At 42.0% G+C, this 101,135-nt stretch overlaps 3 protein-coding genes across 4 annotated transcripts; all 3 read right to left on the bottom strand.

Moving 5' to 3' along the window:
- Positions 1-12,341: 12,341 nt before the first annotated feature.
- On the bottom strand, positions 12,342-18,460 carry LOC128968605 (regucalcin-like). Its single transcript, XM_054383165.1, has 6 exons — positions 18,295-18,460; positions 17,629-17,811; positions 16,086-16,301; positions 14,479-14,610; positions 13,671-13,825; positions 12,342-12,392 (listed from the first exon to the last, which is right to left on the bottom strand). Exons 1-6 carry the CDS (start codon positions 18,458-18,460, stop codon positions 12,342-12,344), a joined length of 903 nt encoding a protein of 300 aa, XP_054239140.1.
- A 10,911-nt stretch (positions 18,461-29,371) lies between these two features.
- LOC128967538 (regucalcin) lies at positions 29,372-40,999 on the bottom strand. Of its 2 annotated transcripts, XM_054381699.1 has the most exons (6): positions 40,828-40,999; positions 38,234-38,416; positions 37,639-37,854; positions 35,956-36,087; positions 30,243-30,397; positions 29,372-29,534 (listed from the first exon to the last, which is right to left on the bottom strand). In XM_054381699.1, the coding sequence occupies exons 1-6, from the start codon at positions 40,988-40,990 to the stop codon at positions 29,484-29,486; spliced, it is 900 nt and encodes a 299-aa protein (XP_054237674.1). In that variant the 5' UTR covers positions 40,991-40,999; the 3' UTR covers positions 29,372-29,483. The 2 variants fall into 2 exon arrangements, with proteins under 2 accessions (XP_054237674.1, XP_054237666.1); XM_054381691.1 differs by lacking the exon at positions 37,639-37,854 and having other exon boundaries at positions 40,828-40,990.
- Positions 41,000-52,657: 11,658 nt separating this feature from the next.
- On the bottom strand, positions 52,658-84,025 carry JADE3 (jade family PHD finger 3). The gene is made up of 10 exons (XM_054383400.1): positions 83,971-84,025; positions 82,792-82,874; positions 72,528-72,685; positions 70,508-70,698; positions 68,486-68,697; positions 64,912-65,079; positions 59,185-59,301; positions 58,283-58,756; positions 55,061-55,178; positions 52,658-53,550 (listed from the first exon to the last, which is right to left on the bottom strand). Exons 1-10 carry the CDS (start codon positions 84,017-84,019, stop codon positions 52,658-52,660), a joined length of 2,463 nt encoding a protein of 820 aa, XP_054239375.1. The 5' UTR covers positions 84,020-84,025.
- Between the last annotated feature and the right edge of the window lie 17,110 nt (positions 84,026-101,135).

The following is a 101,135-nucleotide window of genomic DNA, read 5'->3' as shown; positions in this document are numbered from 1 at the left end:
TCAGGAAGATAATCCACTACCTTCTATAAACAAATCTATTCTTACACAAGACTTAAGTCTGAAGACTATCTGGCTTGACAGTTGGCTTTTCCATGGATTAGGACGTTCCTGACTGTCAGGTTCTGCTGTAAAAACAGATTTGTTTGTTTGTTTTTTTTTCTTACAGTTATATACTTTCCTATCTATTTTACCTGCACTGATCATGGCAATGGCAAGTAATCAATTAATAGTAATTAAGCACAGTAATAAATCTCACAGGAACATATAAGCACATTTATTGCAGCACACTTATTAGAAGCTGCAGGGAGCGCAGAGGTTTGCGGCAAGCTGAAATGCGAGTTTTTCCTGTTCTCTGGTTACAAGTGAGGAACATGGTGGCACACCCACTGTTCATTCCATTTTTATATGAATATCTGTGTTATTGAGATTTGAGAATTTCATTCAGTCTGTGAGCATGATGAAAACCATCAGCCACAGATGCAGACATTGCTATAAATGTATTTGAAATATTTCCAGCCCTGGAGCAATCCTCAGGTCTTCTGAAGTAGAGAAAATTTTGTATTAGGCTGCAAGAGCCTTAATTTCAGTCTCAGCTCCATACCACAAGGAAGATCACAAAAATCCCAGGACTCAGACTGTGGGGAAAGGAGATTAACACAAACCCAAGAAATTGGTGGTTTATAGGAAACAGAATTTGGCAACTAGGCATTTTGTTTCTTTTTGAATTGGGTGGTTTTGTTTCAGAAATGAGATTCGTGCAGTTGCTTTACCTTGTGTTGTCTTTGTTCCTATTTTCTTAGCTCTAAGTGCTTTTTAAACCCTGAGCTGAGTTCAACTTATATCAGCCACAGTATGGAAAAAAGCCTTTCTTTAGTGTTTTGATAACCTGATTAAACAGGCCCTTGGAGTCTGAGCCAAATGCAGAGAAGTTGATACTGCTTCTCTCCTATGGAGGTCACACAGTAAGACCAAGAGGGCAGAAAGTTCAATAAAGTTTATTTTCTCTCTTTTCCCTCTGCCACAGCTGGAGGTGGCTGATCGCCTTGCAGACAGCTGTACACTGTAGGGTGTGGTTGCTGCTGCTGGGACGCTGTCTAGAAAGAGGTCCTTTAAACACCTTTTACAGGCCTTTACAGTCATCTCCTCCAGAGATGCCCAGTTTTGGCAGGAGACTGGACTGGGGATCCCTGTTAAGGGCCCTTCTAGCCTGAGCTGCTCTATGGCTCTGTGGCCACAATTCAGACCAGAAGGCAGGACCAGATAAACAGAGAATTAAAAGGTGGCTAACACAGTTGAAGCCAAACAATCCTAGCCTTGCCAGACTAACTTCATTTTTAACTGTAGGTTGGTTTTAGCAGGTGGGGAATATGCAGCCACACCATTGTACACCTGTCTCTCCTCCCATTATATCTTCTCTTTCTTCCCATCAGTCCCTGAATACAAGCTAATTTCCCTTTAAAGTCAGGAGAGAAAAGAGCACATCTAGCATGCCTTTCATCTAACCTATTTCAGACTAGCTAGAGACATACTGCTGCCAAACTTTTCCAACTGGTTTCCACCCCCTGGAAGCTCTTCCTAAGGGCACCACTTTAATAAAGACTGACATTATTATAGGTGCTTTTACTTTTTAGCAGAATGACCATGGTCTCACTTCCTGCTGCTTGTTCCTTTCCTTTTTATTGCTTATTATCTCAGCAAGGAAACTCAATCATCTTTCAAAAATGTCTGCTTTGCATCAACCAAGGGATGCAAAAAGGTCTGCCTCATCCATGTATGATTGATCCTTTCCAAACCTGCTTTCTCCTGTTGGTTCCTGTGATCTGCAGGAACCTATATATATAGGTTCCTATATACCTACAGCTTGGGACACAGAGCTGTTTTTCAGATCTGGGGGTAGAATACCGCAGTAGGGTTGTGTTCCAGATCCATGTCAAGGTGGATCGAGACATGAACGTGCATCACTTTGCTTCTCATTTCTGTGCAAGGAGATTGAGCAGGTCCCTTAACTAGAACAACAAGGAGAGAAGAGCCTGTACATAAAAAGTTTTTTTGCCCTTTGTAGGAAGTATGATGGATTTAAAACAGTCATCCGTGATGGCTCACAGTGATGCTGTAAGGCAGGCAGGAAAACAAGTCAGCAAGATACCACCATGCCACAGTGGAGCACACAAAAGCTGCCATTTGGAGGGCAAGTAGACAGCTAAAAATGAAATGTGGTTCTGCTGACTCTGCATTTATATTTTACCCACAAAGTGGATAAGGGAAAGTGCTGGTGTCATGTTCCTACTACTGCAGCTTCAAAACAGGTTATGACACCATTAGTTAAAACTGTGACATTGCTGTAGGGATAAGCAAAGGGGGAAAGGATGGTCCTAAAAGGATTTTTTTTAAATAAATAAATAAATGTGAATAAATCCATAAGGCGTCAAAATATGTTGTGTGCTCACTGTTCACAAAGCAGTCCTGAGCTTACTCATTTTTAAAATGAAAGTGTAAAATCCCTCACATGATTTCATGCAAGCAGCTGTTGACATGAGGTTGAGAAATGCAAGTCCCTTTGCCCTCACTGAGTTTAGGAGAGGGTAATTTTAGAGAAAACAAAAGATACAGCCAAGCAAGCACATTTATGCAGTGGCCTATGTTCCCTTTCATTGCCTTGCTTACCAGACTGTGAATCCCTAGAAAATGAAGACCAGTGGTATGCCTGTGTCAGAATGCTTGTGTACAACAGAAGAATGTCATACTTACCGGTTACCTTCGTGCAGGGTCTCTTCTCCCAGGCAACCAGCACCAGAACAAGAGGACACAATCTCAAGCTGCGCCAGGGGAGGTTTAGGCTGGAGGTGAGGAGAAAGTTCTTCACAGAGAGAGTGGTTTGCCATTGGAATGGGCTGCCCAGGGAGGTGGTGGAGTCACCATCCCTGGAGGTGTTCAAGAGGGGATTGGACGTGGCACTTGGTGCCATGGTTTAGATAGTCATGAGGTGTAGGGTGACAGGTTGGACTCGATGATCCTTGAGGTCTCTTCCAACCTTCTTGATTCTTGATTTCTCACAGGAGCTTTCTCAGTTCATGCTCAGAACACCACAAGTTAAAACGTGACTCACATATTCTGACAGAACAGCTGAGTCTCAGCCTCCACTTTGAGCAGTGTATTAGCAGGCATGTCCCTGTACATTACTGTCACTCTCATCTTGATTAGGTAAATTTCCTTCCAAAACATGAGCTAACAATTTTGCTTGCTACATGAGCAACAAGGGCTGGAGAGCCTCTTTCTTTCTCTGCTCTTCTTCTCCAAAGGCTAACCCATGGGCAACAGGCATAGCTTCTCTTTGAAATGGATGCAGACTGATAGAAGAGCAAATGAAATATGGATTCATACATGTTCCCCTAGTTATCCAGTAAGCCTAGAAGTCTCTGGGGAGTTTCTTGAATATACATGACACCCCTCATGGTGTGCGTGCAGGTGCTCCCTGCATATTTAAAACGTCTGACAGAAGGGGTCTTTAGGAAACCAACACCGTGTGTCATTACACCCAAGAACTGTGAATTAATTGAAGAGTCACAATGTTAGATCTGCAGTGGCATGGGGATATGGCTTCATCAGGAACTGATTCTGCCTCAGGTCTTGTCTCAGATATATGATCTGTTTTTTACAGTATCGAGTGCAGCATTTAAAAGGAGTAAGAAAGGCTGAGACCAACAGAGGTCAGTACTTCACTGTAACTGTTTCTCCTAATCTTATCCAGTAAAAACAGGTCACCTTGCAGATCATGGTTTTGCTTAAATGGGGGAAATTATTTAAAAGATACTTGTAAGTAATATATTTTAAGAGGACTCATCCTCGTCACTAGCTCATCCTAAGCATAGTAACAGAAGAATGAACAAGACAACTTGCTATTTTTAAAGAAGAACTTTAGTGAACCTAGAATTTTTTTGCATTACTTCCTCCTCCACTCCTCAACCACACAAAAAACATTTAAAACAGATGCTGAAAATAAATGAGAAGCTTATAAAATTACCCTGTGTGGTTTTAATTACTAGAAAGGTCACTAATGTGGCAGGAAGTGTACCTTATGAACTATGGCTCACCTTAGGACGCTGCCTTTGCATCAACAAGCACCTGTACATGGAAACACAGGCAATGCCATTTGTGTTAAAGTAAACAGGAGGTTTACTTTCTGGCCTGTTGAGAAATTCCCAGTGACTGTAGAAAATAGCAACTCTTTCTCAGCGACCTGCCTCTTAAGGAAAATCAAGAGCAAATTCCTAGGATAGTCACCTCAAAACCACCCCTGGCAGCTTCAATGCCTGCTTGCTGAGCAGAGATCACCTACAAACACCGAAGAAGTGGTAAGGACACACTCAGGGCTGACTCAAGTTGCTCCCACTCACTCTTGTGAAAGTGGGTGCAAACAGACCTCGTTGGCATCAGCAGCGAGTGGGAGGAGGATGGAGCAACAGCAGCAGCAACCAGAGGAGGAAAGATGGAGTCTGCAGGGCTTGCTATCAGCTTTCCTGGGCATTAATTTGAGCCTTCCCTTCCTCAGCAGTTACTCCTACTAGTTCCCATTACCAACCCCTACTGCAGTCAGGTGTTATTAGAGTAGGAGGCAGCAGATGGGACTCTGCTGGGGCATTCCAAATCTCCTGAAGATTTCTTAAGCAATCCTGTTTGTACCTTAGTTACCCAAGAGCAGACATGGTAGCACTGATCTCTCTTCAGCTCTTCCAGGCAGATGGTCTTTCTGTGTACCAAGTTTCCTCCAGCAGAGTATCAAGTGTCCTTGGTGTCCTTTACACCCTGTTCTCATATCAGCAGTGTAGTGACCATCACATGCTGCAAAAAGGGTTACTAATCACAAAAAAGGAACCTCTCCTCAAATGAGAGGAAGCAAATTGAGCCATGCCAGGGTTCAGCATCCCTTAGCTGAAAAAACGTCTGTGCCAGCCTACATAAACTTGAGAAGAGAGCTTAAAGAAGTCCTCCAAGCACTGGGAAGGTAGAAGTGACTACTGTCGCTACTCAGCCTCACTGCCCCAAAGCACAAGACTGGCTTTAGTGATCTCAGTGGTCTCCCAAGTAACATTTTAACCTTTTGGCCAATGCCACCTACATTTGAGAGAGAAGTCTGGGTCACCAAGACAGTAAGGTGGGATTCAGTTCATCCACCTCCACAGATATCTGAAGCACAGATGTCTACTGATGTCTCTGCTACTCAGCTGAGAGTTCTTTTGCAATCAATGTGATAAATAATTAAAAGGTGCAATTCACTAGCCTTGAGCACACTTCTAAAATGAGTCTGCTGAGTTGCACCCTAGAGCTGCTTATTTCTCTTCTCCAGAGAAGAGAAATTTGTTGGTTTCAAAGTAATAACCTTCCACCAAAAAGCAGAAATGGGCTGCCTGGAAAAGCAGAGAGCCCTGAGCCAGGCAGGAGTCAGGCAGTGGGGACAAGACTGCACAGCTGTGGTCAGTCATTCCAGCAGCACTGCCTGTAGAGTATTAAGTGATACTGAATATTTGGAGACCCTCTGTTTAGTATTAATGGGGTTTCTAAAGACGTGTCTTCTCAGGAAGGCACAAAAAGGCCATCAGCATGTCCCACAATGGCTGGAAAACCCAAGGAACAAAATCTTCCCAGCTGAAAGCCTATTCCCTACCTGCACAAAAGCATGCAAGAGATTTATCCACCCTAGTATCACAGTATCACAGTATGTCAGAGGCTGGAAGGGACCTCAAGAGATCATCAGGTCCAACCCCCCTGCCCAAAGCAGGATCACCAAGGGTAGTCCACACAGGAATGCATCCAGGTGGGTTTTGAAAGTCTCCAGAGAAGGAGACTCCACAACCCCCCTGGGCAGTCTGTTCCAGTGCTCCATCACCCTCACTGTAAAAACGTTTCTCCTCATGTTGAGGTGAAATCTTCTGTGTTCTAGTTTGAAACCATTGTTCCTTGTCTTATCACTGTGAACCACTGAAAAGAGCCTGGCCCCCTCCACTTGACACCCACCCCTCAGATATTTATAGACATTGATCAGATCCCCTCTCAGTCTTCTCAAGACTAAACAGCCCCAGGGATCTCAGTCTCTCTTCATAGGGGAGATGCTCAAGTCCCCTAATCATCCTCATGGCTCTCTCCATTGGATTCTCTCCAGCAGGTCTCTGTCTCTCTTGAACTGGGGAGCCCAAAACTGGACACAGTATTCCAGGTGTGGTCTCAGGGCAGAGTAGAGAGGTAGAAGAATTTCCCTAGACCTGCTGGACACATCCTTCTTGATACATCCCAGGATCCCATTGGCTCTCGCACATTGTTGTTCCATGGAGAACTTGCTCTCCACCAGCACTCCAAGGTCTTTCTCTGTGGAGCTGCTTTCCAAGCAGGGCAGCCCCTAACCTGTACTGGTGCCTGCTGTTATTCCTCCCCAGATGTAAGACCTTATTAAACTTCATGAGGTTTGCCTGCACCCAGCTCTCCAGCCTGTCCAGGTCACGTTGGATGGCTGCTGTCAGCCAACCCCCCCAGTTTGGTATCATCAGTGAACTTGCTGAGGGTACTCTCAGTGCCCTCATCCAGGTCACTGATAAAGAGATTGAACAACACTAGACCCAGTACTGATCCCTGGGGGACACCACTTGGCACAGGCCTCCAAGTTGACTCTGTGCCACTGATGATGACCCTCTGAACTCTGTTGTGGAGCCAGTTTTCAATCCACCTCACTGACCAACCATCTATGCCACATGTCCTGAGCTTTTCTATGAGGATGTTATGGGAGACAGTATCAAAAGCTTTACTGAAGTCAAGATATATGACATCCACTGCTCTTCCCTCATCTACCCACTTGGTCATAACTTCATAGAAGGCTATCAGATCTCCCCTTGGTAAATCCATGTTGGCTGCTCCTGATAACCTTCTTGTCTTACCTGCAGTTAGAGATGACCTCCAGGATGAGCTGCTCCATCATCTTTCCAGGGATAGAGATGATGCTGACTGGTCTGTAGTTGCCTGGATCCTCCTTCTTGCCTTTTTTGAAGACTGGAGTGACATTTGCTTTCTTCCAGTCATCAGGCACCTCTCCCGTTCTCCATGACTTTTCAAAGATGATGGAGAGAGGTTCAGCAACAGTATCAACCAGCTCTCTCAGAACTCATGGATGCATCCCACCAGGGCCCATGGATTTGTGTATCTTCAGATGGTATAAGAGATCTGTAACCCGGTCCTGACTGACCAGCAGAATGTCCACATCTCTCCAGTTCTGCTTCCTTGCTTCTAGAGACTGAGGGTCCTGAGGGCTGGTGTTGGGAGTGAAGACTGAGGCAAAGAAGGCACTCAGCAACTCTGCCATCTCTGTGTCATCAGTTACTGTATCTCCCATCTCATTCAGCAGTGGGCCCACCTTTTGCCTGCTCTTCATATAGGTTAAATATATGTTAAACATAGTAAATACTTAGAAAAGCTTGTAAAAGGCAGGATGACACACCAATCTCTTACATGGGGAGCAAGCCAGTTCTCATCTTTCACTGCTATTTTGTTGAGGAGCTGGTTTATGTTCTGCCTGTGATCCATGTTGGGAAAACACTCTGTAAATGAGGCAGCATCCTCCCTGCATGCTTCTCACCATATAGGGCTGACACACACCAACCACATACTCAGTCACCCAGTAACGATATCGGAGTGTATCCTCACCAAGGACTATATAGAATCATAGAATTACTAAGGCTGGAAAAGACCTTTAAGATCAAGTCCAACCCTAACCCAACTACCATGACCGCTAAACTATGTCCTGAAGTGCAGAATTCTTGAACACCTCCAGGGATGGCCACTCCCCCACCACCCTGTGCAGCCTGTTTCAACACCTCACCACTCTCTCAGTAAAGAATTTTTTCCTAATGTCCAATCTAAAGCTCCCTAGGTACAATTTAAACCCATTATTGCTCCCTACACACAAAAAAGGTATGAACCTAGTCCTACACCCGCTACCATCATGCCTTTGTCCTGCTCAAGGAAAAGGATCTTTGCCTCACTTTGGTTAACAAGGCTAGAGAACAGCTCTACCGTGGTTTTCAATCCACACTTTTTTTTTTCCTTTTTAGGAAGGAAAATTAAAAACCAGCAACTTCTATAATCTGAAGAGAACCAAAGTAGTGAATAACAGAGATACACTCATCTTCAAACCTTTCTTTAGTTTGGAAAGCCATGCTACAAGGAGGGAAATCCCAAAGCACTCAGACCTTGGAGTCTGAGAGCAGCACACATTGCCTCCCTTTAGAGATGGGGGAAGAAATGCCTGGAAGATTACAAACCAGTGAGCCTGGCTTGCATGTCTGGGGAAGCTCTAGAAAAAAAGAATATTAGAATATTAAGGATTTCTCAAGACCAAATTGTTTGAAAATTATTTACTTTTCTGGCATAGCAAATACAGTAGTGGATAGGGTATTTTTTTATTAAATAAAGTATCTGCACACACTCTTATTTTAAAATTAGGAGCATGATAGGTTATGATACTAAGCTATTGATATCATTAGGAGCAATTAGGTTAGGATACTTGACTTGCCTCCAAACATCCTGCCTTCACTCTACTTTCCAGATGGGGTAAACAGGAAATCTTGCATAATTGCCATTATTCCTTATACCAGCTTGGCATTGACACAGTGACAAATAGCATTTAACACCTTTGCTCTTAAGAACCTCCAGCATCTTAATGACTACTGGAATTATATCTAGGGAAGGGAGAAAAGAAAAAAAAAAAAAAGAATACCAACAGCCTCATTGCTGAGCAAACATCAGAATGAGATAAACATTTTATTTCTCAATCAAGTTGTCTTTGTGCAGCTTTATGGACTCACCTCCCTTCCAGGGCAAGGTAGGAGTGAAACAGAGCAATGGGCCAAGAGCCTTTGTTCTGTTTTACCAATTATGTGGTCAAGTAGCACAGGAGCAAAGTGTTTGCTAATGACCTAAAGTAATTATCTACAATAAGTTCCCAAAAAATTACCTAATGTGGATTTTACAGTAGACTTCAGGTAACTGCACTGAAATGCAGACAGTGTTGGTCTCTTCTCCCTAGTAACAAGTGATAAGAGTAAATGGCCTCAAGTTGCACCAGGGGAGGTTTAGATTGGATATTTGAAGAAACTTCTTCACTGAAAGGGTTATTAAACACTGGAATAGTCTCCCCATCTCTGGAGATCTTTAAAAGATGTGGTGCTAAGGTACATCAGGTGAGGTGAAAGTCAGTGTCACTCCATTCTTCAAAAAAGGGCAAGAAGGGAGACCCAGGAAACTGCAGGTCAGTCAGCCTCACCTCCATCCCTGGAAAGATGATGGAACAGCTCATTCTGGGTATCATCGCGAAGCATGTAGAGAGAAAAAGAAGGTTATCATAGGTAGTCAGCATGGATGCACCAAGGGGAAATCATGTCTGACTAATATGACAGCCTTCTACAGGGTCCCTTCCAAGCCTTATCATTCTGTAATTCTGTGATCATGGTTTAGCACCTGAGTTGCTGGTTAGATAATGGTTGAACTCAGTGATCTTAGAGGTCTTTTCCAACTGAAATGATGCTGTGATTCTAAATAATGCACTTTGTTCACTGTTCAATGGCCAAGTATATTGAATAGTGCTTAACAAATAAAGCTTCCTTCTTGGCATCTTGAATCTCAAATTTCTTTCTGTGTGTTATGGGGTGCTCCAAACCCCCTTCCCCCACCTCCATCAGTGGAGGTTTGAATGGGGGAAGACAAAGGTGCGAAATTGCCTTCCCCTCCCCCTGGGGACAGGTAAAAGGAACCCATTCTTCCTGCCGGGGCAGAGGTCCTTCACAGGTGGGGGGAGCCCACTGGGATTTGGAACTGGGATTGTCTGGGTTCTTCGCGCCCAGTATACATTGGCACTGGACACGTTGTCTAGGAATGTCTTAAACAGAGCGACCAGGAAGCGGTCGGGGCTCGCTCATTTTTGGCTCTCTCATTTCGGGCACTCATTTTGGACTCGCTCTGCTCTCGCTCTGGATTCGTGGTGAAACTGGAGAAACCAGCACTCGGACCTGGCTTCCCCCCGGGCTGGCCTGCCTGCCCTGGGGTCCTGCTCCCTGCCTGCCGCTGGAGTGAGCCTGCTTGCCGTAAAACTGCGGCGTTCCTTGCACTGTTCAGACAGTGCTACCGCACGAGTTTTGCCTCATGGCAGCTGTGTCTACAGACACTTTGATTTTGGCGGGACCCTCTTCTTTCGGATTTGTGCCACGTTATCCACAAATTGGATCACAAAACCTGCAGTTCTGGAGCCTGCCACTGAAGAAAGACCTAGGGACCATCCCCAAATTCCTGCTCAGTCCTCAAGAGTAAAACCGGCATTCTCATACTTTCCCTAAGGTTCTGGCTTGCCTCTGATTTTGTAAGTGGGGTGAAGCTATTTTGTGGCTTAGCCTTTTCCATTTTCTGAATTCTCTAAATTGTACTAAAGTTGCTCGTAAGCATCCTGGTGGAATTCGTGACCGAATAGAACCTCTAAATAAATTTACCATTCACCACCACTCTCTGGGCCCTGCCCTTCAGCCAGTTCCTAACCCAGTGCAGAGTGCTGCTGTCCAACCCACAGGCCAGAAGTTTGCTGTGGGGGATGGTGTCAAAGGCCTTGCTGAAGTCCAGGTAGACTACATCAACAGCCTGCCCCACATCCACCAGCCAGGCCACCTGGTCATAGAAGGAGATCAGGAGTAGAGGACCTCTGAGGTCCCTTCCATTCTATGATTCTATGATCTCACTGGATATCTACAGGTAGAAATATTTCTCAGATGAAATAAAGGACCACAATGGTTCAGTGAATACAGCAAATCATTTGGTCTCTATTTAAACAGCCTCTAAAAATACACATTGGCATTGTGCTTTCTGAAGCACTGAGCTATAATCAGCTCTTGCTCACCAGGAAATTAACGGGAAGTCATGGAGCTGTAGTAAACAACTATAGCCTTGTTGGGGCCCAGGTTTGCACAACGTCAGGAGACACTGAGAGACCCTCTCCACAGCACTCTCTTGTTTTTATGCAAGTTCATCTGCCAGCATTTCAGTTACTTGCACACAAGATGCTGTTTCTGCTCTGTCTGCAGACCATGCAGTACAAGCAATGGGAAGAGGTGAGCAACTTTTTCACTTCCACTGTTTACCCCTTCAGTCTGGCCAGCTTTTGACGGGTCCTGGCTCACTACAGATGAACTCAGGTCTTTGGAGAAAACTCAAATTCAGGAGTCAGATTTGGCATAGTGGTGTGGGAGAAAACCCTGCACAGTTTAGACAAAGAGAGAAATGTTGATAGGCCAGATTTGCCCTCCTCGAAAGGAAAGAGAAGGTGAGGGTACGGCAGTGTGAAACCTGGGTAGATACATACAGCATTGAAAGCAGGGACAAGGACTTCAAACTCACTACTAAGCAACATGGTCCACAAAGAGACATAAAAAAACTGACAAAAGTGAGATTACTCCCAAGTAGAGAGAGGAGCTCAGGAGGGAAAGAAGAAAAAGAAAATATGAAGGGGAAAAGGAGAAAATTGCTTGAAATAGGAGAGAAAGAACATTATAAGAAAGAGAATAAGAAGGCGAAGCCACACATGCAATAAGAAGAATTGTAAAGCAAAGCAAAGTCTGTGTGTATGGGGGCAAATATGACCCCTGACCTGACAAATCTATGGAATACCCAGTTTTGGTGTCACAGGCCATCCTGGTAGCTCACAGCCTGTTTGTACCCTGGATGTGTGTGGTTACTCAACATTTTCATGGTAACATCTGAATGCAGAAAAAAAAAGAAAAAGTACATAAGCACATTTTAAAAGGTTTTTTTCAAGGCAAATGGAAGCAGGCTAGCAAGGATCTAAAAACAGAGTCTGGATACCACAAATAGGTCTAATCATCAAAGGAACACCTCAGGCAGAGTCCCACAGCCAAAAAGCAGTTGAGTTCAAGGCATCACTCTTAAAACGTTTATTAAAATCAGCCATATTATTGCTGGCACATCAGTGTAACATGAAAAGGTAAAGCAGGAGTCAGGTTCTGCTTTGGGAACCATACAGCCTTGAAAATCCAGAGCTGGTCATCAGCAAGGTCAACAAAACTAAGCTCAAAAGAGATTTATGCAAAGTCACCAAAGCTATCAAGGTGTAACACAGACTAACTTTACCTCTCTAGCTTATTGCATTTAAGCCACGGGCTCACAGAAGAAGGAATAACTTCAATTCCAAACCAGCTCTCAAATGTGGGTTTAGAAATCCTCGCATATGTAAATTCTGTAGTTCATTTGACTTCCCCTTATCAGAGTTGCTCTAAGCATTTCTCACTATTTAGCATCAATGTTCAAGCAGCATAGAAATTCTGTGGGATGCCTTTCACACCCAGGCCTGTTATCTGTTTAAAAAAAAAAAGAAACAGAGAAATTTCCAACTGAGTAAAACGAAGACATTCAAATGAGGTACAACAAATATCACAGTGACCTACCCCTAAGTAGGCCCTCCACTTCAAGAGGAGCCCAGAAAGACTAATTACTTGGAATTCCTTAGAAATGTTGAATGTCTTTAAGATTATCAAGCACCCTTCAATAATTTTGATAATATACACATTGTCTGTGACCCTTACACATGGTCCTTATCTCCACATTAACAAACAAGTTATTATGGATGTGCTTTACCCATGCTAGACAAATGTTTGGAAAATATAACAAAATTTCTGAATATTTGGAAAATACAAACCCCCTTCTAGAACTGGAGAATGAAGGAACAAAGATAAAAAAGACAAGGCTCATTTAATTCTTCTGAGGGTTCCCAAACTCTGCTTCTTGAGAAATCTATCAGTTCTCAGCCATTAGAATTGTTATCAAAGCACTGCTTTGAACTAGAAGGTCCCAGATCCCCACCTAGATTTCCATCTCTCCAGAAACATATCTTCATCCTATTGCCCAACTATTAATACAGTTTGTTTGAGTGTTTTTTATTCCGTCTAATTTATAACTCTTCCCTTTCCTTCTGTCTTCAACCTTCAAGGAATGATGGCAGCTGCTGATTAAGAACTGCATGGTATTCTCCTGATGTACTTTTTGCTAATGGAATGAAAAATGAAGAGAGAAACAAGTGCTGGTTTCAAGAACCCTGGACAAAAATGTGAGTTATTAGTTTTCCAAAATGTAGCAACCACTTCTAACAGACTAACCAAATCCCAAAAGCTTTAGGATTGGGATGCAAAATTTTCCTCTGGTGAATTTCAGCATTTAATGTTTGTAGGAGAAATTTGTGCTGCAAACATGTAGATTTCCTGGTGTAGTTAGAAACTGACAATGAAGGGAGTGAAATTTCCAAAACAGATTAAAATAGTAGGAGATAGAAGCAAGACCTAATTTCTTTCAGTATATTACAGAAAATGTTGCACAAGGCAGATTCTGATGCAGTGTCTGCCTTCAGATCCCAGGTGGATACCACCAGCAGCTAACCACTATATCAACACTAGTAGCAGCAATTTCTACAAATCATCTTTCCAGCTGTACAAAGGCAGCTGTTCTCAGCTAGAGGACAAGCACACATCTGGACCAGCCCATCAGGCAAGTAGGATGAGCAAGTGCAGCCAGAGGCACTTCACTCTTAGAGTGTGAGGCTTGGTAGGTCTGATGTATAGAAATAAAGAAAATCTGCACACCTTGAAAATCTCTCCTGCGTGAGGTTCCTTGGCTAAGGTGCTCTCATCCAGTCCATCATATGCAGAAGTCACATACATTTCTGAGTAGTCTTTTCCACCAAAGCAGCAAGAGGTGATCCTCGGAGTAGGCATCCTCACGGTTTGGATTCTTTTTCCTGGTAAAAACGTGAAATTGTTTCCTAATGTCTTAATGTTTTCGAGAAGGCACATAAATATGAATGTACTATTAGTGCACATTGCACAGATGTGGAATATACTCAGAAGGCATCTCCCTTTCAGACAGAGGCCATGTCTTAAAGGACAGTTTGTGGGGAAATCAAATTATTTTGTATGCCACATCTTTAACTATTTTTCATCCTCTTCCCTGAGAAAGAAGTGATACAGTATGTGAAGCCAGGAGGTGCAGAGACACTTTGCCTGGGGTGGCTGTCATTCCCTAACAGCGCCGGCCCGCTAAACATTTCAATGCCCAGAGTCTTTTTCTTAGTTAATTGAAGGTTATAATATTTCTCACAACAGATATGCAATGGGGTGGGTTTTTTTAAGTGGTGTTAATAAGAAACAGGTGTGCTGCATCTGCAGACTGCAGGAGCAGGGGTACCCAGTTCTGGAGTGCAGCACGAGGAGCTGTGCTCTCCTTGTGATTGAGGCCTGGACCAACAATGCTCATGGTAGCTCACAGGGCAGAAACAGTCAAAAACCAACACATTTTCATCTCACCATCAAACTGTCTCTCCTGGCTGGCTTTCTTCTCATGTTTGTGATGTGTAGGTGACACTCAATATGCACATGCTGGGGGAGGCCTTACCTGTTTCTGGGTCTATACGAATGATTCTCCCACCATCAATACAGGCCACCCAGAGTTTCCCTTCTGCATCTATGCACATCCCGTCAGGCATTTTCTCCTCCTCTTCTAGGTGGTACACCAGTTTGGGGCATGCTGCAGGGAGAGTTAGGAAGTCAGTGTTACTTGGGCTGGTACTAGTTCTGTATCAGATCCTAGCCTAACATCTTTCATGTTCTTGGAAACAGGAAAATTCATTTTCCAATAAAGATGTGCTGCAAAATGTATATCACACATGCATTTTGCAGATGGGTTAAAAGCCTAGTTTAGCCTGGCAGAAACAAGCCCTACTAGAGCCATTGCAGTCTGGGACTATACTGAATTAGGGCTCCTATTTTACCAAGGGAAGAAAAGATCTCTGTCCCAAGCACAAAAACATTTCAAAGACTTCCATTGCTCATGGCAGTCTTGATGTCTTTTTATGAGCAACACATCACGTAAATAGTGACTTGAGTGTAAATGTTGGTAATAAGCAATCTCTGCCAGCTACAGATCAAGAACTTTACTTTTTAATGACCAGCCAAGCTACCAGCTTTGGCTAAGCCTGGACACCAACTGCTGGGTCTCTAGGCTGCAGTGTAGATGGGTTGGTGGGCTAGGTTGTTTGCACATGCACAGTCCACAGAGTAGTGCTCACAGGCAGTTGTCCCCCTTACAGCAACTACACCACCCAAAACCAGAGTGACCAGCTTAAAACCAAGGCTAGGATACTCAAACTCATTAGGTTTTTTTATAGGCAGGAAGTTGCGTTAAATCTTCTTTATAAATCTTACATCCTAAAGTCTGTAGAAGTAGATTTTCTCCACAAAATTAAATCTGAGTGAGTGTAATTATTTTGTATGGTTTTTAACCAATTACACAAAATTCATACTCATTAGTGTACAAAGGCAGTTCATCCATTTAAATTCCCGTAGTGTATAACAGGTTTATACAGCACAGAAGTATTTCACAGGATTTTAAAATCAGATTACACCCATTTTACTTGCACTTAAATTTGGTTGGTTGGGTGGGTTTGGGGTGGGTTTTGTTTGGTTGGTTTAGGGGTCTTTGGGGGTATTTGCACGGATATAAAAAATGTCTGTGCAGAAAATGAATATAAGAGAAATAGGCCAAATATCAGTTTTAATTTCAGAATTGGGAAACCTTAGTCACAATAATAACTTGCTTCTTTAAATCCATTTCTGTGCTTTACGTGCATGCACATTCTGTATTTGTGTTTATAGAGCTAGCACAATTGGAGCACTCCAGTAGATGGCACTCAAGAATAAACAGCATCCTATAAGCTAACTCTTACTCTGCAGTATAAATGGCTTCTTCACTGCAGCTCCTTGAACGGGTCTAACTATAAGCCACCTATTCAGATGAAAGAAAGCTGAAGGACTGTCAAAACTTTGTTCAACAAGTACACCTGGTGTGTAACTAAATTTGAGAAAAACCACAGTTAGCTTGCTCACAAGCTGCAATCAGAAGATATGAGATCCATCCAATAAATCACTGCATCTTACATGCCCAGGTCTTGCTGCAGAGATTAACAGTGCAGCATGTCACCAAATTTAGAAAAGCGTGTGTACCGATCTTTCCAGTGTGCTCATCATAGCTGAAGGCACGCACAGCATATGCCAGGCTGTCGATGTGAAAAAAGGTCCTGTGGTCCAGGGACCAATCCAGACCATTGGAGATGTCCACCTGGTCTAACTGTTTTATTACTGAATGATCAGGGAAAAGAGTATAGAGAGCGCCTTGCCGCCTTGCTCGGACCCCTGGTGCCGTCTCCTCAGCCATTGTACCTGAAATGGAAATGGGAGTGTTGGTTACAAAGTAGAAGCTTGCTCCTCATGCTTGATCAAAACCCTCCTCTAGGTGTTTTTAAGACATCCTAGGGTGAAATGGACTAACCAGGTCCCCTCAGATTGATGAGAAAGAGGAAAAGAAGCAGGTCAGGAGCAGCTGCCTCATGCAGAGGTGATCCTGGCCAACAAAAGGATTAATTTCTGTGTTACCATGAGGTATAAGCTGTAGACACCAAAGATTCAAAGGAGCTACACAACACACCAGGGGCTGAGATTTTGATCACATCAGGAGCCAAGATGCAGGCAAGCACAATGCACTCTTTCCATTGTTGCTATTTGTAGGCTACTTTCATCATTTGAATGGACTGTGACCTCTGCGTAAATCACAATGATCTCAGAATCAAGTCAATACCACAGAAATGAGAATTTTTCTTCATGAATGTGTGCCTCAGTGTTACCTTCATTATTTAGTTTCTGATTCTCTTTTCTCCCCAAAGGAGAAAGCTCTGCAGCAATGAGAAGGGAAGCGCTCAGGAGCTGATTTTATACCTTCTTTGAACTGTGACAGAACATCTCTCTTGGCCCTTCCTTTTAGAAGACTTTGTGAGCATGTTTTACACTTGGCCAAAATCTCTGTTGAAAAAGATTGATCAACCATACACAGCTATGGATGGGTGTGCAAAGCAGGCTTTACTCTCTCATTCTTACCCTTAAATCTAGTGACATGTCAGCCCTTGAACATCACCATGAGTCAGATGAATTTCCTGATTTTGGGCAAATTCTAAGTAAGAACAAAAGGCTGGCTGGCAAAACAAATACAGAGACATTTTCAATCCCGTCAGACATTCTTCTTGTCTTCATGAGGTCAATGATCTCTCCCTACATCCCTGTTTCTCATGGGCTAACAGGGGGAGGCTGTATGTGAAGGGTGCAAGCTGCAGCTCATCTTCTGCTCTAGAAGCTCCATCCTCCTCTACACATCCAGAAACCTTCTCACTTGCATGAGCCTTTCCCTGTCTTTTCACTTCCTGTGGCAGCAGGTGTTTGAAAAACATCATCTGCCAAGTAGACAAAGAGTCTTCCTGCCAGATAGTCCTTGTCAACAGCTTCTGTCCTCCTTTAGGTCAGAGGATGTGAGGTCCCTTGCCCTCCTTCATCCACCATTAACTGACCACAGTGTTCACAAGACAGGTCATGTTCGTGAGAGTGGTTTTTTGCAGGGCAATCAGGAGAAAAAATGAGAATATGGAATGAAATACACTACTTAAAGTACACTGTAATTAGTTCCTCTTTCCTCTGGGAGAAATTTCTGACGTGAACTTACCAGCAAAAAACCTCCCCTTTGGATCCACTTTGCCATCATTGAACCTATTGTTGGGTTTGTCCTGCTCAACCTCAAGGATGGTGGTGACTTCCTGGGTGTCCCAGTTCAGAAAGGCAAACCTGGTCCCCAGGGTGATGACATAGCCCCCACACTGCCGCAGTGCCACTGAGCTGACGCGGGCATCTGTGGGTGAGAAGGAGTGGGAGATGGTGGGTGGCTCCAGGGTCATCAGTCAGCCCTACCCTCCCCATATTGCTTAGGACATCTAATCTTGACTGGGAGACCCCTGATCCAGGAAAGTCTGAGCAGATGTTAAGATTCTTCTTCCCTGGGATCATTAACACATCTCTCTGGTTCTGTATTTCCTGGATCTTTCCACCTTCTGGGCAGGCACAGCCATTAGAACTCTACCATTTCCTTTGCAAGTCCCAAATAAAATACGCCTTCCCATTTGGTCTTAGAAAGGGCAACATCTACATGGCCCTTCATACCTGAGCACAGTACCCTCTGCTTGGCTGGCTCAGGCTACACCATGCTTTGCAACACATGATGGGAGGACAGGACATGTGGCCCCATGGAAAATAAGGGAGACCACCACTGCTGGGAGAGATGTACAGGGCCAACAGAGAAGACTAGCAGAATAAAGTGGTCAGTACAGGCTCTTACCCACAGACACACTCTGCACTTCCTTGGTGAATGGACTCCAGCGACAAATTTTCTGTGAATTAATGTCTACATAGACGAGTGCATTCTCCCTTTCTTCCCAGACTGGACACTCTCCTATCCTATTCTTCTCCTTCACAACAGATTCAATTTTGATGGAGGAAGACATGGTCTGAGGAGAAGAGAGTTGATAATGGCTTTAATGAAAAGCGCTCATTGTGTGGGTTTTTCCATGCTTTAAACCAGTTTGTAAAACTAAATCCCACATGACAGACCAATTTAGGAGGTTCCTGTGACAATTCCACAGCTTCAGGCTGGAACTGAGTTTGAGTTTTCAAGCTGCTTCTTATCCTAGAAAAGAGACTTTAAAAGAGATCTGATGCTGAGGCACCTGCCTCCAGGCAATGGAGTGTTGGGGACATGGCCCTGAGCTGGGACCAAGCTGTCATCTGGGGATTGGTGGTCTCAGGACTCCCCTAGACCCTGAGAAGGGTCCAGTGGGAAGCAGTACCAATGAGTCAGAAGCCTTTTTGTGGAAAAACAAGGCTGTGCCTTATTGACATAGATGCATTGACTTGCTCCATAGAAAGGTGTGTACACACTCATACTACCAACTGCAGTTTGCCACCAAGGCCACTCTAGACCAAGTTGCCTGTTCCAACACTGAGTCAGCATAAATATGCAAATACAGGAGAAGGCCTTTGAAATTTTGCTGCTTTGTTTTCCCTCCAAGCATTTCATCTTCATCGGCCTCCTCACAAACATAACCATGGATCCAAACCCTGCCACAGACTCTGAATTTCACCCTGTGCCAGACTACAGGCTGTAATTACCCTAGCTGCTGCTTCAGGAGCAAAGCTGCCTATGAAGCTCCTGTCCTGGGCACGTGCTTCTGCCAGGGGGTGGTCGTGCCCTGGCTGTCCTTTTCCCCACCCCTGTTGCAGCAGCAGGGTGCCCACAGGGATGCCAGCCACTCTGCCACCACCCTAACCCAGAGTGCCCAGTCCCTCATGTTGGTGTCCAGAGTCTGTTGATGCCCTGCAGAACAGGTAGCTCAGCCCCTGGGTCTGTGCTGTCTGTGCTGCAGTGTGGGATGTAAACAAGAGCCTTCACCATTCAGCTGTTAGAAAAGAGAGAGGCCTGCTTGCTGCCCCACTCGTCGCTAATGCAGCTGCTGCCATCGCTGATGCACCTGCCCACCTCACACATTTTTTTCAGCCAGTCCCTGCCATAACACAAATCCTATGGATTACTATCTTCACATGGGCATTGTTTCCTAGTAGGTGAGCTGATGATAAGATTTATAGGTAATTAATTATCATTAATGTGCTTCAAAATACATGGGAGGAGCCAGTAATCACTGCAAGTGGAAAGACCAGGACTGAGGGCCCGGGACCTTCCCAGCTCCCTGGCCTCAGGCATGCTCGGCAAGGAATCACACAGCCAAGGTTATGTCCAAGCAACTCATTCATCAAACATATCCCTTGCCTTCCAAGAAAAATGGCCCTGAGAAGCCAAGCAGTGAGCTGCTCTGTGCAGCAAACACCATCAGTCTAAAGTGTAAATGAGGACACACAGCATGATGCCAGTAAAACCTTCTAAAACCTGTTAAATCATGTTTGAGCTGGAAGAGTGAGTTTGGGTTAAAGTTATATGTCATGTGGCTGCCGTATTTGAGACCTGAGGCTTGGAGGCACAACACTGACTTTATTGTATCGCGATTTGGAAAACACAGAGCTACTTTTGCCACCATGGGAAAACGGGGTTTGGCAGTAGGCCAGCATCCATGTGGCTCCCACAGAGGCAGAAAGACTCCATGTGCAGCAGCCATTGTCTATTTGTCTCCAGAGTTCTTCCACTGACCCAACTGAGCCTTATTAAAACTTTTTCTTCCCACCATCTCCCATTTCACAGCGTCACAGAATGGTGGAAGTTGGAAGGGACCTCTGGAGAACATAGAGTACAAGCCCCTGCTACTAGATCTGGTTGCACAGGAACATGTCCAGGCAGGTTTTGAAAATCTTCACAGAAGATTCCACAACCTCTCTGTGCAGCCTCTTCCAGTGTTCAAGGTACAAAAGTTTTTCCTTATGTTTAGGTGGAAGCTCTTGTGTTCCAGTTTGTGCCCATTGCCCCTTGTCCTATCACTGGGCAACACTGAGGAGTCTGGCCCCATCCTCTCAGCATCCTTTACATACATATAAGCATTGATAAGATCTCCTCTTAGTTTTCTCTGTTGCACTGTCTCTTGAACTGGGGATCCCAGACCTAGACACAGTACTCCAGATGAAGCCTCACTGGGGCAAAGTAGAAGAGGAGGACAACCCCCCTGCTAGTCACACTCTTGTTCACGAACCCCAGGATACCTTTGGCCTTGGCCACAAGAGCACATTGCTGACTCATGGTAATCCTGTTGTCCATCAGGACTCCAAGGTTCTTCTTCTCAGAGCTGCTTTCCAGCAGATCATCTCCTAACCTGTATTGGTGCATGGGGTTATTACTCTCCAGGTGCAGGATTCTACACTTGCCTATGCTCTGTGCCGAACTCTCCAGCCTGCCCAGGTGATGCTGGATGGCAGCAAAGCCTTCAGGTGTGTCAGCCATGCCTCCCAATTTTGTATAATCAGCAAATTTGCTGAGAATACACTCTATCACTTCATCCAGGTCGTTGATGAAGATATTGAAAAAGATTGGACTGAGTATGGATTCCTGGGGAGCATCAATAGCTACAGGCCTCCAACTAGACTCTGTACAGCTGACCACAACCCTCTGAGCTCTGTCCTTCAACCACTTCTCAATTCACCTCACTGTCCACTCATATAACTAACACTTCCTAAGCTTACCTATGAGGGTGTTATGGGAGGCAGTTTCATTTACTGCCCTTTCTCCAGCTTCTGCAGCAAAAAACTCAGGGGCCTGGCAGATAAGCTATGGTGAAATACTGATTGACAGTTCCATCCAGCATGCTTCATGGAGAGTATGCAATCATACCATTGGCAGCTGTTTCACAAGGCACAGGCAGGGGAGAAACCAACTTGCCTGACCAGCTGTCTGCTTATACCTTCTATGCCCCCTGCCATGATGCTGTGGAGACCTGTACTGTTCCCGATGGGCCCAAGCACATATCTGCCTTTCCCAGCTGCATATCCAGCCTCTACATGTCCCTCTAGCTGGGGTCTGTTTGGTTTCTAATTAATCAGATTATTTTTTTACTCAAATTTGTGCCTTGCTGGCTAAGATTTCAATAATTTTTACAAGCAGCTGAAAATGGAGACTTTTAACAGGAAAGGTTGTCCCAGTCTAAGAGGCAACACTGCCCTCTGAGAGTCCCCACAAGATGGCAGGGATGCAGCCCTTGGTCGTCCCACTCCAACCCTCACTCCCTTTCTCTTTCCCCCAGCCCTGTGGTGAACTTGCCACAGCCTCCCTGCTGGCACCCCATGGAGATATGTAGCAGCAAATTCACAGAATGCAGTGTCTCAGGTGGAAAAATGAGGAAATGAGCCCCAAAGGCCTTGTTCAAAACAGCTTCACCATTCCCCAGTCATCTTGCCATGTGGCACCTTCTTGTATGGTAGCTTGCACCCTGCTTGGCACTGACTCATCAAGCAATTTCAAGCAGAACACACCAAATTCTCCCTGAACAAAATGGCTGTAGATAAAAATATCACATTCACTCTGCCTTTACCCTTTGCAACATTTTGGTTGCGTTCTAGCCTCCTGGACTTGTGTCTAAACCCTGTTACAGAGACTAAGGGGCTGACAGGTGTCACTGAAACATTTGCCAAGTTAAACTGTTTAAAGTTACCACAATTTAAAGATCACAAGAAAAATTTCCTGTTAGGAATGAAAAACTAATGTGAAAATATTCAGTCTGGTCTAAAAACTGAAGCTTCTTCCTGGTAGCCATTTGAAGATAGCGTTTCTAACCTTCACTCCACATCCCTTTTCAAATGATCTGGCAAAACTTGGCCATTTTGGTACTTCTAAAATATAGGTAAAACACAAAAAAATGACTGGCCTTAGAAGGTTTCTTTGTTGTTTCCCTCCCTCTCTCCCCCGTGCAAGCACACATCATTTCACTTCCAATTTCAGAATGAAGCCCTGAATAAGCAGACAGACAGTGAAAGCTTTTAGTATGTGTACAGTGAAACAACTGTCTCTGTAATCTGAGGAATTTTAAGAACCATTTTCCCTCAGTCAGTCAGCTGAATATTTACTCCTAGCTGAACGACACCTATGTGAAACTCCACAGTTCATCACATCAACATACCTCCTAAGGAAAATGTTGCAAGACCTGGCTTGGTGTCTCTTTTTCCAGTGCTGGCCCAATGAAACCGGCTGCTGTTTTCGGCAGTGATTAAAAATGTGCAATAGTTGATGTTATCTGCACCAACCAGGTAACCTTTTACATTTTGTATTCAGTCAGCAGTCACAGGAACGATGAGGCACAGACCAAAGCTCTTCTGAATGTTTTGGTTCATGGTGCCAGCAGCAGAACATGTGATGGGGAAAATCCCTGCTCAGTATTCTTCTCACATCATGAAAGCAAGGGAGGGAAGCTGAAGCATTGCACCATTTAGTCACCACAAGTGCTAGCCCAGTCTTCCCTAATTTAGGGACATATGCATGTCTTGGGTGATAAAAGGGGGAGGTTAATAAAAGATGCAAGAGAGGAGTTTGTAGTACAAGTCACTGAATGATGAGGAAAAAACTATTCTTGTGATTAAGGCATATTAACATCATTTAGACTTGGCTACTATTCCCAGCTGTGCCACAAACCTTCTTGTGTGTGAAGCCACTGGCTCAGGGGTCCTTACCTCAAATATGCAAAGCCTGATCCCTGCCTCAGCAGACAGCTGCAAGCTGCTGCCCACAGCAAGCCCTGAGAAGGGCTTTGGCCAGGGAGCCTTGCCATGGATGCTGCAGGACAGCAACATCTTGCTTGGTTTTTAAGACTTTGCACTTTGCCATGTGTCATATTTTGTTTTCTGTGGGAGGTGAAGGTGGATTATGCTGACTGCTTTCCCCCACCCAGCCTTGCTCAGTAGAGCTAGGTGTTGGTGGCTCTCCCCCAGCAGATGGACCAGCAAGGTGAGGAAAAGGGCAGGCTTGTCATGGGGCCAAACTCCAAGCTGAGCAGCAAGCCAGAGTGTCTTTGAGACAGGGCACCTCTCCCAGTCCTACCTGCTACAACAAGGGGTGGAAGCAGAAGGCAGGTTGCTGCTGGTGGTCACTGCCTCTGCCACACTCAGTGAGGGAAGAAGCCACTTGGGAGGAATGAGCCTCAAACCAGCATGTGAGAGCAATGTGTGTCTTTTTTGGTGGTGGTGGTTGGTTTTGGGTTGTTGTTTTTTTGGTTTTGGTTTGGTTTGGTTTGGTTTTGGGTTTGGGGTTTTTTTTGTTTGTTTCCTTTGGGTTTTGTTTGTTTGTTTTGTTTTCTGATGTTCAAATGATTCACAAGATGAATGTTTTTCCCAGATAAGCAAATAGGCAGGACAGATCTAGTGTTATCCTATCATAGTCACTGTCAATCCAAATGTGGAGATTAAAAAATCACAGCCCTATGACAGAGACAAATTCAAAGATTTCTAGAGAGACCACCAGTAATATTTCCAAATCAAACTCCTGACAAGGTCACTGCATCACAAGCAAAGCAGTTGTAGGCATCTTGAGGAACTTCTCAACCTTCCTTGGCCTCACAGCCTGAGCTGCCCCCATCATCTCATTTCATCACAAACCGTCTGTATGCTTGCTCTCACAACATTTTTGACATTACTCTCAACTTGCCTTCTTTTAACCCAAATTATAATTTTGAAGTGAGGCTCATGTAGAACAACATGCATTTTTTTCACAGTATTTTCAGCTGGAAGACATATTCAAAAGGAAAATTCTGATTTATGATCATTTTAACTGCTTTCATTTTAAAAGGAAAGCAACTGGCTCACAGCTGCAGAGGGAAAAAAAACCATCCATTTTTCTGCAAAATATTTCCCAAAGCATTTTTTTCTAAAGGAATTTTGATTTTTGGAGAAGGACACATTTTCCATTCAGCTGTTTTCTGCTGATGGCATGACTAACTTCCCCACTACAGGCTGTCGCAAAGTTAAATGAAGTCATGCAGAAGAATTAAGCGTTTGCTTTGTTGAAACAAGAGAGAAAAATAGCACATGCTGCTTTCCTGGTGATCATATCATGGGTGCCAGATCATTGATGGCACCAGTCAGAATGGCAGAGGTGAAAATACTACCTCTCACCACAATTTCTGCCATCTCTTATTTCTACCCCAATGACTTCTACCAGCACGAGTATCACATCTCCCACCCTCAGCACACTGTTTCAACATCCACCCATCCTACCTTTCCAGAGGTCAGTTGCTTAGGAAGAGACACATCTCAAAGGCTTTGTAGATGCTGTTAATGAGTGGTGCACCTAGTAGGTGCTTTATTTGTTGTTATCCAGACAGCTATTTTATTTATCTCCACAACACAAAAAGCCTGCCCCCACTATGCACTTTGCTTATTTCTACAACTGCTGGGTTGCAAAGCAAAAGTTTACAGCAAAGTTATCCAAAGGCAGCCACGCACCCCTGTACCTCTGGCTGATGCCCAACCACAGTGTTTCCTTCTGGGATGTCTTCCTGTCTCCTTTTCTAGTGCTTTGGTCTCCTCTGATGCAACTCCTACCACTTCTTTTTATAGCGTCTATCTTTTATCGACATAGCGTAATTGGGAGAGCCTATCAAGGCATGAGACACACCTCATACATGAATGTGGTATTTAAATAATTGTCTTCTGTTACCTACAGGCATGTGCTCAGACAATAGCTCTGATTGTTACTGTAACTTTGCAAATAGTAATTCTCTTGCTCCCCTTTTTTTTCTCAGCTCTCCAAATTACACTTGTGTCACTCATTTCCCTTGAGAGTCCACCCTAGCTTTCATTAGTCTAGAAACTTGACATTGCATATTACTTGATTGTTCCAATCTCTTAAAGTCATTCTTCATCTAGACAGAGTCATCTTCTGAAGCCGTTTCCCTCTTGGAGATTACAACAGGCATGGTTAGAGTTAATGAATACACAGTTATTAAAAACTGCAGACAGGCACAGGTGTAGCTACTCACCCCAGCAATATCTCACAGTGTTGATCAGAAATGAAGCCAAGACTTATCTTCTTGTAGCTTCACTCTTTTGTAGGAAAGTCCTGTTCCCTTCCTGGTGCTTAACCTGGAAAGAACTAGAGCTCCCTGGGCAGTCAGTACTGCCTGCTCTTATTTTGGCAGAGCTATTTTGCCAGCAAAGGATTACTCGAGTTCCCTCCAGCTTGGATGTGAATAAATACACTTCACCTACTGTGGAAAACCAAGGTATCTGTCTCAATATTGTTACGACAGTAACCAAAACAGTTGGACAGGATGGAACTGATAACCTGACAAAACCGCGAGTTGTTGTAATCCAAGCTGGAGCTTACAGCACAAAAACCCAAGTTCTGCATTCAGGAGTGTTGTAATGCAAGCTGGAGCTTACTGCACAACTGCACCCAGAGGTCACGGAAAGGGTTGATGGCCTTTGAGGGGTCTTCAGACAGAAAGCCCCCATAGCTGGCTGGTGCAGGCCCAGTTTAGAGCCAGAGAGCATGCAAAAAAACCTCCACAGGATGGTGTTTGAGCAAGTTGAACGTGCCATGAATATGGCAATCAGTTGAGGAAGTGCGACCACCTATGAGATTAGAAAGGCTATAAAACCATGAAAACAACTGATAGAAGTTGGGAGTCCCCCCACCAAGAGAAGACAAGAGAAGAATTCATAGTACCTGTAAGATGTTGCTGAATCCTCAGTCGTGACTGTCGCTGCTTTTGCTCTTCCTTGCTTTTCCTCCTTGTCTATATTTCTAACTCTTCCCTCTACACATGTAAGTGAAATTAAATTCAGGTGCCTTTCTCACCCAGATGCTTGAGTCCTTGGTTTCATTCAGGGGATCACTAAAAGAACCCTCTCACCCACTACAACCAGTGGACTGAGACACCTGTGACTATAGATTTTGGTCACGAGGGTTAAGGACTCCTTCAGGGAGCAGCAGCTGCTCCTCCTGATACAGCCTTTTGTGTCACTGGGTTCTTGCTCAACCTTAAATGAAATCAGTGCAAATCTTTGATCAAAGAGTTCTGTGCCATTAATAAGCAAGGGATTAAACCGAAGTCATGAAGCCTTCCTAATTGAGGGAACTGGTAAGAGCTCAGCTCCAGTTTGCCAGATCCAGCACTCCATCGTGGGACTCAAGTCAAAATACACTGGCAGTGCCTGTTTGGGCTCCTCAGGGCTGGGGTGAAGGAAGCAGCTGCAGCGTCTGCACTGGAGGCGCACTCCCAGGATGTTTCAGTAATGTTAAAAATACAACTCTCCTGGCAGAGTTGGCTCTTCCTGCTCATGTGATGCCAGTGAAACCAGCATAGTGAAGCCCAGCAGGTGATCTTACTGAACAGGGAGGTGGCAGTTATTTGTGAAATGCTCCTGGCTCCCACGCTCACAAGCACAGAAACACGCATGCCTCAATACACATGCCCAGAGCCACCTACACATGGCATGGAGGATAAGGGACTCTCCAGCAGCCACATCATCTCTGTGTCTCCTTGAGTGACTCTTGACTAACTGTGACAAACTAATCTTTGACCAGATCTTTCATGCCTGTACAAGCTGTCACTGTTACCTCTCTAGTGCAGTAACAACAAAAGGGATTGGCAGGTGCTGTGTTTTTGCTGGCCATCACCCTACTGCCATACCCATTAGCGATCAACCACAGCCGCCCTACAGCACAGTTCCTGAGCTGCAGTTGTCACTAGGTTCGTGACTTGAGTGAGATCAGAGCCGTGAGTTTGCTACATTCACCATCTCCATCAACTCCTAAATTTCCCTCTACCATGCTTTGAGATTACTTTGTAGCACATACAGTAAATGAAAGATAGTGGACACTCAAAAGAGCAAGCCCCAGCTTCCTTCTCTGCCTCATGCTCATCTTTTGCCCAGAAGTGAGGCTACTTAAACCTCCTGTTTTTCCAGCTGTCAAGACATAACCTCTCATGTTTTAAAGAGGAAAAAATGGTGACTTGCACAAAGTCACCTTTGAAATCTTGGTTCAAAGCAGCACTGAGGCCTTGGTGACCCAAGGGCTAGGCAGCTGAGTCGCCTATCGGACACTCAGAGGGCACAGCAGAAACAAGCAGACTTAGAAGAGAATGTGCTTGCAGGGATGCACTGTAAAACCATGACGTATCAATTCTTGGGGCTACTTGCATCAAAAAACACTGCCACAGACTGCCTCACCAGCTGGTGGGTTACCTGCACACGGCAGGATGGGGATGGACAGTTATTGCACCTGCAGGTGGAGGTGCACAAACACAGGAGCAAGCAACATGCCAAGAGAAAAATCTGCATTTTAAAAACCAACTGAGCTACCACACCATTGTTTTAGCACATATGAGCCAGAAGTTCCCAGCAAAAAAGCAGTCCAGTGAGAAATCTTGCCACTTACAACAGGTGCTATGAAGAAATGACAATAAAATTTCCCTTTCCTGCATATTCACAGAAGTGGCCTCTTGGGCGTGTGAGCCCCTCTTGCCTCCCTGGCTGCTCTAGGGCAGTGTGGTTCAGCAGGAGATATGTTCAGGTTGTGCTTTCTTTTAAATACAAATAGCCAAGAAGGTCCATGTCCTGGTTTGAGTTATAGCAGAACTAATTATTTCAGTGATTTTACTTCTCAGATAACCCTTCTAAATAACTCCACTTTCTGAACTCGATGGCAGGTTTTTGCAGACATAGTCTGCTTCTAGCAGTGATAGTGCATAATGTTTCTAGTTAGTGCCAAGGACTGGAATGCAGACCAAAGTCACTGTTAAATCTTGTGTACCTGGGGGCTGCAGAGTAAAATGCTGCACCTGCAGAGAGGAGAAGACATTTCCCTAATGATGACCCTAAACTGACCAGCAAGGTATTGTACTCCATACGTGTCACATTCAGTATAGAGCTGAGGGATCATGAGAATTAAGCTCGCTTCTTCAGCAGCATCCTGGCTTGTATTAGAGCTAGTGTGGCAAGCAGGAATAGGGAGGTGATCATCCCTCTGTATTCTGCATTAGTGAGGCTACACCTTGAGTACCGTGCTTGGTTCTGGGCACCTCAATACAAGAAAGACACTGAGATGCTAGAGAGAAGAACAGCTAAGCTCGTAAAGGGCATAGAGCACAAGTCTTATGAGGAGCAGCTGAGGGAACTGGGATTGTTTAGTCTGGAGAAAAGGAAGCTGAGGGCAGACCTTATCACACTCTACAGCTACCTGAGAGGAGGCTGTCATGAAGTAGGTGTTGGTGTCTTCTCCCAGAGTGATAGAAGAAGGAATGGCCTCAAACTGCACCTGGGGAGGTTTAGGCTGGACATTAGGAAAAATTTTTTCACTGGAAGTTGTCAGGCATTGGAACAGGCTGCCCAGGGAGGTGGTTGAGTCACAACCCCTGAACATGTTTAAAAGCTGCGTAGATGCGGTGCCTTGGGATATGGCTTAGTGGTGAACTTGGAGGAGTAAGGTTAACAGTTGGACTCAACAATCCTGAAGGTCTTTTCCAACCTGAATGATTCTACGGCTAGCATCTGGAGAGGACTCTGTCTGTTCTACATTCACTCCAAGTCCATGGCTTCCTGAATCCAGTTCCAGAATCCAGCTCCTGAACCCATTTCTGTCTGGTGCTGAGAACACCATGGAACAAATGAAGTTCCAGTTACAGCAGCAGTAAGCCCACAAATGGATATTTTATAAGGAACTTTGAAAATATGTAAAAAGAGACAGTACAAATAATCTAATCAATACAGCATAAACTGCCAATAAGATGGGATAATAAAGAAAAAGAGAAGAGATATTAAAACATTATTTAATCACAAAAGCAATTTAATTAGTTTCTTAGGATGAGAATCTTTTTAGCACAGCAGAAAAACGCACTATCAATATTTAAAATACTAGAATTTAAAGAGGAAAAAATACATCAGTTTAAAAAGCATTCCATGTATTTCAGGAGTTTTTGATCCTTTCCTGATGAGATAATTGTGTTACGATTTCTAAGCTAAAGATGCTGAACACCAGAATAAGATCTTCTGACTTGTCTTGCTTCCATCAGTTCTCTCTAATCCATTCTGAAGAGCGTACACTTAACCTGCAAATGGATACGGTGGGACTCCTTTCACCCCCAGCCCTGTTATCTATTAAAACAGAGAGAAAAAAAAATAGTGCAATAATTCACCACTATCAAATAGATGCTTTTCTTTCACATCTAGACATGCTTTAATTTAGAAAAGGACTGTCCTCCAACTTGACATTCTATTACATTTTGCACACAGCAGCTCATCACAGCCAGGAACTTCAACCTATGCTCTTTCTCTAAAGCTCAGTCATTGCAGGCCAGAATCTATTCCCCAAAAGCCTCTTCTCAGATACCACTAAGCCTTAGTTTTGGAGTTCACAATGTAGCTTTCAGTATGCACACATACAGAAGTGCAGGGCCGTATTAAAAATCCCAAGGTAACATATTTTCAAGAGATAATTTAGTTACAACTGACTAACCAGAAAGCAAATAAAAGTGGATGTTTTTATCTGCCATAGATTGAGTCACAGAAGTATTTACACATACTTTCCATAATAAATAGAAAACTTAAACTCTGTTGGGAGGAGCACAGAAAATTTTAAGTATCAGGATTGTTACAAATTTTAAACCCAGAAGTATTTTCAAATCTTAAAGTCTGTTTAACATTTTTTGTCCTGCAACAGGCACCAAAAAAAAATTACTTAACATATTTTACTGCTGTTCTAACCCTTTTCCTTCTTCCCACCACTCCAAATGGTTTACTACCTGAAAAATGCAGGAGAGAAAAAAACAGCCTTCTGAAGTGACAGGAAAAAGTATTATTCACCTTAAAAATCCTGCCAGCCTGCGGCTGCCTTGCAAGATGTTCTTTATCCATCCCATCACTGGCAGAGGTCACATACATTTCTGAATAATCCTTTCCTCCAAAACAGCAAGAAGTTGTCTTGTCAACAGGAAGTTTCACAGTCTGGAGCCTTTTCCCTGGAAAAAAAGCATGTATGCTGTTGCCTGCATATGTATGTTGTTTGTCTGCTTATGACAAGAAATGTAAACAAATTATTGGGAATAACCAGCATGGAACCAGGTGTTTCACAAAAGCAGGTACCAGGGCAGGGGGGAAGTCCCATGCTGACTTCCAGCACAGTGATGAGCACCATGACAGGGAGAAATTAGATTTCTGTAAACCACATTGCTGACAATGTATCATTTCACTTACCGTCACAAACAAATCCTGCTCCTAATCCCAGCCTGTCCTCTAATTAAATGCTAACATCCACAGCACAGACATTCATATCTGAGCTCATCATCTAAGCTGCCCATGCAGTCAATGGAAATGGGAAACAATTCCTCACTAAAATAGGTCACATGAATCATGCCCTGGATGTGCTGACTTTCCCACTTCTAACTACAAAGAAAGCCTGAAGCAAGCAGACCTCATGCAGGTCTACAGAGGCGTACCTCGTGCTACACCTCAACTGCCTGCAGCCAAGGAAGATTTGATTCCTAGAAGTTTTTCCTGAAACTTCAATAACCTTTCAAATCAAGCTTGCATAAAATAGGGATCACAAGACATGTCTGACATTTACAAGAAACTAGCACTACCACAAATGTTATTATGTATTTATTATACCAACAAAGACCATCATAATGCCAGTCAACAGACTGCCTGCCTCCAGCCTTTACCAGAAGGCTGTTAAGACACTTTACAGCAGATTTTTCTGAAGTTCCTCCTAATTATGGGCAATAAATGCTTGTACTCCTCAGGCTTATTTTATTTACCTACAACTGAATTTCTCTTGCTAGAAACACGCTAAAGCACATAAATCTTCTTACAAAACATAAAATCATAGAATTGTTAAGGTTGGAAGGGACCTCAAGGATCATCTAGTTCCAACCCCCCTGCCATGGGCAGGGACACCTCACACTAGATCAGGTTGCTCAGAGCCACCAGACTGTCACTTCCAGGCCCCCCCTCCCACTACTCATGTTAAGGGCTTGGTTTCTTTATGGGAACTAACTGTTTAGCAATGTGCTGAAATAGGCAGGAGAGAACTTTGATGTTGGAAACCCTACAAGGAGAAAAGGAAAAAAAAAAAAGTGGAAATTTTGGCCCACTTAACATCTGTGAGAAGTTTTTGGTTAACTTCAGACATTATATAAGAAATATTGTATGAGCCCCTTTTCCCAGGAGGTGCTCATCAAAGCAAGCACCTGTCTTTAAAACCTTTTGCCTCACTCAACAACTGTACCTTGGTCCCTTGCAATGGCATCGCAGCACTGCAGTGAATTGCCCAAAGCACAGGCCAATCAGCTTCACCTGTACCATAACACTAAGCGGGTCGTAAACACAAGTAAAAGCAGGGCCACATTATTAAGCTGTTGGTGCAGTCCTGGCCCAATTTTGGCCCATCTACTTGGGTATGCTGCACCTCAAATGATAGTTTGGCCTCAGCTTTAGTGCGGGAAGACAGTCTGGCTGTGCAAAATGAGCTACGATATGGTAGAGGACTAAAGGATGTTGTCTAATCCATTTTACTTGCTGATCCGTTTTACTTGCTAGCATGCATGTAGCCAGCAGACAGGTCTGAGAGGGATGAGTAGAATTGTCTTTGCTTTACTGACAACTATGACATGAGGGCTGGATACTTTTAAACTCTCTTGTAATCGCAAAATAAATAAAAGAAAACAGCGAGTGAGCAGTGGTGAAAGATCCTCTTGTATGTAATAGCCTGGAAAGTTTGAGGACTCTGAGATTCCTGATGCTGTATAATAAGCTTATTTGGCAGACATTTTGACCCACAATGGCTGAAGTAAAAAAAAAAAAAAAAAAAGAAAAGGAAAAAAAGAAAATCAAACCTGGTGTGACAGTGTTTATGTTGTCAGAGGTTATTTGCTCATCTGATTAACTGGAGGTTTGCCCCATATTTTTCAAAGTGTCTAAAAAACTGGGAAGGAAGACCTGTCTGATCACATAGAATAACAGAATCACTGAACGTTATCGGTTGGAAGGGACCTCAAAAGATCATCTAGTCTACCCACCCTGCCAGAGCAGGATCACAGGTCACACAGGAACCATCCAGGTGGGTTTTGAATGTCTCCAGAGAAGGAGACTCTACAACTTCTCTTGGCAGCCTGGTCCAGTGTTCTGTCACCCTCACAATGAAAAAGTTTTTCTTTATGTTTATGTAGAACCTCCTATGGTCCAGCCTGCACCCACTGCCCCTTGTCCTGTCATTGGACATCACTGACACTCACCCTTCACATATTTATAAACATTAATGAGGTCACCCCTCAGTCTCCTCCAAGCTAAAGAGATGCCTCAGCCTTTCCTCATAAGGTAGATATTCCACTCCCTTAACCACCTTTGTGGCTCTGTGCTGGACTCTTGCAAGCAGTTCCCTGTCCTTCTTGAACTGAGGGGCCCAGATCTGGATTGCTGCCTGGAAGTGACACAGACTGACATGAGTTCCAAGGCAATGTTCCTGTCAACTTGCTCTAGCAACACCTTGTTGTTAAGCAGTCAGCTGGCAGTGGAAGATTACATGGTTTACATGGACGTTTATAAAATACTTCAGAGGCCACCCTAGAAACTGGCTGATACCAAGCCTGAGAGAAAATGCATGGAAGGGACATTCAAAGGGAAAAACCACACACTGTAGGAGAAAAGGCATGAACCTCAAAGACAAAGGGAGAGACACTGACAATACTTGCAGAGTGCTCTCAGCAGATAACGGGCTGGAAGATATTGTTTACAAAGTTCTCAGATGATCAATGTCTCCCTGGAAATGCACCTTGATGCTCTATTCATCCATGGTTGGTATCTATAGATGAGACAAATTCTTTTAGACCTTACACAATCCAACCCTAACAATTCTATGATTCTATGACATAAAAATACCTTCATTTGGAAGAACTGTGAAATATTTCCTTCCTAATTAAAACTCATGATTGCATAAAACTAGCAGGTCACTAAGCAACTGGAAGGTATGCCAAGACTTGGCAACATAAGAGGTAGACACCTCTTTTGAGTCCTTTGCAAATCTAATGAGATCAGTCAAATAGCCTTTCCCTGCAGCACATCCTAAAGCTAAAGGCAGCAGCTATCTAGGCTAAAGAAGCCTAGATCTGAAAAGCTGTTTCACCCTGAACCTCAAACCCCTCAACTTAGAAAAGATGCCAAACAAACAAGTTTTGTCACCCATGCCCTTAAAAAAGCAGCCCAAGTTTTGCTATCCAGGAAACCTGAAAGTCCCTCACATGCTTTAGATGAGCTTGTTATCTGTGGATTTATCTGCAAATGGCTGACCGTCTGGTCAAGCCACAGTTCATAGATACTTGTGCATTACAAGGTAGGCTTTCATGGAGTTCTCTTCAAACCTGTCTGGGTCAGCTCCCTAAATGATTAGTCACTCAAAAGTCAGCAAATCACAAATTTTAGATATTACTTTAAAATGATAGTGCAGAAAGGGCAGGTAAGCAGATACTCATGAAGAAGGTGACTCTTTTTTGACATGAACAGTTAAATTGCAAAACTTCTTGCTACTGTTCACTGCAGTTTTATGTGAGTAAGGGGAAACAAAAAAGTTTCACAGAAGATAAATCGACTGGCACCTACTGATGCATCAAAATCACATCCAAGTCTGAAAGACCCTAATCTGAGCATTGTTGAGAGACAGAGTTCATTAGGTGTATGTACTCTGCTATCAATATTCCTAGTCTCCCTGTGCATCTGCTTACAGACACTAATTCCCTTTACCTTTCTCTCAAGAAAACACTTCCAAAAAGGAGGAAGAAAGGGAAAACAAGTGAAAAAACAAGAAAGCAGATGAAGGCCAGGGAGGAAAAAGGTAGAAAAAGTGAATCAGAGAGGAAAAATGGTAGAGTCCGCTGCTCCAGGAAGGTATTCAAAAGGCTAGTGGATGTCACCAAGGAGTGCTCTTGCCCACCAAAGCAGTGCTTGCCCACCAAAGGCAAGGATGTGGGACCAGAGATAGATTCCAGAACTCCTGTAATCTCCCAGATGCACCTTCATCCTCCTAGGGTTGAGGTGCAGACAGGAGGAAGTCCCACAGGTTGGCAAGACCTTGTACAGGAACAAATTGAAAAGGAAAATCACAGCTTGAGCCTCAAGTAAGAAATTCTGATGGAGTCAGAACAGAGGCTGTAGCCTGACCCATTTAGTGCACATGTGTGCCAGTATCTACTGTGCATTCCAAAGGAAGGACATGACAAAGGATGCTGGCATCCCTGAACATGAAGTATCACAAAACCCCAAGATTTCTATTAGGGTTAGACCAGGCTTCAAGCTACCTCAGATGCAATCCAGTGCAGTTGCTCCTATGCTGCACTATGCAAACCTGTGCTGTCTGGGGTCTGCCAAAACCACTCTCCCATTCTCATCTTCTGGCTCCTTGTGGTTCAGTACTCCAAAAGTGCTTCAAATGTTTGTTTTTTTTTTTTTTACCCAGAGTAAATCACGCCTGGCAAGCCACCAAAGTCCAGATGAGATTAGCAATGAACGACAGGCTTAGACAATGGGCACATCCAAGACATTACTGTGGGGGTAATAAAATGCTGTGGAATTCATTAAATATTTTTTTCAGTTGCAAAATTTATTGTTTAAATAATTCTCAATAATAACTAAAATGTTGCTGGCATCAGTGTCATGTGGGATTTGTATTAACCTCAGTTTGCTGCCCAGCACAATACACTATGGCTTAAGTCATCTTTGCTATTTCATGGCTTATTAATTTTCCTCCACATCATTAATCAATTCTGTAAACACTGATCTTAAGTTTGGAGGAGGCAAGAGGATGCTAACTCAAAGAATTCACAAGTATAATGGTAATCTCCTCAGCAGCTTTACCTTTTCCAGTGTAACAGGGGCTGAGAGTAAAGGAAACTTATTTACAAAGCCAGCTTTAAGAGTAGGGACATGTAACTGTTAAACAAAACAAAACAAGCAGTATTTTAAAGAGCCACGAGGATGATCAGAGGGCTGGAGCACCTCTCCTATGAGGACAGACTGAAAGAGTTGGGGCTGTTCAGTCTGGAGAGGAGAAGGCTCCAAGGTGACCTTATTGTGGTCTTCCAGTATCTGAACGGGGCCTACAAGAAAGCTGGGGAGGGACTTTTTAGGATATCAGGTAGTGATAGGACTAGGGGGAATGGAATAAAGGTGGAAGTGGGGAGATTCAGACTGGACGTGAGGAAGAAGTTCTTCACCATGAGAGTGGTGAGAGCCTGGAATGGGTTGTCCAGGGAGGTGGTTGAGGCCCCATCCCTGGAGGTGTTTAAGGCCAGGCTGGATGAGGCTCTGGCCAGCCTGATGTAGTGTGAGGTGTCCCTGCCCATGGCAGGGGGGTTGGAACTAGATGATCCTTGTGGTCCCTTCCAACCCTGACTGATTCTATGGTTCTATGTACCATTTCTGTGGGGGGAAAAAAGCCATCTCCCATTCTCTGCCTTTGTCGATTTTCTTTTTTTTATTATTTTTTGGTGAAACACAGAATTCCAGTCTACCCTTTGCAAAGACTTACCTGTCTCAGGGTCAAGACGAATCACTCTCCCACCATCGTAACAAGCTACCCAGAGTTTGCCTTCGGTATCGATGCACATCCCATCAGGAATGCTCTCCTCTTTTTCCAGTTTGTACATACTTCTGCGATTGCCTGCAGGGTAGGAAAATCACAACAAAACTGAGTGAAACAATTATGAAAATTCTTATTAGTCACAGCCCAGCGGAATTATTTGTACAATTATTTTCAAAAGCTGTGCTGAAGTCCTGAGGTTTTTTTCATGTGAAAGAAATAAATCATGTCTGCTGCCCTGGTTCTTTCCTGAGACAGTTGTTTCTCAGTGTGAAAGCTTATGGATCAGTTTCTACCCATTGAAAGTATAATCCTTTTTTCTGGTGTTCTTTTGTACTGCACCACTCATGCTCCCTACTTTCTGTATTAGATGAATAGCTGAATAAATTAATGTCATATATATTCAGAAAATTAATTATTTATTCTAAAAGCAATCTGGATTATTCCAAGCATGGAGTCAGAACAGAGGCTGCAGCCTGACCCATTTGGTGCACGTTATTTCAAACTTCCAGACAGAGAACTGAAGAGTTTTTAAACAGATTGCTGGAACATGCCAGTAATCACTGTTCCAACACAAAACTGACCTTCAGATATATAAACTGAGGGTTTATATAAACACAGAATTAGAAAAAGCATCAACTTCAAAGACATACTGTCAGCCTTAAAACAAATAACTCTATCTGAACTTTTATCAACTGTTATTAGAGGAAGTTAAAACCAACTTTCTAACATTATTTATTTTATACTCTGACAACTTTAATGTTCCTCATCTGTAGCAATATTTGTAATGTGTTTCCTTTCTGCTCCTGGGGCCTGTCATATTGCCCACAGAAAGAGAGTGAGCAAGTGCAGGAGAGAGAGAGGAGAGAGGACCACCCTATCTCCTGAAGAAAAATTCAGTTGTAAGCTATGGCAGAGAGACACTGAGACAAGATGCTGCACCTAAAATTCACTGTTTGAAAAATTAAGTATCAAATCTACGTGGTTATTTCAAGGCAAAATAGTGCACTCTGTGTACTCAAAAGCAAGTTACCAGTCCAAGTCACTGGAATTTTTTTTTTTTTTTACCCAGGATTGTAGAAGCCCTTAAGGGGTTGTTTTGTTTTGTTAAAATAAATAAAGGAAGTAGTTTTGAGTTACTGTTTTTCAGTTGTTGCTTAGTTCTATCTGCGCAATCTTCATCTAGGAGCTTCTGTTTTAAAAACCAAGATGGTGAAAAATCTAGATAAGCTAGCCAAAGTTTTGCACAAGACTACAAGATTCCTGTTACTTTGCCTACGCTGTCAGTAATAAGAAGCACACAGCTACAGAAATCTAGCCATACAAGAAATGTTTTGCCCTTTTTACACAGGAAGATCAGATATAATCTGTTTAGCAACAGTAGTTTCCAGTACTGTTCAAATTCTGGCACTCAATTTAAATACTTTATAATATTAACAACAACCTCTGACTAGTTTGAGCTAGGCACCTACATGGGTGCACATGGATGTTAACATGGCTTCTGGTTTTTTCTAAAGAAGTTCTGAAGAAATGCTCCCAAAGCTCTGATTATCTGTGCATAATAACCAGAAGAGAAACAAATGTCACAATCTTTAGGCACAACAGAATGTTTTAGAATACAACAATTCATACCAATTTTTCCAGTTTGAAGGTCATAATCAAAGGCATCCACCGAGTATGACAAACTGTCAACGTAAAAGAAGGTTTTATGATCCAGTGACCAGTCCAGCCCATTAGAAATGTCCACCTGATCAAAGTGCTTTACTACCGAGTGATCAGAGAAGAGTGTGTACAGAGCACCCTGCTTTCTTTCCACCACAGCAGGCTGAATCTCCTCACCCATGGTACCTGTGCAGAGACAAGGGGGAGAAATCAGGTTCAGAGTGAACAGGCTCTTCCCTAGGTTTGGTGCTAGACACTTGCTGTGATGATGACCACGCTGTCCATGTGTGCGGACAGGAGCAGTGTAGAGGCTTCAGAAAATTACGGAAGAAACAGTTAAAAGGAAAAGAGAAAAGTAGATTTAAAAAGTGTTTACACAGCAGAAAATGACAAAACACAGTCTTTGGGTTTTGTTTTTTTGTTGAACTGTGGCAGAATCAGTATGCAGCTGATTTCTGCTAAATGTTTTATTCAGTCACTCAAATATTAAGAAAGATGTGGTCAGCATTTAACTTCCCACAAAACCTCACAGAGGAGCAGAAGGAAAGAACTACCTGCAACGTACCTGCGAAATACCTCCCTGCAGGATCCACTTTACCATCATTGAATCGGGTGTTTGGTTTGTCTTTGTCCACTTGAGTAATGGTGCTTACCACCTGCTCTTTCCATTTCAAAGTGGCAAACTTGGTTCCTAGGGTGATGACATAATCGCCAGATTTCCGGAGAGCCACAGAGCTCACAGTAGCATCTAGAAAAAGGTTGAAATGAAAAAGAGGGATGTGCTATGGAGCAATTTCTTTTCTGCCTACTTTATACATGCAAGTAGTCATATTGAATTCAGTGAAATCACAGGCAAGAGAAATAACCTAATTTTCCACTAATAAAACTGATATTTAAATATATAGAAATAGATTCTTTCATGCAAAGAGAGCATACTTAATGCATACAGAAAGTTGCTACAAAGAAAATCACCAGTTTGGGACATACAGAATCATGAAAGTTGGAAAAGAGATCTAAGATCATCAAGTCCCAGCCACATAATCTCAGGGAATTTGAATATTACCACTGCATCTAGGAGTGATAATTATTAGTAGCACCTGGTTCTGATAGATGCTTTTTTTACAGCAGGTTGTTGTGTGGGTTTTCCCCCCACCCAACACCAAGGGAAAAATCAATTGCTATGCAGCAACTGTGTTTGTTCAGCACAGAGCTCCCGGGTAAATCAGCCCTACATGGCTGGTAAGTCATAACTTATGCTGGCAGAAAGTATCTCTGCCCTGGGACATGTCACACTAGGCAGGAGAGCCACCTCCCTACACCACGCTCTGTCATATAGTTCAGACATGCTTCTTGCAATACCAAAAACATATATCAAAGAGTAGCAAGAGCTTTCCAAAAAGATTAGGAAGTCCTCCGTGATTAATTTACACTAATTTGACCTATTAAGCAGCAAATCCTCAACTGCAGGTTCTTATAAAGGAATTAATGAAACAAACAAACCAAAACCAACAACAACAAAATTAGATAAATGAATGTGAAGATAACATTTTAGTAAAAGCCTAAAAACAGATGCAATATAAGAAATAATAACTTTAAACAGGGCAATAAAGTCTGGGAGAGTATTTAACACACACAGGACTAATTACCTACATCTTCCCAACAGTGCATCCCAGCGAGAAAGGGTGTATCAGATTAGTGAGAAGGACACAGCCACTGTGCTGTTCACTGCATAGACACAGTGTAAGTGAACATATTGGCCCTTGTGCCCAGCTCAGTCTGCAGCCATCCAGGAGGGCTTTGCTAAGCAGCATCCACAAGAACTCATTTATTTACAACACGATTTTATGCCAAACAGAAAACTAACCACAAGGTCTCCCCCCTGGGCATGGTTATGTGTGTAATGGTGTTTTCCCTGTGGAGCTGAAAAGTGCATTTGAAGTTGTCGCCAAGCATGGGGATGTTGTAATTCTCTGTAAGCTTCAGTAATGAGTAACTTCTCTCTCAGTTTCACTTTGGACATCGACCTGCTATTTTAATCACATGGTACTCACTCTTTGGTTGTTTAGGATTTTTTTGGTGTTTTAATCATGGTGTTCCCAAAGGCACAGCTATAAATTGTAACTATTGTATTACTATACATAGGAAACAGAAGGAAAACAGAAGGGGGGAAAAAAAAAAAGAAACAAAGGGAAAAAGGAGTAGCTACTTGAGCAGCTATCCCTTCTACATCTCCAGAGAGGTCACATGTAAAAGATGATAACTTTGAGAGCAGGTCTGAGTTTGGAAGGGGCAGCAGGGAGAAGCATGCTCCCTCAGCTAAGGTAAGAGGAAATAAAGGAAATAGGTTTGGGATGCAATGTTTCCGAAATTAGTATCAGGCCTTCTCTCATCTTAAAACTGGTAGCTACAGTAATTTGAACAGCAGACAAATACAGATCAATTTATTGTGAATAATGTGAACAGCTTACAGGTGGGTGAAAGCAAGTGATTTTTCACCAAGTGTTACTGAACCTGAGAAAATAATATATTCTAGTACTTAAACCATTTAAGGAGCTGTCTTCAGACAAACATATTTATGGTATCATATCCAGAAATAAATATGAAACTCCTTATTTATGAGAGTTAGCATAACTTTTCCTTTCTGGAATAAATATTTAAAACTCTTAATACTCTAGCTAATAACACTGTTACCCTAAAAAATAACTTTTTAAATCGTTATGGGATTTTTTTTTTCTAGTAAAGAAAATGTTACAGGCACTACTCATCCAAATCAGTAACGAAACTCTCACAGATAGATACCACCAGAGAAGGAGAGTTTTGGTGACCCTTACCTCTGAGACAGAAGGAGCAGAAAAAAGCAGATTATGAACAATTTACAGGGAAGAGTAGTAGATCAAATGTAATCCTATAGCACAAAATCCCTAGAAAAGTCCTCAGCCTGCCCAATCACTGTTATTTAGTTTCCGTGTGCAGCACAAGCCTCAGTATCCTTTTTGGCCTAGTAAGGTCAGGCTTTAGGGAAAGGTCTATTTCCACCAGAAGATGAGCACCGTCCAGCATCACCTACAGGAGCCCTATCTGTGTTCGGCAAGGACACTGTACCAAGTCAGAATGCACAACTTTCAGGTTCGAGAAGGCGGTTTTCGAGCGGCTCCTTACCCACAGAGATGGCCTGCACTTGCTTGCTGACAGAGCTCCAGCGACACACTTTTCTACCCGTGATGTCCACATACAGCAGTGAGCTTTCTTTCTCGTCCCAGACGGGCGACTCCCCAATCCTGTTGCCCTCGTTGGTGATGCACTCAGTCTTAATGGATGACATATCTGTGGGGAAAATCATTCTGGTTTACCCGTGTCTGTCCAGAGCCAGCACGTATAAAACCAACCCCGAGTGCTGAAGAACAGCATTTGCGTCTGCTCGAGCCGCGTGGTCAGCCTCGAGGGGTTTTACCTGTACCGAGCACAGACTACACAGCTCACGGGCTGCATTTGTGCTCCTTGCTCCGACTGCCAGACCAGTGCCAGTGAAGGACCCTCACATGTCCAACCACCTCCCGCCGAAGCCCGCAGGGAGCGTGGCTCGGCCCGGCCCGGCCCGGCCCGGCCCAGCCCGGCGCGCAAGCCGCCGGGCACCCCGCAGGTCTGTGCGCAGCCCGACCTACTGTCATGCCGGGCGACAAATCCGAGGAGGAGGGAAAGAAATATGTGTGCCTTTGTATGTGAAGTAACTAAAGAAAGGGGGGAAAAGTAAATGTAGGCGCACCACACATATACGAGAGAAAACGGCAACGATACACTCCCCGCCGGCCCTACCTGTTTCAGCAGCGCAGCCAAAGGTCCTGGCCCGCCGCCGCCGCCACTTTTATAGCGGGGAGGGGAAAGGGGAGGCGGCTACGTTCCGCCGGGCTGAGGGGCAGCCGGGTCCTGGGTGTCCTCTCCAGGAGCGGCCCCCCCATCCCACCGGACCGGCCTGTCTCGCGTTGGAGGAGGGGAGCGGCCACCTCCCCCCATCCCTGCGGAGGCCGGGCCGTTTGGGATCCCCTCCGCGTAGCACCGTGAAGCCAGCGCAGGCAACAGACAACAGCGACTGCTCGAGCTAGGACAGCTCGGCTCCCCCTTCCAAGAGCTGCCGGGAAGGGGGAGAAGAGATTTCTCTCGGCAGTAGCTAAGTTTCTCGGTTTCTTGGAGAGGCTGATGTCCAAAGGGCCTGGTTTCTGCCTTCCCCTTTACTGTGGTTTAGGCATCCACCGCCCCTTGGCCCTGACTTCCAGCTCTTCTTTCTCCACAGATTTTGCAACAGTTCCCAAGGTGTGATGGGTAACACTGTTACACAAGGTTATCCAGACACGCTGGGCCTTGAGCGTGCTCTGCTCTCCTTTCGCTCCTGTAACCGCAAAGCCTCAAAATCGTCCACAGGCACAAGGCAAATGACTAGCATCAAAATTTCCTTCTGCAGTTTTCTACTGCCTGTCTCCACGGTATAGCTTCCAGGCCTGAAGCTGTGAGGCAAAAGACACTTTGTAAATGCCAGCTCTTCTCTTCAGCAGCCTCTGACAGATCTCATTTTGACATGGATTTGGTCATCCTCGTCGGGATCGGTGATAGAAAAACTACTTCAGTCTCATGTATCTTCTCCTGGCAACTAGGGTATACCAGGTAGGCACAATCTGGCTCACTGACAGAGCCTAAGAACCAGGATTAACTTGATTGCTCACCTTTTGTCTAGCCAAACTCGTTTCCAGCTGCCACTTGTAAACAGTCCCTTTATTCAAGTGGCATGGCATAGTGCTGCACACCAGTGACTGCACAGCACCCACTGGGGTCTTTTACTGGGAGGTCACTCACAGCTCTTCTTGCAGCTTTTAGGTGTTCCTTACAAATCATACATCTTCCTATTGGCAATTACCACCTCTCAAGCATTTTCACTGGCTTTTCTCTATACATACAGTAGATGCTCCTACCCCAGACTTAATTTTTTAAATTTTTTTAAAAATTTTAAATTTTTAAAAAATTTTAAAATTTTAAATTTTTTAAAATTTTGGTTGTATACTTGGAAAGTTAATGGGCTGCATGCCCTTACCAATATGTTTCATGGAGGCTTCTCCCAATGGACTACTAATGTATTTATTAGCTTATTGTTACATTACCTGAGGGTTTTATTTCACAGGTTTGCACAGCATTACTTCAGTGCTTAGCACTGACTTTTCTCTTTCTGTCCCCACTGTGGTGTTGTACAAACAGCAGGATTTCATCTCAGAGCTGAGGCAAACAAATTATTAGTGACTGCCAACACAGAAAACAAACATCTAGATAAATAGTTCCAGAAATCTCTTTTTCTCATACACGTTACAAAAGGAAAGTAGGTCTCGAGGTTTAAAAAAAAAAAAAAATCTATGCAAAGCATTCATCAAGTATAGTCAAATAAAAGAATTGCTTTTACAAAGCTCAGCCATATCTGCTGCTCTCATTGTCCTTGCACTGCATGAAGGTGTTCAGGATACACAGTGGCTTACTGAATTCAGCAGCAGGAGATAACACCCTCAACCCACCTGGCCAGTCTCTTGGCTCCTTGCTGATTTAGACATTTGCAGCATGGTTTGGAGGCATCAAAACAAGCTGTCTGTTGGCACATGCCTTGGGAGAAAATTAACTGCTTTCTGTGAGCACCAGGTTACAACACAAACTCTGGTCTTCAAATACTTTGAACTTGCATCTTTAGTTACATGGTACAGTATCCAAACTTTTGTCTTTTCTGCAATGGTTAATCCAGACTTGCTGAAAGGCAGAGCAAGGAGGCATTCACAGGGGGCTGGCTCCATAGCATGCGTCAGCTGAGGTCTTCTGCTAGTATAGGTTCACCATGGGAAAGAAAAGCACAGAAACGACAGCTGCCAAAGGCAGCTTCCCCATCAAAACTTCCTGTTGTAGCACTGCAGGCAAAACGTTACTTTTGTGGCCTCTAAATCAGTGATGGGCCACACACAGTACCTTTGTTGCTCTCAAAGAAGATAGGTAGCACAGCATGTGGTCAGGTACATGGCACAATTTTCCTGCTTTGCAGGGAGCAGGGGAAGTGGGTTCTTAACCACAAAGAGCAGAAAGAGTAGATCTGCAGCACAAGAGGTCCTGCAAGGTTAAGTCACAGCCCTCAACCAGCCTGCAGGCTTTGCTGAGCCCACCACAAGCCCTTCTCACCAATCAATCAGGAAGCATCCAGCAATTCTGGAGAATGCCCCAGTGTACCACAGAGCTGGAAAAAATCCCCTCACCTGTAAGGACCGTAAGCAAGAAGGGGTGGCTGGATGATGATGATTTCAGGGGCTATAAAAAGAAACCTATTGTGGTTGTGAGTTTTTGTTTGGTTGGTTGGTTGTTTTAGGGTTTTTTTTTTTTGCTTATGCTGGCTCCTGGAAGGTTTCAGTTGTTCTTCCCTCCTTTTATGAGGCTGATCGTGTCAATTCTTCATCTTTAGAACCATATTTGTCTTTTTTCTTTCACCTTTAGTCTATGTGCTTTACTTCTGTTAGTCCTCCTCCTTTGCTTGAAGATAGGAAGGCTTGTAGGCCTGATACGAAGTGCAAATGCCTTATATCAGAAGTCTATTTCTTACAGCTGCCTCCAGGCACTGCAGGAGGGAGTCTGTCTGGCTTCCTCCACAGCAGGGCACAGTGCAGCTGAGACCAGGGACTGCACCAAGAGCACTGGAGCCCAAAGAGCCCCTACCTCCCTGTAAGCTTGCCCTGCTCTTACATCTATTAGGGCAAACACAATGAGCACGAGGGAATTTACCATTAGCAGGTAATACTGCATTTTAGGCATAGGGGGAACAAACCAAAGCAGAAAAAAAACCTGCCAAGCAAGAGCAAAATCAGTCACTGAAATCAGCTGGTTGGAAAGCAAGAGTCTGTCCTGCCATGCACTTGCTCTCAGACAATTATAGGTCTTGGAATTGACTTGTATATCTGGATAAAGGTTTTATTTGTTAGTAAGCAACAAGTAGGTCCAAGAGAGATCAAACTGCTGAGAAGCCTCAACTGTTTACTAGTGTGGATGATCTCAGTAATATATTTAAATACTTACAGAGTTTGAAGATCTGCAAAAGTACACAGTTTCCCTGCTTTGCAAATGTCTCATTGGGAGATACAATGAGACAATGCACAAGGGCATTAAACAGCAGGCTTACGCCCATTGATTAATTTATCTTACATCAAGTCTAATACCCACTGTGGTCATGCTGCCATGGAATTCAATGCAAAGTGGACTAAGAATCTCAAACGGGGAATCTTTTCTAAGAAGGATTGCACCAAACTACTGTGAAGTCATATTGAAGTCAGCCTTAAAAAACTGGTTTCTCTCACAGAACCAGCAATGGTGCCCTCTACTCAGTACAGTTTATTATGCAGACTAATTTCAGCATAATTTCTTAAATACTGGCCACAGTCTCATGAAAAAGCATCTAATTCCTAAGAACACAGTGCTATAAGCAGACATGTTATATGGCCCTTCCCAGTACAAACAGCTTCTCAGGTGTTTCACAACACCACTCACATCATCACATGTGGACCTCCAACTTCTTTGCCACTGGAGTACCTACAAATTCTAGTTCCTGCCGCATTAAGCTGCCTCACACAAAGTCCAGCCTGTACCTTTCCAGCCCTCTGCTCTGCACTCAGTTCAGACAGGGAACAGGGTGCTTCAGTGCAAGGGTTCTTCAGTGGAACATGGCCAAGACATTTTTAATTAATGCCTTACTCTTCAGCTCTTTACACCCCATGTGATCAGAATTTGCATTTTGCTTGATTCAGGATAAAAGAGCGAGCATTGATATGTGCCACGGCAGATGCAAAATTATAGCCACAGCAGAGGCTGTGCAAGGGATCCAGGCAGCATCTTTCATTTACCAACAGTGCTTTCACTGTTTGCATCTTTCAGGCACACAAGCTCTTCTTCAGGCCCAAATCAGAAGCAAACTTCAAATTAACTACAGGTCTGAGGCAACTACCCTGAACTTAATTCATCACGTTTACTCAGCCAGTTTGAGAGAAGACCGTTTATTAGCCATTTGTAACAAGTGTAAACTACAGCTTGCTTATGGCTATCCACCTTACCTGGCTTATCCAGCTCTTGGCATCTGTACTTCCTTAAGCCAGGAGAAACTTCTAGATTGTTGTAGAAAGAATGATCAGACCGGAGGGGAGCCCAGTTTTAGAGGAGATAACAGAACAATGGCTGAGCCATCAGTTTTAAAGAGGGGAAGTACTTTGCTCAGGTCTCAAACAGGATGCAAATGGAGCTTAAAATGCCAGGGCAGGGGTTCCCAAACTATTCAGCACCACCCTTCTGAGATAAGAGAGGTAGAACCACAAAGGAGTGAAACCACATGCCTAGTTTCTGGTGAAGTGGGTGGGCTAGTTTAATGACTTTTTTTCTTCCCCCTCCCTCTGATACCTCATTCCCTCACCAGGGCCTGCACTTCCAAATGTATAACCAGAGCCATCTTTCCAAATGGCATGTAACACATTTTCATTTTATAGGTACTACTCCAGAGGACTCCTTGTGGTTGCCAAGATCACAGAAAATAAGACGATGGGGGTCACAAGCTCAAGAACTTTCAGATGACCAGGAAATTTCTTGAATGCCTCTTTCTTCACACATTTCTATCGTGCTAGGGTTTAAGCTCTTCTGGTCCACCAATTTGGCCAGCAGAACACAGCCCTGCTGAGGAACTCTGTCAAAGTACACTTTGTGTCTGTCTTGCCCACTGCTCTTCCCCGAGGTGAGGAAGGGTGGGACAGCACCTGGGGAAAAACAACAGAAACCATAAAAAAATGAGGAGGATTAAGTCAAAAGAAACAAAGATGTCATTACAGAGCCTACCCAGAGATTTAAAACAATGTTGCAGATACGGTAATCTAGGTGAGGCAGATAGCCAGCCTCAGGGCTGCTGAGAAAGCAATGGGAAGGCAGGGTAGGTCTGCCCAGCCTGAAACAAAAGAGGAGGTCCAGAGAAAGGGCAAATCAATGTGGATCCAGGAGATTGTCTCAGCCAAAAGAAGCCTAGTGGAGAAAGAGTATTGGGAAGCTCTACTCACAGAGGCAGGGAAATTAATGGGCAAATATCTGAGGCTCCTTCTCCTTACACAACAATATAGTCACATAAATTTATGCAAACTATCTGCAAAAGGGTTAACTTGAGGAACAGAAATAGGCACGCACAGCTGCTATTTTCAAACAACTCATCCAACTGCTATATAACATTTCCTTTCAGGAATCTGTGCATGCAACCACTTTAATCCACTTCCATCACATCCCATCAGGAATCCAGCGGCTGACAGATGCACTGACTTGGTTAGGAGAGGAGCCCAGGAGCAGCTATGTCCCTGCAAGAGGGGATGCTGCAGAATTGCACCAGAAGAGGGAAAAGCCTGTTCAGCCATGAAACTGGCATAAAAGCTCAGCAGTAGCAGGGCGTATCTCTCATGAACCTATAACTCTGTGAGTCTTCACTTCTTCCTAAAGAAGCTGCATTGAGGCACTCCATTGTTTTCCATCTCTGCCCTTCTCTGGCATGCCAAGCTCCCAGGTTGTGCAAGCAGATTCCTTTTGCTCATTAATTCACACCAAAAGCATGTTTTCCCAGTTGATGTGTCAATTCCCTGCAGTGTTAAACCTCCACAACTACCAGGATCATCAAAATTCACAACTATCAAAATGACTGGTTTCATGGGATTATCTCTGCAGCTCTCAGAGGCAGGCTTTGAACACTTGGGAATGCTTGATCCCTCCCAGGTATTGGATGCACATCATGTGCTTGCACACAGCCAGTGACCCTGGGCCTAGTCATCAGTGAGGTACCACATCAAACCCAAGTGAACGTCTCCAGCTTGTTTTCAGGAATTCAATGTTTGTAATTCCTCCTTCTATAGTTTGGATTCATGGTGAAACCCAAAAAACCCCAAACAAACAAATGAACAAAATCTACAAATCACATACACAGTTTATAGCTAAGAAACGTTTCTCTTTGGAGAAAGACAAACGCAGAAATGATGGTGCTGGAAATCACCACGCAGTCCCTACTAGTGCTTGTGAGACCTTGGCCTCAGTTCCTCAGTAACCATGCGTACTTATTGGTCAAAACTCTACAAACCAACAGCAGCTGCTTCCAGTATAATGGGGATACAAATTTCCTTCCTTGGTACTGTCTTCCCCACATCCCAGCCAAAAGCAGATTGGACTTGCAAAGGGGATGGGAGGCTGCCAGTCAGAAAGTCACAACAAGGAAATGTTGCAAGAGAGCCTTTAGGGAAGGAGGAATCCTGGTGCTGAAAAAACAGCTGACAATCCAATCACTTGTTGCTTCTTCCTCCTCTCTTTCTATATCCACCTTTACTGCCTTTTCCCTTCGATTTCTTTCCAGTCAAGTGACTTCACCCAACACACCTCCACCTCTGCTCCTGGCCACCTGCTCACTACTCTTGCCCCCACCCTAGGCCACAAGCACGCTGACATGGCCACTCAGCTCATGGCTCACACTGCCTCTGAACCACTTCAGGCAGGATGGCCACTCCTGCCTCCAACCTGCAGACTGCAAATGCCCTGTCCCTCTTGAGCGCTGCCAGCTACCAAGCTGATCAGAGTAGGAGCGATGCTGTTGGATTGGTTGTGCAGCTACATCTGCCTCCTTTCTCTCAGTTTTTTGATACAGTTCCTCAGAGCCTGCTCCAGGAGAAACAAACATGCTATGGTCTACACAAGTCATCTATGCGATGGGTGAGGGACTGGCTGACAGGCTGCACCCAGAGGGTGGAGGATAAACGTCTGTTTTTCAAACCAGCAACCTCACACTAGTGGGGTTCCCTAGAGACTAATACCAGGCCTGATGCTATTAAGTATCTTCACAAGCAATTTGGATGACAGCATCAACTGTATCCTGATGAAGTTTTCTGATGACATCAGACCGAGTGGGGAAGCAGACACTTCAGAAAAGCCACCCTGCAGGAAGACCTGGATAGGCTGGAAAAGTGGGTTAAGAACTTGATGAAGTTCAACATGGACAAGTGTAAGGTCTTGCAGCAGGGTGAACATAACCCAGGAGTGCAGCACAACCTAGGATCTATCTGGCTGTAAAAGCAGCATTGTGGGACAGGACCTGGAGATCCTGATGGAAAACAAACTCGATATGAATGAACAGTGTACTGCTGCAGCAAAGAACATCAACAGGTTGCTGGGTTGAGGGCATCACCAGCAGAGATAATGTAGTTATTACTTCACTCTACTTAGCACTTGTAAGGCCAGATCTGGAATACTATGTTCAGTTTTGGTCCCTGCCATATAAAAAAAAAAAAAATTGTTGACAGGCTGAAGAGGTTCCAGAGAAGGGCCACAAAGGTGATTAAAGGACTGCAAAGCCAGCCATGAGAGGAAATGCTGAGAGAACTGGGTTTGCTCAGCCTTGAGAAAAGAAAGCTTAGGGGAGACCTTAGCACCATGTTCCAGTATTTAACAGGTGGCTACAAAGAAGGTAGAAACTCCCTTTTTACAAGGAGTCACATGGAAAAGATGAGGGATAATGGATACAAATTACTTTTGGGAAGATTCCAGTTGGACACAAAAGGAACATTTTTCACAAGAACAATCAGACATTGGGATAATCTCCCCAGGAAAGTGGTGAGAGTTGAGATTCAGCTAGAAAAGGTCCTGGACCATCTTATTTAGACCGTACTTTTGCCAAGAAAGGTTGGACCAGATGATCCTTGAACTCTCTTTCTACCTGGCATTCTGTGATTCTATGACCTTCATCCTCTATTTTGCCTTCTCCCCTACTCTGGCACAGGGAGCAGCTCCTCTCTGCCAGCAAGGTGTGTCGCAGCACCAGCATGTGATAACAGGGGGAACTACAGCAATAGGTCACGCAAAACTGGTAAAACACCAGCCTGGCAACTTGCTTGCATTGATTTGTCCTGTGCACAGACATGGCAACAGCTGGCTGTTAAATATTCACTTGTGCATGTGAGCGAGTGTACAACAAGCAGAGTAGAAGGCCTGCCTATGGATCTTCCTCTACGACTTAATTTGTCCAACCAGGGATAGACAGTCATCCTATGGCAGAAGCATATACAGTAAAAAGTGAGACCAGCACAGCAAATGGTTGTTACATTTGCTCAGCTGGGCAGAAACAAAAAGCCAGGCTTGGATTATTCGCTATATGGATTAGCGTTCAGCAACTCTTTTGAGGGGCTACAGGGGAAAGGTTTTCCTTGACACTTGACCTGTAAAAGCATTGCCAGCTCCGCACAATTAATCTATCCCTGATGGGTACGGTACTGCTGTTAGGCTGACGAGTTTAACAACCTGCCAGACACGGAGGGTAAAGTCCTGAATAAATCACAACAAATGAAAATACTGTTAGCAGTTTCATAATTTAATGAAAAAGTACTTGTAAAAAGGGGACATCTGAAAAAGACTGAGTCCATCTTGGAAAATTGAATATATATATATATTTATATATATAAAACAAAATGCAGAACCAAAAAAAAATTTTGACAAATAAGTTTAAGAGGTAATACTTCAAACAGTTAGCCACCGAACACACAATAAAAACTAGCAAATGCACTTTGGGGACAATACTTGTGAACTACATAACCAAGGGCTCCTTCATATATCTATAAAATAATGTAAAAATTAGCAAAACCATTGCCCAGCCTGGAAACAAGTGAATTAATAGCCCCAGAAGAGCAGAAACACTGAGTTTTGCTGAAGCACCATTTTTCCTCCCTTCTGTCATAGGCTTCCGGCCACAAAACAACATGAACATTTTGCTGACCTCTCAAGTAAGTGCTCCCAACACAAACTTCACAGAATTTCATGACCAGCAAGAGAGGATTAGTAATAAATATCGAAGGAGAACTAAGAGAATCAGAACTGGAACACAAATGAACAGCCATTTGTTTAGTTATTCTGAATGACCCATGGCTTAGAACACAAAGCATTGCCCATTAAAATAAAAACATGTGGAAACCTAAAACACTACTGCATATTTACACCAAAAGAAATAATTTTGAAGATACAACTCTAGAAAGATCAATTACACAAATATACATAAAAATCAAGAAGTGGGGGGAAAAAAAATTAAGATGCATGAGCAAACAGAGCAGAATTGCCAAGTATATATATTAAAAAAAAAATTAAAAAAAAAAAGAAAAAGAAAATTCACTACTGTAAAGTCCTCCAGCCCCTTACCTGCTAGTCCCATTGCAACTAGGGGGATTTCAAAGTTTAAAATGAATCTAAAAACGTCGTTACCATTTCCCAAGCTAAAAGCAATAAATTAAGAAATAAATGAAGAAAAACAGATGGTTGTTTGGATTCTGCAGTCACCTTCATGCCAAGTGGGGAACTCAGTTTGCTCCAAGATAAAAGAACCCTCAAACAGAAAGAGCTGCATGATGTGCCCTGTACAACCTACAGCCCGTTTCAGCCATCGATGCAGGGACAGAGAATGTTGCATTTTTAAGAAAGGTTACAGCATTTTAGAGAAACCTGTTGCAGTGACTTTGTTGATCAACAGAATGCCATCTGGAAAACAAGAAGTTTGTTTGCCTTCAAACAAAAATCCCCTGTCATTGAAACAAACATAAGAAGATTGATTCCCTTCCCTTCTCACTTCCTCAGTACTGGCTGAAATGTAATCACTACTTAACAATTGCTAATTTTAAAGGACCTAACCAAAAAAGTGTTAGTTTGGGAAACAGCAACTGATCCAGAGGTTAAAAAGCAGCTTAGTAAAACAATGGATTTTTTCAGCAATTGAAAAAAACCTCAACATACTACAAATGATGACTGGCTAAAATTTTACAGACCTAAATGCCAGAAGTAAGGCTTCTACACCTGTATTCTGGCAACTAGGGCTGAAAATTTGTGCCTGCATAAAAATTTCAGATAAAATTATTTCTAATTCAGCTTATTTTAAAAATACCAGGTATGAACACCTCTGGACATGGAACATGTTTCAAGAGTAACCTGGCATCACCGGTGATTGCCTAAATTTAAGTGTCAATAGCATTTTTCTTTGAAGTAGTACATCTACTTTTGTAAACACTATCCACAAAATTAGCCATCTGTACTTGTTAGCTGGGTAAAATATTTACAAGTGCATCCCACAACAAGCAACTATGTACAGAGATTTTAAAAAAATGAAGTACTAGAAGTTGTATATTTACAAAATAAGCAAGTTATTGTGAAAAGAAACACAACCTTCAGCAAGAGCAGGCAAGGGGGGGCGTGCCTAGAGGTCAGTGAGTTTGGCAGTGCCAGTGACTCCTGCTTCCACCTTCTGCTAGGAGCCTGCAAATGTCACTGCAGTTCAAAGCCTCCTGCAGAAGAGGATCATCACTTAGTAGTCACTTTGGGCCAGATCCAGCAGAGCACGCCAGCATGTGCTCAGAGAGCTGAGCACAAATGTTCCTGGGGGAAACCATCAGGATTTTTCCACGTGCTTAACTTCCTAACACATCCAGAAGTGTGTTGCTGGATCAAAGCCATACTGCAGGTGCTGTAAAAATGCAGTTTCAGTGTCTCCATTTGCAGTCCTCCTGCAACACAGTAGAGCTATGCAAGGGCTTCTTTAATACCTGTCCACCACCCCAGAACTGGCATAACATGAACACGTTGCCTCACATATAAGCTAGCAAAGAGGAAGCATTTTCTCAAACGTACACAAATATTAACTGCCTCTTGCTCTCCCAGATGTTACCTTCTAACATGAACACACAGATTTCCATGACTTTGCAATCCTCGAGTTAACCCTGCGAAAACTGCCAGTCAATTCACGGTTGAACGAAACTGCTCTTATTTCTCTCCCTGTCCCCCATCCCCTACTGCAACTCTTCCTAACGTAGGTCCTGGACTATTTTTTGGAACCATTTGATGCTGAGCTTTGCACTGGTACACTAGAACACAAAGGCTGAGTTAACCCCGTGGGGGCTTCTAATCACCTTTGTACTGAACTGTGAGAAACCATATTCTTTTTGTTTCTACTGTGACAATCTCTTCCAAACTCCTTACTTGGGCTTTCTCTCTCTGAGCTACTTCGCCTTAACCTCACTTGCTCTTTGTTTTCATCACTTTCTGCTTCAGAGTCACTCAGCTCTAAATCAGGACAGTACCCGTCATTGTCCTGGTAAGGAGCACCTTCAAGCGCCTGCTTGCTCCATAAGCGATCTTTTGCTGCAAGTCTTCTTGTTGGCTTTTCACAGCATCGGAGATCTTCTGTGGTCCTCACCAGACTGTTGGTAGCCTCCTTAAAGGATCGGCTGAAATGTTCTATGGTGGATTTTCTGAAACCGCTCTGGCTGGCCAAGTGAGCTGTGAGCACAGACTCTTGTTCATAGGGCGTCTGGCTGGAGCTGTCTCTCTGGCTCACGTCTCCAGGCCTGCCCATCAGGCCATTGGATTTGGCCGCCAGCCTCAAGTTCTCCTGCTGCATCCGCCCATTCCCAATGGAAGACTGTCCGTGCAAAGCAGCCTGGAGTGCTAAGGGCTTCCCAGACGGCTGGCCCCGATAAAACTCTGGCATCTGTGTGGGGCCAGAATCCTTCACCTCACTCCGAGGCTTGCCGATTCCTGCCAACAGCCCATTACTTCTGCTGTCATGCTGATACCTGGAGTAAGATTTTGCTTTAATTTCGAACGACTCCTTTGACATTGGCATGCTCCGTTTGCTATACACAGTGCTGCTGTTGTCAGGAGAAAGTGGTCTGTTGCCAGGCTTCAGTGAGTTATTTTTGCAATCTCCTAGTGCTGATTTGGGCATTTTCAACTTCAGGGTGATCCTAGGAGGTGGGTAGAACAGTGTGTTCTCTAGTGCACTTGTCAGGGCGTGGCCTACAGGAGAAAGATATGAGGAGGCAGAAAGTAAAAACGCTTTTTGAAAAGAGGCTAATAATTTTGTTAATCTGTAGTAAGTTTTAAAGTCCATTAAAAAGTTGTTCAACAGTAAGAAGCATTTGCAAACAACTAGTGTGAAATTATTTTAGGACATTAAAGAGAAGTCAGGATAATGAAACCTGTTCCAAATTATCCACCGTTTTGGAATTTAGGTAAGAATTTTAGCATTTCCATTAAAAACAACAATGTGCCTTTCTTACAGGGCATTAAGCCAGTGAACTGAAGCACTTTTGAAATATGACTGAAGTAGTTCCAACAAATCTATAAAGAAGATTCATATTCAGTTTCGGATAAGAGAAAAAAAACAATGCTTCAAACCGAGTTTTCATTTGGACTTAGTTCAACTCTCTACTTTGTACTATAAAATTCCCTACACTTCAGAAGTCTTTCTACCCCAATATATTAGTCTTTATGATATTATACACATACAGTACCATTGCAAAGTAGCTATCAAGCTATCCTAATAAGCAATAAAAGAGCAATTGTATTTTAAAATGTAAAATACATTTAGCAGACATTTCTAATAAAATGCATTCAGACAAAGCCAAAATGCTTTAGAGTTCTGCTGCTTCCACAAAGCACTAGTCTGCTCTAAAACAGTTAAAAAAAAAAAAAAAACAAAAAACAAAACCCCTTGACAGTAATATCCATGTTTCAGGGGGTAGAGGGAAAAAAAAAAAACCAGGCACAAAGACTTCACCCTAAATTAGTCATTAAAAGCATACTATGTATCTTGAAAGAACAAAGAGATCTTAATTTCACATTGAAGAAAGAGCTGCCTTCCCTATTAAAAAAAAAATAGCTAAGTAACTGCACTGTAATCTCCACTCTTCCTCTTCCCAAGTGCTGTGTTCCTTATTTCAAAATGGTCACTATAAAAATGAAGGGCAGAGTGAATTTTGGTATGTCATCATTCCTAACCAGTTACTATTCCCTACTAAAAGTCAGGATACTTACAAATTCTTTTTGAAGAAGGGAGAATAACTGCAGATGACAAGCTAAGAAATATCTGGTTGTGCTGTTCATCAAGCACACAAGGCAACATGACAACAGTGACTCCTATCAGTCACTCTTCTTTTTTGCCCAAAGGAACCAACTACTGACAGCAAGGAAGGTGGACAACAAAGCAGCAGTGCAGTGCTTGCTGTGGGGAAACAGCACCATAAACCAGCAGCCCAAGGATGCAAACCCCAGCTTGTTTCTGCTATCTGGATTCCATAGTGATTAACAAGTAACAGGCATAGACCAGAAACAGCCATAAAATAAAAAAATATTTCAAGAGATGGAAGAGCTACATGTGTGTTTCTGCTTTAGCTGACTGTATGCTTTAAGAAAGTTTTAAAGGTAAACTTAGAGTGTCAAAAAAACTAAGCAGAAACATAAAAGATAACACAGGTTTTGGTTTAAATGCAGACAGAATTCGTAAATATTTTTAATTTATGATTACCTGCAGCAATTTCCTGATTAATGAGCTGGACTTGCAAATTGAAGACCTGTTCATGTACTTTACTGTGAGATAACTTCAGTTTCTCTCTCCTGCTTACCATGTAGCAGAGATTTCTTACCTACAGAGGAATAACAGGAGCCTTAATAGGCAATAAGAAAATAAATCCTGACAGTTTAAAACAGTGCATCAACAACAGATTTTAAACAACATAAGTATAAAATCCCTTGACAAAGTTCCTGTGAATACCACTGAACTATGGCTAAAAAAAAATCTGGATTTTTTTAATTGCCAATTTAATGCATTCCTTAAATATATTCTGCAAGACATCAGAGTATCATTTCACCTCTAAGTACAGTGAGTGAACATGAAATTCCAGTCAAAGAAAAGTAATAGAATTCTAAGACTTGTTTCTCTGTAGGCCTGCTTCCATTATGCAGAATGCTGGGCATGTTACTTCTGCAATATGTTTCATAGAATAACTTTTAACAGCAAAACTACATTTGTTTTCTCTAAAATTATTGCAATATTATGAAGTAATACTTTTTTTACAGCGCTACCAAAGAGACCTGGCCTGTTTAGATCAAAGTTAACATGCAGATCACCTCTAAGAGCACACTCTGGCTTCTGTGCAAAGCACACATTTTGGCTGACCCTTCGGCAGTTTCTTTTCCACTTCCATTGCGCTGAAATGTAAAGTTCAACAAACCCAAGTGCAAAGTCCTGCACCTGAGTTGGGGCAATCTCCAAGTTCATACAGACTGGGGGATGAATAGAGTCAGAGCAGCCCTGTGGAGAAGCACTTGGAGATAGTGGTACATGAAAAATTGTACAAGTCAGCAGTACGTGCTGGCAGCCCTGAAAGCCAAAGGTATCCTGGGCTGCATCAAAAGAAGCAAGGCCAAAAGGTTGAGGGAACTGATTCACCTCCTCTACTCCATTCTCCTAAGACCCCACCTTGAGTACTCTGTCCAGCTCTGAAGTCCTCAGCACACAAGACAGACTTGTTGAAGCAAGTCCAGAGGAGGGCCCCAAAAATTATCAGAAACAGAACAAACTCTCCTATGAAAAAAGGCTGAGAGAGTTGGGGCTGTTAAGTCTGGAGAAGGGAAGGCTTTGGGGAGACTATATTGCAGCCTTTCATTATGTGAGAGGGGGCTATAAGAAAGACAGAGAGAAACCAGAGCCTGTACTGAAAGGACAAAGGTCAATGGTTTTAAAGAAGAAGATATTTACATTTGGCACAAGGAAGGCACTTTGTACAGTGAGGGTAGTGATACACTGGAACAGGTTGCCCGGAGAAGCTGTGGATACCCCCTCTCTGCAAGTGCTCAAGGTGAGGTTGGACAGGGCTGGTCTATTTAAAGATGTCCCTGTCTGAGGTTGTTAGACTAGACAATCTTTAAAGGTCCCTTCCAGCCCAAGCTGTCCTATGATTCTGTGATTCAGTTCCACGTAATTCTACTTTCACTATTTATTTAATAGCAGCATTTCCACCTAAATGTAATGAGAACAGGATGCACTGAAAGTTCTTGATAAACCCCCAAAAGAGCTTTCAGAACACAGAAACAGGGTAAGGGCTGTTTAAGATATTTTTCAAACGTACTTCCCCAGCTCTCAACCCCTTCTGTTCAGAATTGGAAATGTCTCTCCTCAGAAAGGAAATTCCCATATTCCCAAATTTATATTCATCCCAAGCTAAAGCTGAGTAGAAAGTCTTGCGACACAAGTTCAGAAACTCTGAGACAGACATTTCAAACTATGAATTATCTCCATTCATAATAAGTACATCAGTGTCAACAAAATTTGATGCAAATCAACTACTTATTGGACAAAAAGGGAAAGCTTGATGGTCACTTTAAAGCGCAAAAATCCAAACCAAACAAACTCAAAAGCCCAACTGTCCTTCTGAAACACATTAAAGGTTTTAAAACGTTCTTTTTAATGTAAGGATCCAGATCCAAAACAGTCCTGGAAAAGGATATCTGAGGTTGATCACTAGTAGATTCAAGATAACAGTTACACTGTGAGTGCAAATCTTGGTTCCAACACTCATCATCTCTGCATCTTCAGGTTCTTCTCTCCCCAGTATTGTTTTCCTTTCTTTTATAACACTGCTTCCTCTTTTCTGCTTTTCCTCCTCCTCTCCAATGTCTACAGATTACACCTAATAAATTTTGTTTCCTTTTTAAAATTTACTACCTATCCATAAGCACTTGAACACTGCAGGTGATCACCAGCCAACAGGTCTACCTAATGGGAAGCCTCTGAGTGGTTAACAAGCCTGGCTTCCTCCTCCATCAGCTGCTAGAAAAAGACACCCTCTCTGTGCCTTCCTCAATAAATTCCTGCTCTGAATTTTGCTGATGGATTCCACCTTTTCAAACTACCAGCTAGCTGGCAATCTGATAAGAGCCTGGCTAGCTACTGATAAAAAGATAACTTCATTTTTCTCAGTAAAGCCTCAAGCAGCGATAGCCTTAGTGGGTTACTTTCAGCTTGCTAACCAACTGTAGCACCTAAGGCAGCTAGGTGCCATGAAAGCATCTAGGTCAAGAGAGAGAGGACGGATTCGGCCTGCCTGCAACCTGGAACTAGCTGACACCAGCACACTAGTGAGGAAGAGTGGTGAACACTCCTCATTCAGATGTCATGAGAAGTGGTACCAGTACAGGCCAGCCTTCTTCCATGTGTGTAAGCCAGAAAGTCACCATGGAAGTTAACCATCTAAGACTTCACCTTCAAACCACAAGGGTGAGTTCATTCCTTCGCTGTTTGCCACTCACTTTAGTTTAACTCAAGTAATATTTTTTGTTATTGAATCTGTATCAGTTACAACTGGGGCAACAACTGGGGCAAAGAAATTTAATCAATTTTTTTAAACAGCTACTCAGCTGAAGTTGGAATCAAGGGGTCAACTATGAAATACCTCCATAGTGTATAGAAATATGCATCTTAAAATATATAAAGGAATAGCCTCTAAAGCAAGTCATTAAGCACTGTTTTCACACTGAATCTCTCACCGGACTGGGAAGGGACACTTTCTCAAAGTCCCTCCAGCAGGCAGTGCAGCATACCAAACGATTGAAGGCCTTACCATTTGGGCTTTTTTTAATCATTATTTTTTAAATCACCTCCCTGTGCTTCTCACACTCCCACTTTTGCCCACAAAGACCTTGCTCACCTGCAAGTAATTTTTCAAAATTTTACCAGTTAAATTCTTACCCTCTCTAGGTCTTGCCTCAAATGCATGAACATCCTCATGCGAGTATGAATGCTATCTTCTTTTGGCTGCACCAAGCCATTTTCTTCATCCTCCTTGGGAGGAAATAATGGTTTGTTAAAGTTACTTTTTCGTTTTAACTTCCAGTAATTGTAGATGAAATCTACAGCAAGTTTAGGAAGGTCCAGTTCTGCTGCAACATCCTCCACTTTAACTAATGAGTAAAACTCTTCTTCTAGCTCTCGGAGCTTTTGGGCTCGTAAACTGGTTTTCTCACTCTCTGTTTGCTTCTGGTCTGACACGCTTTTGGGGTGCTCATCAACATCAGGCAGAGAATTCTGTTTGTTCTTGCTGTGCTTTAGGCAATATGACTTGAACTTGACCTCATCCCCATCATCCAGGATGGTCTTCATCTCTAAGCTATGCTCAAAGGCACAGGTGACATGAAAGGCAGTGATGCAGCTTTTCACGGAACACTACAGACAAAATAAAACCTCGATCAGTAACAGCAGCAACAAACCAGGAAAAAGGCCAGAATTAACTGAATTACATGAAAGTCCATCCCTACAAACATGTAGTTCCTAACCACTCTTAAAATATTTGTTGATCTCTTTGAAACTGGCATTTTGATTTAATATTTTCCTGTTTGTGGACAGTGTTCAACAGGAAGGACGTTTCTATTCATCTCTGAGCCACAGCAGTCCTTATACAGCTCAGTCTGATTAAAAAAAAAAAAAAAAGGCAACTCAGACTAACTCCCAAGCCTCTGTACTGGTGAAGTAAATTGAGAGCAAACATCCTTGAAGAAGGAGGCATCTCTGAACGCAGGAAGAACAAAATGAAAACTCAGAATTGCCTTTTTCACATAGACTCGCCTCACAGTCACCACAGGACAAGTACTTACCTGAATGCAAGCACCAGTTTTCAGTTTGCATAAACTACACACTAGAGCCCATCGACTTGGTGGAATGTGAGACACCTTTGTGATTGGCTCCATCCTTTCTGGGCAAGCAATACTAACCTGTAAAAAAAAAAAAGAAAAACTCAGCATGGAAAACAATTATCAAGGCAATAAAAACAAACCCTCCATTCACACCAGAAGGGGAAATAGGACCACACATTTATCTCACCAGGAGATTGCCATGTGGTCATACAGTTTAGAGACCCTAAAAGACCCCACATGAAAACAACAGTATGGAACCCTAATATTAGTTTAACCTGGTGGCTAATTCTTCAAAACTTTTGAGGCATCTGTAGCATGCCTTGTTATGAACCACTTCAGGGATATTTATTTCCTTTCCATTTTGGGTTATTTTTTTCATAGACTCATAGAACTGTTTGGGTTGGAAAAGATCTCTGAGATCATTGAGTCCAACCATCAAGACCTCTGATCCAGGCTAGAAAGGACCTCCGAGATCATGAAGTACAATCATTTCACCCACTCCACCAAGTCTGTCACTACACCATGCCCCCAAGCACCAGATCTGTATGGATTTTAAGCATCTTCAAGGACGGTGATTCAACCACCTCCCTGGGCAGCACATTCCAGTGCCTCACAACCCTCTCCATGAAACTTTTCCCAAATATCCAGTTTAAACCTCCCCTGGTGCAGCTTGAGGCCATTCCCTCTCATTCTGTCATTAGTTACCGGTGTTGCTTTAACATGTCTAACTTAAGAACTACCAAAAAAAAAAAACAACACCCTATTCAGAACGAAATGGGAGCACTTACTCATACTTACCTGAAAAGTTCCTTCTTTAAGATCCACAGATCTGCTACAAGAGTTACTTCTGCCAGCTCAGTCTGGAGCAGAATCACATCTATCAGTCAGCAGCTGGGGAAAGCCTTGCTTCCCAGCTCTGCCTCTCCTCCAAGTGCTCCCAAAGCAAGAGGCGATTCTAATACACTTTCGTCGCTACAGGTTGTATCAAGTATAATTTGAGAAAGAATACAACCAGTGACTCTTACTCCAAAGTGCAGTATATTCTCCTGTGCCAGTTTCCACATACTTAGTCTAGATGATCCATTGGTCTCTGGCAGACCAGATTACAGAAATTAAAAGACAGAAAACATTGACATAAGCACAGAATCCTTGCTCCTTTGTTACACTAACATCCAAATATCCATTGTGACAAATTTCTCAGCTGCCTGTTGTCCATATGGACAAAAAAAAAAAAACCCTGTCCATAATTTGGACACCAAAATAGACATGAATTATCTCTGTAGGGCATCCCACAGCCAGTCTTGACAGACGGAAATTATCCAAAGAAACAAAAACTTGGCCAGCTCTGAATGACCAACACACAGAACCAGGCTAGTACGAGAATGGCGTACGGCAGAAGACTTCAGTGAGATAACTCTTCCATCCCAAGAATGCCAGTCTCCAAAATCCTGGATTTTGACGCTTACACAGAACTTTTTGAATTTAACAGTTGTGTGCTTTGGAGGGCTAGCTGCCTGAAGCAGATATACAATGCTGATTCTAGCTAGGAAGACCTCCTTTTCAGGAACAATTCACCTGAACAGTGCAGACCTATATTTCCAGTGGTGTGATAGAGGCCTCTTCCCAAAGGGGTCAGATCTAAGAATTCAAAGAAAGGAGGTTCCTAGGTTGTTCTGTGGCACTATAAGGCCCAGAATAAAGCTGATTCCTTAAGAAAGCAGTTACAGCTTTTTTTTTTTTTCTTTTCCAGAACCTTTAAGAGCATCACACTACAGTAATTTTTCTTTTTTTTAACTCCATAACAAGACTCTCCTAGGGAAATCCAGTTTATATGAATTAGTTTAATGTGATAATTAAACTGTTGACTCTGTAAGAGCCAGTAGACTAAGCTGAATTTCCTAGCTTCACTTTGGAGCTACATTAACAGCACTTGATGCACACATTCATTTTAAAACCTATTTAATCCCTTGAGGAGGAAAACTTTTGCATCAGCAGACATCTTCTGTGAAGCAGACATACAAAGATAGTGGGGCTACATTCATCGAGTCCAAGACTCATAGTTGCTATGCTCAAATTAAGAATTTTTGCTGCTTGCTCCTTACGACTGCATTGCTCTAAGGATCCTTTAAGTAAGTGGAAGATGGCTTTGAAACTGATGGCTCGTCGTTTCCAGATTTTTTTAAAAGATGATCAGCAGTTCACAAAGGAATGATATAAATTTAATAAAATAATATTTATATTTTTCATAGCATTTTACTCTCCGATCCCCCCAACTGTAAACCAGATTTTCTGGAATATACTGAGGTCAATCTGGTGCACAGCATTTCCAGAAGTCTTCATTAGGAAGATAGTGAAATGTTTCAGAGATGGTCCAGAAAAGGAGAACAGGCAGGCAGTATGTGATGCCCTCATCAGGAAGAAATGGCAAACAATTTAATCTGTTCCCGCCTTGCTATAAACTAGAGGGAAAGTGACAAAAATATTGCTACAAAGCAGTATTTCCTTTGGGATTTAAGGGTTTATATCAACTTGTGAGGTTGTCTAGGCTCCTTTCAAAAAGAAACCAAAGTTTTCAGCGAATTTCTGTGCTGACTGGATAATACCAACTTTCCACTATGCTTCCTAGCTGGAGCTGGGTCATGACACAGTCCTCCTTCCCTGCTCCTCTCTGGCCCTTTTAATGCTCTCCCCGCTCCATTCCCAGAGAGAACTCGTAAGGTCGGGAAATATTTATGTTGGAAATATTGTCTATTCAGCTTGCAGTGCTGCCTGTTTACATTCCTCCACTTTGCAAACACACAAAGAGGCGCTTACAAAGTCAGGTGCAATTTATTTACACTGGACTCATACCATCTGCATGTTTCCGATATTCAGAGCAGAGTCAAGGCAAGGTCTGATTGAACTCTGCAGTTCCTGAGGGAACCAGAAAGCAAGAGTCCAACATATTCATCCCCTAAAACCTCCCATGCCAAGGCAGGAATAACCCGTCTGCTGTTAAAACATAGCAGTTTTCTCTTTTTCAGCTTGTATCAGGTTAGATTTTGACTGCTGAAGAACTTGTAAGACTTGGAGAGACAGAGGACAATGGGCTGCTGAAGGATCTTCCCTGCAACTGTTCTGCATATGACCTGCCTTCTCTATAGTCACACTGATGTCCTCTGTTCCTCAGCTCCCCTGCTAATCTGTCAGCAGCAGCTGCACTGAATGCACAGTGATTTGCATCAGTGGCTGGGAAAAGCAGCCCCGTGGCTGGAGCAGGGCCACTCACAATAGCAGCTAAGGACAGTCAATTTGATACCCTTCCAGTTATAGCAAGGGAAAATAACTTTCTGCTTCAGCTAACACCATATTGAGGGACAACATAACTGTAATGGTTATCTAAGCCTGAGAAGGACCTTGAATTTCAAAAAAACTGTCAATTTTCTTGTCTCTGTGTTTCTTTATACATATATATACACACACACACATACAGATACATACCAACACTTCTTAAACAATGCCTTTTAAGAAAACATGAAATAGACTACATATTTACATGAAAAGACAATAAAGGCAGAAGAATAAAAGGACATCAATGAACAATGAGTACATTTTGGAAAGTAAAAACCTTCAAATGTCCCAATCAGTCTACTGAGGGTCAAGAAAGTCTTTTGACAGCATTAGCTCACAAGGAATGGAGGGAAGGAAAAAGAGCTGAATGAGTTAATGAAAAAAAATACCTGGTGCAATTGCCTGCAACAACACTAGCCTATACCTGGGGACTCATGAAGCTCCTCTTTGAACACTTTACCACAGGACACAGGTTTATGGCCCACTCCTACTCTTCTCTGCATTCTGCTTTGCTCCATTTTTTTCTAGGGCCACAAGACAAAATAGCAGCGACTTTACAATTCGTATGTTTGAGGAATTCCTGAGTGATACTATCTTGGGAAGAATGAAAATAGGTATATGAGAATATGCATTCCCCAATAAAGTATTCATCCCCAGGTCGTCTTTGTCCTTTGCAGCACATCACAGTGACTGTCCAGAAAGGAAATGACCTGCCAATTTAGCAGAGATTCCCAGCAGGTTCTCTGGTGACTGAATTGTCTCACTTGCAATAATGCAGGAGACTGAGAAAGAGAATGGAACCAAGAGGTGCTTCCTGTCCCTACTTACTATGCCCAACACACTTGGCATTAGTGTGGAGGTACCCAAGGCCTGGAGGGGCCTGGAGCCATCAAATGGGCTGTGGGAGCAGTCAGATTCAAGCTCTATCACCTGAGCGCTCCCCTGGAAGCTTCTCTCCCTCAGCTGGAAGGAGGTGAGCAGGCAGGAAGACAGTGTGTGTTCCCAGCCCTGCCATCACATGCTTCCAAAATATGTCAGTTCCTCTTCTGCTGGGCAAGAGCATCAAGGTGATCACATGCAGAATAGATCACTTAGGAAAACAAGTGCTCAGAGCCAGGAGAGCTTCCAGCCAAGACACTTCCTAAGTATAGGAGAAGTAGTTAGGAGATTTAAAAAAAAAAAATTCCCTTTAATTTTAAAGTAAATATTTTGGGTTGGTTTTTTTTTCCCAACTCCTCTCTCCTTAAAAGTGGAAGAGATGCCAGAATTCCAAGCAGGCCTGGAAGTAAAAGTGCAACCACAGGGACAGTCCCCTTAAAAAGCAGATATATGGCCAAGACAGAACTAGGAATTATACTTTGCTTCTGGTTGCTATGATAAAAAATACACACGCATACAAAAAACCCCAACCAAAAACCAAACACAACACCCTCCTAAAAACAAACAAACAACAAAGAAACACCCCAAACCCCCAAACAAACCAAAAAACAACACCCAACACCAAAACCAAAGACCCAACAACAACCCAAAATCTTAACATCATCCTCAAAGTTTTGCAAATGTGAGGCCTACGCTTGGAAGCAGAAGGTTCAAAGGATAAGGGGCATCCTTCCCCCTGATATCATTGTGCTGACAGACCTAGCTACTGCCTCACATTAAATCACTGTGAATCTTACTGGAAAGAAAACAGAAATATTCCAAGTGTAAAAATTGAACACAAGCCCCACCTATACATGACTGAACATTCCAATTTACAGAATTACGTGATGTTAAACTAGACTCAAAATAGAGGAAGAAGTGTAAGCCTTCGTGATTAAACTCTCTGCATATGTAAGCACAAACATATTAAAATATATTTTATTTACTAATGAAATATAGTGTAGAAGATAAAAGCTTCACCTCCCACCATTCAGAAAAATTTTAGTTTCAAAAAAAACTTTAACTACAAATTGAGTCCATCCTACACAAATAATGCAAGAGCAGACATAGGCCTGCAGTTTATACACCTAACTGAACACACAATTTCATCAGAAAATAAGACAAGACCATGAAGCTGCAGTTGAACAGTGAATGCTAGCTTACACCAGTAACCCCTTCTAGCAGGTCACTCAGATACCATAATGACACCAAGAAGTGACAGCTGAGAAAACGGAGACCAAATAATTAATTAATTGAACATGAACTGAAGACTCTTCCAGTCCTCACAGACTGTGCAGACTCATCAGAATAAAGTCTGATATTAAGCCAGATAGACAATTAAATCACAACATAAAAAGGCAGAGGAAAGAACGAGGAGGAGGAGGATGGAAAGGAGTCTATAGTACAGTACAGAAAAGAAAGTCAGAAATTAAGTTTTACCTCTGGAATCCAGAGAGCACAGCTCACGTGTGCCCACTTGGTCCCTGTCCTGGTAGCTTTCATGGCACCTCCTCTTTTGGGACACAGGAGACACTGAGGATGTATTCCCAGGACACAGGTGCGACACAGCCAGCTCCCTTCAGGTACTTTTAAGATTCCATAGCATGCCTTAGAGGAAAACAGGTATTAAGATCCTAGAACTGAGACGACTTCATGCACAAGCAGTAATAATCACATGGACCAAAGCTTCCAAATACTAAAGGCACAGTTTGGCTTTTATTTAACCTTTCTCTAATTTCATCATCTTAAAATGAATCAAAATATCAAAGAAATAAACAGCCTCTAAAGCAAAAGTCTCTTCCCTGTTTTCTTTTTAAAGTGTGTGCTGGTATATGGACATGCTGGAACACATCCAAAGAAGAGCCACAAAGATATCAGAGGGTTTAAGTGCCTCTCCTATGGAGACAGACTGAAAGAGTTGGGGTTATTCAGTCTGGAGAAGAGAAAGCTCTGAGGAGACCTTATTGTGGCCTTCCAGTATCTTAAGGGGGCCTACAAGAAAGCTGGGGAGGGACTTTTTAGGATGTCATGTAGTGATAGGACTAGGAGGAATGGAATGAAAATGGAAGTAGGTAGATTCAGATTAGATGTTAGGAAAAAGTTCTTCACCATGACGGTGGTGAGACACTGGAACAGGTTGCTCAGGGAGATGGTGGAAGCCCCACCCCTGAAAGCTTTTAAGGCCAGGCTGAATGGGGCTCTGAGCAACCTATCTAGTGTGAGATGTCCCTGACCATGGCAGGGGAGTTGGAACTGGATGATCTTTGAGGTCCCTTCCAACCGTGACAGTTCTGTGATTCTGTGATTATTTGCTTAGGGTACAACATTGTGACTGATCAACTCCACTGGTGTTAAGAACTTGTCTTTTCTTTTAGTGACTTCTACATTTCTGAAGCAAAAATACCAAAGACATTTCTTGAAATTTGCTTCTGCAGCTATCCTTTTTAAAAATCACAATTTCCTACCACTAATAACTTTACATACTACCACAATTCTACTTATATGCAAAGGGATATGAGCTGTTTGATTGGAGACCGCTTCCTAAAACATTAAATTCCCTTTGTGGTTACTGCCTTGTGAATTAGTTGTTACTTCAAATATTTATATGATATTGCATCAAAAGTTATGGCAGATACTGAAACTATGAGGGGCTGGATTTTGTATCTGAGTACTGCAGCTAACCACCAATTAGTCTGTTTTCTTATTTGAACTCCTAGCAGTTAATGGCTAAATACATATGTATCTAGATACATCCTGCTGGTACATATATCCCTGTATATTGAAGCTGAGTGTATCCGAAACCATTGGCGGCCACTAATGTCTAATTCCACTCAACTGCTCCAAGCAAAAGCTTTATCAGAAGGGTGGCTTTTCAGTAGAAATCTCACCATTCCTAGAGATGGGAAGGCACAAGAGAACAGGATCATTAGCCATAACAAGTCTTTTGAATTCAAATACAGTATAAAATTACAGAATCACAGAATAGTAGTGGTTGGAAGGGACCTTTGTAGATTATCTAGTCCAACCCTCCTACTAAAACAGGTACATCTAGATCAGGTTGTACAGGAATGCATCTAGGCAGATTTTTAACGTCTCTAGTGAAGGAGACTTCACAACAGCCTGCTCAGTGCTCTATCACCCTCAAAGGTGGTCTTCCTTACGTTCAGATAAAACTCCCTGTGTTCTAGTTTGTACCCATTGCCCCTTGTCCTATCACTGGCCACCACTGAAAAAGATATTTAGATTTATAAGCATTGAGAACATCTCCTCTCAGTCTTCTCTTCCAAACTAAACAGGCCCAAGTCTCTCAGTCTCTTCTCGTAAGAGAGAGATGCTCCAGTCCCCTAATTATCCTCGTGGCCCTCTGTTTGGCTCTCTCCAGTAGTTCCCTCTCTCTCTTGAACTGGGGAGCCCAGAAGGGGACACAGCATTCCAGGTATGGCCTAATCAGGGCAATGCAACACTTGCCTTCCCAGCCTCCTGATTATAAGATCTCCATATTTAATATGAAGCAATATCACAAAGCATTACACATTTATGTCAGGTCTGTAGAGAAGGGGACTTTCCTGAGGTAAATGCTGTATCATGGAGACACCTGTCTGAGTAATCTAAACGCTGTGTTTGCTATGACAGCTGCTTTAAAAGACCAAGAGGGGGAGCTGTAATCTAAATTTTACAAGTGATTTTTTTTTCTCCCACCAGCATTCTTCCTATTACTAACATAGAAAAGGCCTTACACCTAAAATCACGTTTCGGTGGTTGGAAATAGACTGAAACTATTTTCTAATTTAATCCAAGAAGCCTAGACTACTAAACCAGTAATCTCACAATGTGATTGAGCTGCCACGAGAGGGCACCTTGAACAAGGATCTATCTCCCACTCCTCACCTCTAAACTGTGTGATGACAAACAGACCTGAGGCTACATAGTGAACCACAGCCAACACAGATTAAAACCACATTGTCTGTTGTTAGGATTAGCTCTAGCTCAGTAAATTTCAGGCAGGTCCAGCATGGGGAAAGGTCAGGAGGAAGGAGGCAGCAGGCCATCAGCAGGTAACCACAAGCTCAGGACTGCAAATTCGTCATTACTTCTGAACAGGCACAAGCAGGGGCTGAGGCAGACAGCCCAGCTGTCAGTCGTATTCCTGTCACTGGCCATATTACTGGCATTCAGGCTCACGTGGCTGCTTCATGCAGTGAATCAGATGAAGAAAGCAGCCAGGCTGGAAGCCAGCCCACTGCAAGCAGGGAGATGACAGGCCCTTTTTCAGCCAATATGTATTTCCAAGTATTACTTGCAGTTGGTGTAAAAATACGCTTTTAAAAAAACCTTCTTAGTTTCTTTTCAATTTACAGAAAAAACCTCTTCCAGAACAGGACATGCAGAAACCACAGGGCTCATATCCCTTCTTTGATTATAAGGATACCTCTGCCTGACTACGCTGAGCTCAGTAATGCAAAGTCTTGGCTACATCTGAAACACCATAAATGTGAACAATATTCAGATTGAGAGCACAGTCACTGCAGGTGTTTACGCCTTCTGAAAAAGATCAGCCTGTGGAGTGCCTACACATGGTTTCACATGGCTAAATTTGGACAGTCTGTGTCTGGCCAATTAACTAGTAAGTAAAGGGGAAAAGCCCCAGCTCTGAAACAAATGATCTTTAGGTTCTTCAGAAACAGGCAAGCCAGCAGTCCCTGCCCTCTTTATCTTCAAAAGCAGGTTTAGTAATAGGGGAAAAATAGTTTATGGTCACAGGGGAAGTACTTGCAAGTCCTAAGAACACACTTCATGGTCCTGTGAGACGGCAGATGTCCATGAATTCAGCATGCTAGGCCACTTTAACCTACTGTAGCTGTCAGGACACAAAAATACACTTACTATCGCACCACCCATCTTAACTACAGAATCAAAAAGCCCTTCAATTAATGTCTAATAGCAGTTCAAATTCCACACTTGCCAAGGTTAACTTTGACCATAGGACAATGTCAACATTGCTGCAGGCACTAACCTGATGGACACAGATATTACACTTGTCACAAAACACCATGTCATTCCCATCTTCACTGTCAGGGGACCGGCACACATCACAGATGACATCTTCATCATATTCAATACCTAACCCTTCTTCAGTTTCAATAGCATGATTCATGTTCTCATGACAGTGCCGTTCCAGCACTTCAATTGTCTTTTCCATTGTGTTTTCATCCAGGGGCCCGCATCCTGCAACAAAGAAGAGAGAAGAGGAATTAGAGGACAGTCAGGTGCCTCTGACCGAGGCTGGATACAAGAAGAGTGAAGGACAACTAAAGCGGTAGACACAGCATCTTATCTCCCATCATGCACACCAAAAAATACCCAAAAAAAACCAAACCCAAACCAAAGCCAAAGAATACTGTTGGAATCAATACTCATTCATTTGAACACCACACATGCTCCATACACCTACTACTAATCAAACTTTGCGTAAGCAGAACTACTTAAAAAGGATTTGCTGTGAGACTGGCCCTCAGCTGGCAGCTTCAGGACATACACCTCAAAAGAAATCCTACAATGTTCACAACTACAAGGAATCTCCAGACTGCATGCTCTCCAAATTCTCAGTCAAAATGATGCTGTTGCCCATAGTTCACTGTTTTACTCAGACTTTTGACAGTTGGGATAGACACACAACATTAATATCAGAGGCTAACATTTTAACTGTGGATTTACACACTAATTATGGCCACAAATTTGGATACCTTGTTGCAGTCTATAAACTGGTAGATGGAAAAGATAAATTACTGCTGATACAAAGTGTCTTCTGATATTAAATTGTTCCAATGCCTGGATGTTTTCTGACTTCCTGAATTAAAAGAGTTACAGAATCATTCATGTGGGAAGGGACCCGCAGTGGTTCCAGCCTAATCCCTGGCTCCAAGCAGAGTCAACACTTAATACAGACAAGGTTGCTACTTCTAGTTAGATCTTGAAAACGTCCATGGATGGGGATCGGCCCCCTAGAAAAGCTCTGATTTTGTTAACAGCATCCCTGTATGCCTGGGAAGCTTGTCCTCGTTTGTGCTTTGTACGTAATTTGGTACTGGAGCTCCGTCATGAGTTCCCTCCTTCATCAAGATGGCCTCCTGACACATCTACTTGTTTTCCTGAATGTCTGGATGCATCTTTTTATTGCACTTGGAGACGGTCCTTAAGTCCTGCTAGCTCTCTTTTGAGACGCCTTCCAGATGCCACCTACCAGTTAAATAAATAAAAACTTGACTTCCTGAAGCCCAGGACCAGAAGACTACTTCTCTTTCTCACTCCCTTTGGGATCTCAGTCACCACTATTTCATAGCTATTACAAGCCAATTATGTGATGTGTTTATCACACCCCTACAGGTTCTTCCGTGTTTATGAACAGGAAATCCAAGAGATGCCAAGTATCTTCCTCCTCTTTTGTCCACCTGTCCTTCCTAAAGAACCTGCAATTATAGAAGAATTCCAGCCACACAGGCTATTTCACCACAACTCTATTATTCCAGTGACATTTCCAAGATTATTTTCCATAGCTCATTCCCCCTCACAGCCCTCTATACCCACAAGTTGCACAGAAGTTTACTTAGATGATTTTAAACAGGCTAATGTGTGATACTTAATTAAACTGTTAAGAACCCAGCGTGCAAGCTCCTAAGAACTCTGAATCTGCACCAATAATATGTTCAGGTTTAAGAAATGGAAACATCTGCTTTTCCTATTTTAAGTTTTGAAGTCCTAAAATTAATTCCACCTAGTCTGGGCTTCACTCCTGCCACAGTCTGCAGAAGCTGCACATGTTTTTTGGATGTGAAGGAGATTTTAGGCACAACAGTATAATATAAAACGTTACCAGATCAAGCAAGTCATTATTTTAATAATTTTTACCTCCTGTTTTGCTTCGCATTTCCATTCAAATCTCATTCAGCGATCTTTAAGAGATCTTGCACAGCAGACTGCAGCTTAAAGAGCAGAAATTAACTGCTGCTTTTAAAATGAGAATGTGCTGTGAAATTACCCATTTCTGTAAGCTCTTCATTTAGCTCCTGAAGCCAAAAGATGTCCATGTCATCCAAATCATAGCGACACATAGATTCTGCCAGTTCCAAAATGTTGATGTAACCTGGTTCTGTGGGCTCTTGACTGGAACAGTGGATGTACTTCCTGGGTCGTGTATACAGTACTTCTTTCACCTTTTCTGCTACAACCCTAGAGTGAAAGTGAAAAAAAGAAACGGGAGTTACAGCTTTTTAAGACCCATCCTTACAAAACAAGGAATACCTTTTAGAAGAGCAACGAAATCTAGTATTTTCACACATTCTAAACCAGTCAGTAAGTGTAGCCAGGCAGGAGAGAAAGGGTTCTGTAAATGTAATTTCTTTACACAAAACGTGCTAAGGTTTGCTACGTATACAGAATTCTTTTTAAAATGTAAGCCTGTGCATATGATTTTCAATTCAACAAATGCTATTAGTGCAATGATGCAAGTGTTTCTGAAACCCACAGGAAGTATTATGCACAAACCTCCCTACAATCTTTTATATTCTTCTTAAATGATAGGAGGAAGCCCTGCCAACTGATTTCTTCAAAATACCAGCTTTAATTTATTCTGCTGCAGTGTGTGTGGTGGTGGAGAAACACTTGCTCTTCGTTTGGTATAAACAGTCTACCCTTATTTTGTAAATGTCACTTTGTCCACATTACAAATTCATTATTTTTGTTACATAAGAATGATTCTGATGCCAAGGAAAAAACAGCTAAAAATCATCCAGGAAGCAAGACAGAAAAATATTGCTGTTTTCAATCTTTCAATTATTTTATAGAGATAAAACTCAGTGTTTGATTAGTGAACTAGCTTATGGGAATGGAAAGACTGACCTTGGCTAGATAAAGTCAATCTTTCTCTGAATTCAATGTAAGAGGCCCTGCATGTGAAAGGAAGCCAGGGAGATACTGAATGGAATGGTGCCATGCATGAGCAGCTCTGCATGCTTTCTGAAGCTAACCCTTTATGGGACAAGGAGAGAAGAGCAGCTGTGGGAAATAAGGCAAAAGGGGTAAATAAGGATCAGACAGCAGTCAAGCAGTATCCCACAATTCTTAGTCAGCAACGCAGGTTGTTAATGTTCTCACAAGTAATGTCCTTCTGCCATTTTTCCTCCCAGTTCACTTTTCTCTTTTTCCTCTTCTTCCCTTGCGAGTTTCTCTTTCCTCTGGTCCAGCCAAATCTATAGCAATTTTTCCTCTAATGTAATACTGCTGGTGTGAGATGCAATATATTTATTTTTAATAACTTGGCACTGACAATAGCCCCAGTGGAAATTAAATTATGCTGGCATCAACACTTTCACTGGACAATTCATTTATCTATGTCTCAAAGACCACGCTGGCAATAACGTTTCTATGATGAAACACACTCCATTTTCACAAGGAAGGGTTGCAGGACTAGTGTTATGTTTTTCTAGTCTAAGCACAGTGTGAGAGCACAAAAGGTTATGTAACTCTCTCCTGAAATTGTTATCACTGGACTTCTATGATGTTAAGCAGCAATTTGTGGAGAGACAAGCAGAAAGGGTTAAAGCTCTGGTAACAGTAACCAAAATCAAATTACGTGAACAAGTGAGTAACTTTATCTGGTATCAGTAACTACTGCGTGCCTACTGCTCTATATCATCATGCTTAACAGAGAAGGTTTTCAAGAAACACATCTAAGATTTGGGTTTAATTTACTAAACTCACTACACTCAAATGAGAAAACGGTTTTTAATCCATTGCATTGAGAGTCAGGAAAGATGTATTTTTTTAAACTCACAATGTAGATACTCTAACAGCGTACAGACAGAACCAGATCTGAACCAAAGTGCCACAGAACTAAATTAGCACTTGTTTGGTTTAAGAATGTGCCTGAAGGCTGCTGCATTGGAAATCTAAATAAAATAATAAAGAAAAGATGATTGCATTTAGACAACTATTTTTGAGAGACCATCTTCTTCAAGTTGACATTTTATGCATATGATCTGTGTTTTGATCACCATTACCTGAGAGAAGGCTGTGGAATAGTTTCTGGACTGGCTGGAACTTGAACCCCTTTCTCCCATTCTTGTTTCCATGTGTCAGCAAAGATATAATACTCATCAGGGTTGACATGGTGAGAATCTGGTAGTTTCATGGCACTAATGAGATCCTTGCGGAACACCTGCAAGAAACACCAGGGAAAAGAGTGGCTTGAGAAAGAGTGTTGTGTTAAAGGAAGCAGTATGTATTTTACTTAATCCACACTGAAAAAAATGCATACACCCTGACATTTTTTTTAAAAGAGTACCAGCACACTAAAAAGTCAGTTTAAAAATACCTAGGTTATTAACTCTCAGTGTATCAGGTGCTGTAAAACAGAAAGTTTATGCTAACTCAAAATCATGCTGCTGCCCAAAAGCTGATCAGAAGGAAGAAGACTGTGACAAGTAACCAGGGAGAGGGGAAAGAGACCTGCATCTGATTTAGCCTCCTCACCATATCGCTTTTAAACAGCTTGTTTTACTTGCCAGTCTGTAGGCTTTCCCCCAACTGAGATACAAGGCAGCCTATCCTTTCCTTTTACTCAGTTTAGTTACTTGAAACTGTCATATTCATCACAGACTACGAACAGTTGCCATGGCAAAACTGATCTATAGGTTTTTATTCATTTATTAAAACCACTTGAAGCTTTACTGGCTGGGATCTCTGGGATGAAAGATGAACAGCAGCCTTTGCTGAAATGAGACCTGTGTTGCTCTGTGCCGGAACTCCAGCAATACAGGCACAGCAACAACAATCCAGCCTCAGCATCCTTCAGCAAACCTGCACAATGAAACACTCCATCCTGAATCAAAGCAAACACATCAGTGACAAACCTCAGCCACAACATTCAACTCTTGGCTCAAGAGGATTAAGTTTTTACAAGCATGTAAACACAATTATCAGTCATCTCAAAGCTCAGTGTCAATGTCTGTCAAATACACGTGCATACAATTTAAATAAAGGGCATAAGTATCCTTTGTGGTTTAGGTTTTTTTCCTCCACTGCTACACTGCACCAGTTTAACATTCATAAAAGCAAAACAGTGACTGTGGCTTGGTGCTAGGGAGACATCACAACTAATTAACTGTATTATCATAACGAGAAATCAAATCCTCAAAGAACAGTAATATGAAAAGAAAAAATATCCCTGCAATAAGCTGTGGCATGTTGAACTCTCTTTTTACTAATTCAGTTTTATAGCCAGAAGAGTAATAAAGTATCTCAGAGCCAAATATCTTCATGTACCCTTTTCAATTTGACAGCACCAGACCGGTTATGCCTACTGCAAAAATTCTCAGCTGTTCTTGGAAATCATCAAGCAAATATAATTTTAAAAGGCTCTATGCTAAAAAGGAGTATTGAAATAGTCTACTGGTGACCCGGACCATCAGTGTTACTTCATTATGTCCTACAACCACGTATCGCATGTGCTGCTGGGAGAGCAAGCTGACCGAGAGACCTCAGTATCACAGACTCAAAGCTGGTTTATTTGCTACTGATGTATTATCTACTTTGGTTCAGACCAAACTGTTCTCTGTTGTCTTCTCTGTAAAACTACTCAAGTACCTAATAGGCCTGTGTTAAAATGCTTTCACTCTCGTCATTCGGATTAAGACTGCAAGCATCCATTTTATCCAAGCAGTGTGTGTACACACCAAAACCAAAATGTAAAATGATTTATGCCACTTCAAAGGCATTTTCATTTTCTGTGTTATGGGTCTAGGACCAGGATTGTGAGAAACACTAACATGGCACAATTCCACAGAACTCCAGAAGGAAAAAATAATCCAATAAACAAGCAATGACTATTTTAATTATACCCCTCAAACCTTATCTGAAGTGCATTACAAACTACCTTTTAAGCCACAAACAGAATATGAGTTAGAGTGCTTCGTGTCAAGCCCACTATTTTTTAAACGTTAGATGAAAAATGCTACTGAAGGCATCAATATCCTAACTACATTGCTTAGGAGCAAATTTATCTTCTGATCATCCATTATGTATGTGAGCTGTATCATCTCTGTTTTTAAAGCACAAATCCCCTGCAGTAATGGACTTCTTTGTTATTTTTCTGAATGTTGTACCGTACTGACCACATCACCACTGTGCCACAATATTAAGCTATCTGCTTAATTCTAAAATTTCTGGTAGGTGTACGAAGTCAAGGGTTTAACCAATATTAACATAGCTGTTGAAACCTTAAGGAACCCCAAAATGCAACAAAGTCTTCCTGAGCACTGCCTGTTCATACCCGTGGTAAGAGGGCAACTGAGGATTTCCTGCAGATGTTTGGAATCACTACAATGTATTGCTCTCACCATTCTTCCTTTCTTCACATAAGGCCAAGCAGGGACTTCCAACAGCAAAATACTCCAGTGGACACTGTATGAGAACACTCTACATTTCACAGATTCATAGAATGGTTAGAGTTGGAAGGGACCATAAAGAACGTCTAGTTCCAAGCCCCTCACACCATAGGCAGGGACACCTTCCACTAGACAGGTTGTTCAAGGCCTTTGAACACCTCCAGGGAAGAGGCATCCATGACCTGCCCAGGCAACCTGTTCCAGTGTTTCACCACCCTTACTGTAAAGAATTTCTTCCTAGTATCTAGTCTAAATCTGCTCCTCCTCAGGCTTCAATCCATTCACTCTCTTCCTGTCACTACTAGCCCTTGTAAAAAGTCCCTTCCTGGCTTTCCTGTAGGCCCCTTTCAGGTACTGGAAAGCTTTATTTCCCTTATAGTGGAAGTAAACACCCAAGGGACCTAAAGAGAGTTTTATGACAAATTTTACTTCAGTAGTCATCATCAAGGCTATGAACTAAGCCAACTCAACAAAGAGCAGACACATGCCTTCAGGATTCTGATAGTCAGCTTTTCCTTGTGGTTGTTTCTTTTTGGACACTTATTTGAAAAACAATACTGCTCCTTTACTAACTGTATCCATAAAGCAACTGCCAGTCCACTCCACAGCATACATTTTCCTCTCAGTACCTTCACTTCCACAGTTAGCCCAAGAAATGCAGTGGTCATCTTTCAGTCAGCCAAAACCAGTTCTATTTACTACCACACACAAAACACAACCCTTCATTATCACCTGCAGTATCATACATATTGAGAACACTTGAAAAAATGAGCATGCCAGCTCTAGGCTAATAAAGCTTTCCCATCTGGACATATTACTCAAGAGCAGACTCGGATAGGGCTGCATGTCTTCTCTGTCATGGTGAAGAGCCTTGCAAGAGCTGCAGCTAGCAGATCCAGGTCCCTGCAAACAGAAATGGGAAACTCCCCACAGCTGAAAGCATTTGCAGGATGCACCATGTGATGGTGGGATTTTTCAGAAAATATTTTTAGCAGTTGAAACCATGAAATACGAGATGAGTCTTAGACCTGCTTACCATGCAAGACTGTTTGGTCTGAACTTGCCATTTCATTTTGCTGCCCAGAATTCTTATTTTCAGCTGAAACAGTGCAGCACTTTGAATGAACAACGTCAATGAAAAAAATCTGTTTGCTTATGTCATAATCATCATCATCATAATAAGCATTTCGTTGAGAAACTCTAATAATTATTTCATGCTTTAGAGCTATGGCTTAAATCTAGAAGAGGAAAATTATTTCTTTGGTCAACATAAAGCTTTTTGCTCTGCAGTAAAAATCTGCCTGGATTTGCTGAGGCAATGAGAACTTCTTAGTCACCACTGGAAAAAAAAAAAAAAAGACACTGCTGTCTCTAAAGCCTTTAAAAGCTGAATTCTACAAAAATTCTCCAGAAATAAAGATACTTTGCTCCCTCCCAGCACTTACACAACAAGCAAAAACGCTATCCTGGGGCTGTGGAAGGAAAGATATGGTTCATATGTTTTATTTGTTTTTCAGACTTCTGAGTCTTATTTGGAAATTATGTTAGAAGAGTATGTCCAAGGCAGATTAACTACTTAGAATTCATTCATGAATGCTTTACAAAAAGCTGTCTACAACTTTAACCCAAAATCCTTCTGGAAGCACTATGAAAACTCAATATATAATCTTCCTCACAGGACATTCCTGTGCTTACTCTGTGAATAAATCAAGGCTGTGAAACAAAGAACGCTTCATGTGAAGTAGCTTTATGTACTGAAGATATCAGGGAGGATAGAAGTAATGCTATAGAGAATGACAGAAAATACTAGCATCAAAGACAGAGTGCATCCTGACGAGACAACAGCCTTCTAACAAACCCCAGTCTCACTGAACAATTCACACGTCTGCGCAGACTGTCAGGCACCTTTTGACCTTCGTGACCATTGCAAAGCTAAAACCACATTTAAACAAACAAAACTAAAAAGAAAAAAAAAGACAAGAGAAGAAGAGACTAAGAATCAAATCCCTTTTCCAATACCCTTCTGCAAGCTACTACTGAAACTGACTGATGCCATTGCTCATTCATCTTGTCTTGCCCAAATGCATGTGTGAAGGAAAGCAAATGGACTGTGTTATTTCTAAAGACTAGAAATAAAAGTGGTTTGTCTCCTTGTAACACTGAGCTTTTGGGTACTTTGGCCACTTGTTTACACCAAAACCCGCAGCAAAGGCTATGCTGCTTGTCACAGGTGCCTGTGCCACAAGTGGGTAACCATACCTCAAAGATTTTAGTAAATTATGGGTTAACTGCTCTCTTGTTACAACAATCAAGGTGGGAATTCAGCCGGACTTCATTTAACTGCTTCAGTCCTAAGGCTTCCCTTTCATCCAGCACCCAAGTGAGCAAGTCAGCAACACTGATTTCTGTTCAGTCTACATTCCTTGGGCCCATTGCTTAGGGAGCCAGAAGAGCCACTAACCAGAGGCAGAGAGCCATGATTTTTAAAAGGCTGGAGTACACTACAATTTCCTGTCCTGTCCCCCCATGAGAGCATGCCCTTAGAAATCTTTCACAGAAAACAGCATGGAATGAGGGCAAATATTCTTTCTAACCAGCGAAAGCTTAAACAGCAAGTATTTCTCTGGATTTTTCATCTCAGAAGCCAACTTTGGAATTCCAGATACCAAACACTCAAACTACAGTTGGCACTTTTTGTAAAAAACAAGTAACACAAGAGTTTTTCATCACGTTTGAGGGTAAATAGTCTTTTTTAATTCACCTCTGAAAGAATCTAGTAACATTTTTATTTCCATAAGCATTAAAGCTTACTCTGCTATTGTAGCTCTCAAGTAGAACACTCTCAGCAAAATTTAAACACAGTTAGAAAACAGCTGTTTACACCTAAATTCGGACTATAAATAATAAAAAAACCCAGTTAATTGTACTAAATTATAATATGACCTACTACAACTGTAATATAGCCACATATCTGATCATTGTAAAGATGTTTCAGAGCATGTTTACTGCGGTAAACCCCAATGTTTAAACCCCTACTTCCTGAAACTATTTTATGGATTATCCAGAACTCAAGCAAACGAAACACTGTACTTTTCTTTTAAGTAGCCATGAATCTTCCCAGCCTCCTTTACAAGCATGTAGAAGAAAATCCAGGAAATCAGATACTAAATCAATCCTATCTAACATTATGTCTCTGAGAGTATCTTGCGAGGCAGAAGAATGTGCAAGATCACATCAAAACTCCTTATGGTTGCTAATCAGACACACGATTTGGATTTTAGGATTAATCCTAACAATATTTTTTTTAAATTGTATTAATTTGTGCAGATATATAGAAAAATCTGTACTCATTATCATCTGTCCAATTTCTTTTTTAGTCTAATTTAATTCTCAGTCTCAACAACTTCCTGTAGCAGATGAGCTTCACAGTCTAATTACATGATGCATGGAAAGGATATCCTTTTAATTGCTGCAGATTTCCTAACTTTTGGGTTCATTCATATCCTACCCACCCATCTCCCTACCTTACTTGCCCATTTTTGCCATCACAAAGACAGTTTCCAGACCATTCCTACTTTACTGTTACATCTGCTCATTCACTTCCAAACGTGAAACCGCTCAGACGGTTCACAAGTGAGCTTTTCACATGCAAGAACCATACAAACATTTTGGCTGAAAAATACTTTTAAGATTATTAAGTCCAACCATTATCTAATTCTACCAAGTCTGGTGCTACACCATGTCCTTCAGCACCACATTTGTGTGTCTTTTGAACATCTACAGGGATGGAGGATTCAGGTCACCTCTAACTTAACAGTTCAAATAGCTGAAGACAGTTATCTCAAAGCAAAAATGATCATAAAAATAACCAGTGAGGTTGTATCTCTGACCTACATAAAAGTATTGTCTTTTTTTTTCCCCCTAATCAACTAACCAAAGTAGGATAAAAAGCAGCTCACTGAAACGCATAAGGCACATTCACCAGAGGTCTTGACAAGCTTATAGAGACGCCCAAGTTCATTCAGATTTTTCTAAGGTAAGCACACACATCAAGGCAACACACTCCTATGCTACTGTGCATGGTGAATGCAAAGCAATAGGATTTAACCATGTTGTCCATGCATTCCCAGAACACCACCAAACAGCAAAAAGAATCCATTTTTTGCCAAGAATCTAGTCTTACAAGATGTTCCTCAGGATCAAGACCATTTATCTGGCAGTTAAATGCCGCTACAAAAGTTTCACATGCCCAAGTAATGACACAGATCATTTACATCCAGAAGATAAGCTGCACTTCACATGGTAACACAGCCGTCATTATCAGCAATGAATGAAGGATTAAAACCTTCTATTGCTGTGAAATTCAAAACCCTATTTGCAAAGAGTGGTAAAATATTACCCACTTTACACAAGAAGAGGTTAAAACCCCCACAATGCTAACTTAATTGCTTTAAGAGAGAGAAAAAAAATGGGGGAGGGGGGGAAGTATATATATGCTTCAGTGTTGTAAAGATCTCTTAGGCTCTTCTGTGACCCCACTAGTCTAAGGGGAACGAAACAGTCAGTCACTCAGGACAGTCCAGCTAAGAGGATTTCCCTGCAAAAATGATTCCAACTACTCTGCCACCATTTTCTGCTGCAGCTTCCACCAAGACAGGAAACTGCAAAGTTCAGGCTTCATGCTGAGCCAGACATCCAAATGCCTCCTACCCTGCTACTCCCACACAGCCTCTGCTTAGGCCTGCAAGCTCCTCCTGCCTACCTCTAAATCCATGAGGGGCAGCACTATGGCATGTGGCCAACATAATCATACAGGTCTGAAAATCTGTTATGGCTTATACTGCTGGTGTAACCTTAACAAAAATTATTTTTTCAAAGTAAATGCTAAAGCTAATCAGAGAGCAGAATTTTCAAGTTACCATTTCAGTAGTTTGGGATAAGTGATGCTCCCCTTCTGGATTACAAAGAAAGAGTCAGTCTTGCTTTTGAAATGATGTAGAGAAACACTGTAGTCTGAAGAAGCATCATTACAGGCTTCCCTTGTTCTCTTTATCTTCTCAGAGAACAGGGTAAGTAGACCCCAGGTCTGACCTAGTAACATCCCTTCTGCATTGATGTAAACCCCTGGGGTAAATCAAGTTCTGAGAATGGGCTTTGACATGTGCACTTTACGACTGCAATTCCTTTGCCCCACAGTAGCAACAGACGACCTCACTCCACTGAGGCTATCCCCTCACCCACCTCAATTCGTAAGCATCTGGGAGGCAATTCAAGACACAGCAGTCCTCAAATGCAGCCACTTGTCACAGAGGACCATGGTGCGCACACAGACAAGTCCTGTGAAGCGACTGACAGATACACTAACTTGCTTGTGGGATACAGTGCCAAAAGCAAACTTTTATTTGGAGAGAGAAACCTGGTACTTGGGTTGGGCTGAAAATGGAAGAAGCCTGTGTATTCACATACAATTTAACTGAGAAAGCCCAGTTTACTGGCATGAAAGAAAAATTAATGTATGAAGACCACAAACAAAAATATTCCCAAACAGCTATTTATAGCTTTGACCTTTTAGATTTTCTGCTTCACTAACTCAAGACAGTCTGCTGCCTGGCAAGCAGAGGTGAATGAAAGGAGAACGACGCCAAATTGTTAGAGAGCCCTTGCTAAAGGGATGCTGACAGCCTGAAGATTTTAAATTTCTATCTAATTGGTATGAGACAACTATTACTACAAAAAACTTGTGGAATTACAACATGATTTTGGGGGGGTCATGTGGTAGGGTCTCTTTTCAGTCTTTGCTTTAAACCCTAGTCACCGCTTGGTGCATAAATAATCAATTTCAATGCTCTGCTGACAACAGCATTTCCTGTAATACACTCTCCAGCATATGCTTTCAAGGGCTTGGAAGGAGTGTTTGCTTCAGAAGGAAAAACTGGAAGCATAGCCGAGAGTCTTATGTAGAAGCAATAGAGAGTATTACTGTCGCCTTCCATTCCCTTTCCCAGAGGATTTAATTTTTTTTTTTTTCAGAAGTTCTTTTAGATATTGTACTCAGAACACATCTCCAGAAGATGACACATTCTAAGTTTTGGGAGATTTTTGGTTCTTCCAGGAGAGGAATCTTAAATGAAAGATGACAAAAAAAGATGCCAGTATTACTGGAAAGATGATGTTCTGAAATATGCTTCTTAAATTCCAAGCATATATTCCAGATTTTGTTCTTCACAAAGTTTCGTATTTTCAAACACTAGAGGGTTCAAGATTTTGTCTTAGAACAGGTAGAAAGCAACAAAGAAGATCTCAAGAGGAGGAACTGAAAACATGGCTCATTTTTCCTAGACGTTACATAAGCAGAACCCTTGTGCACTATAGACAGGGACCTCATCATAATTGTTGTTTATAATGTACACACACACAAAGACAATGTGGAGCAAAGGCAAAAAGAAGAGTAATAGGACAATCCCTAACTGGAAGAAATACAAGAAAATTGGATGGCTGGGAGAAAGTAGGGACTGGTAGGAAACTAGCACTGAGGTGTACTTGAAACAGCAACAAGTCTGGCAGCGTGTGTGTTTCAGTTCCCATTTGCTCAGCTTGGCTGGTAACAAAGCTACCGCCTTGGCAAACATGAGCAACAATTACAGGACCTCGGCAGACACAAGCTGTTTCAAGATTAAAATTCTTATAGAACCATAATCCTCAGATCAACATGTTAAATGTAAAAAGCATAGTAGGCTTTTCTTAACCTTTGTGGCTGTAAATATAACACTGTGTAGCTTTTTCTGACCAATTTTGCTTTTATTGAAACGCTCATGCAAGATTCCCTTTTAGAAATGAATCTGTGAATTTTTATCAGAGGTTAATTGAAGAAAACTAAGCGTCCAAAGAAAGAACATGTTCTGTAACATTTACTTTGTTCTTATCAAACCAAACTCATTTACTTAGCAGTATTTAGAAAAGAAGCATGAAATACATTTGGTGAATAGCTTTTGCTGTATGAGCACAATCTATGCAATTTCTCACAGTAGTATTCAAGCAATTAAAATGCTGCTGGTATAGTACACAAAATTTCTTCTGGAACGTAACTCTCAGTTTCACATTCTAGAGAAGCAAAATGGATTTTATCATTCTTTCTTTCAGTAACATCAGGCAACAACGGAAGGTCTCCTTCAGAGGGAATGTGATAGTAAGTAAAGGTAATTAGCTACAAGTAACATTTCTCCCATTTGCAGTTATTATCTGACTTCAGCCCTTAAAAATACAAGCATCAAATGCTCCCGAAAAAGGGCTACCAGTGGAATGGTTGATAGGATGAATTTAGGCACTGGATTGTGCATAAATGCCAGTTTACTGAATCGGTAAATACAGATTGGGTGACAGTATGACAGGTGTAGAAGTCCAAGCAAGTGGGAACGGCAGAGTAAAAAAGATTTATTGACAGTGAAAAGCCAAGAGTAAGAAAGTGGCAGAAGACGAATGCGCTCTGTCCATACCTAGCCTGCCCACTTAAGTCTGCCCTTGTTTTATCGTAAAGCAGAAAGTATTCTTCCCATACACATGCACGTGAATCACTTCTTCCTGTGACATGCTCTCACATCACACAACCACCCCAGCCCTTTCCTTTTCAAAATGAGACTAAATTTCAGGGTAAGAAAGAACTACACGTTACCATGCGCAGATGCCGTAAGTGATTTTGGGACATCAAACACTAGAGCTCCTGTAATACTCACACAATGGGAATAAGAGTTTCATGGAGAATTTGACAGGTGACAAAAGGACTCACTGGCACTAGTTCAAAGCTCATGATTTCAAGGCTTAGAAATATGAAAACTACATGACAAAAAGCTACCAGCAATCAATCTTTAACCCTGATTCTCACCTCAGCAGGCTTCTTTTGTTCATTTGCTGGTGTTTTTGACTTGCTCCTGTATTTAGAACAAGAAGAAAAGGAAGTGGAGGGACCTGTTAAATAAAAAAAAAAAAAGGGACCATTATAGCTCGCTTAATTAATTTCCTTTTTCATTGAAACACAAGGCACTCCAACCTCTTGAATGATCATAACTTTCTGACAAGACATGGGCAAAAAACTCTTAGGTGGTCTGCAGGCTTGATTACAGCTCCTCCTGCTCCACTCATTCTTTGTCAAACCACAGCACATTGACTTTATGGGTTCTGCTCTGCCCAATACAAACATGTGTAAACAGAAATGAGCAGGCAGACCACTCTTCATCTTTTCCTTTCTAAAAAAAAGCTGAAGCAGCACAAAACCATGGACAGAGTTTGAAAAGTGTTAAAAAAACCCCAACAACAACAACAAAAACCCCAAACCAACAGACCATCAAACAAAAAGCTAATGATAATAAAGGGTGCTGCTGACGAGATGCAAAATATCTCAGTCTAACAGCTAGGCATTTCTTAGCAAAATGTCATTTAAGTATAGGCCCTGCCATGCAGGGTTTAATTTTTCTCAGATAAAATGGGAAGATGCAACCTCAGGCAGATGTGTGCCAAGGACCATTTAAAATATAACTTTGCTAAATTGTCTAACAGACCAAAGTGGAACAGATCAAGAACCAGCATAAGATAATCTATCAATCAATATATTGATTATTACTTTATCTTATATATAACTCTAACATATAGATGCACAAGGAGCTTGACATGCTCTGTAATTTATAAGTTGAGGCTCTGCACAACAAGAAACAACAGAACTCCTTTTTAAAATAATAATTATAAAATAAGACACTGGACAGTAAAATTTCTCTTCAATTACAGATTTCTTTTCCCCCCCATTTCTGAAAGGCAAAGACATACAAGTTTATCTTCAAATTCCACGTAAACTCAAAACTCCCTCCAGATTTACAGGGTCCTTTGCCTCATTTTCCTCCTATAACAGGATTCAGAACACCAAAGACCAGAGAATGCAACGGGAAAAAAAAAAATCAATCAAGAAACATTTCTTTTTAATTATAAGAGGTGAAACAGTTTGCCCTCAAGCCACAAGAAGGAAACCACAAGGGGGTGATAGACCAACGGAAAACTGGTAGGTGTTACTTACTCTCATTGTCTGAACTGTCACTGGTGCTTAGATGCCTGTGGCGTTTCATCCTGACGCATCCTAAAGAGAAAAAAAAGGTTGATGGCAACCATTCTACCAGAAAATCACTGGCTGCTGGCTGATGCCAAGCTCTTCACACCAAAGGCAAAGGTCCTCTGAAGGGCTTTCAGACACAGAAGTAATCCCAGTTCAGATACTACTGTATTTCTGCAGGCAACTATTAGACCACAGTACTATTTGTGAAACTGAGCACCCACAAACCCAGCATGCCTCTGCTGGGCAGAGATTGCTTTAAATTTTGCAGAAAGGAGTGCAACCCACCAACTGATTCCCAGAAGGGCGTAAGCAGCACTCTGCTCTCAGAGGAGATTCGATGTCCCATCTGTTCAGCTAGAGGAAGGAGTTGCCATGGTGGCAATCACTAGCTGAGAGACGGGTGGAGACCAGGAAATAAGGTGGATGAACAGCAAGGCAAGAATTTAGAAATGTAATTTACCTTAACAGAACTTCAAACAAACAAAAAACAAACCACAGCTTTTTACAAAGGCAAAAAAACCCTTTTTACAAAGGCATCCATGCAAGTAAAAGGTGGATTTTAAATAGGGATAGTAATACAAAATGCTGACTGATGCTATTTAATTTCAATAATTTGATCACCATAGTTCACAAGAAGTGTGATTTTCACAAGTTTGAGATGTGATCAAGGCTATTTCTAAGAAATACTCCTGTGGTGCTGCACCAGTTCTGTTACAAAAGGGTACTTGAAACTGAGCTTCTTGAAACTGATTTTTGAACACAAAACACCTACAGAAAATGAGGAAAAAGAAAATTCTGCACTACTACTTAAAAGAAAGACCCAAATAGTGGTCATCTATATATGCTAAACAAGAGCCAACAGAAATCCATATGCATTCTTATAAGCCCTGCCATTCTCTAACTTTCAATGTTACATTTGTTACTTAGTAAAAGCTTACAACTACTAGTAGTAAATGAAAATCACCCTTATCATTTTAATGTATTGAATGAGCTTATCATTAGAGAAAAGTAAAAAATTATTGTGCAAGAACAGACAACTTTTGGGTTTGTTGTGGGTTTTGGTTTTGGCTTGTTTGTTGGTTTGTTTTTTTAGCAGAAGATAAGACACAAGTAGGTGACACAGCTGAACCTGAAATGCCTGCATTATCAGAACTGCCAGCCTGGCCACCACTAAAATGCAGACAGCTTCATTTCCTAAACAAAATCCACATGCTGTTAAAAGAAAAGCAACACAACTAAATACCCTGTCTGATAAATCGTCCACATCAGTTATTGGACAATAGGTCTTGAGCTTATCCAAAGGCCATGGGATAAACAAGATTTCCAGACAAGAACAGCCTGTCCAAAGGCTTTAACCAGCCTTTGAATTGAATTGTTTCTAGCAGAAGTGTTTCATTTAGCAGAAATCTTCAGCAGCCTTTATATCTAAGAAACTGAGTTTATTGAATTTAAATGCAATGATCACTCAAAGTTCAAAATGACCTTTTGGCCTATCTGCTAGACAAAAAAAGACATTGTTCACACTCCTCCAAGTAGAAAAAGGAATCAATGTGTGTGTTTTTCAAGCAGATACAGAACTTCTGAGTCAGGTATTTAACTTGGAGAGAAAATAGACAAACAGTGGTCAACGAGATGGGACATCAAAATGTATCATTCATATGACTTTGTCAAGCTATAAACTCTCATTAAATAATTAGTTTCACATTAATTAACCTTATTACAGCTCAAGCAACCTTGGGAAAGCAAGGCAGACATGTTGTATACAAAGATCAGTGTCAGAGTATCTACATCAAAAAGAAAATTATTGAAACACCACAGGACTTCACTTCCAGCTAGTAATGTAAAGTTTCTTGTGCAGGCACCAGTCAGATGAATAAAACTGCACAAGCCTCATGAGCAAAAGCTGTTTGACAAGTAGATGACACTTGGGCCAGAAGGGCTTGTTTTTGTGCACGTTTTGGGGGCATGGTACTTGAAGTTAATTGCTGGATAGTGAGAGGACTAGAGAAAGGAGAGACTAGAAGACTACTTCCATCTTGACAACTTTTGTAAGTATAAAAACTGGGACTTTAATCAAGAACAAGTAAAATGGTATTGCCTACATGAGAGCCTGTACTCCAGCAGCCAAACCCAGCCCTCCAGAGCATACAACACTCCCTAAAAAAGGAGTAGATTCTTCCCATGGCAACACCTTCTTCGTAGGCACTCTTCAGTTCCAAATAGCCTTGGCTTACAGACCATCAGGCATATTACAAGACTTTGGGAGAGGATGAAAAGACATCTAAATGTGCCAAGCAGTATGAAGTGCTTGCTGCTTGCTTTAATTTTATGTTCAGATGAATATTTGAGTAGTTGTTAAAAGGTGCTGAAAGCTTATGGCAGCCAATTCTCATCTCTTATAGCCTATATAAACATGCAGCAATAAAACCTTTTCACTCCCTACTAAAAACATCTATCTGCAGAGCATAACACGAACATTCAATTAAAACAGGGTCAAACACAAGGTTGAGAGAGACAACTGCAGAATGGAATACCCAGGAAGCCTCGACTTCTGCCTGGGCAACTGGGAAAGCAGAGAGGAAATGGTTACTTCAAAGAAAGCTCATGCAAAAATGGCAAAATAGAACAGAAAGCACACCTCTAACAACAACTCCATAGGAAAAAAAAAATTGTATTTGAGAACTGGGTTTGTAGCAGCGCAGGCAAGACACTTCTTTGTCACAGCAGACAAACATTAAAGGCAGTCACCCAAGACAAAAGTCCCCATCAGTAATAACACTAGATTCCTATCTGATTTTTTGCCACAATATTAACTACAACAAGAAGTAAGAGCCGACAGAGCTACAACAAATCACAGGTGTGGTGCACTCACTAAGATAGGTTAAAGTGACCAGCATGCTACAAGTTCACCACATGCCCCCACACAATGCAGGGGTAACAGCCTCAGCATCATTTAACAGGACCACCTCTGCAGGGAGCTCCGCTTCTGTTTCTGAGACTCCTTTGATGTACTCCTGCGTACATTGGGACTGCCACACAACTCACTTCCATTCAAAAGTGTGAGGGGTCATCAAAAAGGCTCACTAACAAGGTCTCCACTCCTTAGCCATTACAGAGGGATCCCAAAGACCCATGTTGTGTTTGTAAAACTCCCATCTTGCTCCTTCACCTACCTTTGCAGAATGTGGAAGAATCAGCAACCACCCAGGGCAGAAAAGCCAGACTCCACCACATGGGAACTGGTGTAAACCTTTCCCTGCTTCAGTCCAATTCTCCCCAAAGCGGTCCAGCATTCTTCAGTTTGTCCCTCAACTTCAGACAATACTATTAGCTGTGTGATATGATTCACAGCAAGGCTGCAAGCAACCCTGTGCCTCAATTTCTGCTTCTTCCATCATATGTATATTTTATCACTTGCAAAGCATTGTGAATAAGTAAAAAAACCCAAACAAATAAACGAACAACAAAAAATATAAAAAAGTTACCAAACTAGACACACACATATGTCTAAGAACACTAAATGTAGAAATAAAAAGTAATCCATGCGTAGCAAAAAAAAAACAAACACCCAAAGCAACAGAATCAAAAATCCGACAGAAATTGGTACAATTTCCATACATCCTAGCTTTACTCCTTTTCTAACTTCACCCCCTGAAAACTATGGTGACAATAAAGCCTAGAATAAAGGAGTACAATTCATTTTTTTCAACATGTGCAAGGAGACCCTGCCTCAAGAGTACCTGTTATGATGAATGGCATGCAGCAAATTCACAAGAAAATCGAGTTAACAATGTTCTTCTTACACAAAAAATGAAAAAGTCAAGACTCAAGAAAAGCGTGCCCAGCAGGTCCAGGGAGATTCTTCTCCCCCTCTGCTCTGCCCTGGTGACACCACACCTGGAATACTGTGTCCAGTTTTGGGCTCCTCAATTCAAGAGAGACAGGGATCTGCTGAAGAGAATCTAATGGAGAGCCATGAGGATGAATAGGGGACTTGAGCATCTCCCCTGAGAAGAGAGACAGAGAGCCCTGGGGCTGTTTAGTCTTGAGAAGACTGAGAGGGGATCTGATCAATGTCTATAAATATCTGAGGGGTGGGTGTCAGGAGGAGGGGGCCAGGCTCTTTTGGGTGGTTCTCAGTGATAAGACAAGGAACAATGGGTTCAAACTAGAACATAGAAGATTTCGTCTCAACATGAGGAGAAACTTCTTTACAGTGAGGATGATGGAGCACTGGAACAGGCTGCCCAGAGGGGTTGTGGAGTCTCCTTCTCTGGAGACTTTCAAAACCCACCTGGATGTGTTCCTGTGTGGACTACCCTAGGTGACCCTGCTTTGGGCAGGGGGGTTGGACCTGATGATCTCTTGAGGTCCCTTCCAGCCTCTGATATACTGTGAGCTAGATGTTCCAAAGCACAAGCTAAGAAAAACAATGCATGCAAAGCAACCCAACACTGAAATGTTGTTGCAAAGGCACAGGGGTCAGTGTCTCCAGCTTCCCAAAAAGCCCCAAGAAAATCCCTATTTCCCAGTCACCGAGTAATGACTCTCACTACCTTAAAAACTAAATAGGAGTATTTTGGCTGTGGATTTAAAATGTGATCAAGTCCTGTAGTCAAGCCCAGGTTACCCTAAAATGATCATTAAAAATAAGAATATAACTTTTCTTGATATGAAGATTCCATTTCCCTCCCATTTTTTAAATCCACGGCAGAACTGCTCAATCACCTGTGTGACAACATACACACATGCCAAAAATGCTCACCTTCAGGGGTCCTTTAAATGGAAATTAACATACAGAAAAGACATTAAGAAATCACCATGTTACAAACAAAAAGATACTCAACTCTCCAGGAAATTACACTAATGGAACATTTTCTAGTGTAATTTTTAATATCAATTTACCAGAGCAGTTCTAAACTTGAACCATATTCCACACCTGTCACATTTCTGACTTGTCAAACCATGGCTGCATCCTTATCCCTGATTTGCTTACAACAGTTTAAGACAAGACTTTGAACTTAAAAAGAAATCAGCCTCAATCCCTACTGTCACCTAAACACCCGAACACAGATCAAAATGCTCTGAATCCTCCCAGTATTCAACCAAAAATAACCCCAGAAAGCAAACTCTCTTCAGCCATGGGCAGCACCTACCACCTTGCCAGAATTCCCCAGGTTTCCTGAAGGCTGCTGCCCATACTGGGAATTTTGCCCTGATGCCAAAAGCAAGGCTGCATCCAGTACATTGCAGCTCTTTCAAGGAAAGCCAAGAAAAAGCCACCCTGCACTCACATGGCTGAAATTAAACAGAACATGCAAGAATCCAAGTAAAAGGACAACATTGATATTTCTAAAAATCTGGAGGAGATATTTTGTCACTAATGATTTTTAAATCATGTTTGCTCTTTTTTTCCTTATTCACAAATATCTGCACTGCTGAAGTGAACAAGAAACACTTGCCTCTACCAACAGTCTCTTGCCTCCCCAAGGAGACTCCATGCTGCACTGACTTAAGGCACTTCCCATTCTGCAAAGCCTGTTACCATGCATTACTCAAAAAAAGCAAAAATAAAAAAATAAATCAGTCAAACAGCATATGTAAACAGCAGACAGTTCGTAAAATTTCAGAGCCTTAGTCAAAGCAAAAATCTGTTTCAAATATGCAAAAACAACAGCAACAAACATTTTTCCCCTTTCAGTTTGCATCAGAGTAAACAACTACATTTACCAAATAAATGGTTCAGTTTATCCTCCTGTTCTGACACATTCCTCAGTATAGTTCACCAATAACAGAGTTAGCAGAAAGAAGGATGAGGTGTCTCAGTCTGAATTCAAACATCATATTAGGCAAGACATCACTGACAGGTATACAGGATGAATCCTTAAGTCCAGCCAAGATTTCTGAACAAAACAGTATCTCCAGGAAGTAGCAGTCCTTCCTTCCTGGCTTCAGTTTGTGCAGAGAAAGGTAAAAACATACACTTACACTATTCAGTACCTGTTAAGACCCACACAGAAGTAAAAGGCAACCAAGGTATTCAAGGAACTGCAATATACATATATCCTAGACCTGCGAGGCTTTATTTCCTCAGTTTTAAAATAGACTGACAAAAATGGAACTGACCACAGTACTAAGGAAACTTTCACATGGGACAAAAAATAACCCACTTTCTTGATCTTATTATAAAGAAAAACAGCATCTATGCATGACAACCAAATTGACAAGACACATGCAAATCTCAGATTAAAATTCTGTACTTGTATTTTTACAATATGGCTTGTCTACCAAAAAAAAAAAAAAAAAAAAAAAAAGGCAGAGGCAGTAGGTAGAACTTTCCAAGTCTTCAAAATGTGGTTTATGTAACTGTTAAATTTAGATTAGGAAGCAAATTATCTTGAAAGGTCTCCAGGAAATGTAGTACAGTAAAACCATTTAAATAGGTCAAATTTCATAGTCAACTGCCAGGGAAATTACAAAATATGAGTAGAGTTAATACAACCTTTCAAATAACTAGAGGAAGAGCAATCACTTGTGTTTGGGTTTTTTATTATTATCTTTTAATATCCTACCCAATCTCACAAAAAGGCTATATAAACTGGAAAAAACACCCACTCAAAACTTGGATTAGCAATATTTGCTTCACTGAAAAGGTTTGAAAGGTTAAACAATTCACAGAAAAGGAAGTTCAGCAAAAAGAGTAACACGGCTTCTTTATTTCACTCTAATGAGAAAATTCTTATAAAATAGAAATATACTTGAGAACTTACTTAAGAATCCCATTACAGAGTGACCACATCTATCCTATCTTTGCCTTCATCCTCCCCCCCAACATAATCTTGAGTTATTCCCTGAAAATTGTGCTGGACCTACCACAAAATAAAACTTTTCTTGCTGCTATTTCATATTAAGTCATGGTTATCATAATTATCTCTAATTCAACAAAGGAAGAAGGGAACGTGCCAGTTTTTAGAAGCAGCGCTATCAACGACAGCTGATTCCTTGTCATTAGGTAATTAAATAATTTTACCAGAGAAAGAATTGCATGTTACAGAAATCTGGGATTCTGTATGAAATGCAATAGCAACTACAGAGCCTCAAGCTGCGTTCTCCATGTATGTTATCTTTTTATATAAGGCAATTTGTCAGCTGCCGCAAAGGTATAAAGGGCTTAAAAATGAGGAGAAAATAAAAAGAACAAAATATCATCTTCCTGAAACAGTTAAATTTTGAACTAAAGTAATCTGATAGATCATAAAACTAGGATGAAGAAACTCCAAATATAATCCCCCCACATTCATTTGTGGATTATGGGCCAAAAGGGAACCCTGACACCATTTCATGTGCCCTTCTATGATGATGATTAATCATTTGGTCTAGTGCAAAGCACTTAATGCCCATCATTTTGCTTTATGAGTATTAAAAAGAGGGTAAGTGATGCTACTTCACATTTATAACATGCTTTGACAATACAGTAAAATAAAGCACACCTCAAATAACTGCCTTCCCTACCTTGAAAACAGAAGTGCAGCTTTTAATTGCAGATGTCACGTCTGTGCGTCGACTCACTGTGACGGCAGGGAGGACAGATTTCCACCAGAGGCCTTCAGCAAAATTGCCTCAGGCCAAGGAGCTTGTTAAAAATCAGAAATCCTTCTTAGAAGAACAAGTCACCAGCAATATGCAGCACCACCATTACCTCGAAAGAAGCCTCCAAGAAGCTAGAAAGAAACTAAACCACAGTCTCATCCCTCAGCTTCCTCGACAACCAACACTGACCAAGCAGCCTTGTTTTCCAAGCAAGCTGCCCACGTTGGCCTGTACACAGAGCAGTCAGGTGGGCCAGGCTGACATGCAAATATTTTTACCCATTAAACACTGCAGCTTTAGCATTAGCATCCTGGAGACAATACTGATCTGGGCAGAATCAATTCAAAAAATTAAAATAACATCAGACAGTCATCAATTCAAGCAAATACACCAATGCATATGTGGCTCTGCTCTTCTCTCTGTTTCAGTCCTCATAATTACCTTCCACCCCTGAACACAACACTGTTTTCACACCAATTGTTCATTAATAAAACTATTGTTTTCCTAAAACTACAGTAGAGATTTGGACAAGCGAATAAATAAATAAGCATTTTCCTCAAAAGACCATATTGAGTTTGAGTGAAAGTCTGCTTTTAAAGCAAAGTAAAAAAAAAGGCACTGATACTACAACCAGGCTGCAATATGCTTGCATGCCTGAGGCATGCCTTGCCTAGCTGCAGCCCAGCGAACATTCCTCACCCATCTCCTGGCTCCTAGCTCACCTCATGACATTGCTCCCAGTCAGGGGAAACACTAAAATGAGGGCACAGCCCTCAGCAGAGGGAACGACCGTCCACAGCAGCGTACTGCATTCATTACTGCTGCCTGCTTGTGGCAGAGGTGGTGGGACACCTTACCAGTGCTCCCTTTCTACCTATCCAATTGGCCTTGCCCTCCCTGTTGGGAGCAACAAAGTCCCCAGTGCAATGAAACAAGGAACAAGACCCCAGCAGGAAAGTCAGAGGCCTTAAGGACAGGCAGCCTGTGTAATGTCACCACCTTGGCTGCCACACAGCATGTCAATGCAGAAGGCTGAAGTGGCCAGCAATGCAGGCAAGTCCACTGGGCAGGGAGGAGGCACCATCTTGCCAGAGGGAAGCCATGACAGCTCTTACTTCCTCAGGCCAGCATCACTCAAACAAACCACCTCCTGTCAGGCTGCTGGAAACTCCACAGCACCTAATTAACCCCTGAAGGAAACCCCCAGAAGACAGGAGCTAGATTGCATGTGGCACTCTACATGTGGTACTCTACATGCACTACATGTTGTAGAAAAACACCTACCCCAGCTACACGTGCACAGGGAGCTTGTCCACTCCAAAGAGCCCTCAGCAGGAAGATGCAATTAGAGATTGTGCGTTGTCAGTTTTACAGGCCTCCCTCAGCAAAAAACCTCATACCTCACATAAACACCAAGGCATCTAATAATCAAGGGGCAAAAGAAAAAAGAAAACCCCACAAGCCAACATGTACTTACTCAACAAAGACGAAGCTAAGGACAACGTCTGCTTTGATGAAAGACTGATGTGAATGTGCTGCTACTAAAAATGGACCAAGTCATCGCATCCGGTGCTAAGCTGGTAAACAAGGTGCTGACTGCCCAGGAGCTCCCTCAGGGGGTCTGACACTCAAAGATGGCCATGTGCACTGTATCTGCAAGGAGACTGCAGTCACAGGCGCGCCAAGAGCCGGCAAGAAACAGGAGCAGCCTGCACACATTTCATCAATATGACTGAGCAGAAAAACCTCAGAGAGCGTTTAGCTGGGCTATTTTAAGAACTGGTATGATTCACGTTACCTTGGCTCTAAGTGTTTTGCAGTCTTTACTGTATCTACCCTCGCGATAAGCTCATGTTAAGCAAGCACTGAAAGCCCTGACATTTCAGAGCTGCGGCGCACAGCAGCCATACATCACGTGGGGAGCCTCCGGCAAAGCAGGCAGCTGCATCCAGGTCTCCCAAGCGCATCCCTCGACCTCGCCACTCACTGCCTTTCCTGCTGATGTACAAGTGGACTTGAACAGAAGAAAAATGCCTGTGATGCACAAAGTCACTAAGTACTGTCCTCCTGTTGTACAGTTATGAAACTGTAATGCAGCAGAAGGTAGGGTGGAGGTAAAAATAGCAGACACAGAAACATCACTACTTAATTGAAAATTAGGCAATTATCAGCACTACATTAGCTCGAGTAAAGCTGTCACTTTGTCCTGTCTACCAGCAGTTGCCCACTTGTGTCTGCTTCTCTGATTTCCAGCTGTACTCATGCTTGCCTTTATGAAAAAATACAGGTAAGGAACTAGTATCACAGATAGGAACACAGGCAGGATCCAGAAAGGTATGCACTACTTGGAAATAAGAAAATTTTTAAAGAAAAATTTAAAGACATTTTTAAGAAAAATTACTTTTCTATTGATAGTATAGTTGAAAGTTCTCATATTCTGCAAGATACTTGATTAATCAGTTAATATTTTGGTACTTGCTAATAAATAAAGTGGGTTTCACTGTACTTGTTTTTTCTAAATCTGAAATAATAAAAAAATCAACAGCGGCAGCAGCCTGTGTTAAATATTTTATCTGTTTTGACTCATTTATTTCTTGCTGATAATGCTTTGAAGAGGTTAACCATTCTGCTGCAAAGTTTCGCATCACTAACAAAACCCAAGGCACTGCAAAAGGCAGAAAACATCAAGTTGTATCTTTATATTCTACCCAAAGGATAAGAGAAAACAAGAACAGAAATATTTTCCTACAGGTAACATTAAGTTGATATTTTTTGACTCAGTTGAGAAGACCTGGTTTTCATTTACAAGTTGAAAATAATCTGGATGCTAAAGTTCTCCTCAAGTTAAAAAGGGTACCAAGGGGTCATTGGATCAGAACAATTAAAAGGAAATGTACTGTCACAGTCAGGACTCAATATTTTGAATAGTCCAAATCATTGGCTTAATACTGACATTCTACTATATTTTCTATATTTCACACAAGACAAGAGGTTGTACTACTATTTTGATTGACTAAAAGATTTGTTAAAACTTTTTTGTTGTTGTTTAAAAAACTTTTTAAAAGGATAACAAAATTTAGTAACTAATGAATTTAAATAAATTTTAATGGCCACTCAATTAATATTATGCACAACCTGAAACATAATGCATCAAAGGGATTGAGAAGTTTTTTAGTCAGAGAGATTTAAAATACATTTACAAAAACATAAATACTATTCTACATTTCTCTATCACCAAATTAAGGTGGGAGGCAACATCATGAAACAGATACTGTGACCAACTATGTTTGCCTATTTTTATGTACAGAGGCAAACCAAAAAACTGCTGTGTTTTTTTTTTTCTGTCATAATGCAAGGTGCAGCAACGACAATTTAAATGGCAAACCTGCCCACTGAAGCTGATGCTGCCTTGAAAGGGGGATTCAATTGTAACTGGCCAAGGTTTCTACCATGCCACACCCTGTTTGAGAAATTACGGAGACACATCTTAAAGACCACACAAGGTTACATTTCTCATCAACAGCCAAGCTGAAGACCAAATGCTTTTGAAATTTTTGAATGAGGTGACACACTGATCAGGACCGACCATTAACACTCCTCTAAAGTCAGCCTTCCTCTTCCTCCCTGTTGACTAAATAAACGAGATTACAATGAGTAAGACTAGACCACCACCACTGTGGAAAGCATGTCCTACTCAAGCTGTGCTAAAGCTGAGTAAGTGGATGGAGGTATAGTTTTTTGGGCATAGGAAAAAAGGTGCCAACCCACAGGGCGGATCACAAACAGCCCTGGTACTTGAATAGGCATATTCAGAAAGTACAGGAAATACTATCCTTTCTATCCTATGAGGATAAGGAACTATCACAGCTGACCTTCCAAAGCTGCAGTAGTGTTATATAATGGATCTGACTCCAAAGCAGGTCCCTTCATCCCTCTCCACTCCTGCACTGGGGAAAAACATAAATGCCTGCAAGCTGTGGAAGTAGAAAGGCGTTTCACCGTATCTTTATTCATAGCTGCTGCACCTGAATCCCATGCTGTCAAGGGCAGTAATAAAATCCCTGCTAAGAAACAAGGAGACAAAAGGAGAGTTCACAACTAAAAATGTTGACTGTAAAATTGAACAAAACAAACAAAACCCCCTTTACAGTAGAGTCACTCTTATTTAAGACTCCACAATGCTATGCAAAATGTGCACAATTGCTATGTTTTGCACATGGAACTCCAGTTGGTCAGTGAGGTCAGTCTCCTTCTCTGCAGGCTCTTACCCTGCACAGTTGCAAGGCATGGGGCTGCCTGCAGCAATTACCAGGGGCTCCGCAACTGGGAGAAAGCACAACTGAACTTGTGCTCAGGCCACGGAATAAAGTCACCTGAGACTCCTCTTCAACCATCCACCTCCTCAGCATCACAACAGTAAAAATGACAAGTTGTTCAACACTGAAGCTGTGGCTTGTGAGTAGTTCAGGCATGGCCTGTTTGCTCCTTGGATGTCCCTGCCAGGGAAGCTGAGCACTGCTGCCCACCCCAACACCAACTCAGGCTCCCCCTTAATACACGCACAGTCATGCCGAAGCTCCTGTAGAACACCAATATCCACTTTAAACCTCCTCTGGTACAACTTGAGGCCATTTTCTCTTGTCCTACCGCTTACTACTCAGGAAAACAGACTGATCCTTACCTTGCTACTACCCCCTTTCAGGTAGTTGTAAAGAAAGATAAAGTCTCCCCTGTGCCACCTTCTCTCCAGGCTAAACAACCCCAGTTCCCTCAGCCACTCCTCATAAGACTTCTGCTCTAGACCCTTCACCAGCTTCATTGTCCCTTCTCTGGACACGCTCCAGCACCTCAGTGTCCTTCTTGTAGCAACAGGCCCAAAAATGAACCGTCATGGAACACACAGCAAAGGAAAGTCATAAGAAGGGGTGGGGGGTAACCCACATTTTTTTTACAAAATTAAAAAGACTCAATGCTCTGCTGTGTTGCAGGAGTTGGAAAGTAAAGAGATTGAACAGGCTTAGGCAAATGGAGAACAAGGGCTATTAAACACAGTACGTCATGTCAATCTGCTGAAAATCCCAACATCAAAATTTTAGATGAAATACACCCTATATGAGCTTTATAATCTTTCTATCCCTAGATATTCACTATTGACCACTAGCAGTGACAATATTTGGCCTAATTCAGTAAGGGAGCTCACCTGAAATCAGATTCATAACAACTGACATCTGTGCAGTGGATTTTATTTAATTTTTTTTCTTAAATCTATCAGTTTGCAATATGACCTCTGTAGACAAGAGATCAGGCAGGTGGTGTACAGGACCACAATAAATCCTGAAATGAGTATCTTTATCAGAGATTATGATGGGCACACCCACCAGAGATTCTGATAGTTGACATACTGTTGCCCAGAAGAGCTTGTTAATCACTCTTCCCTGTAGAGAGCTATTTTGGCCAAAAACGACTAAGTAAAGGATTAGATCATTCCCAGTGTGTTAAGAGTTGTTGATTTTAATTAAAAACAAAGAAACAACAAAAAACCTAAACACAAAACAAAAACCAACCAACAAACAAAAAAGTGAACAGATTAAATAAACATGCTGTGTAAATATAGCCTAGCTGTACCTTAGGGCATAATCCATTCAGGACTTTCTTTTGGAGAACCCCAAAGAATGAGAAGAGAAACAAAAAGTGTCCTGGAGCAACCTGAAATGCACGCATGCACAGGCATGTGCACACAAACACTACTGCTGCCCCTTACAAACCTGTCTAAAGGGAAGAGCAGCCTCCTTCTCACGTTACCGCCTCTGAGGCACAAGTATGCCTTCTATGCATTAAATACTATAGTCTTAAAACCACCATTAAGCATTGTTAAATTCACTGTGAAACTTCCTTGAGTTTCATATAGCTATTAAGGAACTGTTTTACAAAAACAGCTGCTTTGAAATCTGTTACTGTCTTCTTTTTTCTTGTCATTTTTGCTATCTGCTACAAAGTAGCAAAGACGCACCTATTTATATATTGTATTGGGTTTGGCTGAGCTGGAGTTAATTCTCCTCAAAGCATCTTTCTAGTGCTGTTTTGCAGTGACAACGCAGCAGTGTTTTGTCTACTGCTGAACAAGCATCCAGGCTGTGCTTTTCCAACATTTCCTTGCCCCAAGAGTACGCTGATAGGTGGGCAAGATCTTGGGCATAGCTGAGCCAGCAGACCCAAACTGGCCAAAGGGGTATTCATTCCATGCCATATGACGTCAGCTCAGATGTAAGAACTGAGTGAAAGAAGGAAGTGGGGGGATATTTGTCCATGGCATCTGTCCTCCAGAGAAACCACTATGCATAGAGCCCTGCTTCCCAAGACATCTGATGATGGGAAGTAGAGAACAACATGCTCTCTTTGCTTTTGTTTTCTGCTCACAGGCCTTAGCTTGTGCTTATCATTATTATTGATTATGATACCGCTTTTTTTTATATTTTCCCCTCTCCCCTGTCCATCTAAGAAGGGGAGTGATGGAGCAGCTTTGGTGGGCATTTGGCCCCCAGCCAGGGCCAAACCACCACATATATCCATGCCCAATTCCTGTAAGTGGTGTCTAAATCTAACAGGAATATCTATGACATATATAGTTGCAAACAAATCTTTTATGCCATTTCCAGGCATTGTAGTCAATCTTGCACAAAGCTAAGAAAATGCTAAAGAGAATGTGCTGCAAGGACTTAAAAATGGCTACAGCAACTTTAAGCTAAGGAAATTAATTAAATAACTATTAAAAAAAAAGGAAAAAAGAAAAAGAAAGCAACAAACAGGCAGTGAAAATGTCAAGATATCCAAAACTTTACAATAGGCTTGCTAGCTAACACCTCTACAAAGCAGGAATAACCTGAATTATAGCTTTCCTGAAGCTGACCAGTAAGACACTCTTGTAAGAGACATGTTATTAAGCCAACAGATATTTCATACAGAAAAACACATAGAAGTTTATGCTTAATTATTCATCTACTTTTTCCTCCACGGCTTCCACTCTGCAGAGACTCAATCCTTTAATAACTAGACTTTCAATTCCATGTCTAAACTTAAGAACCCACTATACTTCCATTTCCTTCCGTTTTTCCAAATCCAGATAACTAGGACGGTGTCCTCATACAAATTCTTACAGGTTTATTATCCCAAACCTTTTCACGATACACATCTGAAGTTACTCTGTCTCCCTCCCCCTCTCACAGGGAAGTAACCCAAAACCTGCAGCCAGCATCATGTTGCCACATGCTTGGATTCTGGACCCCAAACTCTTGAAAACCTAATTTAACTACTTAGGAAATAGTAAATGTGGTTAAGCTTTCGTCTGTAAAGCTGAAACTTCATAGCGATGTACCCCATCTGATGCATTCATTTTAGTAGTCAAATCTGTCTGAGGTCATGTTTTTCAATGGCAAAACATGCACTACAGCCCTGCCAACAGTACAGAATCAGGTGGGAGGAGAGACTCATGCTGGTTTTGTCTAGAAAAGAATTGTTAAGCCCTGACCCCTCAAAGACAAAGCGATGGAGCAAGAGTAGTCAAGGCCAAAGATCTATTTGCAGAAAATCAACAGACTATGCACAATAGCAACTGCACTCAGATGTTCAGAGCTCTGCTGGAGTCTGTAAATCTGGTCTCTAAATTCAGAGTATCTTGACAATGAAAAATAGAAAAAACACTTCCCTCTTTTTTTTCTTTTTAAAATTATTTTTAAATTTAAACAAAGTCAAAGTAAGCTTTGAACCAGAAATCTTGAAATCAAGATGACTGCATCCCGTTTTTGCTATTCCTTATGATCTTTGGTAGCCAGCCAAATGGCTCAGCTTATCTTCACTTTCCACATCAGTCCAAAAGTTCAATAAGTAGCAAAAGTTGCATCAGGAGAAGGCTTTATGATCATATTACAGACATGCAAGAGAGACCAGGTACTGTGGTTCACTGGACAGCTTGAACAAGGCATCCTAATGAAGCACAGGTGTTGCCACTAATTAGGAATACCCAGCTCACTGCTAACATCAGCCCCTCAAAGCAGTGACTGTTTTAATCCCTTAAGCCACATAAAAGAAAAGCAGTAAGAGGAAGGACAAAATAAAAAAATCTCTGAAAACACTTCTGCAGAGGATTGAAATATTTTTGCTTACTTAGGGAAAAAACCAGTAGCATCACAAAACTGCAGTATGTAAAATAATCTGAAAACTTTGTGCACAACCAGAGTTTTTAATTATAGGAAGGGTATCACCATGTACAGTATGCATCCATCACGACTACTGAAATTTATACCTAGAAAAGAAGCACAGAATAAAAAGGAGTAGAAGGAGCACATGTAAATATTGTGGCATGATAAAATCGTTCTATCTATGCCTACCAGTCTTTTAAGCATTACAGTATAAATCATGATAGATTTTAAGTGAAATTATTACAAGGAGTTCTGCAGGCTGGAAGCCCACTGTTAACAGCTTCTTTTTTGTCTTCCTCTTCTTTAAAAGACCTTATATTCCTTTAAAATCCACAAAGCTTTCATTTAAAAGGTGGTATCTGAATGTTGAAAGTATATAGATTCAAATTTACACATTATAAACACCAACACACTTTCTTTTTTTTTTTCTTTTTTTTTTTTTTTGTTAAATATCAGTTCCTCCTTCACTTACATGCTAGGTCATGAGGCAGATGTTTTCGCTTCAGCTGATGACATCACAAGCTCCTAAAAAAATGAAAGGAGTGCCATTTAGGTGGTAGGAGTGACATCAGGCATTTCTTGTTTGAGCTGCAATTTAAATTTTGGCAAGTAAGTGAAGGGTATGTCACAATTTTATTGCAATAATTTCCCCAAGCACACGATACATTCATAACAAAGTCTCAAATTCCATTATGTGGAAAATAAAACACATGGACTGTATGCACACACAGTATAATATAAATATACAACATAATACAATTAAAAGTAAACTTGTAAAAATAATCGCAAAATCGATTTTGTGATTCTCTTAATACAAATGGGAACCAACTTTACCAATACCAACAAAACAAAATTTTAGTCAGGATTTTCTCTATCCTGTTTTGGGAACACAAAAATAGGTTCAGGAAGCTGCACACTCCATCAGCTGACTTATAGGGCTGATTTCTCCAAATCACTGATGCTTTCTGCCTTCTGTGGTCTTCCATGAACGAAGTTAGCTTATGAAGTCATAGGAGGGCAAATTAAAAATTAGTATAGAGGGAACGCTCTGTGCAGCTTCTGTTTTAATTCCTCAAGACATTCCTTCAGACCTCTCCTTGACAATCCTGGATAACTCAGCTTCCATGGCAGGGATTCTGCTTTATTTACCCTTTTTACTCTAGTCCTGAGCCTTGAGTAATATTAAGTATGGGAACACAAGGAATTTTTCCCTCAACCAACTGCTTGCACGCCCCTCCTGCAGAATCATGCACATTTATGTTTTGCATCCTATTGTAATGGACATGGCAAAAGCAGTAGAGTCACTACGCCCAACAAATTAGTTGCAGCACTCCTTGGAGATGT

This window comes from Indicator indicator, chromosome 1, assembly GCF_027791375.1.
Source record: "Indicator indicator isolate 239-I01 chromosome 1, UM_Iind_1.1, whole genome shotgun sequence".
NCBI lineage: Eukaryota > Metazoa > Chordata > Aves > Piciformes > Indicatoridae > Indicator > Indicator indicator.
The sequence above is the reverse complement of the archived record's forward strand: the minus strand, read 5'-3'. Positions and strand labels throughout refer to the sequence as shown.

What these genes read in the sequence shown, in the direction of transcription:
- LOC128968605 (XM_054383165.1), bottom strand. Translation starts at nt 18,460, where the DNA reads ATGTCTTCCTCCATCAAAATTGAATCTGTTGTGAAGGAGAAGAATAGG. An exon ending in AGTGCAGAGTGTGTCTGTGG is followed by an intron (nt 17,812 to 18,294) that starts GTAAGAGCCTGT and finishes TCTCACCCACAG; the next exon opens with ATGCCCGCGTCAGCTCAGTG. An exon ending in TCGTATAGACCCAGAAACAG is followed by an intron (nt 13,826 to 14,478) that starts GTAAGGCCTCCC and finishes CGTTTTTACCAG; the next exon opens with GAAAAAGAATCCAAACCGTG.
- LOC128967538 (XM_054381699.1), bottom strand. Translation starts at nt 40,990, where the DNA reads ATGTCATCCATTAAGACTGAGTGCATCACCAACGAGGGCAACAGGATT. An exon ending in AGTGCAGGCCATCTCTGTGG is followed by an intron (nt 38,417 to 40,827) that starts GTAAGGAGCCGC and finishes ACCTTTTTCTAG; the next exon opens with ATGCTACTGTGAGCTCTGTG. An exon ending in CCTTCAAACTGGAAAAATTG is followed by an intron (nt 36,088 to 37,638) that starts GTATGAATTGTT and finishes CCTACCCTGCAG; the next exon opens with GCAATCGCAGAAGTATGTAC.
- JADE3 (XM_054383400.1), bottom strand. Translation starts at nt 84,019, where the DNA reads ATGAAACGCCACAGGCATCTAAGCACCAGTGACAGTTCAGACAATGAG. An exon ending in GTAATATCTGTGTCCATCAG is followed by an intron (nt 65,080 to 68,485) that starts GTTAGTGCCTGC and finishes TTTTCCTCTAAG; the next exon opens with GCATGCTATGGAATCTTAAA. An exon ending in AAACTGGTGCTTGCATTCAG is followed by an intron (nt 58,757 to 59,184) that starts GTAAGTACTTGT and finishes TTTTGTCTGTAG; the next exon opens with TGTTCCGTGAAAAGCTGCAT.